At 43.1% G+C, this 144179-nt stretch overlaps 1 protein-coding gene and 1 long non-coding RNA gene across 2 annotated transcripts; both read left to right on the top strand.

Annotated features, from left to right (window-relative positions):
• The first annotated feature begins 48848 nt into the window (after window positions 1–48848).
• Window positions 48849–124297, top strand: CACUL1 (CDK2 associated cullin domain 1). The gene is made up of 9 exons (XM_040486593.1): window positions 48849–49633; window positions 74728–74854; window positions 75770–75872; window positions 99389–99484; window positions 101513–101615; window positions 107348–107437; window positions 112457–112595; window positions 118872–118915; window positions 119351–124297. The coding sequence occupies exons 1-9, from the start codon at window positions 49267–49269 to the stop codon at window positions 119389–119391; spliced, it is 1110 nt and encodes a 369-aa protein (XP_040342527.1). The 5' UTR covers window positions 48849–49266; the 3' UTR covers window positions 119392–124297.
• Window positions 124298–128877: 4580 nt separating this feature from the next.
• Window positions 128878–132064, top strand: LOC121037288 (uncharacterized). Its single transcript, XR_005793692.1, has 2 exons — window positions 128878–130528; window positions 131302–132064. It is a non-coding gene; the product is annotated as an uncharacterized LOC121037288 (long non-coding RNA).
• The last annotated feature ends 12115 nt before the right edge of the window (window positions 132065–144179 follow it).

Raw genomic sequence — 144179 nt, 5'->3', positions numbered from 1 at the left:
CGATAAACATCGGGGTGCCTGTATCTCTTTGAATTAGTATTTTTGTATCCTTTGGGTAAATAGTAGTATGATTGCTGCATTGTATGGTAGTTCTATTTTTCACTTTTTGAGGAAGGGAGGAGGGACATTCTTTTTATTTTATTTTATTTTATTTTATTTTAGTTTTAGTTTTAGTTTTTTATTAAAAAAATTTGAATGTTTATTTTTGAGAGAAAGAGAGAGAGAGAATGAGAATGAGCAGAGGAGGCACAGAGAGAAAGGGAGACAGACAATCTGAAGCAGGTTCTGCACTGTCAGCACAAAGCCCAATGTGGGCCTTGAGACCTTGAGCCGTGAAATCATGACCTGAGCCAAAGTCAGACACTTAACTGACTGAGCCACCCAGGTGCCTCTGGAGGAGGGACATTCTTATCCCCATTAGAAAAGAGGAAATGAAGCCACACAGAGGCAATTTTACCCCCACACCTCTGCTATGAGGCATTAGTAGCCTGATTTGATAGAGGAGAAAGTGAGGCTCTGAGGGGTTTGAAAATCTCCCAGGGAGTCCCTGCTGGTGGCTTTGGGGTAGGTAAGAGGCCCAGAGGACTGAGGGCCTGAGCCTCCAGCCTCCACCCTCACCCCTTCCCGGCCTCCCTGTCACTTCCAGCCAGGCTACTGCTTTCTCACCTTTCCAGGGAGCCCCGCCCTCCCAGGCAAGCACCAGGGGCTGACGTTTTGTGAGCTGTGCTAGGAGCAGCGCTGAGCAAAAATAAACTCCAGATGGAGCAAAGAGCTAAACAAACAAAAACGAGAATAGAATATTGGCAGAATATATAGGAGAATATTTTTGTAATCCTGGGGAGCGTAAGCCTTCCTCACCCAGTCACCAAAGCCAGTGCTACCAAGGAAAAGATGTAACAATAAAAATCTTCAGGCTGACAAAAGGCACAGCGAGGGGAGTGAAGTGGGATCACAGGCCAGAGAAAACTTTTTCGTCGTTATCTCACAAAGAGTTAATATTCAAAATACCCAATGACAAAAAGTCAAAGTACCCAATTCGAATAATGAACAAAGGATCTTAGACAATTCACAGAAGACAACTGTAACTAGCAATCGGCCAAAAAAAATGTACTCAGCCACTTCCTTCACGGTCAGGAAAAAGCAAACTAAAACAAAGACTTTGTTAGAAACTCAGATGGACAACTTTTTGTAAATGTTTATTTACTTGTTTTGAGAGAGAGACAGAGAACGTGAGCAGAGGACAGAGAGAGACACAGAATGTGAAACAGGCTCCAGGCTCTGAGCTGTCAGAAGAGCTGGATGCAGAGCTCGAACACACAAACCGCGAGATCGTGACCTGAGCCAAAGTTGGACACTTAACTGACTGAGCCACCCAGGCGCCCCTCAGATGGACAATTAAAAAAAAAATGGATGCTGTCAAGAGGTGTTGGGGTGTCAGGACAAAAGCCATTCTTAGACCTGGCTGGTATTTGTAATTTCATGCTTATGTCCACAAGGTGTTTATGGAGGTGAAATTTTCCCACTAACTTTCTAGAACCGTGCTAGTCCATATGGTAGCCACTCACCACATGTGGCTACTGAGTGCTTGGAATATGGCTAATCTGGGGGCGTCTGGGTGGCTCAGTTGGTTAAGCATCCAAGTCTTGGTTTCTGCTCAGGTCATGATCTCATGGTTTGTGAGATCGAGCCCTGTGTCGGGCTCTGTGCTGACAGCATGGAGCCTGCTTGGGATTCTTTCTCCCTCTCTCCCTGCCCTTTTGCCTGCTCTTGCTCTCTGTCTCAAAATGAATAAACATTAAAGAAAAAAAAAAAAAAGAAATGTGGCTAGTCTGAACCACAGTGGGCTATAAGTGCAAAATACACTGAGATTTTAAAGACTTGGTGTGAAAAAGATCATGTCAATGTCAAATACCTCATTAAGAATTTTTAAAATATTGATTACAGGTTGAAATGACAATCTCTGGATATGTTGAATCAGATAAAATATTATTAAAGTCAATTTTATCTGGTTCCTTGTTTTTTTTTTTTATATATATTTTTTTAATGTTTATTTTCAAGACAGAGAAAGACAAAGCATGAACGGGAGAGGGTCAGGGAGAGGGAGACACAGAATCTGAAACAGGCTCCAGGCTCTGAGCTGTCAGCACAGAGCCCGATGCGGGGCTCAAACTCACGGACCGTGAGATCATGACCTGAGCCGAAGTCGGCCGCTTAACCGACTGAGCCACCCAGGCGCCCCAGGTTCCTTGTTTTTTAATGCGGCTCTTGGGAAAGGTAAAATTCCATATATGACATGCATTTATTTCCCATGGACAACGCTGTTTCAGGACACAACTAAGCTGACACTTTTTGCGAGCTGTACGGATATGTGGTTCGGCTCAACCTGGGTTGAGTTCCCCCCAATCCTTAATTAATGGGGCCACATGACTGAAGGTTTCTATCTTCCCAGCCTGGGATGGGCAGTGGGTGAAGAAGGGTGAGAGGACCCAGGGTCCGTCTCTGTATCTATCAGGCTGGACGTTGGGCACGTGCATCCCTACCATTCCTAGACTTGGTTTTCCTCTTGTACATGATGTGGGGGTGTCAGCTCCTGCTCTGAGAAAGGGAGACTAGATGCCTTGTGGCCTTCCAATGCCATGGTGGGCGTTGGGTACTTCCGACAGCAGCCATCCTGGGCCTGACTCTCTAAGGGACAGATGGACAGACTTCTGGGACTTAGAAGGAAGCCACCTCCCTGCTCAGTGGCCTCAGAGGGAGAGTTGCCAAGCAGAGCTGGATGTGGAGAGGTACAGGGAGCGAGGGCCCTGGCAGCCCAACACACACCCAACCTCAAGGCTACATTGGCCTCATTGACCTGAGCACCTGGATAGAATGGACTTGAACCTCAGAGGAGCTGGAATATTCTGAGCCAGTAAGAGGAGAGAGAGCAGAGTGAGTGTGCTTAAAATATGTATGTGTGTGTAGGGGGAGTCACCATGGCCAGACTCCTGCTCCCCCCTTTCATAGGGGGTTTCTCCGCATAAATATTCTTTCTTCTTCCAGCCTGACAAACTGAGTGAATCAAACCTTTGGGGCTACTCACACTGCCAATCCTGAAATGTGAGTTGGTGTGTGAGTTAGAAATAGTATTCAACTCTGAGCCAGGAGACAGCCTCCCCACACCCCCCAATAAAAAACGTAGGTCAAACATATCACGTCAGGTGTTTTGTTTTTCCTGTCACATAGAAGGTCCACAGGAAGGTGTTTTAGGGCTGGTGTGATGCCCCACAGCAATCCGGGAGCCAGGTTTCTTCTGCCTTCCTGCTCCACCATTGCCAGCGAGTGGCTTTCATCCTTAAGTTTGCCTCTGCTTCAAAATGACTGTTGGAGCTCCAACTATCACACCTGCATTCCAGGGAGGGAAAAGAGGAAGAGAGAAGAGCAAAAACATGCATCCCAGCTTTCTGTTCTCCTCGGATATCATACTCGGTAGCCTCTATTTGCATTTCATTGACCAGAATTTCATTACTCAGGTGCAGGGGAGTCTGGGAAATGTTGTTTTCTGGCTGGATGCATTACCACTTTGAATTAAACAAGAGTTCTGCTTCTTTTCTTTCTTTCTTTTGTTTTTTTAAAGAAAGTGGGGGGAGGGAGGCTTTTTAAACTTTATTTTGAGAGAGCGAGAGAGCGAGCACGAGCAGGGGAGGAGCAGAGAAAGAGAGAGAGGATCCCAAGCAGACTCTGTGCTGTCAGTGCAGAGCCCGACATGGAGCTAGAACTCATGAACTTTGAGATCATGACCTGAGCCTAAATCAAGAGTCGGCTGCTTAGGCAACTGAGCCACCCAGCCGCTAAGAGTTCTGTTTCTAAGGAAGAACAGGAGAATGAATCTTGGTGGGCAACTAGCAATTTCTGCCTCACCAACATGGCAGTCAAGGTCTTGAACCTCCACACCAGTGAGTTCATTCTGCAGGCATGGCTCGCAGATGGGACTGCGTGGAAAGCCCATCATTTGGCTGTTAGATCTCTCTGCCCTGACTTGAAGAAGAAACTCCTGAGCAAGCTGGAGTTTCCTACCTCTGGCTCAGCATTTCTGCTGCTTCTAAGGCAACATCTGGAAACCCATGTGAAGGCCAGACCCACTGACAGCTCTTCCTCATTGTTCCCCAGTGAGGAGGGCAGTTTCCATTCCGCTACCCTGGAGTTGCCCACTGGGAAGACACTGAGTTTGCAAGTGCACGCACGCGTGCGCACACACACACGCCCACCCCTCCATTCCAACTCTCCCTCTCACCTACATTTCTCCCAGCTTTCTCTAGTGCACACACCTACATTCCCCCCCAACTGCCCCTCATCCTTGTCTCTCTTTCTTGCTCACACTCACCTCTCAAGGCAAGGACCCTCTTCTAGTGTTAATACCTTTTCACCTGGAGCAGGTTACACAGCCTTCTCCCATAATACTGGCAGATCTTTGGGGAGGGGTGTGGGCCCTGGAGGTCTGCGATCCAAAGCCCTGCACGCCCCCTACAGGACGCTGTGGGCATCACCCTTTCAGCTGCGCAACCTCGTAAATCAATATCGCGTCTCATTTTTAAAGCTGCTTTCATGATGACACTGGTTTTCCATTTAATCCCCCAGAGCTAACAATATGTAATCAGTTTTCCTTAACAAATGACCTCTTTTAACTTCATTAGATCATAATTAATTTGCTAGCATGTAACCAAGATAATTAACACTGCAGATTAGAGCCAGGCAAAAAGAAGCAGCCTCTTTTCTCATGGCTGAGGCAAATATTGACTCAAATCTGAGCTGTTTTCTAATTTCCCTTACAATTCAATTCATTGAAGGTGGTGATTGGTGGTGACTGGTGGGTTTTGTTTAAAAAAATTAAAGAGGAGGCAAGATGGAGGGGTCTTGCTACAGAGCACTGCGTTGCCAACTCATGTTTTGGATCATTTGGCTTTCCCGTCCCCGGATGCAGAGACATGAAACCAGAGAATCAAGTGGCAGTTGAACATGGTTAATGGAGACTTTATTATTTTTTTTTAGAGTTTATTTATTTTTGAGAGACAGAGCATGAGTATGGGGAGGGACAGAGAATGAGGGAGACACAGAATCCAAAGCAGGCTCCAAGGCTGTCAGCACAGAACTGGCTTGAACCCATGAACTGTGAGATCATGACCAGAGCTGAAGTCGGATGCTTAACTGACTGAGCCACCCAAGTGCCCCAGTTAATGGAGACTTTAAATACCTGGAGCGACTTTCCCCTCAGTAGGCAGGGAGGCGGGGAGGTGGGGCAGGAGAGAGGCTCCCTGACTGACTGTAGAATAAGGATCTGGATTGTGTGTATTCTCTCGCCAGGGGTAGGGGTGTACAAAGCCCCTCACTCCCTTCTCTGGTTTGCTCCCCATGCAGATTGGTGCTGGGCATGGTGGAGACAAGCCACCTTGCTGGCCTCGGCATTTTGGATGAGAAAACAGCCCCAGAGAAGTGAGAGAGGCTTGCCCTGTGTCTCCCTGCTGTTGGTGAACACCGATGCAGATGTTGGCTGATGCTGGGCTCCTTGTAGCTTTCAGCGGCACCTGTACATATCATCAGTGAGGCAAGCAAGGTGCCAGGCCGCGAACTTGGAGGACCCCTTACTCTCAAGCACCTGCATTTGTGCCCTCACTACCTTCTTGTTGCACTCTGGCCCAGGCCCCGCATCACAGCTTGCTAACCTCTGTTTCCAGGTATTCCCTGCCAGACCCTGCACTACTCATTTTTCATGTATTATTGCATTTAATTCCCACCATCCTAGTGATATGGGTGTTATCGGTACTTTCATTTTTACTGACGAGGACAGTGGGGCTTAGAGAAGGAGTAACTTGACCAAAGTCATGAGGCTGGAAAGGCAGAGTTCGGTTGGAATCCCGGCTCCAGGCCCCATGCTCTGTTAGTAGAACCCCAGATTTCCCAGGGAGAGAAATGCTTGGATCCAGACATTATCGTCCCATGGGTTGCTTGCTCAGCCTGCAATGGCAGGGGTGGGGGGGGGGGTTCCCTGGAGAGGGGCTGGGGAAGGGAGAGAAAGCCAGGTGCCACATGTCTTGGGAACATGGCCCCACATGTGTGAGTGGTGGTGGGGAGGGTGTGTGGCCACAGGAAGGAAGTAAGGAATCTCACTCTGTCCCCTCAGGTCAGCAGACCCTGCTGATGAAAACAGGGCTGCTTTTACCTTTGCCTCTTGCAGCCTCCCAATCTTAAACACATAATTCCTTTGCATTTGGTTCTTTCTCTGAGTCTCTGGAGATGGAGCCTTTCCCTGGGGATGGAGGATAGGGTTGGCATGCTCAGGGGGGCTGGGGTTTGGGGCTCAGGCTGTGGCTAACTCCAAGCCTTGGAGGATGATAGGAGGGCAGCTTCCTGGAGCATCTCCACAACCCCAGTGCAAGGAACATTTACTCTTTGGGGGAAGGAAAGCTGGGGACAGGGGTTAGGCTCTCTGCAAGGGCAGCAGGGATCCCTTGGGCCATGAACAGTGCTCTGAGGGAGCCAGCCCAGCCCCCTGCCCACAGTGAGCTGAGAACCAGAACAGCAGCTGATCTGAAAGACTGTGATCTATAATTTATACCCAGCTCCTTCCAGAAAGGACTGGCGGCTGTCTGCCAGGGGATTTGTAACTGTGGGTTTTGCTTTGATGAAGCTAAGGGGATTTCAGGTGGTCCCTCAGGTTAGGTGGTACTGAATCTGCTGTGAAGCAGATTCCCATGTATTCACTTCTCTATCTTCACAGCACTGCTACAGAGTCAGAATAATTATCTCCATGTGACATATGGGGAAACTGAGACACACAGGGTGACATGACTTGCCCAAGGTCCCATACCTGGAGAAGGCAGGATTTAAATCCAAGTCTGCTTGATTTGGGCAGCATCCAAGATTATTCCCTAGGAGGCAGATGTTGATGTCATTTAAAATCTCTGGCTGAAATCTCTTTGGTGCCTACGGGCATTTTAGGCATGACCCAGCTCTGCATGTTACCCAGATGGTTCTAGCCACCCACTGAACTGTGGCCTATATTTCCCTGGGAACATTTCCACCCAAAACATGGGTCTTGGCTGGTCTGGAATAGAATGTCTTTTGTTATGTAGAGTAAGGAGTGAAGGGGGTGAGATTTGAAATCTATGTACTTTGTACATGCAGACCTGGCCATAAGGAGATCTACTACCCACCTCTCCAATCAAAGAACTGAATTGTAGATGATGCGGTCCTTAAGAACATGACTCTGAAGTCAGATTGCCTGGTTCCAATGTTGGCTCTGCCACTGGGTGATGTATTTGTCAGCTTGGGTGGCCATGACAAAATACCATAGACTGGGTCGCTTAAACAAGAGACGTTTAAATATAAACATTTCTCAAGAGAGAAATGTATTTTCTCACAGTTCTGGAGGCTGGAAGTTCAAGATCAAGTGTTAGTTGGATTGATTTCTTCCGAGGCTCCTCTTTTTGGCTTGCAGATGGCCTCCTTCTTGCCATGTCTTCACATGGCCTCTCCTATGTGCACATCCCTCTGGTCCCTTCCTCTTCTTGTAAGAACACCATTCCTATGGGATTGGGGCTCTACCTTTATAACTTCATTTAATGTGAGCTATTCCTTTAAAGACCTTATCTCTCAGTACAGTCACATTGGGGGTTAGGACTTCAACATATGTATTTTGGAGGAACAAAGTTCAACAGGCTTTTTGTTTTATTTTTTATTTTTTGAGAGAAAGAGAGAGTGAGAACAGTGGAGGAGGGGCAGAGAGAGAGAGAGAATCCCAAGCAGGCTCCACACCCAGTGAGGAGTCTGATGAGGGGCTGTATCCCACAAACCATGAGATCATGATCTGAGCCAAAAATCAAGAGTCAGATGCTTAACCAACTGAGCCACCCAGGTGCCCCTGGAGGGACACAGTTTAGGGCATCATATATGAATATACTCAGGAACCTCCCTAAGCCTCAGTTACATGAGGTTAATAAAAGTAACTATTCCATAGAGTTGTCGAGGGAGTTGAGGGAACACATGAGGACAACACATGTCATATAGCAAGTGCTTCATGTACCCACTGCCACCACCATCACCTCCAGCATCACCACTGCATTATCTGTGTCACTCTAAAGGGAGTTACGAGGAACCCAGGGGGCTGCTGGTTTCAGACCTGTAGGTCCTGCTTGTCGTTTTTGGCTCAAAATTGCAGCCACACAGAATCAGAGCTGCAAGGATCTTGATCTATGATACCAGATGCCGATTTTACAAATGAAGAGACTGAGGCTAAGCTAGTGGCTCATCTAGGGTCAGAATACTGGTGCCCTGACCCCTGTTCTGCTGTTCCTATGGCTTTTTGAACCATTTCAGTGACCACAGGGGCCAGAAAGATACGTTCCTTGCTGGAGCCACCATGAGGTATCTGAACTATTATTTTTTTCCCCTTCATGTTTTTTTTTATGTTTATTTACTTAGAGAGAGTGCACACGTGCATGAGTTGGGGAGAGGCAGAGAGAGAAGGAGGGAGAGAAGCACACAGGAGGGGCAGAGAGAGGGAGAGAGAGAGAATCTCAAGCAGGCTCCACACTATCAGCACAGAGCCCAACATGGGGCTCAATCTCATGAACCACAAGACCATGACCTGAGCTGAAATCAAGAGTCAGATGCTTAACCAACTGAACGACCCAGGTGCCCCTCCCCTTAATGTTTTAATGCCTGTTTTCCTCATGTCTGGACACAGTGCCTGTTAAAAGTGAATGAATTAAAACCATTAATTACCAGCTCCCTACACATGGGTCCTCAGCCCAGCCCCTCTTCGCAGACCCAGTGTCCCAGCTCCTGATGTGATGACATCAAACCCTTCCAAGGGCAGCCTAACATTTCCTTGCCTTATCCCATCCAGGCATCTGTGTCTCCCTAGGAATTTGGATGGAAGTATTAATAATCCACCAGGTTTCAGTCAGAAGGGCATGATGACTCACTTGTTTTGACAGTATAATATCTCTAGTTAAAAATAATGCAGATGCTAAAATCCAGAAGTCCCAACAAGGCCTGGCAGCTTGGTTGACTTCTGACCAAACGTCCACTCCTGCCATCTTCCTTCCAGCAGGACCCAACTGTGCTCAGGTCTGAGGTACCGTCTACTCAGTGGGAGTCAACCTGGAGCCCAGCTCTCTCCTGTTTTGTGTTAGGGCTGGGCATGTGACCCAGTTCTGGCCAATGGGATTGGAGGGAAGTCTCCTGGGACTTTTTAATTTTTTTTTTTAATTTTTTTTAACGTTTATTTATTTTTTTGGGACAGAGAGAGACAGAGCATGAACGGGGGAGGGGCAGAGAGAGAGGGAGACACAGAATCAGAAACAGGCTCCAGGCTCTGAGCCATCAGCCCAGAGCCCGACGCGGGGCTCGAACTCACGGACCGCTAGATCGTGACCTGGCCGAAGTTGGACGCCTAACCGACTGCGCCACCCAGGCGCCCCTCCTGGGACTTTTTTAGATGGGAATCCCCTGCCTCCTAGTTTCAGGTCTTGGGATTCAGTTGTTTGGAAAGTGATGGCCGCAGCAGCTCTCCTACAACCAGGAGGGTAAGGTCAGAATAGGCGCTCAGAGGATGGGCCTGGAACCCAGGCAACACAGAGCTTTGAATCTGCCCCGGAACTGCCCACCTCCATCTTCTTAACTGAGGTGAAACCCTGTGTTGTTGTTGTTGTTTTATTTTTGAGAGACAGAAAGCTCAATTAGAGGAGGGGCAGAGAGAGAGGGGACACAGAATCAGAAGTGGGCCCTGTGCTGACAGCGGAGAGCCCGATACAGGGCTCGAACTCACAAATCGTGAGATCACGACATGAGCCGAAGTCGGACTCTTAACTAACTGAGTCACCCAGGTGCCCCAAACCTGTGTTGTTTAATTAAGCCAGGTTTACTTGGGTGTTACTTACAGCCAAAGCCATCACAATGAAAGCCAAGTTGGTGGTGAAGCCCTTGGCCAGGTGCAGCTAAGGGAAGGTGTCTGTTTCTACTCAGGGACGGAAGAGATTGTAAGGACCCTGGATGTTACACCTTGTCTCACCTTGTGACAGGTGATCAGATAGTCCTCCCACACCACCCTCTTTCCTGTCCCCTTCATCCTATCCCCCTCCTCCGCCTTCATGCAACAGATCAGTGGGCACTGCCCTTCGAGGTGAGGGGGGGGGTCGTTCTACTCATTAGCTTCACACCAGCTGCCTCTCCCTTCCCACGGCCATTTCTCCACCACCATCTCCTCAGCTCATTCTGGTTCTGGACTTCAATCTTACATGGAGGTCCAATGAGCAGCTACTGAGGTCTACACATGCTCCGGGCCATACACGCCCTCCACTGGATCCCTCCACTGACTGTCTGATATGGGCACTCAGGTTGAGCCTGGTGCTCACCATATTTTGCAGATGGGGAGGTGGAGCTAAGTGAGGCCAGGTGATGCCCCTAAGATGCTGCAGCCAGGTGTTACACCTCTTTCTGCTACTTTTTCCCTGTAAGATGGGGTGGGATTGGTAATATAGTGTAGTAGGTGAGGGTCCTAGCATGAGGGCGAGTGGATTCAGATGTGGCTGGGGAGGGGCATGGGCGCTTTCCAGAAGTGCGTTGGCCTGATGGCCTAAGGAATTTGCTGGGATGAGAAGTCACCTAAGGGAGAGATTTGGCAAGATCAGCTCCACCCAGGACTGGCAGTGGCACAGGGGAAGTGGTTGTTGGGACTGCACTGAGCCTGAGTGTAGTCTGGGGCCTTGGCGACCTATAGGGGGGACAGCATTGCAGGTAAGGGCTGTGAGATGTCAGGATGGCCACACTGCAGCTCGGGGGCCTGCAGGACCTGAGTGGGGAGAGAAGTGTCAGCATGGCCGAATGGCCTGCCAGTGCTGGAGAGAAACTAACACACATATGGGCAGGTCCAGTCCCCAGGTAGGACAGGTGTGCATGGGGGCTGTGTGACCCCAGACATTTGAGGGCTTTGCCTTGGAGGAAAGCTATAGACAGCCTCTCCTGCTGAGTTCCTTGCCCAGGGTACTATAGTCCAGGAGTTGGCATATCTGGCCCACCACCTGTTTTTGTGTGGCCTATGAAATAAGAACGGTTTTTACATTAAGTGGTTAAATTTTAAATATTTATATAAGTACATATATATATATATATATATATATATATAAATTTATATAAACACAATATACTCAATTTTGCTTCTTGGTCTACAAAGCCTAAACTATTTACTATCTTGGACTTATTAAAGTTTCCTGGCCTGTGGTGTGGTCTTTTTTTTTAGAGTCCAGACTTGGGGGCACTTGGCTGCTGGTGGAGAGACTTGGCCTTGCCTGTATCTCAGCCCTGGGGATGCTGGCCTTCCTTGGTTTTAGGCACAGTGCACCAATATGCCCCCCTTCATTTTCCCTGAGGCCCCCCCAAGTATAGAAGGGTAGGTCTGGGAGAGGGTGCCAAGCTCCAAGAATGAGCCCATGGCTCCACCTTCCCACCAAAGTCTTCCCAGGGCCGTCGGTGCTTCTGACAGCCACTCGTGCTGGGGGCAGGTGTGTTCCTGCCAACTGAGCAGCATCTTGCTGATAAAACCCAGTGATCTGCGTTTAACAACAACTAGGCCCTGCCATGTGTCTTTCCCCCGGGGCTGCCCATCTGTCGGCCCTGGGAGATACTCTTCGTGCAGCTGGAAGCTTCCTCACCATTGAATCAGGAGAGAGCCGAGGCCCCCCAGAGCCAAGCCCAGCATACAGGCCAGCAAATCTCTGTGCTTAGCCTACGCCAGCTCCTGGCCACCTTCCAGGCTCTCCATGACATCGCCAGATGGTGGTTAACGAAGGGTGAAAAGCTCCTGGGGAAGGCCTGGGCACAGAGCAGTGTGGGAAGTCCAGCCAAACAGAAGGCACCCTGACCCTGGCCATGGGGAGGGCTCCAGGTGTGGCCTGCCTTGGGCCAACCAGCTTTTATTCCTGACCCCTTGCCAGCTGCCTTTCCTTTTCTTTCCTTGTCACTGTCTCCAGGGACCTGCCAGTTGGATGCTTATACGTTGCAAAGGACAAGCAAAGGCAGGGTGTTAGTGGGTGCGTGAGGTCTTATAGGCTCAGGCCAGCGTGTTCTGGGAGGGCAACTGCTCTGTGGCCTGCCTACCTGCAGATGTCCTAGCAGACTGAGCCCTTCCTTTTCCCTGGAGTGAAGGATTGGGCATCACACATCTGGGATCTCTGTGGTTCATCGTGCATCCCGCCGAGCCACAGGCTGGTCTGTTCAGGTGAAATAGTTTGACCTAACTATCAGAGCTGTGACTGATGTTCACTTCATCCCCTAATGTTCTCAAGCATCATTCTAGAGAGGCCAGTTCACTAGTTCTGTCCCCACCTGGGCCTCTGTCTTCTTCTCCCTTCTGGAACCCCCAGAGAGCCAAGTGGGTGAGGCCAGATGGGAGAACAGGGCTGGGTCAGGACAGATCCAGTTCCACATAATGGAGGGAATATTGTTATAAAATAATCCAAGCCAACTCCAGGATGCCTGTCTCCCTAGCGGGAGCATGTGGCATACTTCCTTCCCCTGGGTGTGAGGAGGGAATGTGGGACGGAGGAAGGAGGACACCGCAGGACATGGTGTGCTGTTATGACAATGTGCCATGGTGCATCTGCCAGGAGGTTCTGGGCTATTTGTCGGTGGGAGCTGGAGAAAGCTGCGGTGCTGTGCACGATAAAGCAGGGGGTCTTTTTGAGGTTGCAGGGGAGCAGGTAATGAAGAAGACGCCCAAGCAGCCTGGTAGGCGCTGGCTGGTAAAATGGCTGAGGTTCTTGAGAGTGGGCATAGCCAAGATTTAATTTTAAGCTTGTTTCGCGGATCCATGTGCCCTTCCTCTTTCCAAATCACCAGTGCAAACTGCTGCCTTCTCAAGGCCCGGGGTGGGTCTGTGCCCCGTGGTTGGACAGGGTCATGTGAACACAAAGAACCAGCCAGGGAACACAGAGCAAAACCCAGGAGTTCAGAGGAGGCAAGGGAGGAGAACTGGAGGGGCCAAGGGCATGTAGCGCTTTGGGGAGGGGTGTGAGGGGAGGTCTGAGGCAATGTGGTCTGGATCGTAGGGTACAGAGAGACCCCAGGGGACACCTATCCACTCTAGAAAAGTGCATTGAGCCCATGAGCCCAAGGTGGGTGGACGACAGCTCTGCTTGGCTGCACGTTGGCCCGTTTTCCTGGCAGGTTACCAGCCAGTCCCGGTGTCTACATCTCCCTGGCTTTTAAAGCAAAGATGGGAGTCTGCAGCCCAGGTGTCGGTCAGAGGGGCAGAGCTTTAAAAGGGCACCAGTCATCCCTTTGAGCAAGGAAAAGAGCTGGGCATTGGAATGTTTCTCTTATTCCGTTTATTTTGTCTCAGCGATGGGGAGTGAATGGAATTAAAAACCTAAAGAAGCTTAGAGCTTTAAGACAGTGGGGATAGGCCCAACGTGACCCAGGATACTTGGGTCCTTGACCCAGAGGTGGAAATGGTTTTGGAGAAGGCCTTCCCCAGGCCTTCCCCTAGCCCTGCTTAGCCACGCTCAGGCGGAGGTGTGGTGGCAGGGAGGGACGCTGGCCCCAGAGGTTCTTACCTGCTGTGGGTTTGGTGTTTTCTGGCTGGTGAAGGTCTTGCTTGGCTAAAGAAGAGCTAGAGAAGGTGGAGCATGAAGCCCAGATGCGCCCTATTAGTTCTGGCTGGAGAGGGAGCCAGACTGTTGGGGATCCCAGAAGGCAGCAGTTTGTTGCCAGGCTCCCATCCGGGCCACTGGGGAGGCGGGCATTGGCACAAACCATGCCAAGTGAGGCATGGAGCAGGTTGCATCTTACAAAGAGGGCTGCACCAACAGGCACCCCACCCCACACTCTTCTTACAGTGTGACATTGACCTCCATCATGCAGGGAAGCAGGTGTTCCCTGAAACTGGGAAGATACTGGTGACTGCCTCCACCAATGAAGTGTGGTAAGTGACTTACAAGGCCAGGTCATAAAGGGTAATCTAGCTTCTGCTGGGACATGCACTTGTGGGGCCCTGAGCCCCCAGCTAAGAGGTTTTAGTTACACCAAAGACCCCACGCTGGAGAGAGCATGTGGCGAGACCATATAGAGATAGAGAGCAGCTCAAGAAGCCCACGCTGCCACAGTAACCCTGTGGAGCATCAGACCTGAGAGGGAGTGAGCCTTCAGGTGACCCCAGCCCCATCATTCATGTCTTCCCCACCGGATGCTGAATGGAGCACATGAACCCCCTGCTGAGCCCTGGTAACACTCCAGCTTCGTGGGCAAAAGAAACACGTTGCTGTTTTAAGCCACAGAGTTTTAGGCTGGTTGTTACGCAGCCACAACTGACTGATACAGGGGTGGAAGGAGGATATTACCACATATTAAGCGGCCATTTTGCCCAATATTTCACAGGCATGACTCATCTAATTCCTACAACAGAAAGGTAAACACCTCTACTGGCCCTTCTTTAGAGATGCAGACACTGGGAATCATAGAGATAACAGACGCTGGGAGTCATAGGCACTAAGTAGCTCCACCAGGAACACATGCCTGTGGGTGACAGGGTCAGGACTGGAACCCAGAGCTGACCTGGAGCCAATGCTGTTTCCCATGGTGACACCTCTCTGTTCTGGAATTCTTGCCCCAGCTCTGTTGTGAGCTGACTGACCAGCCTGGGACAAGCCCTGGCCCTCGTCTATGCCACAGCAGACTCCCCATCTTATACCTGTGGCCTTGCCCGACCTCTGCCTTTGGACACCTGAGGCTGGACCCTATGGACCTACAAACTTAGGCCTTTTGAGGCCAGTGGAGCTGGACACATAGACACAATGAGGCTGGCTCCCCAGCAACAGTGGCAACAAGAGAAAAGTGTGTTCTGGTGCACAGAGCTTTTTGTAAAGGAGCTGAGAAATATTCTCTTTCTTTAAAAAATTTTTTTTAACATTCATTTTTGAGAGACAGAGAACACGAGTGGGGGAGGAACAGAGAGAGAGAGAGAGAGAGGAAGACACAGAATCTGAAGCAGGCTCCAGGCTCTGAGCTGTCAGCACAGAGCCCAATGCAGGGCTTGAACCCATGAACCGCAAAATCATGACCTGAACCGAAGTTGTATACTGAGCCACCCAGGCGCCCCAGAAATATTCTCTTTCTATGCTTAGCATTTACCCTGTGCAGAGCACTGCTCCAAGGCTTTTTACGAGTAGTAACTCTTTAATCATCAGAGCAGTTCTATGAGGTGGGCACCTGGTTGTACAGATAAGGAAACTGAGACACAGGGAGGTTACTGAATTTGCCCAGAGTTACATGGCTCATGAAGGCTGGAACTGGTATTTGAACCTATCAGTTTGGCACAAGCATCCCATGTGGAGGGACATTAAAACAATTCTCTTCTCAGACTGGTCCAAGCAGATTCTACATTGCGTTTTCTTTCTTCTTCACATCCATATTCCTTGATCTGAATCTCTTGGAGAGAGAAAACAGGAAGACACAGGCTGGCACTATGAAGGGGAAATGGGGAGCTCTGGGCTTCTCTCTGCCCCCCAGAATGCATTCAGTCAAGTAGCCTGCTCCTGCACAATGTGGAGACAGAGGTCTGAAATGTCCCTGAAGAGATACTCCCATCTGAGCAGGCTCAGAGTCTCCGCAGTGCCTGTTGCCATGGCAAACAGCCATATAGAGAGCCAGGCAGATCATTCCAGAACCCCTGCCCCACCGGTTACCCTCTGACCCAGCAAAGTGAATGGTCTATGCTTTGAAGATGCTGCATCTCTTACAGGAATCTGAGCTCAATGTTTGGCGTCACCTTGGAGGCCATGTTCCTGCTTTGGACCCGGAAGTAGCTTTCCTCTCACCCCACTGTTCTGGGGGGAATAAAGATAGTGCAGCGTTCCGATGCTCACAACCCCTCAGCCTTAGAAAAGCACAGTTACTCTCCACACTGATGAGACTGAATCCTTGCATTTAAGCTGTCACCGAATGCTGATCTTGAGCTAGGCCTTGCATGTCCCCATATCAAACACTCAGGAGCGATTCACTAGTCAGTGACTGAGGTTGGGTTATTGTTTTGTTGGGTTAAGTAGAATATCTCCCCTTTTTGGGCTCCTGGGTGGATAGAATGAGGTACAGTATATCAAGGACTACTGTCCTTGATACTACTGTCCTTTTAGCACAGCGCCTGGCCCCAGAGAGAGGCAAAATGCATGCTTATTCCTGTTCCTTTTTCTGTCCTGTCCCCCTGCTACCCAGGGGGACATCATCTTCTGTCCTCTCTTTCCCTGGAAAGTACACCAGAAAGATGAAAGAAAGCCTAGAGGGCTTCCTGGAGGTGATATTCCTATACCCCAAACAGGATGTATATATGTTCTAATAAAATAATGGCCCCTATTTTTACAGTATCTACTGTGTGCCATGCACCGTCTATATGCTGTCTCACTTGATTCTTATTGCAATCCTTTGAGGTTTCATTATCCCTACTTTTCAGATGAGGAAACTCAGATGAGATGCAGAGAAATTAAGTAATTTACCCAAGACCACACAGGTTATTTGAACCTGGGAAGTCTGGTACCAGAGTGTGGGTATTTAACCCCCACGCAATCCTTTTTTGTGTCATATTTGTGTTTGTATTTGCATCGGGACTCTTTCCAGCTGCCCTTCATACCCCTCTTCCTGCTCTGGCTCCTCTGAGCAGCTAGACCTACCTCCCTGAGGGATGGGGAACCTCTTGCCTCTGTCCCCTTTTGGATTCTCTATGCCTTCAGTAAGGCAATGACCATTTGTTCAACCACTGGACTGCACCTTCCAGTCCACTGAATGACTATGGAAAGAGAAGGGAAACAAAGGAGACAAGCTCAAGTGTGAGACTGACTGGGGCCATAGCCATACTGGTTGGCAGGCTCATGGAAAAGGAAAAGGTCCCAGGAATGGGGCTAGAGTGGTCCTGGCAAGGCCAACTCAATGGTCACCATCCAGGGCCTAATGGCAAGCTCTGGGAAGTCTGGGAAGCAAGCTCCAGCTTTGAGAGACGGGGCTGGAAAATTCTGGCAGTGTTGGGTCTCCAACCTGAGCTCCCTCCAGACAGGGGAATCAGAGCTGGGCTCCCGGTCTGTGGGGCAACAAAGTGCTGGGCAGGGAAACTGAGGCAGGAACCTTATCCTCCATGTTGGGCCAGTCCAGGGGTCCACATGCAAGGTGCTGACTCCCAGTATGACCTGGCCATGCAACCTTAGGCCTGTGGGTAGTAGGACTCCATTCAAGCCCCACGGGATGGCATTACTAAGGCTGTTGAGACATTTGCTGCCTGTTAGGATGGTCCCAGACCTGAGTAGTGCTGGGTCTGCAAGTGGGCATGGGCATTCCAGCTCAAGGAGGTGGGAGGGAAAATCAGGCGAGTAGAGGTGAAGGTCGCACCTCTTAGCACCCCACCTCTCCTACCATAGGGTCCTGCATGCAGAGAGCTCAGAGTCCTCAGACCCTCAGAGTTTGCTCTCCAAGGGCCTTAGGATTGGTGTCACCTAGGGCTTAGGAGGGAAGGACATGACAATCTGATTGTAGAATTTTATACTAAAGTGTTAATGACTACTTGTTTTTTTTTTAAGGGTCTGAGGACCTCACAGAGGCTTCTTCTTAGTGTGATGTGGGGGTGGTGGTGTCGACTAAGCTAGGGGGATGCCATATATGCCAGTAGCCTGATTAAAGCCTACCTGTCTCCCCACACAGCCCCCTTCTCTGTTCTTTACAGATGTCCCAGGTCCTTGACTCTCCCCTTCTCACTCCCGTTTTGACCCCCCCGTGTTCTCATTCTTTCCTTTCCATCACTTAACCACAGTGAGAACCAGTCCCCCATCTTGTCTTTGGCACCCTGCCTGGGGAGCGACTTCTGGCATTTGCCCTCTGCCCCAAGGACCACTAGAGATGTCTCATCTCTGGTCCATGGTACCAATCAGCTGCATCCAACATGTCCAGCCTCCCCTGCTGGGCCTCTGTGGAGTAGAGGGACAGAGCAGGAAGTGATAAAGACCGTGGCGTCCTTTGGGAGTCAGGAAGACTCCCCTTTCTCCCAGCTGAGCCTTCCTTCTGAGGGAAAGGCAGAGGCCCCTCTTGGTAGTATAGAGTGAGCCCCACGGGTAGGCCACTCTGCTCCCTGAAGCCAGGAACCCGCATCATCTCCTTGGTGCTTGTCCTGGAGTCCTGGCAAATTCACACACTGTGCCCTGGCTTTCCCAAACAGAGAGGTCAGCCACAAAAAAAAAAAAAAAAAAAAAGCCATGGGTGAGAGATCGGGGAGGCCATTCTTCCGGCTCCCACATATGGGTTTATTATTCCCAGACTGCAGCACTGGGGTCAGCCGTGCTGGCCTCTGCCTGCAGCTGTGGCCGCCTATCTCCACTCCAGCAGCCTCCTTCCACCTAATGACTGCTGGCCACCTGCACAGGGAGATAGATGGCTGCTGTCACCCCAGCAGGTGTGCAATGCAGAGACACAGACGGTGGGCCACAAGGGCAAAGGTGGCCGTTGCAGATGGGTTGGGAGCTGGTCTGGGGCTTCGGGAAGGACGGAGGCTCCAGATTGCAGCCTTTTGTGAAAGGCAGTTGCCATTCCGGCCTCCTTCCCTTTTTCCTCTTCCCCTCTGTCCTGGAAGCCAGCCACCTTTCCCTGTCAGGACCATCGGACTGGTGATGCCTGGGCACCATGGGCTGTCCCTGCCTCCAGGGATGAGAGGGGAGGCTTCCTGGTGTCATGTGACCCAAGTGCTGGCTCTGGACTTCTGTCTTTATCCTGATGTCATCATTATGGCCTCCACACTGGCTGTTACCAGGAGAGAAGGAGGAAGAGGAAGAGAAAGAAGAGGGGGGGAGGAGGAGGAGGAGGAAAAAGAAGAGGAGGAGGAGGAAAGTGGGGGTGGGGTGGGAGTGGGAGGGGAAGGAGGAGGAAGAGGAAGAGGAGGAGGGGTCATTGACTCCCATGGGGCACTGTGGTGGGAGAAACTCCCTCTCACTGAGCTGTGGAACTTGAGTGACTTACCCGTTCAGCTTGTCTGGGACCAAGTGGGTTCCGGGGGGTGGGACTTTGAGTTTTAAAACTACGAAGTTCCTGGCAAGCTGAGATGAGTCAGGTACCCTGCGTGGAAAGCCATGGGTGGATGGGGCTGGAGGCAGTGCCCTGCTACCCTGGAAAGAAAGTGCCTGCTTTCCCTGCTCCCCCGACCCTCTCCAAGAATGCAGCTTTTCGGTCACCTGGCCATGTGAACTATGGCTTCCTGGGGGATGAGGTCTTGCCTTCATCTGCCTCCATACCTGGTGTGTCTCTGGCGAACTCCATTTTCCAAGAACTGGTGCACTGGGAACCTTGGCTGTGCCCTGAGAATGAGATTGGCCCGTTTCACTGGCACCTTCCCATCCCTGGGTGGTGGCCCAGAGCATGTCTCTGAGAGCCTAAGGTTCAAACCAGAGAAGCAGATGCATTGTCAAAGCCAAGGGTAAGGGTGGGAAGTGAGGGAGTCAAGAACTTCTGAGAACATGAGACAAAGCCAGGGTCAGGGCTGTGTTTGAGACTCCTGTTGATGACTGGTTTGTAAAAGTCACCGTCACATCCCCGAAACATCAGAGTGTCTATGGCAGAGGTGCCAGTACAAAGGGAAGGGAGGAGCTGGGTGAGTGCCGCCTCTGACCCTGACTTTGCAGAGGATGCAGCAGGGTGGCTGGGCTGGGCTCTGGGAGGTGGTCGGCTCGGGTGGCCTGACGTGGCCTTTGTCCCTAAGAATCAGCTTCCTGCACACCTGAAGCTGGAATGAAGATTTCCACCTCCCTGGCCTGGAACCCTTCTGCACTTGCCCTCTGCTGGCTGTTCTGGATGACTCAGCCCCTCTGCCCACCCCTGAATTAGCCTGCCTGGTCATTCCATCACAGGTAACATGGAGAAGAAAGCCCGAGACCTCAGGCGGAGATATTACCAGGCACACAAATGAGCTTCAACTTTAGTCATTTAAAAAACCAAAAAAACAAAAACCAAAAGAGCGGATTTCCGGTTTGCCTCCGCAAAGAGGAAGTTTTCTTTAACTTCTCAAATCTTTCAGGCCCCAGTGCTGACTGTTCTTCCTCTTAGGCACCTGCAGCCTCAGCCCCGGCTGGAAGTGTCCCTTTATGCAGTCAGCACCAACCATGTTCAACTTCTTAATAGCTGATTCCAGCCAACCTTCTCCTCTCCCCATTTCCAACCCCAAGAATGTTGCAGAGATTAATTAGAAAGAAGCTGTCTGCAAGAAGGCAACCGCATGACAAGTCTCTTGAGAACGGGGCCCCTGTCTAATTCAGCTACTCATTCTATAAATACATATTGAATGTGCCGGGCACTCTTCCAGGGAAGAGAGTAGAGCGGTTATGGGCACAAGGCTCTGGAGCAAGACTGCCTGGGCTCTTCCCTCGGCTCCACCAGTTACAAGTCGTATGACCTTGGACAAGTTAATTAACCTCCCCAAGTCCTAGGTGTAATAATATTACCTACCTCATCAGGTTTTAAGGATTAAAAGATATATACACATTTCTGAGAACAAGGGATGAAAACATATCTCTGCACAAAACTTGTACACAAATGTTCCTAACAGGCAAAAAGTAGAAACAACCTAAATGTCCATCAACCAATGAATGGATAGAATCTGGTACATCCGTACAGTAGATTATTCAATAAAAAGCAATGAAGTACTGACCCCTGCTCCAATGAGACTGAGCCTTGAGAACATTATGCTGAGTCACAGAAGCCAGTATTATATGGAAGCACCACATATTATATGATTCCATTTATATGAAATGTTCAGAAAAGGGAAACCTATAGAGGCTGAGAGGAGATAAGCAGTTGCCTGGGCAGGAGGAGGAGGGGAGAATACAGAGTGATTGTTAGTGGGTAGAGGGTTTTATTTTGGGGGTAATGGAAATGTTCTAAAATTGACCATGGTGATGGTTGCACAACTCTGTGAATATGCCAACAGCCACCGAATTGCATTTAAATGGGCGAATTGTATGGTATGTGAGTCACATCTCCATGAAGCTGTTTTTCAAATGTCTTTGAACAATGGCTGGCACATATTAAGCACTATGTATTAGCTAGTGTTATCTGGGGCTAGGAAAATAGGAATGAAAAAGATGAGCAGATTCTCTGCTCCATCCAGCTTGTGCTCCTAGAACTCACTTCTCTAGCTCATGCATTGTCAAACGCAGGGCTGGCACACAACCGACGTTTGCTATCATTAGCCTGTGTGTGCCCTGTAAAGTGTGGCCATCTTGCTTTCCGTGAAGGTGTGACTTCTTTTTTTTTTTTTTTTTAAGTTTGTTTCTTTATTTTGAGAGACAGAGAGAGAGAGCATCAGTGGGGTAGGGGCAGAGAGAGAGTGGGAGGGAGAATTCCAAGCAGGCTCCACGCTGACATAGCACAGAACCTGTCATGGGGCTCAAACTCAGGAACCACAATCATCACCGCAACTGAAATCAAGAGTCAGCTGCTTAACTGACTGAGCCACCCAGGCACCCCGAGGGTGTGACTTTTGATGTCTGGCTAGCGCTATCTGCCCATCCCTTCTTGTCCCTTAACAAAGCTCACCCTCTCATGGACCACAGGACTGACCCACCGGTTCTGCTTCTGAATTTTCTCAACTCCTGACTTGGCTTTGTCCTCTTCTGTAAAGCAAGCGGGAACTCAGTGTTTCCTACAGCCTTTGCTATTCAACGTGCGGTTCCAGGACCAGCGGTCTCTGCAACACTATGAACTTGTAAGAAATGCACAAAATCCCGGGCACTGCCCCGGAACTACTGAATCAGAACCTGTGTTTTGACAGGATCCCCAAGTGATTCATTTATAAATTGAAAGGTTGAGAAGAAACCCTTAAGCCCCTTCTTGGCTGTAAAGCTTTAGGATTCTGTGGGAAGGCATCTAGTAACAACAGCCAGGATACGTGGAGCCCTTACTCTGTGCCAGGGCCTCACACAAGTCCATCTCATTATCCACACAAGCTCAAAACTGGGGTAATCATGATGCTATCTTCCAGGAGAGCGAGCTGAGGCTGCCTCAGAAAAGCTGGGCCTCTCCGCTCAGGTCACCTAGCTAATTGGGGACAGAGCTGGATCCCAAATCGGGTGGGCCTGACTTCAACCATGCCGCGTTGCCTCAGGGGTCCAGGCGATGCTTCAGAGAGGAGTTGACATTAGAATTTTACATTGCCAGATGATGAGGAGTTTGCCAGGCAGTGAGTGGGAGACAGACGTTCCAGGGGAAAAAAAGAGTGAGGGCGGTGGTCCAGGGCTGCGAGAAAGTTTGGCAAGTCTAGAGAGTGGCCTGAAGTGTGGTTTTGATAAAATCAGTGATAATTTGGCAAGAGCTGGTTTCTGCTGCGCACAGCATGGGAGGAGGGGGAGATAGTCAGGTTACCTAAATTATCAGCAAGTTTAGATAAAAATCTAATGACATTTTAATGTGTTTTCTGAAGGTGCTATTTACTGAGGTGAAATGTATTATACTGAGCAAGCATATGTTGTTCATTGTGCTAGAGAAAGATCATTCCTGTGGATTGAATTTGCCTTTTATAATTTACCTGGCATTACTTTAAAAAGGGTCAGCTTTGCCGTAGCCATGTAAAGTATCTTGGGAGTTACGGACAGTTGGGAGTTATGGGAGTTACGAGTCTCTCCTCGGACAGAAGGACCATTACCAAGAAATGTTATACTTGCTAGAATTCTTCCCGCGTTTGTCGATCCACACATGGTTCTGAAGTTGCCCTCAAGGGGTCTCCACATCACTGGGCAAAGCATCACAGAGTCATAGCAGTGAGGCCACAAGTCATGTCCTAAGATTGTAGCCATGGTGAAAACCCTCAAAATCAAATCTCAGGAGCATTCATTGGAATGGACATTTTTAAGCTCATCTTTAAAGTTCTTGTTAGAGTCTATGCCCCAGTGACAAATCATTTGGTAAAAACAAAAGAAAGAAAAGATAACACATTCTTCTCTTTAACTTGGATTTTCCTCTACTGAGGAAGTATCTAAAGCAGTTAGGAAGTACTGAACTGCAAGGAACAGAAACCGCAAGGAAACATGGTCTAAATAGCAGAGATGTAGCAGGCGGCTCTGAGTTGGACAGCTCCAAGGGCTTGCTAAGAGATGGCTTCGCAATGATATCCTGGCCTTAGGCTCTTCCCTATACGTCTGTCTCAGAATATTGGTTTGTCCTCTTGTTGGCTTCCCTCACGATTCCAAGATGGTAACAGCAGTTCCAAAAATCTAGTAACATAAAAAAGGGAAGCATCACCTTATGGGTTTCATTTAAAAAGGATTGAAGCCTTTCTAGAAAGCCCCTCACCAGACTTCTCACATTTCATTGGCCATAACTGTGTTATATGCTCTTTACTCTATCAATCACCAGCAAACTACAGCTGGCTGAGATCAGTGGATATTTGTCCCCTGAGGGTGCAGAGGAGCACTTGTCTGGGCTGGGCAAGGGTGAAGTCCTGAGAAAGAAAGAAAGAAAGAAAGAAAGAAAGCAAGCAAGCAAGCAAGCTCCACCAGTAGGAAAGAATACCAGAAGGCATGGTTTGGGGTAGGTAATCATTAGGATTTTCTATTAATTTCTTATTCATGGCAGTGGAAAACTCTTGAAATTCTGAAATCAGGGGGTGTGATAGTCAATTATTGGTACAAAAGTGCTGTTTAACAACCACCACAGAATTCTGGATGCCTCAAAAAATAACCAACTGGGCGGCTGTCTCATGGACTGTGCTTGGCTGGGGTAGCTTCTCTGTATCTGACCCTCACCCTCCTCCTGTGGCCAGCAGACTAGACATGTTCTTCTCGTGGAGGTGGCAGGGGTATGAGAGCCCAAGCCCCAGTGAGTAAGCCTGTTCAAGCCTCTACTTACCTCCTGTCTGCTAATGCCCTATTGATCAAAGCAGGTCACAGGGCCAAGCTGGACCTCAAGGGGCTTGACCCATTTAGTGGGAGGTACTGCAGAATCAGACAGCTGAGGGCCTGGATACAGGAAGGGGACAAATGCAATCTATTATAGGGGGGACAAAATAGTTAGTCAAAATAAAAACAAAATATTAAGTCAAAAAGAAAACAAAGCGTGACTTTAACAGTATTTTTGCTTTAAAAAAGTTTTTTTTCAACGTTTATTTATTTTGGGGACAGAGAGAGACAGAGCATGAACAGGGGAGGGGCAGAGAGAGAGGGAGACACAGAATCGGAAACAGGCTCCAGGCTCTGAGCCATCAGCCCAGAGCCCGACGCGGGGCTCGAACTCCCGGACCGCGAGATCGTGACCTGGCTGAAGTCGGACGCTTAACCGACTGCGCCACCCAGGCGCCCCCAGTATTTTTGCTTTTAAACTGCACTTTAAAAATTCAAAGACCTTTTTTTTTTTTTTTCAGAACATAAAGGAATTTGGAGATGTTCAGGTGAATAGAAACATTAAAACATTGGGACCCTGGGTGGCTCAGTCGGTTAAGCATCCGACTCTTGATTTCAGCTCAGGTCATGATCTCACAGTTTGTGAGTTCCAGCCCTGCCTCTGGCTCTGCACTGACAGCCTGGAGCCTGCTTAGGATTCCCTCTCTCTCCCTCTCTCTCTGCCCCTCCCCTGCTTGCGCGCTCTCTCTCTCTCAACATGAGTGAACTTTTAAAAAACATTAATAAGCTGTGTGTGTGTGTGTGTGTGTGTGTGTGTAGATGGCAAAGAGTTTCAAAAAGCAGATTTTTCTAGCTCTGAACACCACCGTATCTGTGGTTGTATTAACACCATATATCAGAGTCTTCGTTTCCACCGGTAACTACTCTCATTGCCCATCCTTCTCTTAAAAAGCAATACCTGTGGTCTCTACTGAGGAAATAAGCGAAGACCATATAAGTGAGAAAAAACAAGGCTTTTACTGAGAGCAGAAGCTCAAAAGCAGGCCGGGGAGTGGGGAAGCTTTATAGTGAGGGAAAAGGAGGATTTCAAGATTGTCCTGATGGGAGATTGTTGAGGAGGCTGGAGGTGGGTAACTGGAAATGGGACATTTTGTGTCATTGGTCCTGAGTTGGAAGCAGGGGCAAAAAATAGTGAAGCTGGCTGGCAGTGACAGTCCTAGCCTTTCTGATGGGACTGCTGCACAGGCAGGTTGCTGCAGAGGTTCAGGTCAGAGTTCTATCAGCCATGGTCTGGCCATTGTCTATTTGTGTATTAGTTTTCTAGGACTGATGAGACAGAAAGCCCCAGGGGCTCCTCAGCATGGTGGAAAGAGCCCTTCACTCTGGACTCCAAACTTTTCTGTCCCCCTCCAGACATCAGTGCCACCAGCACCCCCAGAGACACACACAGCTGTCACCTTACCAACCTGGCCACAGGGGCACCTCCACGGTCCCAGAATAGAGTGTGTGCCTCATGCCATGCCTGCTTTACATCTGTCCATCCAGGTCAGGCTAAAGAGCCCCACCCCTGCACCTCCCCAAAGCTTTTCCCCTCTTTTCCCCCAGACAGAATGAATTGTTCCTGACTTTGTGTCACCCAAACGATTTGAGTGAATATTTATTAAGATGAGGATTGATCACCTTGTGTGAAAAGGCATTTGTTACCAGTTTGTCTCCTCCCCTATGCTGTGAATATGCTGAAGGAAAGCTTTCAGCTTTCTCTGTGCCTAGTAAAGGGCTTTGCAGAGAGAAGGCTTACAACAAAGTCTTTTTGGGAAGACAACTGTCTTTTTGGGGGAGAGAAAAGGGCATAGTTAGAGTTGACAGATAAAATGCAAGACAGTTAAATTTGAATTTCAGAGAAACAGTAATATTTTAAATATAAATATGTTCCAAATATTGCCTTATAAGCAGATCCAGAAATAACGTATGAGACATACTTATACTAAAAAAAAAAACAACAAAAACAAAAAAACCCTACTCATTGTCTATCAGAAACACAAATTCAATTGTGCCTACTGCATTCTTGTTTGCTAAATATAGCAACCCAGACCACAGGGTAACGCCTAGTGAAACTGCAAAATGGCTTGACTCTGAGGCCAAGAGGAAATCTCCCCAGTCCACTCTTCCCTTCTCTGTGAGGCCAGAACTCTGCCCCTGGAGTTAACGAGGCTTTGCTGCTATTGTACCCACTGATAAAACCCCAAATGGCTGGCTCCTTCCCCAAAGATCAGAAACCAGGCTGCTCATTTCCGGGAAAATGCTTTGAAGATTCCTAGAGGACAAGCAATGCGTGGAAATGGTAGTGGAAAGACAGGAGGAAGGAGCCTTAATGGTCCTTAATGGGCAAGAAGTTAATTTTTTGAGCCATATTCATTTCCTTCGTGTTGGAAAACAGGAGTTAGTTGTGAACACAGATGAGGAAGTGCTTCTTTGCATGGGGAAGTCTTCTGTGATGAAGCATGGTATCCAGAGGAGCTCTGCGTGGTCACGAGAGAGGAAAAGACAGATGCTGGTCCATGCTGTGCCCCGACTCTCCTTCTGGGCCCCACTTCATCCATAGAAATTGCGGGGAGGATGTGCACGGCAGGTTGAGTGGTGACCCACAAAACCTGCCAGTGTGATCTTACTTGGCAAGGGGGTCTTTGCAGATGTAACTAAGGACTTTGAGATGAGAAGATCATCCTGAATTATCTGGGTAGGCCTCCAAATCCAGTGACAGATGTCCTGATAAAGAACACACAGAGGAGAAGAGAGACATACAGAGGAAAAGGCAAAGGCAGAGCCAGGTGACACGAACCCAGGAATGCTGACACCACCAGAAGGTAGGCAGAGTCACAGAGGATTCGCCCCGAGGCCTCCAGGGGCAGTGTGACCTTGATTTTGGACTTCTAGCCTCCAGAATTGTGAGAGACTAAGTGTGTGTTGTTTTAAGCCCTCAAGTTTGTGGTATTTGTTAAGATAGCTGCAGGAGTAGAGTCCTTAAAGCCCAGTGCCAGGCTGGGAGAGGGAGTTAAGGATGTCCCCCCAGGGGGCCACACAATGCCTCTAATATGAAGCCTCTCTTGGTTTCTTATGAGAAAATGGCCTACAATCCCACGGAGTTCCAATTTTATGTAAGACCAAGCCCTATTTACCAGATACTTTATACTAGCTACTCAGTTGTCATAAACATTGAGTATAAGGCAATGTTTTAAATTGGGAGTAGTATGTGGAAAATCTCACTTGCACATTTTTAACATCAAATTTAATTAATGTGTATATGGGGAATCCACAGAAACATGAGATTCTCCTCATGTTTGTTTTTGACAAAGAACATCGGTGGTCTCTCAGTAGGGGAGCTCAACACCATCCACTGAGTTGTAGGAAAAATAGTAGAACTTTAGGTCCAAAAAATAAGAAAGCAGTTTCCCAGTTTTCATATGTTGAAACCCTAACCCCAATGTGACTATATTTGGAGGTAAGGCCTTTAAAGAGGTGATTAAGGTTAAATGAGGTCATGACATGGGGTCATAATCTAACAGAATTGGTGGCCTTATAAGAAGAGAGAGAGGGGTGCCGGGTAGCTCAGTTGGTTGAGCATCCAGGTCATGATTTCCCGGTTCGTGAGTTTGAGCCCCACCTTGGGATCACTGCTGTCATCAGCCTGTCAGCACAGAGCCCACTTCAGATCCTATATCCCCCTCTCTTTGCCCCTCCTTCACTTATACTCTCCACCCCCCCAAAAAAAAGATAAAAAAAAAAAAAAAGAAGATCAAGAGAGGGATCTCTTGTAAGCCCATATTGAGAAGGCGGCCATCTGTAAGCCAGAAAGAGAGCTCTTACCAGAACCTGATCATGCTGGCACCCTGATGGCATACTGCTGGCCTCTAGAACTTTAAGAAATAGATTTCTGTTGTTTAGGCCCCCAGTGCATGGTATTCTTACGGCAGTCTGAGGTGACTGATACCGGGATATGCTATCAAAAACATTTGGGGACCCCTGAAGTACATAATATCATTCTTATATATTCCTTCTCTAATTCTTACCAAATTATTTTCCTGGAAAGTGCAAATGGCTCAGAGAGGTTGACTGTGGCAGCAGCGGTGGCTCCAATTTGTCCTTGCTTTCCTGTGGGTGGTCTCCTCCTATACAGATTTTGGCCTTGGCCTTGTGACTTGCTTTGGCCAATACAACAATAGGTATTATATCATAAGCAGAGGCTTGGAAATTGCTTGTGAGTTGTAGGTTGCTCCCTCTCTTACTGTGGGACCTTCTAGCACTTAGTGAACAAAGCTACCATAGTCTCGGGTGGCTGAGAGACCATGAGGAGAGTGACTACAGACATCCCCTCTGAGGCCTGGGGCCTGTGCGTGGGACCACCCTGGACCACCAAGCTCTAACCAGCTGGCCCTGAGTTGAAGAACTTCCCAGACAACCCACAGAGTCATGAAAAAGTTGAAAGGTTTGTCATTGGAAGTCTCTAAGTTTTGGGGTGGTTTGTTACATGGCAGAAGCCAAGTGATACATGGGGTAGGCAGATTATAGGGTCTTTCACCCAGTTTAGATGAGTTGCAGCCCAAAATATGGATGGTCACCATATGAGATGATTTTCTTTTTCTTTTTTTAAATCTGTATTTATTTTTGAGAGAGAGACAGCACGTGAGCAGGGGAGGAGCAAAGAGAGAGAGAGAGAGAGAGAGAGAGAGAGAGAGAGAGAGACAGAATGCAAAGCAGGCTCCAGGCTCTGAGCTGTCAGCACAGATGTGGGGCTCAAACTCACAAACTGTGAGATCATGACCTGAGCTGAAGTGGGACGCTCAACCCACTGAGCCACCCAGACGCCCTGAGATGATTTTCAAAAGTCTTTCCAGCTTTGTTATTTGTCTTTGCACATATTAGCACATATCAGATGCTCAAAAACAGTTGTTGAGTGAAGAAGATGGGTCATAGCAAACACACATCAAACATTCCCTACATATGCTTACATGGATTATTTTACTTAATCCTTCCCCCCAAATATGCAGTAGGTACTACGATTACCATGCCCATTTGAAGATGGAGAAACCAAGGCTTAGGGAGGTTAAGTAACTTGCCCAAGACCAGACAACTGAAGGCAGCCGAATTGGCATCTGATCTCCTGTATCTCTGCCTTCACAGTACCCACGTAGGTCCTAGGTGACACCACAAATTCTAAACTGCCCATCCTTCTGTACTGGATGAATTCCGACGGAAGCTGGAAACAGAATTATGTTGTATTTGGTACAGACATCCTGCTTCTGCAGCCGTACAGTGGTGGATGGAGTCTGATCGTCTTAGTTCTCATGATGGTGCTTCTGTGGGCCTGGTGGCCTGTGCCTGATTGAGAAGAGGTCACCCATGGAGGTTGTTAGGAGTAAGTGACATACAGCACAGGAGCTAGCAGCTTCTGGTGCCACTACCTGGGAGGAGAGCCAGGGTGCCCTTGCAGCTCGGGCTCACTGAGAACTAAGTGATGCCAACTGCCTTCCCTGGGACCCAGGTGGTGCCCATTATGCAGAGATAGAGCCAACTCCGTGGAAGGTCAGTGCCAGGCAGAAAGAACAGCTTTCTGTACTGGAGGTCTGTGTGAGGCCTTCGGTCTGTCCATCCTCCTGCCTTCATTCTCGGACAGAAAACCACAGATTGAGTCACTCTGGTCAGAGCTGTGTACAAGCTGCTGGTGGGGGTGCTTGGGCTTTGTTAGAGGCAGTTTTCCCTTTGAGGGGAGAGGGCCTGGCAGCTTCTGGGCAAGGGCTATAAGAGTATAAGAGTGGTGAGAGTTTTACAAGAGGTTGTTCTTTTAGTCCTTAGAGGGGGTGCTTTCCTGGTTCCCTGTGCCTCTCCACCCTGTTATTCTCCATTATGGTAAACTGTTTACTGTGATTATTTTGTTTGCTTATTCACTTGCTTAAATTTTTTTTTAATGTTTTATTTATTTTTGAGAGAGAGAGAGCGAGCAGGCCAGGAGCCGAGAGAGAGAGGGAGACACAGAATCTGAAGCAGGCTCCAGGCTCTGCGTTGTCAGCACAGAACCCTATGCAAGGCTTGAACTCATGAACTGTGAAATCATGAGCTGAGCCAAAGTTGGACGCTTAACCGACTGAGCTACCCAGGAGCCCCTTCACTTGCATTTTTCTCCTCTCTTCCCCATTGGACATGTATCTCCATGAAGGTAGAGACCTTGTCTTATTCTTTATGGCATCCCCAGCATAATGTCATGTACATTTAGTTGCACAATAAAAATGTGTTTAGTGAACTCCGCAAGGCAGACATTATTAATCTTACGTAATAAAACAGAAAACTAAAGGTCAGAATTGTTGGGTAACTTGCTTAAGATGACACAAGTAGTGAATCATGGGAACCAAATTCTAACCCGGGTTCTACTGACTTTGAAGCCTGTGAAGTTTCTCTACAACACGAGGCAGGTACCACAGGTGGTAAGAGACGATAGTGCACAAATGCATTTAAATAATATTGAATCATGATGCAAAAGTCATTTCCTTTCCACTTATCCTTCAGTCCTGATTATCTAAAAAAAAATTAGTTTTTCTAAAAAAAAAAGTAGGACTCAAGCTTAGAGCAAGACTGTCAGCATGAAGTTTGGCTGTGAGAGGCGGAAGGTTTGAAAAGATTGGATGGACGAGGTAAGGTATGTTTCTCTTTCATGGAAATGAAGCATAGGCGAATAGCCCAGAGTCGGAAAGGCAGTTCTGTGATAGTCAGGAACCCAGACTTCTTCCACTCTGTTGTTCTGGTGCCTTGGTCATGTAGAGTATACTTTATAACCCGAGATAGTTGCTGCAGCCCCCGCCATTGTGTCCACCTTCTAGCCATCGGGAGAAAGGGAAGATCCTGCCACTTTCATTAAGGGCCACTTCCCAGAAGTCATGTGTAACAGTTCACTTTATATTCCTTGGCCCACCGGAGAATTTTGTTTCCACTGCTGTGTTAGGAGCCCGGCTTTCACAAGGTTCGTGGGCTCATTGCATTTGGCAGAGCCTGCAAGACTGGAAGCTTTGATCAGAAGATCAAGAAGCGCTCGAATGTGGGACGGGCTGTGAAGTAGGACTTGCCTTATGGCTCTGGGCCCAAGGCTGATGAGGACAGGGAGTCAGTCTGCATGGGGCTGTGCGAGGGAGGGCTGTGCCAGGCAATTTCCTTTCCTCCCCAGGGTGCGGGGTGGAGGGAGGGAGGGGATGCTCCTTTGCGTTGCTCCCCTCATTGTCCTACTGAACCCGACGAAGGGGAAGGGTTGCAAAAGAATCCCTTGTAGGGACTAGGGTGCCCGCAGGAGGGGGAGCCTGGCACTCCTTCCTGATCAGATAGCTCTCAGGCCCTGGACATGCTGGTCTCCAGATGGGCCTCACTGAGCAGGGGAGGAGAGGGCTGGAGAGAGATGGAAGGGTGAAGGCGGACCCTACTGATGTATGCTCTGAACACCCACGTGTGTGAGTTTCTCAGGAGTCCAGGGGACATGGTGGGAGGTGGCTGCCACCGGGCAAAAGAACCCAAGCAGCAAGAGGCTGTGGGTATCAACGCCAGAGGGGGCAGCTTGAGGTGTGTGGTAGAGTGGAACCAGATTGCTCACTCGGGGAACTGGCGAGCGGAAGACACCTTGGAATCAGGAGAACTCCTGCCTGCACCCACACGTGCTAGTGTCTACAAGCCACCCCCAGGGAGGATCAGCCAGGCGAGTGGAGAGGACTGCAATGTGCCAGCCACACCAGGAGACCTCTGTCCTCTCCCCTGAGTTGCTGAGTCCCAGCCCCCAACCCCAGACAAGCTGGAGAAGGGAAGGATTTTCTCAAAGGCAAAGCAAGCCTCCCCTTCACTCCTAAGGATGAGGAGGAGGGAAAAGCAGACTGCCTTGTCCTCACTCTAGTCCCTAGACCCCGAGCCCAGTTGTGGTGGGGAAGAGGTGACCTTGGAATCAGACAGGAAATTAGCATGCTAAACCAGACTGGGCTGTTTTAATAAGCTCTGCAATATGCCCAAGATCCTGGGGAAGGGTACTCCACAGAGGCTGATTGATTCTTTTACTCACTGTACGTACTTACCACCCATTGACATTGTGCTAGCCACTGTCAGATGCATAGGTCCCTGCAGTTGTCCAGTGGCGAGGGAGACAGATGATGGAAAATAAAGTCACGCTCCCGGGGTGGGCTACAGAGGACTGGGAAGGAGGTGGAGGGAGGTAGTTACCTTTCTGAGGAGGCGGTCTTGAGCAAGGGCTCAAATGAGCAAGGGAGGGGCTTGTGGGACTGTGGGGGCTAAGATCAGAGTTTTCTCCCGATTTCCTACTGGAGGAGGCCTAGCCAGCCTGCTGGGGTCGCCCCGTGCGCCATGCAGGTCAAAGCTGGTGACGATTAGGATCTCGGATTCCCAAATCCAACCCTGGGATTTCGATCCGGTTGTACGGGAGATGGGCCAGAACTTTTCCAAAGGTTTATCTGATTCTGATCATCTCAAGGTCTGAGAATCAGACAGCTCAATGATCCCATTTGCTACTCACCACGCACCTGCTGACTTGAAAAGGGAGCTGGAACCATTAAGAACTGAGAGCTTTCACTATGTACCAGGAATGCTGCTAAGCACTTTGCATTATCTTTAATATGTATATATGTATAATATTTGCGAGACCACTGAAGTAGGTACTATTATTCTACCCATTTTGTAGATGAGGAAACCGAGGCTCAGAGATGTTAAGTCACTTGCTTGAGATCACAGGATGGCATGTGGGAGTGCGAGGTTCTGACCCTGGCATGAAACTATGGCTGTGCCTTCACCCTTCGGAGATGAGGTGAACACTCACCATGACAGCAACCAGCCACACAAGGCAGAAATTTCAAGTGACACATAGGAGTGGACCAAGCACAGCTTAAGATTTCGGAGGTGACAAAGAAGGCAGTGAGGTCTTGGGGTGCCCGGGTGACTCAGTTGTTTAAGCTGCCGACTTTGGCTCAGGTCATGATCTCACGGTTTGTGAGTTCGAGCCCCACGTCGGGTTCTGGGCTGACGGCTCAGAGCCTGGAGCCTGCTTCCGTTCCTGTGTCTCACTCTCTCTCTGCCTCTCCCCTGTTCGAGCTCTCTCTCTGTCTCTCTCTCTCTCTCTCTCAAAAAAAAAATGAGTAAACATTAAAAAAATTTAAAGAAGGCACTGAGGTCTGGATATTGAGGAATAAGGGCTTGGACAGTCTCCAGTGGGGGGCTAAGGCTTGGGAAGGAGGAACAAGCAGAAAGCGGTGCCTGCATCACCCAGAGAGAAGCAGAGATCAGAGAACACATGGGCCCTGGATGGGAAAGTGGAGACAGTACTGGCCTCGGTTCCTTATGGCAATTTGGACCTTCATCCTAGCGCAGAGGGTGATGAATGGAGCCTGGGGGCTAGAGTTTGCCTGGAAACAAATCTCAAGCAGTGGAAAACTAGAGGTTTCATGGTCAGCATATCTAAAAATAGTAACTCAGTGCAAAACTGAAATAGAAAAAGTTGTCTACCTGCGTCTCTGTGACTTTCCCACTGACTGGCCCTCAGGAACCTGTGTCCCTCTGCCCTCCTCCCTTGCTGTGCCTCCCATTGTTTGCATGATGCTTGGATGTACTTTTTCTGTCTCCAGAATCCAGGAGATCTCAGTAGCCTCATGATAAATGCTTCTGTTGCTTCAGATAGTTGAGTGGTTTTTGATCCCTGCAATTAACATATCCCTGTCTAGAATAGAAATGATGAACCTGATGTCTGGTACAGGCCAGTTGAGATACGGGTGTGGGATCATGCAGGGCGACCTCTGCTAGGAAGCTGGAAATTAAGAGATGGAATCTGAGCATATTGAAGATAATGCCAGCTGCTGTGACAGATAAACCCTGAGACCTTAGTGGCTTAGCACAGTAGTTTATTGCTTGTTGACACCATGGTGTGTGCATGTTCCTGATCAGACAACCTTTATCCGGGAACCTGGATCCCTCCATGTTGTGGCTCCTCCCTCCCATAATACTTCCCCTGTGCTCACCCATGACTGTGCTGAGCCTGCGGGGAAGCACCCCTGCCCAGATGTGACAAAGATCCCTTCTACTCACTTGCCACTGAAGAGAATGAGTAGTCACTCACATGATCTCACCAAAATGCAAGGGGGCTGATGCTCTAGCAAACAGTATGGCAGTTCCTCAAAAAGTTAAACGTAGAGGGGTGCCTGGGTGGCTCAGTTGGTTAAGCTTCTGACTCTTGGTTTCGGCTAAGGTCATGATCTACTGGTTCATTAGTTCGAGTCCTGTGTCGGGCTCTGCATTGACAGTACAGAGCCTGCTTGAGATTCTCTCTCTCTCTCTCTCTCTCTCTCTCTCTCTCTCTCTCTCTCCTCTCTCTCCTCTCTCTCTTCCCCTCATGCATTCTCTCTCAAAAAATAAAAATAAAAAAATAATTGAAATTTAAACATAGAATTACCAAATGACCCAACAATTCTACCCCTAGGTATGTACCCAAAAGAACTGAAAACAGATGTTGAGATAAATACGTGTGCATGAGTGTTCTCAGCATTATTATTCACAAAAGCCAAAAAATGGAAACAGCCCAAATGTCCATCAGCAGATGAATGGATAAGCAAATTGTACGGATATCCACACAGTAGAATATTCAGTCACAAAAAGGAACAAAGTGTTGTTACGTGCTGCAACATGGGTGAACCCAGAAAACTTACGCTAGGTGAAAGAAGGCAAATGCAAAAGGTCACATAATGAACAATTTCTTTTTTTATAAGACATATCCAGAATAGGTAAATCTATGTTTTTTTTTTGTTTTTGTTTTTTTTTTTGCGAGAGAGTTGTGGGGAGGGGCAGAGGGAGAGAGACAGAAAGAGACTGAGAATCTTAAGCAGGCTCCACACTCAGCATGGAGCCCGACAGGGCACTGGAACCCACCATCCTGGGATCAGGACCTGAACCAAAATTAAGAGTCGGATGCCCAACTGACTGAGCCACCCAGGCACCCCAGAATAGGTAAGTCTATAGAGATAGAAAGCAAATTGGTGGTTACCAGAGGTTGAGGAGAGGGAAGAATGGGTAGTTATTGCTTAATAAGTATGGAACTTTCTTTGGGGATGATGAAATGTTTTGGAACTTGATATCACAAGTTGCACAACATTGTGAATGTATGAAGTGATGCTGAATGGTACATTCCAAAATGTTAATTTTATGTTATGTGAATTTCACGTCAGTAAAAAAAAATGCAAGGGGGCTGGGAAGTGTCATCCCTGGTAGGGCAGCGGCTGCTTCCTAGGGATAACTCCACACTCCTGAAGGGGGCCATGTGTCCTTGGTGACCAGCTAAGCATCTGTGTGCATCTTTCTTCATCCTTCCTCCAGAACACACTTATCTCCTCCCCAAGGGGAGATAATCCAAAGACCTCCCAGGACACTGTATCCAGCTTAAAGCTGAGGATGTCCTGTCCTCTGTTGATTTCAGACGTGGCTTCCCTTACTCTGGTGACATACAAACTAGAAGGACAAGTTATCTGAATCCCTCACCTTCGCACCCAACACCCAGAGGTAGAGCAGAAACAGCACGACTACAATACAAATTTGTGTTCTGAAAGGGGAAGACAGGCAGACAGAGCAGCCGCTGGCCCCTGACAATTGTGAGCTCTGGCTGGGCAGGCACCGAGGAGGTGGGACCATGGGTGGAGAATTTCCCTTGTTAGACCCCATTCTAATTTCTGGGAGGAGCTCCCTGGCCCATTGTTCTTTATGGCCCTGACTCCATCCTCTGGGAGATTTTGCCTTGATCGTTATCTCCTGGGCCACATCTAAAATGAATGTTGGAGAGTTTGCTCTACTTAGCGACTGTGCAGCTTGCACAAGCTGACTTCCTGCCTGTGCAATCTCAGGGCCCCAAGGGTTGTTTAATGCTTGAACAGTCAAAATATTTGCTAGTTTGGGTTTGTCATTTCTTTGGCAATAAAACACCTAAAAATGGGAGGCTTCTTACTAGACACAAAAAAGTGCATTGTGTATGATTTTAGTTATATGATATTCAAGAACAAGCAAAATGAACCCATGATGCCCCTTGTTTTTGATCGGAATCCATGTACAAGAAGACTCAGAGAGGCTAATTGGCTTGCCTAAAGTCACACAGCCACTTCGAGCAGAGGCAGCGCTAGAACACGGGTCTCCAAATTTACAGCCCAAAAAGCTTGGCTTGGCTCTCACAGGGAGTGAACAGACACAACAGTTTCCAAATGTGGATTTTTCTTTTGGTACTTTTAATTAGCATATATGAAATACACTGCCAATCTAATTTAATTATAATTAGGTAACCAGAAGGCTGATTATGTTGTAAATTTAGATTAAAGAGCTGTTGTTTTCAATTAGGTTTGATTGTAAAGTGCTTTGACACTCTTCTTGGCCTCACGGAAAGTTCATTATATAACTTCTCAGTTTCTCACTTGGATTTTGCCCACAGGTCTGGGGTGGTAGTAACTGAACTAAAGTTCCCAGGACACCCCCAGTCTGGTGCAGATTTGGACCTGGTACCTACCCATTGGTGGCAAGGGCCGCCAGATGCTACTGGGCTGTTGGATCAGGGTACTTTCAGCTGCCTGTAATAAAGAATCCAACTGGAAAAGCCCAAACCTCAAGGGGACTTAAAGTCACACACAATAAGACACACGCAGGTATGCAGGCCCAGGGTTTGTTAATTTGCTTTCAAAACATCCTTAAGGACTCAACTCCTTAAGGATTTCATCTCCCTGCTCTACCAACTTAAACATGTTGGCTTCTGTTCTCAACCTTGTTGCTAGATGCTTATGGGATGGTTGCTGCAGCCCCAAGCTTTCTTATGCCCCCAGAGGGGGACATTCCTTCCTTGTGTCCCTTGAGCCTCCAGCAGACTTCTCATGGCTCCTTGGTCAGGACTGCAGCACAGACCCGTTCCTAAGTCACCATCCCTAACGAGTCACCATGATTGACTTGAGCAAATCAAGTAGAGTCTTTCTAGGAGCCCATGATTGCCTGATACCCACCAGCAAATTAGGAGAGGCCGTGGGGAAGGGCAGTGGCTGTTGGCTAGGCTACCAAAGGTCCTTGCCTGAGGCCAGTGTGGCCACACCCTGCAGAAATGGCTAAGCTCAGCTCCAGTTCTTGACTCTCCAGCAGATACCTGCTCTCTCTATTCCTCGGGGCTAAGCTTTGGCATTGTTTGTAGATGGTGTTGGCCATATAAGGCATGGCTAAGCAAGAACAAGGATGGAAAAGAGAAGACATTTTAGAAGATCACGCAAGCCAACTAGAGGATGAGACAGAAGTGCACATGGCTGTGGGAGTGGCTAAACCACCCCAGTTGTCTCTGGGGAATATCGGGAGCTCTGCCTTGGAAAGAGGGTATCAGAGAGAATGGGTTTGACCCTCAGCACCTCAGGTAATGTTCCCAGCAGTCCTCTGAAGTATTATCTGACCCAGACTCAACTGTTCTCCCACACCAGGCTGCCTGGAGAAGTGACCATCCTCTTGCTGGCAGATCACCTGAGGCTCTGAATTCCCTCTGCTGCCATGCATGGCCCACCTATGGACAGTGGAGTGTGGTGGACATGTAGGTAGGTCCTGAGGTCAGACTCCTCATGCTCACACTCCAGCTCCTTTCACCTCCAACCCTGGGAGTTTCTTCAAGCTCTCTTAGCCTCAGCTTCTTCATCTGTAAAAACTCTACTTTATGGGTTCTTGTGAGGATTGAATGAGATAATCCATAGAAAATTCTTAGCACAGAGTCTAGCAGATAGTCAACAGGCAATGGATATTTGCTATTTTTCTCACTACCATCTGTAATTCATGGTATTCTGGGCCAAGTGGAAGAGCTGGCTAATGCTCTGGCCATCACGACCCCCAAAATCCTTTTCAGCATTGGTTTGAAGGGTAGCTCTGAGCACAGAGCAGAAAAAGCAGCCTATGCTGGAAGCAAAAAGCCCCTGGTATGGACCTGGCACATAGTAGGTACACAATAACTATTAGTCACCCTCCCTGCCTTAAAATTATACAATCAGCTCAATGGCCTTCCTATTCTCTCCTGTCAAGCCTTTGAAGTGATGCTTAAACTGTCACCTTGGAGACAATGTGCTCCAGGAGACAGGTTTCCATTTTGAATCTCTGATGACTACACAGGCCGCCTCCATTTTTTAAAAAAACATCTTCAAAATGTTGGGGCAACTGAATGCCTGAAAGTTGAACAATGGATCCCCATAGTAATGACATTGCACTCTCAGAAAGCTAAATATATTATAAAGTCCTTGATCATAATTGTCCTTTTTGACAGTCCTTAACAGTGTTTTGTTACCTTTTGAGATGAATTTTGTTCTTTTATTTTGCAATTAAACACATGAGTAACTGGCTGAAGTCTAGTGAATGGCCGAAAGAGATTAGAGTCTCTGCAGCACTTGTAATGGTTTCCATCTGTGTCCAAACAGGATTAACTTTACAGCTTTTTAAAAATCACTGGTATCAGTTCATCCAGTTTTCCATTCTCCCGTTTTTATGAAACAATAAGGCAAAAACATGCAATTTTCAAAAACATATACTGTTGACCACATAATAAAAGGGAGCCTCCAAAACTGACCTGTTGGCTGGCAGGATGCATCACTGTTTCAAAGCTGGAAATGTTTGGGTTTAGAGGATGAAGGGCAATTTGGGGTGTGAAGTATGAAAGTGCTGATTAACGTGTGAAAAAAAATGGAGTTGAGACCCATTTATATCTGCCCCTTCTTAAATATGACAAGATAGATACTAACTCCTACCAGATGACCAATGTGGCCTCTAAAAGGTCCTGGCTTCTGCCCATGGCTAAGCCACTGAGAATGCTGGCCTCATGATCATGAAGCATCTTGGTCCAACCACCTGGAATGCCAGTGAGCATTGCCCAGATTGACTGGCCATGAAGAACCAGGTGTTTCGTGCTCACTGCTGCCAACCACAGACATGCCCATGGCACCTGCTGGTGCTGGCTGATGGCGAAGGGCCAGTCCTCAATTTCAACCACAGGAGGGGCCTCACTTGCAGGCCACAGCTGAACTGTGTTGGGCCCAGGTGTTGCCTTCCCCTAAGACTCCATTGGGATTGGACGCACTGGATCTTTCAAAGCTGTGTCATCACTCAACATGCAAACAATGACTTTTAATAAACTTCTGAATTCTCATCTCCAGAGTTCTCTGTAACTATCTCCCCTGACACAGTCCTTCACCCCACTCCTCCTACACAACCCTTTCACTGCTGCATGATCAGCACATTCTTTCATGTATTTTTCCTTCAAATTTTTCCTCCAAGTCTTTGCTTTAACCCAAACTTAGCTGTTGTCTGAGCACAGCATCTTTGTGGCCTGTCTAGGAGACACATATTTCTCATACCCTGAGGTATTTCTCTGATAGGGAGGTGGTGTTGGCATCCTCCTTGTTCCTTCCCTCCCCCTTGTAAGCTCCAATGAGGCATACACCATTGGAGTTTCCCACCCCATCCTCACAGAGCAACCATCTCCTGGTTATTAGCACCCCTCACTTTTGTTTCTGGATGACCTTTATCTCTACATCAATTCCTGCCATCATTCCCTTGAGGGAAACTTCAACATGCATGTGGGTGGTCCTTCCAGTCCTCTGAACTCTTCCATCCCTGGCTCTCCCATCAGGCCCAATTCTAATATTTGCAGCAGGAGCACAAATGGAGGCTCATCTGTATGTCCCAGTATTTAAATGTTACACATCCAGCTAACCAACTGTTAAATAACACATATCCTATTTCCTTTCCTTGATACAAAAAAAGGTACATGTAAAGTTATGGTAAAATATCAAGGATGATTGAATTGAACTACTTTTGTATATGTCTGCGCACTCTTTCCACGAGCCTATTATTTGGGTAAGTAATGAAATAAAGTCATACATAATTCATAAATTATATTTATTCCCTAAAAGTTAATTTTCTTGCCTTCATTTAAGTAAATTACTAATTATGTTGTTATAATCAAGACTTTCACATAATTTGTGTTCTATTGAGAGTAATGACTAATTAGACAACCTTCTGGGGACATTGTGGTTGTTAAGGTGTTTTTCATCGATTTCAAAGTGGAGAAACTATGTTTGGCTGAGGTTGAAGCAGCTGGGACTTGTCAATTAAATTCTTAAAGTAATACTTGGATTGGAAGGGAACCATGAGTTTCATATATCACATTCATATCATGATAGATCATGAGTTTAACATACAACATTTTGATGGGGTTAGGTTGTATATTATCAATTATATATCACATTATCACAGAAAATGGCATAAAATATATTAATTTCATTACATAAATTGCTAATCATCAATATCACAAATTTTTATTGTCTCTCAAAAGAAATCTCAAGATCGATACAGTATTTTAAAGTGTTTTCCTTCCAAATTCTTCAATGTTGACAACAACAACATGTTATTAATTTGTTAAAATTTTTCTCCAGATTACATTTTAAGATGTAATGGCCCAAAATAGTCTCTATAGAAATTAGTTTGGGGAAATGTTGTATGAATTTCCTTCATAGTCATGCAAAGTTTTTGTTTCCTTTAAAAATAAAAAAAAATGTTTTAAAAAATGAAGTAGACAAACTTAACTCTGGTTTTCTTTTGTCAGCCACAGTTCATACCAAATAGCTGTGGGATAGTGCAAGTACCCTTTCTTCTAAAGACTACACTCAGATCTGAGAATCTTCTATTGTCTCACTTAACTCTTCAAGTGCATCTCATCTATCTTGTCTAAATTATATCAAATTGCTTTAACACAGCAAGTAACTCCAAGACCGTGAATTAGAACATGAAAATGGATAGCTGGCACAAGTGGGAAATGTTACTTTGTTATGCAAGAATCTATTGCAAGTGGAAAGGATTTCAGAAGTTAATTAATTTGTCTTCCCTTTCAGTTAAGTGTTTCTGTCATTCAAATGTTCTCTGCATTTTGATATATCTCTGTCTCATGTGTAGGTGGTGGACACCACCCAAAAGCTTTCATGGCATCCAGGAGAGGTCACTTGTTTTGAGGACAGGGGGTACAGAGAATGTTTGCCAACTCAAACATTCTACCTTTGGGTTATGACCTATCCTGCTGGTTTCTTAATTAAAGACAGACATCCTTGTAATAGCTCTTCGACTTCATGGAGACTTCTCATTCATAAACAACTTTACCTTCTCTCTAGCCATCTGCCCCATCTGTCTTTATTTTCTTACCCAGCTTGGAGTCCGTAGCTGATTCGTCATTTCCATTGCTCACCCAACTCTCCTTCCATTGCATGCATCTGATAAAACCCCAGCTATGGATGACCATGATCGTCTATCTAGGTCTGTGTCAGAGTGGCTGAGTTATCCTTAAAACCTTTCCTTCTCTCACTTTCCCGATTTAATGCATCGAGTCCTGTCCAGCCTAACTCCAAAATCAATCTGCAGTCCACCACCTGTTTCTACGCCCACTGCCATCCCCCTAGTCCAAGCCATCATCATCTCTTGCCCTAAGTATTGGTCTCTTTTTTTTTTTTTTTTACTCTTTCCTTTCCTAAAGGCCACTCACCTCAGGGCAGTTAGACATCCTTATAAAAACGTAAAGCATACCACAGCACTTCCTCACTCCTTTTCCATTCAAGCAGATACACAATCCTCAACAGGACTTATAAGGACTTGTATAACCGGGATATTTCCTACCTTTCCTCCAGGGATATTCCATATCCCTTTTCCTCTCCTTCACTCTACACGAGTCTCATTACTTTCTTTGGGTTCCTAGACTATGTCAAACACCTTTTCCCCTGCTGAATCTTCTGCCCAGAGTGTTCTCTCCCTGAATTGCTGATGGATGAACTTCTACCTTTCTCTCAATTTAGCAGAAATATGCTTTTTCAGAAAAATCCTCCTTGGTCACCCAAAGTAAAATACTTTTCTGTTGTGCCCTCTCACGGCATCTAGTATTTTCCTTCATGATGCCTTGTCATGCTTTGGCTTATGTGGTTAATTGTTTAATACTTGGCAGTGCAGTGGAATGGAAATACGAGAGGCAGAAACTCTTTTTGCCTGTTTACTCTCCGAGTCCCAGCATGTGCCTGGATACAGATACACTTGTGAGTGACTGAGTGAAAGGGATCGGCCTGCAATAAGGTACTGATAGGAAGAACTTTTTTTCTACAGTCTCCTTCAGCCTAAAGTCATTTCCTTCAGCTTCTAAATTCACCACAGGGAGAATCTGCATCATTATCTGCTTCCCTGCTAGGATGGAATTTAGCATTCAGATGTTAAGATGTAAAAGGAAGGAACAAAATCCAACATGGAAAGAAATTTCGAATAAAGAATACTCCCCCGAGTGGCTACACATCTTCACGTCAGCAGCAATCTCTGTGCAACGAATAAGGCTTGAGTTATTTATATGTCTCTAATCCTCTTGCCTTCTAATCAAGATCATTCCAGTAGCTTTGCATTTAGACTTCCAATTGCATTATACGTTTACAAGTCACTTCTCTGTCAAATGCTGTATTGATCCATTATAATCTCCTAGGATAAAAAAAAGTATTCATTCGGAGTGACTGGGTGGCTCAGTCAGTTAAGCGTCAGGTCATGATCTCAAGGCTCGGGAGTTCGAGCCCAGTGTTGGGCTCTGTGCTGACAGCTCAGAGCCTGGAACCTGTTTCAGATTCTGTGTTCCTCTCTCGCTCTGCCCTTCCCCCACTCATGCTCTGTCTCTCGCTTTCAAGAATAAACATTAAAAAAAAATTAAAACAAGACACAAAAAACAAAGTATTCATTCTTCTTTATCCTAATATAGTTTATCTCTATCAAAGTAATGTTTTTAAGTTTTCCATGCTAATGCCTTCATGAAATTAATAGTAAGTTTGAAATAAAACAGCAATTAAATCATTTATATGTTGTATGTTGTCTACAACATCTTCTCTGATTCAATTAGTTCTTACTTGACTGTTAGAAGATGCATGTACAGTCTGTGGATTTTTTCACATAACTTTTCTTGTCTTCTTTCCTTTTCTTGTTCACCTCTGAGCAATGTCATCCTTTACTAACAATGCAAGAACTAAGATAAAAAGATGTAAAAATGACAATAATAAACTTTGCTTTCTCTTAGGGAAGAATGTATCTCACCATATAGATCATGTTTTAAGAGCTGATGAAAGGGAAAAGAACAGTTGATATGAATAAGCTTTCAGGTAGACTTCAGCTAGTCGTGCATTTATGCATTCAAAAATATTGAACAATCACAACGAACCATTCCATGGGAAAGGTGACATGAAGTACTTAAAGACTGCGCCCACCCCCTCCAAGTTTTAACTATGTATTTTTTAGTTCTTTTTAAAAATTTTTAAGGGTTTATTTAGTCGAAAGAAAAAGGGAGAAAGAGAGAGAGAGAGAGAGAGAGAGCAGGGGAGGGGCAGAGAGTGAGAGGGAGACACAGAATCGAAGCAGGCTCCAGGCTCTGAGCTGTCAGCACAGAGCCTGATGCAGGGCTCGAACTCATGGACTACAAGATCATGACCTGAGCTGCAGTCAGATGCTTAACCTACTGAGCCACCCAGGTGCCCCAAGTTTTAACTATTTTAGACAATTAGCCATATATTTATCTAATCCGTATATACGCAATTTTGCATAAATATATTGTTTAGGTAGGTGCTAATGAAGGGGAGGGAGTGGAGAGTTTGTGATGAAGTTATGTAACAGATAGGCTCGAGATTAGGTACTTGTGCCTTTAAGGGGCACTGTTGCATAGCCAGCACTTATTTAAACCTCCCAACTCGACCCCAGGTTTTGTTCTTGTATCTATTCCTCACTTTTCAGCCGATGTACTGAAGGAGAAGCTGATACCACTCTGGGCTCCAGGGGTGGGCCTTATTTGCCAGGAATAAATCCATACCCTTTCCAGTAAATGGCTCTGGAATATGTGTAAATGTCATGTGAATCAGTTCAGGAACGAGCCAATGAGGCACTGAGAGGATGTTTGCCGAGGGCTTCTGGGGAAGGACCTGCTTGCTTATAATAGACAGCTATCAGAAGTTACGGCCACCTTCTTCTTGCCATTGGTGTCCATGTATACGAGGCCTGGGGCTGTGACAGCCATTATGCCAGCAGCCTGAGGATGAAGCTTGTGAAAGAGGAGATCAGGACAAGGAGCACGACAGAGAACAGAGCTGGAGCCGGTGCTGAACCACACCTCACTTTGCCCTGCTTAGACTTTGTCAGTTTGTTAGCCAATGAATAGCCTTCGTTTTTATGCAATTTTTACTGAGATTTGTGTTTCTGGGAGCCAAAATGAACACTTAGTGTATAGAATTCCAATTTATACTTTCTTCATGTTGTTTTGTTTATTTTTTAAAACTTGCAGGTTCGGAATTTTTTTCTGATTATAAAAATAATACACGCTCATTGTAGAGAATAGAAAACATTGAAGGTTAAAAGAAGATTAAATCCATCCTTAAGCCTGTTATCCCTAGATAACTGCTATTAGTATTTTGAATTAGTCTTCTCTTTATGTGTACAAACTTCTGATGCAGGCTGGCGGGTCCAAGGACCCAGAGCAGGTCCCACAAGACCAGCCAAGAGTGTCCCTGGCTTTGCACTGGATGGAATCAGATGCAAGCTGAGTGGAAGTAAGAGCAGAGTTTGTTGAGGACATAGAGAGACAGCAGATACAGACACGGCGTCTAGGAGACCCAGAAAGGAAAAGGAACATGAACCTCATCTTTGCTCAGGGGTCTGGAGTTTTTACTGAGGGTGGTGGTCTGGTGTACATGTCCCATCAGGCATCCAAGAACCTGTTTGAACAAGGACGAGTGCTCAGGTGTCCTCTGTAGTGACTTATGCCCTGGAGCCAGGGGCTTCATGTCAAGGTGTTTGGAGTCAGTGGTCTTGGAGAATGTTCATGATGGCCCCGCTCAATCACTCTTCGGATATTATCTATTGTATTGGAAGGATCCAAAGAAATCATCAACTCCTTGACCTTCACATGGAGAACATACATCAAAGCATGTGTAAGGCAGGGGTGCAGGTTCTAGCAAGAATAGGAACAGGAAAAGGAGCAAAGGAAAAAAATACATATATATACGTTTATCCTGATTTAATGAAACTCATAGCATAGTGGGAAATAGAAACAAACAAGCCAACCTAAAGATCAAACAAATAGATTGATACCTGGAACTATGGAAGGTTGTAGTAATTATTAACCTGGGTTATAACTCTCCAGTGTCAGGTCAGTGGTTGCTAGTAATGCTATTCCCTATCTCTATATCCTAGAACAAATCATCTAAGATTTTAAGTTAATAACTATTAAAATATAGGCTTTTAAGTGTAATATAATGATGTCTCAGAATATCCATTAAAAAAAACCCAGTTGTCAACATGTCCATTTGGTTTCTCTTTGGTAGATGGTGTTTCTTTTTCTTTTTCTTTTTTAACGTTCACTTATTTTTCAAGAGAGAAAAAGAGAGCGTGTAGGAGCTAACACGGGAATGGGGGGGGAGGGGCAGAGAGAGAATCCCAAGCAGGCTCTGTGCTGTCAGTGCAGAGCCTGATGTATGGCTCAATCTCACGAACTTGTGAGATCATGACTGGAGCTGAAACCAAGAGTTGGATGCTTAACCGACTGAGTCAGCCAGGAGCCCCAGGTGGTGTTTCTTCTTCTTTTTTAATTAAAAAAAATTTTTAATGATTATTTTGAGAGGAAGATAGAGAGGGAGAGAGGGAGAGAGAGAACGAGTCAGGGAGGAGCAGAGAGGGAGAGAGAGAACCCCAAGCCAAAATCAAGAGTCAGACACTTAACCAACTGAGCCACCCGGCCCCTGTTTCTTCTTATTTATATGGCAAGTTGCACCCTGTCAGTGATTGCTTTGGCCTAATCATCATTATAGTTTTCCATAATGGTGTATTTAATTGCAGCTAAAATGAATGTCTTATATCGGCCATTTTGGCAGTATGCACATGAAGAGTTCAGTGGCCACCAGTATACTGGTAGGGCCTTGATAGAATGGAAGTTACATTGCTAAGAGAGTACCAATACCTTAAGTTCTAAGTGTTTTCCAATTTCCGTTATGGTTTTCTCACCTGTGAGTTGATTGGAACAGTAGAAGCCTGAGGGTTTACCAGCTGTCTGGTTATTGATTTCTAATTTAACTACATACTGGTTGAGAAGTTGTTGCTGTGATACCGATCCTTAGACATTGTAGAGAGACTTGCTTTATGACCTAGTACATTCAATTTTTGTCAACTTTCTACATATTCTTGTTTATGTTCTGTAGTTGTTGAGTGCATTGTTCTACATGTATTCATTAAATCAAGCTTGCTAATTGTGTTATTCAGATCTTCTGGTTCCTTAAAGATTTTTTTTGTCCCCTTGATCTATGCATTAGTTTCCAGTGGTGCAGTAACAAATTATCACAGTGTGGTAAACAACAGAAATGTATTCTCTTACAGTTCTGGAAGCTAGAAGTCTAAAATCAAGGCACTGGCAGGGCAGAATTCTCTGGAAGCTTTAGAGAATCCATTCTTTGCCTCCTCCAGATTTGGGTGGCTGTTGACATGTAAGTGGGAATGTGGCTCCATCACTCCAGTCTCTGCTTGTGTGGTCACATTACCTCCTGTCTGTTTTCTCTTCTCACATCTCCCTCTTTCTCTTAGGATGACACTGGTCATTGGTGTCATGGCCTACCTGACCAATCCAGAAAGATCTCATCTCAAGAACTTTAATTACATCTGTAAAGACCCTGTTCCCAAATAAAGTAAGGTTTCAGGGATTAGGACATGGATGTATCTTTTTGGGGGCTACTATTCAACCCATTAAAATCTATTAGAGAGAGATGGAAAAATCAGCTACTATGATGATAGAATTCTCTTTCTTCTTGTACTTTTGTCAACTTTAGCTTCACATATTTTGTATATTGGAGATATATTTATGAGATATACATATTAGAGATATATTTATGATTTGTATCTTCCTTGTATATTGAATATTTTATTATGTGGAGACCCCTCTTTATCTCCAGTCACACATACCCACCCACCTAGAAAGTCTATTGATGAAAAACTACCAGTTGCTATTTGTCTGAAAAAGATGATTTGTTTTCCCTTTTCCATCGTCTTTTTTGCTAGGCATAGAATTCTAAGATTACATTTTTTCCCCACCCTTAGGGTTTCACTCAATTATCTTTTACTTAAAAAAATATTTCCAGGGTGCTTCGGTGGCTCAGTTGGTTAAGCCTCTGACTCTTGATTTTGGTTCAGGTCATGATCTAACAGTTAGATCAAGCTTCCCCCAACCTCCACCCTCCACCACCCATCTCTGGTTCTGCTTTGACAGTATGGAGCCTGCTTGGGATTCTCTCTCTGCCCCTTGCCCGTACATGTGTCCTCTCTCTCAAAACAAATAAACTAAAAAAGAAGTATTCCCCAAACTTCCCAGGGCCAGATAATTAGCATAGTTCTAGGCCCAGGCAATTAAAAACATGCACTGCTTGGGGCGCCTGGGTGGCGCAGTCGGTTAAGCGTCCGACTTCAGCCAGGTCACGATCTCGCGGTCCGTGAGTTCGAGCCCCGCGTCGGGCTCTGGGCTGATGGCTCGGAGCCTGGAGCCTGTTTCCGATTCTGTGTCTCCCTCTCTCTCTGCCCCTCCCCCGTTCATGCTCTGTCTCTCTCTGTCTCCAAAATAAATAAACGTTGAAAAAAAAATTAAAAAAAAAAACAAAAACATGCACTGCTTCAAAAACTATATGCCATTAATTCATATGTAAGAACACTGTCTGATTAAATCATTAAGTGATTGGTAAACAGTTCCATTAAGTATAGTACAGAATATATGGAAAAACATAGGTAGAGGAACCGAAATAAACGTGGACATTGAAGAACATCCGAGACAATGATTTCTCACTGGCTGAAGGGATTCTTTACACTAACTTCGTATCTGTGGAAATAAAGATTATCTGCTAGTTTAGTGTAGTAACGGTGTTTTCTCGACTTTATCACAAGTAGCTAGAATATGCTCCACAATAAACAATTATAACATATATTCTCATATAATATACTGCTATTGCTATAATTGGAGAACGCAGAGGAATTAAAGAAATTATAATAGAGCTACATAACCTCTCCCCCTTGCCCCTCTGAACTCTCCCATATAATCTCAAATTTGTAGACAGATTTGTTAAACACTATAAAAAGCTTTGCATTTAATAATTTAAAATTCCTGGGGTGCCTGGGTGGCTCAGTTGGTTAAACGTGGGACACTGACTCAGGTCATGATCTCATGGCTCGGGAGTTCGAGCCCTGCGACCGGCTCTGTGCTGACAGCTCAGAGCCTTGGATCCTGCCTCACATTCTGTGTCTTCTGCTCTCTCTGCCCCTCCCCACTCCTGCTCGCTCTCTCTCAAAATTAAATAAACATTAAAAAAAATAAAAATTTAAAATTCCTGGCCTCAGTGTATGGAGAAGTTGAGACACTTAAAAAGAAGAATCCATGAAGAGCTCACTCGCATTCTTTTTTAAGCCACCTTGCTACGTTTCGGTTTTTATTCTTGGTTTTGAAGGTTTCCGCAGTGTGGGCTGAGGCCCACGAGCAGACTCATCAAGGGCCACCCAGGATAGTCCCACCCATTTGTAACGTGCGAACCAGGGCCTCTCGTGGCTCCCTAGCTCTGTCGTCAACCAAAGGCCGGGGCTATGAAGCTCTGCGCGGTGCGGAGGCCCATTTAATCCGGAGGGCGTACGAAAAACACCACTGAAGCGGGGGCCCGGACCATAGCGAACGCCGAACAGTTTCGGGCGCATCTTCAAGGGCCAGCCAGATTCCGGTCGTCCCGGTAACCAGACAAAGAACGCGCTTGCGCAAACTCCTTGTCACGTGGGGCTGGGTCGGGGGCGGGACCGACGGCTGCTCCTTCGGACCCGCGGCCCCTCCCCTCTCAGCGCCGAGGCCAGCCGAGGCGGGGCAAACCTCTGCCCTTTTGCGTGGGGGTGACTCACAGCTCCTGCCCCTTTTCACTTTGGTCTCTCTTGGCTCGTTCCTCGCACCACGTGCCCTCCTGGCCGCGCCCCCAGCTGCCCTTTCCAACTGCCTGTTGGAAGTTGCTGTAAAATGTCGTGAGGGGCGCTGCCGCTTTACGGCTGCCTCTCCCAGGCTAGAGCCCGGGAGCGCCCACCGCCGTCAGCCCTGTCTCGAAGAGTCTGCTCGGCTGAGACGGAGAGACCCGGCGCGCCGCTCCCCTCCCTGCCGCGCCCGTGCCGGCCACCGGCGATGTGAGCTCGAGGTGGCTGCGGTGCCCCCTGGCCCGGGGTTGAGACGGGCGGCAGGTGCCTGTGAGGCGGGAGGGTGCTGGGGGCCTGCAGGATGGAGGAAAGCATGGAAGAGGAGGAGTGGGGCAGCTACGTGGCGATGATGGACGACCAGAACCACAACAACTGGGAGGCCGCGGTGGACGGCTTCCGGCAGCCCCCGCCACCGCCGCCACCCCCCTCGTCGATCCCAGCCCCTGCGCGAGAGCCGCCAGGGGGGCAGCTGCTGGCGGTGCCCGCGGCCTCGGTGGACAGGAAAGGCCCCAAGGAGGGGCTCTCGATGGGGCCACCGCCACCGCCGGAGGCCAATGGGGTGATCATGATGTTGAAGAGCTGCGACACGGCCGCCGCCGTGGCCAAGGCGGCCCCCGCCCCCACTCCCAGCTCCACCATCAACATCAACACCTCCACCTCCAAGTTCTGTGAGTCCAGCCTCTTCCCTGCAGCCTTGGCTTTTCTCCTCCCCACCCGGACACCGAATCCACCCTTCTCGGCCAGCCCCGCTTCCTTTGTTTCAGGCCTGGGTCTCTCCTCCCCTCCCCGCCTCCCTCCCCCCTCGTTCGGTGTCTGCGGCCAGCGCCTTAGCGGCCCTGGCTTCTTGTGTTACCTGGCCTAGAGAAGCAGCCTGGTGCGCCCACAGCCCCAAGTTCTCCTGCAAATGCGATCCTTATCACAGCTGGCTCTCAACATTAAGAAGCCCTTTTCTTCTCCGTTGCCCCTGAAAAGTTTCGCCCTCAAACGTGAGGGGAAAATTAGGCCGTCTGAGTTTCGTTAAAGGATTCTTCTTTTTTTTTTCTTTTTTGTAGTCAGAGAGAAATCTGGCAAGTTGTGTTCTTGTGCTTTCAGCTCGTCTGCGTTCGACAAGTCAGGAATTAGAAAGCTGACCAATAGTTACACCTCGTTCTTTCCCTTCACTAGCGTGCACTTTCTACGTCCTGATAGAGAACTGTAGTTGTTTTTGGAGTGACACCAATGCGGTGGGAGCGACATCCGTTTTGAAGCTAATAATGTATGAAATTACTTGTCAAAGCGTACTACACTCATAAGAATAAGCCACTTAGCATGTGTACAAGATAACGTTGAACTTTATGTTAGTGGTCCGCGTTAATGCTCAATTGCAGGCGGAAAGATTTAAGACCAAAATCTGTTTTGTAATCTGAAACTGACCCTAAATCGACCCTAAACGTAATTTCTATAGCTAGGAAAAAAGAGTGCTTTTGCTTTGAGTGGGGTGGTTTTTTTTTTTTTTTTTTTTTTTTTTTTTTTGGAGGTGGTGGTAGTGGTGAAAAGTGACCATGGCAGCCAGATTTTTCTCTCCTATTAATAACTGCAAGTTTTAAATGACATCTGGTAAAGCAACTGGAGATTTCATTTCTAGTTACTAATTTTATCAAGCAGTACCAGTAATTGTCCAATTAGCTGTGTAGAGAAAATATCTGCCTTGATTCAAATATATATTTAACAACCTTATGCTTTTATTTTTTTGGTGGGAACAGCCCATAATCTAATTTATTTGCCCTCAAGATACAGCTTTGGTCAAAGACATTCATATGTAGGTATGGTTGGTAAGATTTGGATATGATTTTTTTTTTTTTTTGTATCATGTGTATGTGAGAATAATGTATAGTTTGTGTATTGAAGTCTAGTAGTGAAACCAGGCTTTGGACAGTGTGGCCTAGTGACTTATCTAAATGCTGCAGGATCTTGTTTTAGTGCTTAAACAGTTCATTTGAGAGTTCAGAAAACATCCAGTCAAGAGCAGAAACCAATGAAATTAGGAACAAAAGAAACACTTGCTAAACCAAAAGATCGTTCTTTGAAGATCGATAAGCTAGATAGACCTCTGGTAAGACTGATCAAGTAAAATACATGAAAATATAATTAAGTGAAAAAAATGGGAAGTAACTACAAGCATGAGATTTCAGAAAAGAATTTTATGAATTCCTGTAGGTTAATATGATGAAAAGTATCAATTATTAGAAAAATACATATTGAAAGTTGGTATCAGAAGAAATGGATAGCTTGAACTAATAAATATTTAACAAAGTGGAAGGGTAAAGACCTCCCCTTTCAAAATCTGGACTGAGATAAATGAGTTGCATTGGACTCTTAAATAACAGTTCCTTTTTACAAGTTCTAGAAACGAAATAAAAAGATGCCTAGTTTGTTTTATAAGGTTAGTGAAATCTTGATTTTAAAACTAGATAAGGACAATATGAGAAAATTATAGACCTGTTTCAGTTATTAGCATAGATCTGAAAATCCTACACATCAAATCTAACAATGTGTTAAAAGAATCCTGATCTATGGAGTTTAAGAATGTAAATATGACTCAACATCTATTTACTGTTAATATAACTTATCTCATTAAATAGACTAAAGGAGGAAAATCATGATTATCTTGATACCATGAAAGCATTTGATAAGATCTAATAGCTATGTGATAAAAAAACTCTTTTCCCACGATTGGGATATGAGATAACTGGATCGAGGTCATTACCAAAAACCTACAGCAAATAATAATACTTAGTAGAAAAATTTTAGATTCATTCACTTTAAGATAAGTAACAAGTTAAGGATGCCCTTTATCACTATTATTGTTTAACATTCTAAGAAAAGTCCTGGCTAACACTACAAAGGGAAAAAATAAGTGTAAGGATAGGAAGGGAAGCAATAAAACCCATTATTTGCAGATAACATCACTTACCTAGAAGAACCATTAGAATTAAGAGAAACTATTAGAACTCGTAAGAGTTTAGCAAGGTTCCTGGAATCGAACCATAGGGCACCTGAGTAGCTCAGTCGGTTCAGTGTTCAACTTCAGCTCAGGTCATGATCTCATAGCTCGTGAGTTCAAGCCCTGCATCAGGCTCTGTGCTGACAGCTCAGAGCCTGGTGCCTGCTTCAGATTCTGTGTCTCCCTCTCTCTCTCTCTACCCCTCCCCCGCTCACACTCTGCTTCTGTCTCAAAAATAAACAAACATTACAAAAAATAGGATCAAACCATAAAAATTAATAACACTCACTAGCAATAAACAGCTAGTATAGGGAATCAGAAGTAAATATCATATACAATAAAAGCAACAAAACTGTAAAGTCTGTAGAAAACTTTAAAACTTGAATAAGGAACCAGAAGAGAATCTAAATAAATCTTTCCATGCTCTTGAGATATGTTTGTTTATTATTATGAGGGTCAGTTTTCTCCATTTTAATCTATAAATTCGATTAAACTGCCATCAGAATTCCAGTTGGTTTGTCTAACAAACTCAGTAACCTAGATCTAAAACTCATATGGCAGATAGAATAAAGTTTACGAATAGCTAAAGCAGTCTTAAAGATTTGTTTTTGGTGGGGTTTGCCTTATTGGAAATTAAGATACTATTTCAAGGCTGTAGTAATAAAAACTGTAGTGTAAGTGCACAAACGGAAAAATAGACTTGGGAACAAATTAGATACTGGAGACTTACCCATATGTGTTCAGGAGCTTAAGAGAAATCACTGGAGAAAGGAGTCCTATTAGGAAGAGTGGCTCAGTATATGGAGAAAAAAACAAACCCTATAGCACAGGCAGAATGGGTTATGGGTAAATTAAAAAGACCTAGATGTGAGAGGAGAAATTATAAAATTAATGGAAGACATTGTTGAAGTTCTTTTCTTAGGGACCAGGGACTCCTAATGCTTCAAAAATATGAAGGTGAAAAAGGAGTGATTTTGATTATATAAAAATTAAAGATTTTCATTCAGTGAAAGATGAAAGCATGAGAGAAGGTATTTGTAGTGCCCAGTATTGATAAGGGATTGATATATAGACTAGACAAGGAACTACACATCCCTAAGAAGAGGGCAGCAACCTTTGTAGGAAAATAGGCAAAGGATATTAATAGATAGCTTATGGAATAGCAAACCTTAACATGGATAGAAAGAGATGTTTGGAATTAAGTCATCAAGAGACATTCAAATTGAAAGAGTAATAGTATCTTTTCCCACCTCTTAAGTTGGCAAAAAGTAGAAAGTGAGATGGCACCAAGTGTGGGTATGGATACAGGATCTGCTGGTTGCACTGACAGTGTAGTGGACCAGTGCGGTGTTGAGATGCCCAGAGTCTCTGTGGGCCAAATAATGGAAGATAGCTGGAGTGTTGATGAAGCCCTGAGCTGTGACAGTGAAGGTGTGTTTCTGGACTGTAAGGTGAAAACAGCTTCTGGCGGTCTGTATTTGGAATAGATAAAAAGCAAGCATTTGTTAGCTTGATAGATGCATACTAGATGCCAGGGATTGTGTTGATCTGTCCCAGTAGAGACCATATCTGGAACAGCAACTACAACTGGAGTCACCACGTGATGATTTACATTTACTATAATCCACAGTCATTCTCCAAGATTCAGGTTCTCTGCACTGACCCAATAGGTTAGTGAAACAGAATGTCGTAACAGTTACCATCCCTGTGTCTTCTACGTCTTTGAAGTTGGTTCTGTCCTCTCGTTTCCACAGAGGTGTGCTCTTGCTTTGGGTTTATTTTGTTAGAAAGGGGTACATCTAGGGGAGTTTATTTGGCCCTTCTTATGCTCATAACCCTTACTACATAGTGTAGGGAGCCTTTAACTGTGTGTTCAAGAACTGGGGAAATTACAGGGTGGGTCTGTGGATTCACTGGGCCCACTGAGATGGATGGAAGCCAGAACATCCTTTCTCAATGTGACATCACAGCTCCTGATCTGACTGGTTTACCATAGTGACGTTCTGGTCCCTTAGGGTTAATATGGGCTTAGAGCCAGCGTTAAATAACCCCCTCAAAAGCCTGAGCGATTCTGTTTCCCACATGCACTGTGTCCTTGATGAAAAACTTCATGTTCTATTTGGAAAAGGCTAGGAGAATGACTTTATGTGCTTGATGGAATTTTGTAGGGTCCTTCCTCAATGGAACCCATTATCTCCTTTTTTCCAGGTGCTCTGTGTCTTTGAACAAGTTCAGCCTGCGTATTAGGTGATATGCCATAACTCTTCCATTGTGGCCACTTAAGTCAGGCCTCAGTTTGATATATCTAGAGTTTTTTTGTTTTCATTTTCTTTTTTTCTTCTCGTCAAGTAATACATTAGTATACTCCACATCTGTTTTTCTTATGGACACTATGGTTAGCCACCACCAGAGATCCAAGCCATTCTGATAACGGGTCTGGCCCTCCTGCCTGTTATAATAACCAGGCCTACTTTATATCTGACGGTTAAGTGCTTCTACTTGTCCTTTATCACCTTGGAAATCCCACTATCCCATTGAAATCAGGGAGCTCCTTTTAGTGGCAGTATTACCCATCTTTAGCCCAGAACTAAAAAGGACAGCCACCACAGCAGTTTTCAAGGAAATCCGTGTATCCTTCACCAGTGTATTTCTTAATTCCTTGATGAAGGGTCTTGGAGGACATTTAAGAGAGAGAGAGGTAGAGAGAGTTGAATATGATAAAAACACTCAAACAGTCTTGTCTTCATAAGTCTAGATTCATTCTTCTGCATACTAAGGAATTTCTGGTGTTCCAAACTCACCTTCCCTCCCTCGTCCTCTTCATTCTCCTATTCTTCCTCTTTCTCCTCTTTGTCTATTTCCTTCTTTCTCATGCACCTTTTCTCCTTCCTTCTCCATTTATATTCAGTAAATTGTACCCAGTTGAGGCATAAAGTTTTATCTAGGATTTGAGCCAGCTAGAAGCTAGCCTATTGCTACGAATGCTGCCAGAAGTCAGGAAACTCCTGGATCAGAGAAAGAAATGTTATTCATGGCACCACAAATAGGGTGAGAATCAGCATATTTGCATAGGTTCCCCTTACCCCCCAAGTCTCCAGAGACAAGCACAGTACGGCCAAGATGGATGCACCCTCATTGGGCTTGTGTTGCAGCTGAAGAATATTGAACTTGGGGAATCTACTGCTTTTATAGAAAGCAGTAAGCAAGCTGCTTCTTTGTTCAGGGGAAGATACTACCTCACCTTTCAAGGTTACCAGCTGTAGAGTGGCTCAGGTTCAAGAGCAGTTGGTCTGGGTCTTGCAGTCTTAGCACACTCAGCAAGACATGTAGGAGGGCAAGAAGCCCAAGGAAGACTACCTCTCCAGAGGTAACCATGACTGCAGTTGAGAACATTTTCATCATTTAAATACTTTTTATGCCTCTTTGCTTTCAGTTCCCCACCCCCTAGCCCCACTGCTTTCTGTTACTAGGTTTTCATGTAAATGGTACCATATAATCTGTATTATTTCATGCTTGGTTTCTTTCCTTCACCCTGTATTTGAGATTCATTCATATTCTTGCATGTTACTGAGTTTAGGGCTGAGTTCTGTTTTGGCTGGGATACTACAAATTGTGTATCTGTTCATCTGTTGGTGATCATTTGGGTTGTCTCCAATTTGGGTTATTATGAATAAAGCTGTTATGAACCATCATGTGGATTTTGTGTAAATATAGGTTTCCTTTCTTCCTTTTTTTTTTTATGCTTATTTGTTTATTTTGAGAGAGTGTGCATGTGCACAGGTAGGGCAGCAGCAGAGAGAAAGGGAGAGAGAGAATCCCAAGCAGGCTCCACACACCAGTGCAGAGCCCAGTACGGAGCTTGAACCCACAAACTGTGAGATCATGACCTGAGCCGAAATTAAGAGTTGGACACCCAACTGACTGAGCCACCCAGGAGCCCCTAGACATAGGTTTTCATAAATATATCTGTAAATGGAATTGCTTGGTCATACATTAGTTATATGTTTAACTTTATGAGAAACTGCCAACCTGTTTTTTCAGAATGGCTGTATCATTGTACATTCCCATTAGGAATGTGTAAAAGTTCCATTTGCTGCACATACTTATTTATACTAAGTATGCTTCACATTCTTGGAATTGTAAGGTTTTTTTTTGGTTTTGTATTTTGTTTTAATTTTAGCCTTTTTAGAGGGAGAGTAGTAATATCTCATTGTGGTTTTGTTTTGCATTTCTCTTTTACACATGCCATTGGCTTTTCATGTGCTTATTGCCCTTTAATGTAATTTTGTTTGTGAGAATCTTTGTGTTTCTTGGGTTGTCTTAAGAATTCAGCATTAATTTTAGATACATATTTTATGAGATAATATGTATTATGAGTGCTATCTCTCTGGTTTGTCTTTTTATTCTTGACCATGTCCTGCAAAGAATAGATGTATTGAGTTTTGATGAAGTCTAACATCAGTTTTTTTCCTACAGCTGGTACTGTTTTTTTTTTTTAATCTTAAGAAGAAACATTTGCTTATCTCATAATCAGGGAGATTTTTTTTCCTATATTTTATTTTAGAAATTTTATAGTTTTAGCTTTTATGTTTAGATCTGTGATCTAAGTTATGAGTTGATACTGGTGTGTAGTAAGAGATAAGGATTGAAGTTCTTTTTTTTTTTTTTTTTTTGAATGGATATCCAGTTGTTTCAGCATCATTTATTTAAAAGATTATCCTGTTTTTACTGATTTACTTTGGTGACTTGTTGAAAAATAGCTGACCATGTATTTGTGGGTCTAAATTCCATTAATCTGTTGTTGGGTGTATCATATCTAGGATTGTTAAATCTTCTTGTTGAATTGGTTGGTTGATCATTATGGAACTCTGTCTTTATCTTACTCTGAAGGATGCTTTTCTTGTTAGCTGTTCAGTTTTTTTTTTTTTTTCTTCAGAATTACTGTTAACACAATGTATCTTTTCCTATTATTTTATTGTAATCTGTATGCATTTAAAGTGCATTTCTTGTATACAGCATGTGGTTTTGTTTTGCTTTTTAAAATCTACTCTAACAACCTCTGCCTTTTAATTGGAACATTTAGACCATTTACACTTAATGTAATTAATGACATGGTAGGGTTTAAATCTACCATCTTCCAATTTATTTTCTCTTTGTCTCCTCTGTTCTTTTGTTTTTCTTAAATTTCCTCTTTACCTGTCTTTTCATTAATTATTTTTTATGATTCATTGTTTGTCTCCAGTTTGGCTTATTAGCATGCCTTTTTTTTTTTTTTTTATTTTAGTAAATTTAGTATTTACGATATGAAAACTAAACTTATCACAGTGTACCTTCAAGTATTAGACCACTTCACATATAGTATAATAATCATATCAGTATACTTCGTTTCTTCTTCCTGGCCTTTACGCTGTGTTGCCACTGCTATAATCTTCTACATATAACGTGTCAAATATAGAGTTGCTAACTCAGCTTAAAACAAACATTTATCTTGAAAAAAAATTGAGGTGAAATTTATGTAACATAATACTCACCATTTTAAAGTGAACCATTCAGTGGCATCGAGTGCATTCACAGTGTAGTGCAACTATCTCTTTATCTGGTTCCAGAACATTTTCATCACCCTAAAATAACGTGTCTTACCTGTTAAGCAGTTACTCCCCATTCCTCCCTCCCATCAGCCTCTGGCATCCATCAATCTGCTTTCTGTCTCTATGGGTACACCTATTCTGGATATTTCATATGAATGGAATCATAATATATGAAACTTGTCTTAAATAATCAAAAATTGGAAAGTATTTTATATTTACTTAGTTATTGTTTCTATTACTCTTTATTCCTTTGCTTGGACCCAAGTTTTCACCACTTTTCTTCTGCCTTGAGAATTTCCATTAACATTTCTTATCATGCAGTCCTTTTGGCCTTGAATTTATTCAGCTTTCGTTTGTCTGCACAAGTAGTTTACCTTTATTTTCTTTTTAAAATTTTCTTTTTTCTTTTTTAATTTCATTTTTTCAATTTACATCCAAATTAGCGTATAGTACCACAGTGATTTCAGGAGTAGATTCCTTAATGCCCCTTACCCATTTAGCCCATCCCCCCTCCCACCACCCCTGCAGTAAGCCTCTGTTTGTTCTCCATATTTAAGAGTCCCTCATGTTTTGTCCCCCTCCCTGTTTTTATGTTATTTTTTGCTTCCCTTCCCTTATGTTCATCTGTTCTGTGTCTTAAAGACCTCATATGAGTGAAGTCATAGGTTTGTCTTTCTCTGACTAATTTCGCTTAGCATAATACCCTCTAGTTCCATCCATGTAGTTGCAAATGGCAAGGTTTCATTCTTTTTGATTGCCGGGTAATACTCCATTGTATATACATACCACATCTTCTTTATCCATTCATCCATCGATGGACATTTGGGCCCTTTCCATACTTTGGCTATTGTTGATAGTGCTGCTATAAACATGGGGGTACACGTGTCCCTTCGAAACAGCATACCTGTATCCCTTGGATAAATACCTAGTAGTACAATTGCTGGGTCGTAGGGTAGTTCTGTTTTTAATTTTTTGAGGAACCTCCATACTGTTTTCCAGAGTGGCTGCACCAGCTTGCGTTCCCACCAGTAGTGCAAAAGGGTTCCTTTTTCTCTGCATCCTTGCCAACACCTGTTTTTTCCTGAATTGTTAATTTTAGCCATTCTGACGGGTGTGAGGTGGTATCTCATTGTGGTTTTGATTTGTATTTCCCTGATGGTGAGTGATGTTGAGCATTTTTTCATGTGTCAGTTGGCCATCTGGATGTCTTCTTTGGAGAAGTGTCTATTCATGTCTTTTGCCCATTTCTTCACTGGATTATTTGTTTTTTGGGTGTTGAGTTGATAAGTTCTTTATAGATTTTAGATACTAACCCTCTATCTGATATGTTGTTTGCAAATATCTTCTCCCATTCTGTCCGTTTCCTTTTAGCTTTGCTGATTGTTTCCTTCACTGTGCAGAAGCTTTTTATTTTGATGAGTTCCCAATAGTTCATTTTTGCTTTTGTTTCCCTTGGCTCCAGAGGTGTGTTAAGTAAGAAGTTGCTGCGGCCAAGATCAAAAAGGTTTTTGCCTGCTTTCTCCTCAAGGATTTTGATGGCTTCCTGTCTTACATTTAGGTCTTTCATTCATTTTGAGTTTATTTTTGTGTATGGTGTAAGAAAGTAGGTCCAGGTTCATTCTTCTGCATGTTGCTGTCCAGTTTTCCCAGTACCACTTGCTGAAGAAACTGTCTTTATTCCATTGGATATTCTTTCCTGCTTTGTCAAAGATTAGTTGGCCATATGTTTGTGGGGGTCCATTTCTGCATTCTCTATTCTGTTCCATTGATTTGAGTGTCTGTTTTTGTGCCAACTTTACCTTTATTTTCTAAGGATATTTTTGTTGGGTATAGAATTCTAGATGGGCAATTTGTGTTTTGTTGTGTTTTTCTTTGTCAACACTTTAAAGATGTTTTTCCTTGTCTTCTGGCCTGCCTTGTTTCTTATTTAATAAGTGTCTGTATAGTCTTATCTTTGTTACTCTCTCTAACGTGTCTTTTTTTTTCTGGTTGCTCTTAGGATTTTCATTTATGCCTTAAGTTTTCAGCAGTTTAGTTGTTACATTCCTTGGGGTAGGGTTTTCTTTATGTTTATTCTTTTTATTCATTGAGATTCTTGGATTTGTAGGGTTTTAGAATTTGTCAAATTTGGGGTGCCTGGATGGCTCAGTTAGTTAAGCATTCGACTTTGGCTCAGGTCATGATCTTATAGTTCGTGGATTTGAGCCCCACACCCTGCTTTGGGCTCTGTGCTGACAGCTCAGAGCCTGGAGCCTGCATCGGATTCTGTGTCTCCCTCTCTCTCTGCCCCTCATCTGCTCATGCTCTTTCTCTGTCTCTCAAAAGTAAATAAACATTAAAAAAAAAGAAAGAATTTGTCAAATTTGGAACATTATCGTTCATTTTATATGTACATGTGAATATATATACGTAGTTAGATTTACCATTCCCCGTCAGTTACACATATTGTTAGACCACTTGTTATTGTGCCCTGAATCACCGAGATTCTGATCATTATCTTTTTTCTTTTTTTTTTTCCCCTCCCTGTGCCTCAGTTCAGATAGTTTCCATTGCTACGTCTTCCTTGGTATCTGATCTGCTGTTAATCCTGCTTTTATTCAGCAGGAGATCGAGCTGTTTATAATGTAGGCCATCATTGAGTCCAGGTTTCAGCCAGTTAATGGAGCAAACTGTAATAACCATATCTAGTTGCTTGAGGTAGTGCAATAAATAATCTTTAGTGAGTATATTCCTTTTGATAACTTAAGTGTTATCTAAAGTTATGTTTCCTTCTACTCAGTACCCGTAGACTCTGATCCCATGTGTATTCTCTAGGTTTTTGTTAACATAATGTATTTTCTTTTTTTTAATTTTTAAATATTTATTTAAAAATTTTTTTTAATGTTTATTTTATTTTTGAGAGAGAGCATGAGTCGGGGAGGAGCAGAGAGAAAGGGAAACAGAATCTGAAGTAGGTTCCAGGCTCTGAGCTGTCAACACAGAGCCCAACTTGTGGCTTGAACCCACAAACCGTGAGGTCATGACCTGAGCTGAAGTTGGAGACTTAACCGACTGAGCCACCCAGGTGCCCCAATGTTTGTTTTTGAGAGAGAGACAGAGTGTGAGCGGGCAAGGGGTACAGGGAGAGGGAGACACAGAATCTGAAGCAGGCTCCAGACTTCGAGGTGTCAGCACAGAGCCCAACGTAGGGCTCGAACTTACGAACCACGAGATCATGACCTGAGCTGAAGTTGGATGCTTAACTGACTGAGCCACCCAGGCACCCCTCCAACATAAGATATTAATGTCTTTGGACATCTTAGAGCCTTCCAAGAGTCTGTAGTGTTTTTTGGAATGTAAGCTGACTCCCATTGGTTTATATTTAGTACTTGTTCCCCTGGAGAATCTGATTTAGTTGGAGGTTTAGGGACAGCTTGTAGGTAAGGCATGTGGAGATCTGCATTCCCTTGTAGGTTTCAGGTAATGTCATGACAGAGTCTTTAGTTAGGTAAAGACTAGCCTCATATTGTGGAGGACGGGTACTTCTTAGGCAGGGAAGGCTCAGTGACTTTTGTGAGGTCAGAGTTCCCAGATTGATCAGAGTCCACCAGACTGGTTCCATTTCAAGTCTCAAGGTCGTACTGTTTCACAGTCAGTACCCTTTCACTTAAGAGATTTATCTAAGCTTTAAATTATTTTTGTATGGTTACTGTGTGTAACTTGCAGGATCATTCTATTTCTGATTTTTTAGCTATGTCAACCCTGTGCCTGTAAGAATTAAGAGATTCTTTTATGACAGTCACGGATGCTCTTTGGTCTTTGTTCGTTGAGCTCATAATTTTCTTAAAGTTTTCACCTGTTACCAGAATCAGTTTACTCCACAGTCTGTGTTTCTCATTTCCATCATAACTGCCAGAACAGTCTGCCATGTCGTTTCCTCAAGAACTTTATTCTGGGTATCCAGAGGTGATAATTTAACTCTTTACTGATGCCTGACAGGTCCTGTTGTATTATGTTATCTGATGTTGGCGCTTTCATCCTTGTCTAAATCCACCTAGATCGCAGGGGTGCCTGGGTGGCTCAGTTGGTTGCGTGTCTGACTTGGTTTTATCTCAGGTCATGATCTCGTGGCCCATGAGTCCGAGCCCCATGTCAAACTCTGTGTTGCCAGCGCAGAGCCTGCTTGGGATTCTCTTTCTCTCCTTCTGTCTCTGCCGCTCCCCAGCTCACGTTCTCTCTCTCTCTCTCTCTCTCTCTCTCTCTCTCTCTCTCTCAAAAGAAATAAACTTAAAAACAAAAAAAATCCAACTAGATGGGAAAACCAGAGCCAGCTTCCTGGCTTATGAGAGTGTGTCCTTAACTACTCCAGTACCAAATACTTTATCATTTATAGTTCAGTGCAAGCAATCACTAGGTATCCAAAGCAAGAAGAGATTTAATACTGGAATTAGGTCCTTGAAAAATTGTTGAAGAGGCTGGAGGTATAGAAGCCAGTGAGGCTGCTCCACTCGAGCTGAGGGCAGGCCCCTGCTGGTGCTGCGACACCACTATGCTTACGTCATCACACCTGCCTCCCTCATCCCTGAAGCTGGTCACCAGACCCTGGAACTTGGAGTTGGGATGCCACAAATTCTAACGTCCCTTGACTTGCCAGAATCGCCGGCAGCAATAATACATCCTTTGTCTCACTTTGGCCTTCCAGATTTCACTCGGATGTGTCTCATTGGTGGAATCCGATTTGGGAAGTGTAATTATTTAGTTCAGCTTTACATTCTACATTGGTTAGCTTTCTGTGATAATAACTCCCCACATCTCAGGAGCTTATGGAACAGCGCAGGTTTATTCTTGCTCATGTTATATTTGTGGCTGGCAGTTGGCTGTGGCTTTTCACGTGTCCTCTCATTTGCGAGAGCAGCTCTTTTCTGGGTCCTGTCACTCTTGGCAGAGGCAAACAGAGGAAAGTGGACAGAAGCACTAAATGGCTTTTAAAGCTTTTGCTCAGATGTAGCACGTCACATCTGCTCATATTGCAAATATATTAAATAGAGTGGAATGAATGGTTCCCTGTTGCAAAGTATTGGGGATGGAGGCAGGTGGGACTGGGGTTTGAGGGTAAAAGGCAGTGAGGGGATAAAGACGGATAAAGACAGGGACAGTGGGGGGGATCTTGCCTTGACTGACAATACTGTGCAGTGGTCTCAGGAAAGTGATTAACCTAGTGCACCAAATGTTTCTCTTCAGGTAAACAAAAGTTTCACGGTATTTTAAATTGAACTCCGTGAAATCACTCTGTTTTTTTTTTTTAATTAATGATTAAAAATGTGTTAAAATGGACTTTTGAATTGGATGAAAAGTGTTAACTGATTTTAGTAAATCCTACCCTTTGCATCTGCCAGTTTCCAGATTGGTTGATCCTTTGGCAAGCGTATCAGTTAATACATTCAGGTCTTAAAATATGCTCTGTTTATAGCATCTGTGGTCGTTACTGGGTATTTTCTTACCTTTTAGTTTAGTGGAGTTGTGCCGCAGTAAGTGGCACTATGATACTGATTGATTGGCCGGATTTCAGGATCTCATTGGGAGTCTTGTCTTGCCATTTTTGACATGTATTGCATAAAGTGACACTGATGAAACCTTAAGGGAAAGTCACTGTAATGTTTATATAAGGCCCAGTCCCGAATCCCTAAAGGAAATGAATGCTGCTTACTTCCTCTTTATTATTTTTTTAATGTTTATTTATTTTGAGAGAGAGAGGGAGGGAGGAGGGAGGGAGAGAGGGAGAACAAACACAAAAACAGGGGAGGGACAGAGAATCCCAAGCAGGCTCCACACTGTAAGCACAGAGCCCAATGTGGGGCTCGATCTCATGAACTGTGAGATCATGACCTGAGCTGAAACCAAGAGTTGGGACGCTTAACAGATTGAGCTGCCCAGGTGCCGTGCTTACTTCCTCTTTAAACTGTAACTCTGTAAGCTGTAGACTGTATGTAATCACATGGTAAACTGTTAAATACCATATAAAAATTATTATTGATAGCCTTTTGTAACATGTCTTGGCAGGAGAAACTGGCTTTCCCTTTTTCTTTCTACTTTTGTAGTCATTAGGCTATTAACCTCTATGGGTAGAGTTATATATAGGTCCATACTTTGTAGTTACAGTTGTTCTGACCAGACATCTGAATGGCATTTTATTCATCAAATATTTATTTAGGGTCTTCTGTATGCCAGGGTAATACTTTAGTCTCTGTTGATGAGATAGAGGTTAGTGTGGAAGATGATGACAGATAATTATGATACGTTATGAGTAAATGCTGTAGTAAAGTTATATAAGTGCATGGTAGCATAGAGGAAAAAGAGAATCTTTATGAAAACCAATAAAAGTTTGTCAGGTGGGTTGAGGAGGCAAGATTGGGCTCAAGGAGACTTCCTTTGCAGAGGGAGCAGCCTGTGCTTAAGACCCAGAGTTGAAATTGTTGGAACACAGGGTTTGAGGAGGGAGTGGTACAAATTAAACCTAAATGGATAGAAGGGTGTGCAGATGTGAGGGGCTTGCCATGTTAAAGATAGGATTTTCTCCTGTAGGAATAGGAGCCACAGAGGGTATTAAGGGAGTCAACTTGGCAAAATTTGTCTTAGCATGTTAATTTAGATTAGAAAGGAGAGAATGAGGCCTTGAGACTAGCTAGGGGGTTGTAATTTGTTGTAGTATAGACAAGAAATGATGATGTGAATGAATAAAGCATTGGAAGAGATCATTTTTCAGATTTTAGAAATATTTGGGGACTAGAGTCTATAAAATTTGGTGGTGAAGGAGGGAGGATATAGATGTGGGAAGAGTATAGTAGGTAGAGGTGTGTGTGTGTGTTTCTGTGTGTGTGTGTCTTTTTTAAGGTCTATGGAATAGTCACGTAGAAAGGTCTAGTGCGCAGTTGGTAAAATCTGAGCTTTCTCATTCCGTGTGCCTTAGAATATTGGAAATCCTGAAATACTGAAACAAAAATTTCTTTCCAGTACGTTTGTTTTTCTGAGCATTTGAGATTCACCAAACTCATTGGCCTTAATACAAAACAACACAAAACTTTGTTTTTATTAAGATACAGGTTTATCATTTAAAAACTTAAACTATATGAAAACCTATGTAATGAAAATCAGTGGTTCCCTCCTCTTCCACTTTCCATTCCTAACCCTCCAACTCAGAGTCAACTTTTTGTTCATTTAGCTGTTTCTTCTAGTATTTATCTACATACTTCAGTTGTTGTTATTGCTTAATTTTTCACTTTTATATGATCTGTTGGCTTCCTGTTATTAATATGAGGTTTTAGTTCTCTTATACTTCTACCTACCTTACCCCCTCAATTCTTTTAATACCACAATTTTTGGATCAATTAATAAGCCATCTTTACATTATGATTATGGCCAGGAATGCATTCGGATTACATTTTCCTACACATAGATCTTCGTTATTAGTTGCTTTGTTTACACTTACATAATGTGTCAAACTTATTTTTAAAACTCTTCAGTGGCTTCATCAGATTCACCATGTATCTGTCACTGGTATTTTAAAAATGTTCCATTAATCAGTATTTTCTTGTCTGCTTGTGAAACTGTTAATCTTATTTCTATTTATTCTTTAGGGCCACTGCCCAGTTGCTACTCAGGGGCTTCCCAGATAGTGTTTTCCGGTGTGTGTGTGTGTGTGTGTGTGTGTGTGTGTGTGTGTGTGTGTAGAACTTATCTTCTAGTACCTTCCTGAGAAAATGTGTATATATAATAAAGTTTTGTCTTTCCATGTCTAAAAATTCTGCTTTCACACTTGATTGATGTTTTGACTGGGTATAGAATTATTAACTGAAAATAACTTTTCCTTGGAATTTAAAGCGTTGCTTCATTGACTTTAAGCTTTCAGTATTACACTGGAGACTTCGGGTGCCATTTTAATTCTTGTTCTTTTGAACTAACCAAACTCCACACCCGAAAAACAAATAATTCAGTGAAGAAATAGGCAGAAGACATGAATAGACACTTTTCTAAAGAAGACATCCAGATGGCCAACCGGCACATGAAAAGATGCTCAATGTCACTCCTCATCAAGGAAATACAAATCAAAACCATGCTGAGATACCACCTCACTCTGGTCAGAGTGGCTAAAATGAACAAATCAGGAGACTATAGATGCTAGAGAGGATGTGGAGAAATGGGAACCCTCTTGCACTACTGGTGGGAATGCAAACTGGTGCAGCCGCTCTGGAAAACAGTGTGGAGGTTCCTCAAAAAATTAATAGATCTACTCTATGACCCAGCAATAGCACTGCTAGGAATTTACCCAAGGGATACAGGAGTGCTGATGCAGAGGGGCACTCGTACCCCATGTTTATAGCAGCACTTTCGACAATAGCCAAATTATGGAAAGAGCCAAAATGTCCATCAACTGACGAATGGATAAAGAAGATGTGGTTTATATATACAATGGAATACTCCTTGGCAATGCAAAAGAATGAAATCTGGCCATTTGTAGCAATGTGGATGGAACTGGAGAGTGTTATGCTAAGTGAAATAAGTCAGGCAGAGAAAGACAGATACCAGATGTTTTCACTCATGTGGATCCTGAGAAACTCAACAGAAGACCAGGGGGGAGGAGAAGGGGGGTAAAAAGTTACAGAGAGGGAAGGAGGCAAACCATAAGAGACTCTTAAATGCTGAGAATAAACTGAGGGTTGATGGGGAGTGGGGGGGTAGGGAAAATGGGTGATGGGCATTGAGGAGGGCACCTGTTGGGATGAGCACTGGGTGTTGTACGGAAACCAGTTTGACAATAAATTTCATTAAAACAAAATAATAATAATTGTTCTTTTGTATGTGACCTTTTTTCCCCTTGAGAAAATTTCTGGGATGTTTTCTTATTTTAATGTGTCAATATTTTTTTCCCTTTATGTTTTTTCTATTCTTTTTTTTTCTGGAATTATTGGTAGTTATATGTTAAATTTCCTGTTTTTGTCTTCTGTTAACTACTTTTGCCATATTTAGTCTCTTCCTCAATGTTTTGGGAGAATTTCTTGATATTTTCTTCAGTTGGTTTTTTTTTTAACAGTTGCTGTATTTTTACATTAAGATCATTTGGATTGCTTCTTTTTCATGGCAGTCTTTAGTTTTTATTTTACATCTCCAAGGATAGTAATTATATGGGTTTTTTAAAGTTTTTAAAAAGTTCTCATATCTTTCTATTTATCTTTTCAATTTTTGTTTTGATTTCTCATGTCAACTTTCTGCAGATATTGGTGATCTGTAGTAGTCTGTTCATACTTAAAACTGAAAAAGGCTAATTGTGGTAGTTGTGTGTTTACAAGGGACCTTACCAAGTATAAGTGTTGGCCTTCATTTTAGGCTATTTAGATGCAGAGCTGCTATTTTGTTGGAGAACTGCCAAATATTAGTATGTGAATATCTTTTCTCTGGCACTGTTGAGTTTCTCTAGAGGGAGGATCTTCATTCTGGGAGAATGGTGGGGGAGGGGTACGTGGAACAGGAAGTAAAGTACATTTTTCCTGGTCCATGGCATTCCCTAACTTACGAAAAGGAGCAGGATTAGATGTTTGAGCATTTCTTATGTTGACTTTTTAATCTTTTTATTTATTTTTTATTTTAGAGCGAGCAAGTGGGGGTGAGGGGTAGAGGGAGAAAGTGAGAAAGAGAGAGCGAGATGGAGAATCTCAAGCAGGCTCCACAGTCAGTACAGAGCCTGATGCGGGGCTCAATCCCATGACCTTGGGATTATAACCTGAGCTGAAATCAAGAGTTGGATGCTCAACCAACTGAGCCATCCAGATGCCCCTCTTCTGTTGACTTTTGGCTTTTACTTAAATCAGCCCTGTGCTTTGTGCACTCATTTGTGCAGGTACCCCTTACCTCCTTAATGTATCTATGTCTCAGAGTCCCAGGCTTTTATCTTTCAGTTTTTGCACAGAATAACCCTTCTGTAGACATGCAACCAATCTTCCTTCCCACTGCCCATTCTCTGCTTCTAACCCATACTCCTTGTATCCTGTCTTCGAGCCCTGAACTTCTCAGGGTCCTGCAGGGCAAAATTAGCTCACTTTTTGATGCTTGCACCTCAGCACACACTGCCTTATGCTACTACTTCAAAGTTAAACTTACCTGGTCTTAATGTCACGGAGAGATTGGCTTAAGTCTTTGAGGAAATCAGCAGACTTCTAAAACTATGGCAGACTTGCACTTGGCATGGTTTACACCTGTGTATTCAGTTGAACAGATACTTTCTATATGAATATTAAGAGATTTGGGATTAGTTGGAATTAGAGCTATAATGATAGCCCTTGACCTTTTCACATATACTGTTATAACATGTTCGTTTTAGGATGTGTGTCACAGTCTCAGGTGTGATGTTGTAATTGTACAATAATGTGTAGTAATTCTTCTAGAGGTATGTAGATTTCATTGTTGCTGTTTGGCTGCTGTAGCTGGTTTTCTGATCAAGTAGTGATGAAGGATATTTCATTACATTTTGTCAAATTGAGAAATGTGTGGATTTTTAAGCAGTAAAACAATAATGAAGTGTTTTTCCTATACAAGTTTTACAGTGCTTTTAGGAAAGAAACATGTTATTTTAACTAAGGCAAAGCAGGTTATATATTTAGTTTCATATAGTTAGTATGTAAAAAGTCTTTTGTGGATTCTGTTTGGGGAGGATAGGATAGGATGGGGTGGGAAGCACAGAACCTTTAAACAATATTAATAAGGACTTACAGAAATAAAAATAAGATAGTAGTGTTAATTTAATTGTTTATGTGAATGTAACTTCATTTTTACATGGAATGATTTCTTAATGATCACAGGAGATATTTTATATTGTCCATAGTATTTAATTGAATGAAACCACAAACTCTAAGTCTTAGAAACTTCCTAAACAAATACCTGAAGCATGGAACTTTTAAAAGGTTTTTGCCTGCTTTTTTTTTAAATGCTTATTTATTTATTTTTGAGAGAGAGAGAGAGAGAGAGAGAGAGAGAGAGAGAGAGAGAACGCATGTGAGGGGCAGAGAGAGAGGGAGACAGAGAATCCGAAGCAGATTCCATGTCAGGGCAAAGCCTGATGCAGGACTTGAACCCATGAACTGTGAGATCATGACCTGAGCCACAGTTGGACACTCACCCTACTGAGCCACCCAGGTACCCCAGGTTTTTGCCTACTTAAGAAACAGTTGCTTCATTAGGACTTAACAGTTGCTTCATTAGGACTTAACATTAGCTGCCCTCCTCTATTGGCAAATCAGAATATACCTAACTTGTAGGGGTTTTTTTCTCCTAAGGGAAAGGATATTTAAAGTATTTGGTAACCCCTGTTACTATTTTTTTTTTTAAACCAGCTAGTTCTCTTATGAACAGCTAAGTATTAACGATCTCTTTTGTCAGTATCAAGTTATTTTCCTTTTGAGAGAAATAATTGGAAATTTCTTTTTTTTAGTTAACACCCCATTTATTTATTAGAATACATTACTTTGTTCTGCTTCAGAGTCTCCTGTTTTATTCTATTCCTTTTCTTCATTCCCACGGACTTTCCCCCAATCCCCAGGCTTTGTTCTTGGCCTTCAGCTTCTCTCTGTCCATTACTTGAAAGTGTTCAGTCATCCCGTTGTGCTGGAGAGAGTAGAGCATTCTACCAGGTGGTAATGTTTTGGACAACACAGGTTTACTGGATTGTTACTGATGATGGATGGGCAGGCAGACTATGGCAATAAGAAGTCATACTTTTTTTCCCAAGATCACATACACTAGCCAGAGTTAAATAGAAAACCCAGAGCTTTTTGCCCTAGTCCATTCTGTCACCTTATCTAGTTGTCATTAATTATAGTTAAGAAGTCATTGCATTTGAGACATAATTTGGCCTATTAAATTTGGCTTAATCATTTAATTTGTAATTGCCTTTGTTGTATTTTTTTTTTAAGTTTGTTTATTTTTGAGGGTGAGACAGAGACAGAGCATTGGGTGGGGGCGGGGGCGGGGGGGGGTGCAGGGAGGGGGTTGGGACAGAGGCAGAGAGAAAGGGAGACACAGAATCCGAAACAGGCTGCAGGCTCTGAGCTGTCAGCACAGAGCCCGTCACGGGGCTTGAACTCACGAACTGTGAGATGGTGACCTGAGCCGAAGTCTGATGCTTAACCCACTGAGTCCTCCGGGTGCCCTGCCCTACCTTTGCTGTATTCTTCAGGAGTCAATTCTGAATGAAAGCAGTGTTCTTGGTGGGAAGAAAAGAGACATAGAGGAATATATAAAGTTAAGGAATTTTTGATATGAAAACAGCTCCTAGCTGTTGTTTCACCATTCTTCTTTGATACATTTACACCTTTATTTGACTCTACAAGTTGTTCAGAATACACCTGTGACCCTGGCTGTCCTGAGCTGCTGGAGTAGCATTAGGCTGTGGGTCTCATTCAGACTTGAGCAGGTGTAAGAATCACCTGGGGTGCTTGGTAAACAGATCCCTGTATTGTGAATCACTCCCCGCTCCTCTCCAAGTTTCTGATTCAGTAGTTTTGGGCTAGGGCCTGGCAGTTGGCATTTACAACAAGTTTAGATGATACTGACACTGTTCTGAGTATCACACTTGGAGAACCACTAATATAAGGTAATGAAAGGTCTTGCAGTAGACCAAGTATAAATTAATAATGCCTGATATAATTTCTGAATATATCTTCCCCTTCCTTGCAAACAAATAACAAACAAATTCAAAAGGAATAGTAGAACTTAACCTGGTTTGCTTCAGTCTGTGTGAAATAAAATATGCTTTAAACTTTAATTCCAGAACAACCACTAAGTGGTATGCCATCAACTGTTTTTATAGTAAGCATTTATTTTGGTTTTCGGTAAATTAATTCACATGTTAGTACTTGTTATGTGCTAGGCACTCTTTGGCGGGAGTTGGGGCTGTAGTAGTAAATTCCTCCTCCAGGGGGCGAGTGTCTAGTTTGAGGGAGATGGACAGTATGTAATATGTCAAGTTTTGATGAATTACTTGGATAAATAAGTATGAGAAATTGAACATATGTATTCCTGCCTGGTGTGAATTATATATCTCTAATAGTTTCTTATTTATTAATAACCTGCTAATATTCCCGAACCTTAGATTTCAACTATTCCATGTGTTTTAGACTTTATTTCACTTTATTTTAGTAAAGATCAACTAAGCAACTTTCTCAGTAGGACTTAGACTGCATGAACTTGCTATCTAATAAATACGTGTTTCTAGGTTTAAGTCTTGTGGCATGATGTTTTGAGGCTAACACTAGGGATTTTACATTTTTTGAACTGGACTGTCTCTAGAGAGCACTGCATTCTTCAGTTCATTGAAATGCTCATTGTTCTGATTTTTATACTAGGCCTGCTTTACTCATTTATATTACCTGGGCCTTGTTGGGTTTTGAGTTTTAATACCTTTAAACTGCTTAAAAAGTAGTGCATTATTTTCAAGCTGGAAAACACAACCTAGATAAAATTTAGAAATTTAATGGTAATTTTTGTTCAGTGTCCATGCTTTATATTTCTTTCGGTCAGTCTGAACTTCTTTGTGGACAAAGTTGAGAGTGATTGACTACGTTTCTCTAACAAAAGGATCTAGTTTTAAAATTCAAGGCTACATACTGCACACATACAAACACATGCTTTGTATGTATGTGTATATATTTTTTTAAATCAGGGATTAGGTTGAGATTAGCAAGGAAATAATAGATACCTTGAAGTTTCTTGGATTGTCATTTTAAGTGTTGATTGCAGATTGGCATGAAAAACCTTCCTAATCTTTGGCTAAGAGTTTACACCAACATGTGCTCATTCTTCATTCTACCTCTGGTTCTCTTGATGCTTGTCTGTATTCTGTTCTTTTGCTACCATGGTGAAGATCAGCTGGTTTCCTAGAAGAAAGTGATGTTAGCTAGTGTCTTAATCCATTCAGCTGTGACAACAGTATCAGAGACTGCATGGCTTATAAATCACAGAAACTTATTTCTCATGGTTCTGAAGGCTGGGAAGTCCAAGATGAAGGCACTGGCGAATTCAGTCTGGCAAGGGCCCGCTTCCTGGTTCCTGTAGACTGTCTTCTTGCTGGCGACTTCTGTTGCATAAGGAGTGAGGAATGTCTCTGGGGTGCTAATTCCATTTGTGAGGGCCTCACTCCCATGACCTAATTACCTCCCAGAGGCCCTTCCCAGTACCATCACATTGGAGGTTAGGATTTCACCATATGAATTTTGGGGGAAGAAATACAGATAGTCTGTAATAGCCAGCATTTAATAAAGGTCAGCCAAATTGGCTACTTATTTATTTATTTTCCAAGCAAAATATATGTAGAAATAGACGTATATTATATTTATAGATGGAAATATAAAGTGGAAATAGATATGGCTTTTTTTGATGTGGAAATAGGCTTTAAGATTTTCTTCTGTGATCATGCCTTTTTCATTTTGGTTTTAAAGTCTCTTTTCAAAGATACTTAAAAGCAGAACAACAACAACAAAAAAAAGCCACATGAAAGATACCTGAGAGGCATCAGCAATTACTGCTTCTGTAGTGGGACTCCATTCTGTACTTACAGCCACAGGATTTTACATTTTAGATTTTTTTTTCTCCTTTGTATCCTTGACTTGGTGATTTGCTGAAGTGTAAAGCCTGTGGTTGAGAAGTAGGAGTGCTTTCCAGTTGCGAGCAGAGGTGGAGATCATCGAACTCAGCAGTTGGGGTGCCATGGGATGATTATGTCAATTCTTGGCTTCTGTACTTGAAGTTTTCTTTCTGAGCATGTCACTTACCTTTGTTAAGCCTCACCTTTTGGTGTAGAGTGGGTATGTGATCTGGTTTAGGTGATATAGGAGATTCAGTAAACTAGAACCACATAGAAGAGAAAATCGCTTTCGGTTCATCTCTGACAGTGGCCTTTGTGTTTGTGGACAGAGTAAACGGGTGGGGCACCAAAAATTTCTGCTGTATTCTCAGATATGCTGAGCTTCTCTTACATCCATTCTCATCTCAGTACACAGCAACCCCATCCTTTGGTGCTCAGGCCAGAAACTTTGGAGTCATTCTGGACCCTTCTGTCATATCTCACATCTAGACTGTCAGCAAATCTGGTTGGCTCAATCTGTAAAATATGTACAAAGTCCGACCTCTCTCACCCTCACTGCTACCACCTGGTTCAACCTCCATCATCTCACAGCCTCCTCACTTTGCTTACTCCCAACATAGCAGCTGGATGACCCATAGAAAACCCAAGTCAGAACACATCACTTCTCCATCCAAAACTCTCCAGATGTCCCCATCTTACTTAGAGTAAAAGCCAGTCTTTAAAATGTCCTCTAAGGCCCTCTGTGATCTGGCTTTGTCCATCCTTTTGTGTGTGTCTGTGTGTCTGTGTGTGCGTGCATATACAGTTCCTTTTGGTTTTAGCCTTTGATGTAGCCAAAACTTTTCTTTCTTCATTCCCTTCAGTGCAGGAATTCATTGGTCAAGATTTTCATTCCATCTTTACTACCCCATCCTGCTTGATTTTTGGTTTGTTTTTTTACATTTTCACACGGTAAATTTACTTATTGTATAAATTTCTGTTGGTTTTGACAACTGCCTGGAGTGGCGTATCCACCCAGACGATTCTACACAAAACAGTTTGTTCTCCCATGTTACCCTTTGTAGACAGTCCTCCCCACCCTCTGGCCCCTGGCAACCACTAGTCTGTTTTGCTTTTTATCGTTTGACTTCACTGGCATCTTATATAAATGAGAATCTTATAATAGCCATTTTGGTCTGAGTCTCAACTGGCAAAATGCATTTAAGATTATTCCATGTCATACGAATGTGTTCTTTAGAATAAATATAAGCAAGAGGGGTGCCTGAGTGGCTCAGTCAGTTGTGCATCTGACTCTTGATTTCAGCTCAGGTCATGATCTCAAGGTCGTGGGATTGAGCCCTACATTGGGCTCCACTCTGAGCATGGGGCCTGCTTGGGATTCTCTCTCTGCCTCTCTGCTCCTCCCCTGCTCACACATGTGCATGCACACTTGCTCTCTCTCTCTCTCTCTCTCTCTAAAGATAAATAAATGAACATTTTTTAAAAAGAATTAAATTTAAGCAAGAAAAAGTGAATTCATTTAAAGAAAATACTGAGCAACAATGACAGGTGGTACATACATATGAGAGACCTCTTGAAGCTGAATTTGGAAATCAGTAGGTAAAGGCTTTCTTTATCTGGTACTTCTGACAGTAATTAGCCATGTACTCTTAGGGAAGTCAACTCTTTGCTTCCCACTTGCTGGTAAAATGAGTAGTAAAATACTTGATGTAGTAGTTGTTACCTTCTGCCTCTTGAGATGGCGGTGGTTCTATAAGACTCAGGGTATTTTAGGTTCTTTGGATAGCTCCTTTTTCCAGCGGGCGGGGGCAGAGTAGCTCTTTTTAATGTTGGCGTTTCATTGGTGTGAATCCCCTGTCACCCTGGATTTCAAAGTTGTTAGGACCAGCTGTTGTAAAAACTTTATGAAACCTTTAGTGAAGGAAGGAGAGCCAGACAGTAGGAATGAGGTCAGCCTCAATGTAAGTCTCCAGTTCGTTGATGTTTTTCTGTTGGGCTTATCAAGTGTAAGTTGGTAGAGTCTGAGTCCGCGCCTTAGTAATGTCCAGGAAGTGCTGGTGGTGCAAAAATGCCTGCGAGTTTCTAGCAACCTCTTTTGTCAGTGTAGCATTTGGACTTATAATATGGGGATAGTCCTATGTTACGTGAATTTTCTCGGGGGTGTCACTGAAGATTGATCGTTGAGGTTCATAATTTTCCAGAACTTTGTTGTGGTTCATGGATAGGCTGCCTTGTCACATCACTGGCAACATGTATTTGAGGGTGACGTGTGTTTGAAAATGCTCCACTGATAACAGATACGAAAACTGGAAAATGAAACCAAAGATACTTGCTTGTTTTGTTTTTATTTTTAAAGATGGATTCATGGTCATTCCTTTTTAAATCGTAATTAATGGCTTCTTTAAAATCCCTGGCAAAGTTGCTGTTTCCTTGTTTTTGAAATGGGATAATAATTGAGTTGTATTTAGGTGATTGAATGTCAAAGAAATTAGAATAAGTGAAAGGAATTTGCGAGCACAAAATTGCTTTGATTTGTGTTTACATGTGGTATGTAGTAATATTTATTTTACTTTTTACTTTTAGTAATGAATGTTATAACTATTGAAGATTATAAGAGCACTTACTGGCCAAAATTGGATGGTGCCATAGATCAGCTTTTAACCCAGAGTCCTGGTGACTATATCCCCATATCCTATGAACAGATATACAGGTAAGTCAAGATTTCATTTGCCTGGGTTTGAGAGGGTATGTTGAGATTCATGACACCTTGAATTACGGCAGTAGGTATGCATATAATACATGTATGGTGAGGCTCTATAGGTGATTTGTATATTCCACACTTGGTGGTTGGAGGTTTGATTTTATACTTTCTGCTTCAGAATGGCTTTTGAATCAAGGTAGAGTTAACCTCAACTCGATTAAACTTCTTCCCACCTCAGCCTGCTACCCCCACTATACATAATGAAGAAACTTTGGAGGTCAGTGAAAAAGACACGAATGACCAGTATCTGGTGCAAAAATAATGTATTTTTTGTTTCACAGGGAGACCCTTGCTCGATCTGTTGATGTTTATTGACACACAATTCTGTCTTTGGTTATTTTGTTCCCCGGGTCCTGGTAAATGGAAACAGCAAATTAGTGAGGACCTGGGGTAGGACACGAGATCAGCCCTGTCACAGAGGAGGAAGCGACAGTTGTGTTGTTCGACACAAGTGATGCACAAAGAGATTACATTGCAAACCTTTTGTGAGTTAGAAACTTGGTGCTAATTATCACTCTCTCTCCCTTATTTTGATACTCATTGAAACGAGAGAGTGAGTGAGAAGCTAGTTTGTAAGTAGTTATAGTCAGATTCTCAGATTATCACCTGATACTAGATTATCTACTACTGGCAAAATGTGTAATGCTTTACTCTGAAAGATTTGCAGCTGGTGGTAGTATCTCTTTCATCTGAGCACTGATTGGGGCAAGGTAAACTTCTATTTAAAAGTTGTGATTGGTCAGTTTTTTAGGTCTGAATCGATTATTTGACCAGTGTCCGTATATCCAAAGTATGCATTCATCTTAGGTTGAATGAAGTTCTTTGTGGTTAACTTGGTTTTTCTGTTTTGGTTTTCCCCCACAGTTGTGTGTATAAATGTGTCTGCCAGCAGCATTCAGAACAGATGTACAGTGATCTGATTAAAAAGATAACTAATCACCTAGAGAGAGTCTCGAAGGAGCTGCAGGTAAAGAACTGATCGTACTGATTTTTGCTTCCTTGGGATTTTTGGACTGGTTGAAAGTAGTCTCTATGATATATATTTGGAGGCTTGTTAATTTGATTAAGGTATAAATTTATAAATATTTCCTAGATGAGTATTGACCAAATTACCTAACCTTTAGAGTAATTCGTTAGAAAATTAGATATAAATTGTGGAACTTTTTAGATTGAATATACTTCAGACTTTAACAGATTCCATTTATTATGTCAGTGTTGCTTTTATTTAAAACTTGATTGTTTCTGCTAATCTTAGTATTTGATGACTTTTATAACATAAATGTAGGTATATTTTAATTTTTTAACTGTAACTTTTTTGATATTATCTTTGAGGATTGGTGATGGCCTGCTAGTTTCTAATATTTGCTAATATAAACAAGTGAAGTCACATTTTGTTGATAAACCCTCTGTGGATGAACATCATCCCAGCTGTAAAATTTGGGTAGGGCAGGTTGTAGAAAGTATTCTGTTGAAGGAAGCACTTGGCCTCTGATCCCTGTCCCTCCCTGCCTTAGTAAAGCTTCCAGTGCTTGAAGGTCAGGGACTATCTTTATGCCAGGGCCAGATCATATTTTAGTTCTGGTGCAGAAGTGACATGTATAGAAAAGTCATTCAGCAATAGATGTCCAGGATCCATACCACACTTAGGAAGTGCTCCAGCAATTCTGGAATATCCACAGTTTCTAGCATGCTTTGGCCTTGGATATTGTTCCTCACTTGCCTTCTGGTCTGAGGTATCTTGGTCTTGTTTACTGCAAACAGTTGCCCTAAGTAGCTTTTATTTATTTATTTTTTGATTGTAGCCAGAGCTATGTTTATCATGGCCAAATACATAGTTTTCCTGTTGTTAGAGTGTAAATTGTTCTCTTAATCTTTTTGCCACCAAATATGAAATATTTACTCATTTAACAAACAAATTTATATATTAAAAAAAATTTTTTTTAAGTTTTATTTATTTTGAGAGAGAGCAGGCCAGGGAGGGGCAGAGAGAGAGAGAGGGAGAGAGAGACTCCCAAGCAGGCTCCACACCATCAGCATGGAGCCCAGCATGGGGCTCGAACTCAAACTGAGATCATGACCTGAACTGAAACCCAGAGTAGGACACTTAACCGACTGAGCCACCCAGGTGCCCCTAACAAAAAAGTTTGGTACCTAAGCATTATAAGTTGTGGATGAAACCCAGGATCTGTGCATGATAGCTTTGAGTTACTTGCTTACAAATTCTTGATTCTACGCTTGCCCTTACTTCTCACATCCAGTTTACTACCAGATCTTGTTTGCTTCCTATTTCTCTCTTGGCTCCTGTCCACTTCTCTTTACTAGCCACTACCAACCCAGGCACTGAAACACTCATCTAAGCTGGTTACTCTGTCTTCACATCTCTAGTCTTCACATCTCTTGCTTTTTTCTTCATTTCAGAGTGACTGTTTCTAAAGCATAAAGTTCAAACTTTTTCATATGACTTAGGAAACCTTTCATTATTTGATTCTGCTTATTTCTGTAGCCTGATATGTTATGTCTCTGCTCCTGTGTATTGAACTTACTTCAGTTCCTTGAACAGTTTATGTACGCTTCTTGGCTTTTGCCGTGTTAACTCGATGGCCTGGAAAATTCTTCCTTTTTCTCTGCCCTCTTATTTTTTTGGCTGGCGTGATCTTACTTTGGCTGCAGCTTGGACATCATTTGATTTGGGAAACATTCTCTGATACTTTGTTCCCCCAAGTCTGGGCCCCTCACCTGTGCCTTTGCAACACCTAGTATATTATTGTAGTTCATTCTGCGTATTATAACTTCTTGTTTAGCTGTGCCTTTCCCTCCACCTGCCCCCAATATTATTTTCTGGGAAGGCAGAGGAACATGTCTGCTTTCTTTGTTATTGTGTCTTTAGCACCTAGCCCAGTATCTGATATATCCTAGATGTTTTTATTGTGTTGTCAGTACCTAGTCTAGTATCTGATACATACTAGGCATTACATGCCTATTGAATGCAATGTATATCAAATGTTTACTAATAAATAATTTACTGCTTGTTGAATAACCTTTTTCTAGTAGAAATCTGAATGTAATCATGTTTTTTAACATCAAGCATTAGGTGGTTTTGGGGTTCAGGAGTACCAGAGCTTTTATTAGAACAGCAAAGAACTCAGTATCCTCAAAAAGGATGATTTTATTAACACTGTTTTGCTGTTATTGAAATAATACTAATTAATCTTCTAAAAGAAAAAAAAGCAAACCATTTCAGTTCAATTATCAGGGCAAGATATGCTACTTGTCCTATTTATATCTATGAAATGTGGGTTGAAAATGTTATTATGTGTATTACACTTGGGCCCTGACTTCACATGTAGATCATTAATTTGACCAATAGAACTCTGATTTGCTAAATTCATTTGTTAAATTGGAGCTTCTGCTTGAGTAGATTTTTCTTGTATTCAGTCTTATTAAGCACTGTAAGACGTTTTTTCATTCTTACAGTTACAGTGTTATGTTTTTAAAGTTAGAGGGCACAATAGTATTGTATTATCAAGCTCAATCAAATTGGTAGTTTTGGAAGGTCACTTGGTTACATCTTTGCCGTGTGTTTGCTTGACCAATTATCAATAATATGAAGGTAACCTGTTACTTGCCCAGGCTGTGCTGCCTGGGGTACCAGTCAGTACTCTGGAGTCACTAAGGTTTAGAGACTAAGTTTCTGAGGTTTTGGAGAATGGTCCCTGTCAGTGTGCCTAGAGCTCCCTCATTCTTTATCATGAATGTCTGATTGTCCATTAACCTTACTTTATTGATGGACCTTCATTTATTTAACTGATTTTTGATTGATGAATATTTAGATTGCTTCCAGTCTTTGGGTGTTACTAACAGTGCTGCAGTGTTTACTACGTCCGTCCGTATTGCAGTTCACCAAAGTCGTACCAACGTACAGTCTAACCAGTTACGTATAGATCGGAGTGCCTGTTTTCCCCCACCCTTCCTTACTAATACAGCATATTAGAAGACTAAATTTTCACTTTAGGTAATGAGGTAATTTTTATTAAAAACGAAAACATAAGAGTAGTATCTTTTTTGATGTTAGTATTTTGGAAACCACATTGATAAATGTAAAGGTAATATATAAAACCAAGGGAATGTAGTTGATTTTTAGAATCAGTACATGTTCTACTTAAGAGTTCAGCAATATGGCCTATAAAAATATTTTACTTCAGAATGATATCTTTTGTAAGATTCTAAAGTCTAACCATTATTAAATAGCCTGGTGGAGTGGGTAAAAACATGAGGACCTGCGTTTTGGTCTCAACTCTGCCACTCAGTAGTTGTGTGCCTCTTGACTAAACATGCTGGTATCTTGTAAATTTTCTCAACATTGAAATGAAGTGGCTTTACTGAAATATCTGGCTGCATTAAGCAAAGTAATAAGGTATTTTGTCTACTGCTTCCTGCTTGGCAAATGCTTCTTCGTTGTTTTCCCAGGCTCAAGCTTGTTAGTGTCCACCTGTGTGGAATGTTCTGGACTCCTTGCGCTCCCCTCAAAGCAAAACAGACCATTGGAATTTTTCCTTCTGGATACTTACAACACCTTGGCAATGACAACCCTGTTAGAGCAGTTGTTGTGTTATATTGTTTCTGCGTCCGTGTTTGGCCATCTCGGAGGTCCTCCTATGATGGCACAGACTCTGTTGTGTTTGTCTTTTTATCCGTCATGTCTGGCACACTCCCAACACAGCAACTAAATTTGACCTATCCTATGGAAAGAGTAGCCTAATTAGGTACATACCATCACTAATCTCTAGATGTTTAGGCATGTTATAAATGTATTCAGTGTTCAGTTGATTCTGTTTATTGATTTATTCATTGTTACAAATACGTGGCATAAGTTTTCATGTGGAACAGAACAAGACTATATGCCAGGCTCCATGAGCCAGAAAAGTTTAATTTGGGTGGAACGTTTTGTTTGCAACTCTGATTTTAGAAATGAAATACTGTTAAAATTTGCTAAAACAAAAGTGGGATGAGTTGCATTTGGCACATAATCAGAAATGTAGTGCTGGTGTTGATAAATCCATGAGTTAGACCTTCAGGGCATGGGCCTTTATCTTTCAAGGACATCTTAAAATAGCTGCAGGTTTGTATGGTTTATGTGTCAGAGTGACTTATTTATCTCCATCATAAGTCATATCCTGTTGGGGAGACTGAAGGGTATATGAAATAATCTTCCATATTGCGCAGTTATTGACTTAAAAACTAGAGACTACTGTTTTCAGAGATTCCAAAAGATTTTAATTAGTTAAACCTAAATGTTTCTACGTAACTGTATACTCTAACGTGTTGACTCTTAAAAAAAAAATCGGGGCACCTGGGTGGCTCAGTTGGTTGAGCATCGACTCTTGATTTTGGCTCAAGTCATGATCCCAGGGTCATCGGATTGAGCTCTGTGTCTGGCTCCACGCAGAGTGTGGAACCTGCTTAAGATTCTCTCCTCCTTGGACCCTCTCCCCTGCTCACACTCACTCTTAAAAAAAGGAAATTCTAGTTCTTTTATTTTGGAAACAATGACTTTTCTACCACTTAAGTAACTTTAAAAGGCTTTTTTGTTATTTAGTTTATTAAGTTTCAAAAATCACTTAAATAGCTAACCCTACTCAGTATTCTGCTTACATTATACTACACAGCATGTATATCTATACTTTTTTACCTACTGCTAGATTGAGCTGTGATAGTGTTTTGCGTTAGGTTTTTTTTTTCTTCCAAGTTTTTATTTATATTCCAGTTAGTTAATATATAGTGTAATACTAGTTTCATGAGTAGAATTTAGTGATTCATCACTTACATGTAACACTCAGTGATCATCACAACAAATGACCTCCTTAATACCCATCATCCATTTAGTCCATCCCCCTGCCCACTCCCTCTGCCTCAGGTTTTTTAAAAGCCATTCTGCTCCCTTGCATTTAACTCCTCTCTTCTTTAAATAAATTCTCTATTAATATATTTTCCTTTTTCTGTATCTCCAAAGCCTCAAATGTGAATTTCTAATTCTGATTTTTTAATATACCAGTGAATGGAAATAGGTAACAAGTTTATTAGTTTAGTGAACGATATTCTGGTTAGTTGTGGAAAATTCTGTTGAAACTCTTAGCAGTCCCCATACTTTTGGTGAGGGCTCAGACCAGGTTCTCCAAATGTCTGTTGACCATTTCAACTGGGATTTCTTCTTGTGGATACCTCATATTCGTGTCTAAATCTAAATTCCTCTTCACCCAAATAATTTTCACTCTCAGACTTGAGCTTTCATGTTCATCTTTGACTCCTTTTTGTCCTTCACCCCTTGTTTCCAGGTGATTGTCAAGGTTGATAGAACACTATCATTTCCCTTGCTTCTGTCATCTTTCAGTCTAATTGCTGTTCTTCTCCATGTCAGTATTGGCTCATGTCTGCAGCATTCTCCCAATTGGTTTTTCTATACTCTTTGGTTAAGTAATCTTCTGAAAACACTAATATGATGGGCACACTTTCTTGTTCAGAAACCTTAGACTCCCTATTGCCTTTCTCAGTCACAGTCAATTTTTTGGTTAGTATAAAAAACTGAGCTGGTTGATTGGTTATGGGGGTTCCTAGTGGGAAACCTGATGTAGCCAGTGCCTTCCATTCAAGTATATAAGGTAGTCTGTTAGGTATAACAGCAGATAAATGATTGATAAGGCTAGATTAATTTGGACCAACGCTTTACTGATTACAATGTAAAAAACGGACAAGGTTGCTAATAAAAAGTGTAAGGAATTATAGGATCACAATCGGAGAGAAGGAAACCCAGAGAGGGGAGTCTAGCACCTGAGCCATTTCTCCACTAGGGGCCCCTGTTTATTCTGGAAAAGAAAGCTAATTGGCTGAGGATTTAATAGAGTTTTGATGGGCTTGTGGGGGTAGGGTGATAAAAATTGGGAGATTAGAGTCCATCAAACGTGAAGGATCACATCCCAACAGTAGCAAAAATAGTAAGTTACCGACTCTTGTAATTGGAGCCTGATTCCTGACTGCATTAAGGTGGTGTGGATTTGCTAGTGCCTCTAGTTGCTTACCAGAAGCAAAAGTAAATTGTCTCTGAGAAAGATAACATTATCTGAGGCATCAGATGGTTCTCTGATTTTTCATAAACAGTATCTGGCACTCCATCAGAAATAACTAGTCATGTTAGGAGGTGAGCATAAAAGTAAAAGAAATGGTAAAATCCATTTCTGGACAAGAATTGAGAGAATCCATCATCAGTAGTCTCTCACCTTAAAGAAGTAATGAAGAGTGTTGTTCAGATAGAAAGAATATGTTCCTAGATGAAAACTTGGAGAATCAGGTAGAAATGAAGAACAACAGAAGATAAATATGTGAGTGTAGAATAATAATAATGATAATGTCTTATAGAGTGTAAAAATCTACATAATCAAAACACATGACAATTACATGTAAGGTGGAAGGGAGTACCTGGGTGTAAAATGTTCTAAGGCCCTTGCATTGTGTAGAAAGAGGTAAAATACTAAGTTAGACTGATAACAAGGATGCAGTCTGTAATTTTAGGGTAACCACTAAAAGAATGGTAAAAGAAAGTATAATTAACAGGTAATAGAGGAAGAGAATGGAATAACTTAAAAATAATCAAGGAAATCAAGAAAGGATTAAAAAAAAAAAGGACAGAGAACAGATGGAACACATAGAAAACAAATAGTAAGGTAATAAATTTAAACTTCAGCATATCAAGCAAGGGCCACCTGGGAGGCTCAGTCGGTTAAGCATCCGATTCTTGGTTTTGGCTCAGGTTATGACCTCACCGTTTGGGAGTTTGAGCCCGATGTTGGGCCCTGTGCTGCCAGGGTGGAGCCTGCTTTGGATTTTCTCTCTCCCTCTCTCTGCCCCTGCCCTATTTGCGCTCCCCCTCAAAATAAATGAACTTAAAAAAATTTTTTTTAATTAAAAAAATCATTTAAAAATAAACTGTGTATCAATTATTATGTGAAATGTTAAGACTACCGTATTTAAAAAAGTAAGCAGATTATCAAACTGAATGCAATTCTGCAACCTTATGAAATGCTGCTAATATGAGGCAGCATATTTAGCATAATTTTAGACAGAAGGATTGAAAATAAATGATGGAAAAAGGTATACCATACAAACATAAGCCTGAAAGAAAGATGATATAGCTACATTGATATCATAAAAAGTAGACTCAGAGCAAGAGGTATTATTGTATATAAAGAGAACTTGTTTTAGGTTTATTTATTTTTGAGAGAGAGAGTGCACGTGTGCAAGTTGGGGAGGGATAGAAAGAGGGAGAGAGAATCCCAAGCAGGCTCTGTGCTACCAGCATAGAGCCCGATGCAGGGCTCGAACCCACGAACCGTGCAATCATGACCTGAGCTGAAATCAAGAGTCGGACACTTAACCGACTGAGCCATCCAGTTGCCCTTAAAGAGAACTTTTTATAATAAAAAGTTCCAGTTCCAGGAAGGTATGTAACATTTCTAAAATGTGTATGCACCCAATAACATAACCCCTAAAAGGATAAACAGACAAATCCATAATCATAGTGAGAAGTTAACACATCAGTGATGTTAGCAGCATTTATCTTAAGAAATTAGAAAAAGAATACAGATGAAACCCAGAGAAAGAATTAAGTCACAATCTTTGCTAGTAGACTGTTGAACTGATCAGAAGTATTCAGGAAACCGTGGTACAAAACAGAGTAAGAAAAGTGCCATGACAGACTAACAGTGTGATAGTCACAGCCAAATGGAGGAGTAGAGAGGAGGCAGCATTAAAAATGATACGTCATGAAGAATGGGTAGATGTTTGGGGAGGGAGCATTTTTGGGCTAAGAAAGCTTCATAAGCAAAGGCAGTTTCTGGGGAGGTTTGGGTAGCAAAGAGAGGTCCTGTGAAGATAGATGTGGTGTTTGAGGGAAACTGGGAGGAGATCAGGCTGAAAAAAGGCAGATTGGAACCAAACTGTAGAAGCCCTTACGTACCAGGAGTTGCATCTTAGATCAATGTAGAATACCAAAGATTATATAAATATAAATTGGTTGCAGTAGACCAGGTGAACTACAGGTCCACAGTTCCTCATCTGAAATTCTAAAATCCAAAAAAAAGCTTTGAAAGTGTATTTTTCTTTTTGTAAGTTTGGTGTCAAAACTCATGTAGTAAAACTTGATTTAAACTCGTGAGGAACTTGGTGGGAACATTTACATATTCTTTTTCTCAGAGATATCCGTGTGTTATGAATTTCTCCCAAAAGATCAGTGTGTTGATATTCCCAATCTCTACTGCATATTCCCAATCTCTACACATAATATATTGTGTAGATACCATGATACCTTCTGAATCTGAAAAGTTCTGAATTAATGGCACACCTCTAGCCCCAGGAATCTTGGACAAGAAATTGTGGACTTGTTGGTAAGGAGAAGGGAGAAAGCAGCATCTAGAATGTGTTGCAGGGATCAGAGAAACAGAATGGCTAAAACCATGACCAGTTGGAAGAGAGGCAGGGTGAGTGGATTGAGAGATCGATATGGTTTCCATAGAGATGTTGGCAGTTGCTAAAGGGGACTTGAGAGATAGGGAAGGAAGATAATGGTTTGAGAACATTCAGGTCTGCAAACATTGAGTGTCCATGTGTGAGCAAATGTGCTAGATGCTAAGGCTGCAGGGATAATTAAGATGCAGGTTTATTCTTTAGTACTGTTTAGGGGAAAGGTGTAATGATCATTTTAATATATTAGAATGTGATGAGTAATAGGATAGAGGTAGGAAATGAGTCACAAGTCTTGCTAATTTTCCCCCGTGTAAAGTGTCTCAGATTGATCCCATGCCATGTCCCTAGTTTAGGTCCTCATTGGGACTTGGCTGAAAAATAGAAAAAGATTTCTAATTTGTATCTTGGCCATGCAGCTTGCCTTAGTCCGTTTTATTTTTCAGACTTATCAGCTATTTTCTTAACCTTTTGACTCTCTATTTACCTAAAGAGCAAAGACCATACTCCTTAACAATTAGGATTTCAAGGCTCTTCACACTGAAGATGAACTCAGCAAGATAGTGTAACATTATTTTGCTATTAAAATTTAAATGGGCTGTGTGTCTTCATCCTTATGTGTTTTCTCATTTGGTTTCTTTTGCCACTATGAACAATGACCCTTGAACAATGTGGGGGGGGGGGGCTGGTGCCCCATGCAGTTGAAAATCTGAATGTAACTTTTCACTTCCCCCAAACTAACCACTAGTAGCCTATTGTTGACTGGAAGTCTTACTGATAACATAAGCAGTTGATTAACACATATTTTGTATATTATATGTGTTATATATTGTATTCTTACAATAAAGTGAGCTAGAGAAAAAATGTCAAGAAAATCATAAGAGAAAATATATTTACAGTACTGTACCGTATGGAAAAAATCCGTGAATAAGTGGACCCATGCAATTCAAACCCGTGTTGTTTGAGGATCATCTCCCCCCTTTCTGGAAAGGGGCGTTCTACTTGTCTGTTAGGGTTTGCTGAGCTTTTAATTTTAACTCCATTGTTCCCAAAAGGCTTAATTAATCACTTTCTCTTCTTTGCTTCTGTAGCATTTTATTTGTATTGCTACTGTCGTCCTTAGTTGAGCACTTTGACGTCTATTTAGTTACCAAGGAAGATGCCATCTGTGCAGCCTGTGAGCTCCTTGAGGGCAAGAATCCTGACGTACTAGCGTTGGTTTCTTTTGGCCTGTTGTAGTCTTGAGCTCAGTTAAGTACTTTTTAGATAAATATTCTAGTCATAATGCCATTAATCGAATGTTTGCATTTCTCTTACTTATGGGATGCATGGTAGGAGTATATGTCTCTATCTCATAGAAGTTAAAGTTAGACTTAGCTAAGTGACTTGCTTTGGCCTGTGAATTGTGAAAGAAAGTGAAGTGTGTATGGTGAAGTGTGTACCCAAAGATCTGAAGCCCTTAAGATCAGCTGTCCGATTTTCTGAATTTCCCTTTGCCTGCTAAGTGTTTCAGATGGTGGAGGCTTTCTTATCCCGGGTCCCTGGGTAAGTGTGACATGGAACAGACTTTCAAGATGGGCCTGTAGCCTGAGGAAGAAAGCTTTGCTATGTATTTTTTTCCCAGTTTGAACTCATTGAAAAAGTGTACAAACTTGGTTTTAGTGTAGTCATGAAGTGGTGCAGCCATCACTGCTAATTTATTTATTTGTTTGTTCTTTTATGTTTATTTGTTTCTGAGACAGAGACAGAGCATGAGTGGGGGAGGGGCAGAGAGAGAGAGGGAGACACAGAATTCGAAGCGGGCTGCGGGCTCTGAGCTGGCAGCACAGAGCCCGACGCAGGGGTCGAACTCACAAACTGTGAGATCATGACCTGAGCCGAAGCCGGTCGCTCAACCGACTGAGCCACCCGGGCGCCCCACATCACTGCTAATTTAAAGAACATTGTCGGTACCCTAGCAGGAAAACCGCTAGTCACCGGCAGTACTTTCCCGCCCTCCTCTTCTCTCAGCCACTGGCAACCACTAATCTGCTTTAAGGTTCATTCCTGTTTCTATCATGATTAATACTTCATTTCTTTTCATGGCTGAATAACATTGCATTGTATGATTATAGTACATTTTATTTTTACTTTTTTAAAGCTTATTTATTTATTTTGAGAGAGAGACAGAGTGTGCACAAGTGGGGGGTGGGCAGAGAGAGAGGGAGAGAATCCCAAGCTGACTCCACACTATCAGCATAGAGCCCAACTTGGGGATCAAACCCACAAACCATGAGATCACGACCTGAGCCAAAATCCAGAGTCAAACGCTCAAACCGACTGAGCCACCCAGGCACCCCTATAGTACATTTTATTTATCCAGACTTTGTTATTTTAAGTCACTGAGATAAGTATTTGAGTTGACAGTATTTAGAATATCCTATTTGCCCCAACATTTGGATAATTGAATTTAATGGATAGAACATTCTATACTCTTAAAACTGTCTTAAATGACACTTCCATACTTTGATTATTTTTGTGTACATCTGAATCCAGAATCCATTAGAGCAATCATGAGGCATTTTTCCCCATGTAATGTTGATAAATTTATTGTATACATTAATGCACTTTATTCTTTTGAGAGTATATTTTCACTTTCACAACAACTATTGATGTTTTGATCTATTAGCTTTATAGCCAGTAACCTGTTCACAAGTGTGTTCCTTCCAGCAGTTGGTCAGTGACCTGGAGCTTGCGCTGTACATCGTGTACATGAATATTGTGTTTAAACAGACTTGGTTCTCAGGCCAGGACAATAACATTGACGTGTTAGGAATGGTACCGGTAATACTAACCTGAGTTCAGGGTTCTGAGAAGGAGAGGCCACAGAAACAGACATGGGGAAGAAAGATGTTGCAGTTTTTATTCCCCAGTAGGGCTGAATTTGGAATGGTTAGATGAGTATTTGTCAAGTAATTGTGTTTAAACCATTTATTTTACTAAGATTGGAGTAGTTTTAATGTCTCGTGAGCTGAATATATCTTGGTTGAGGTCAATATAATTTAACTCTAGACCTATTTGTAATAATGGAAATTAATAGAAACTAAACCATAATTAGTCAACATTACTTAACTTTGTGTCGCTCTTCAGAGACACCAGATTACAAATAAAAGCTTTACTGCCAAACCGCCAACAAACTGAGCCAAATTGTCTTGGTGTTTGAAGTCAGAGCAAGGGTTGCTTTGCTGTTTGTGTTTTGTCCAGTGGGTGGCAGCATAACTCAACTGGTTGTCTTGGTGGCCAATTTGAAATTTTACGTATTTTTTAGAGGCTAGAATTTCTGTACTCTGTTTAACTACAGAGTGTGTTTTGAAAAAAACTTTCATCCCCCGAATATGCTATTTAATCCTTACTGAGTATGATATTTTTTAAACTTTCTTTTAATGTTTATTTATTTTTTAGAGAGACAGAGTGCAAGCGGGGGAGGGAGAAAGAGGGAGACACAGAATCCGAAGCAGGCTCCAGGCTCTGAGCTGTCAGCACAGAGCCCAATATGAGGCTCGAACTCACCAACCGCGAGATCATGACCTGAGCTGAAGTTGGATGCTTAATCGACTGAGCCACCCAGGAGCCCCAGGATGATTTTAGATAATAAGAAAATTGCCTATTGTCTCTACATAGATTTCAAGTAAAATAATTATCATTGCCAACTGGTAGGCAGCTCTTCATATGTGTATTTCACTGAATTTGTTTTGAAAAAGTTATTTTGAGATCTATTTTTTTATCCAAACTGAAACTTAAAGCACTTGTTATAGCAAAGTTGTTCTTGTCTCACTGAATTTGGTAGTGAGATACTTCAACCCTCTGCAGACCATAATTCTAATAAGTTCACTGTCAGTCTTTCAAGATAAGGACTGTGTTTTCTTTTTATATGCCCTCATGGGGCTTAACATAGTGTCAGACTCAGAGAGAGATCCAATAAAATACTCGTTGATAAAAAGCATGTGCTTGCTTTACAGCTGAGATTACTAGAACCATCTACTTGTTACTTAAAACAGCATCCTGAAGATGGAATTTGTGATTAGCAAGAGAGTCAAATCACTCCAGTAATGAATAGATGTTTGTAGTTATTTATGATCACAGTGTATACAGAGTACAAATATGAGTTGTATTCTTTTTATTTATTTTTTAAATATTCATGTATTTATTTTGAAAGAGAGAGAATGAGGGAGGGGCAGAGAGAGAATCCTAAGCAGGCTAATGTGGGGCTCGATCTCACAAACCGTAAGGTCATGAACTGAGCGAAAGTCAAGAGTCCCCAGTTATATTCTTTTTAAAATAAACTTTTTGTTTTGAGACAGAGTCATGTATTTAAATTGGAAAAGATAAGGGAAAAAGTTTTCTTTAAAAAATAAGCAAATAGGGATAAGTGGTAATTTTTGTTAAGTATTAAAAGAGGTGAGGTGTGTAGAAAGTGAGAAGTCATCCTAGTCCATCTGACTTCTTTAGATATTTTCCTGTGTTAAGTAATCCTTGAACCTTTTGTAACTGCCATGTCATCTAGCTTAGTCACTGTTAATGTGGGTAAGCTATAGGAATCAGGGTCACAGAGGCTGGACTTTTAATTCAGTTTACTCTCAAAGACTCAGTGGAAACTTACATAAAGGAACTGGAATAAAGGTGCTTGGGTGGTTCATTTGGATGAGGATTCGACTCTTGATTTCAGCGCAGGTCATGATTTCACAGTTCCTGGTATTGAGCCTCGAATTTGGCTCTGGGCTTCAGCACAGAGCCTACTTGGGATTCTCTTTTTCTCCCTCTCTGTCTGCCCCTCCCCGACTCACTCTCTGTCAAAATAAATAAATGAGGGGCGCCTGGGTGGCGCAGTCGGTTAAGCATCCGACTTCAGCCAGGTCACGATCTCGCGGTCCGTGAGTTCGAGCCCCGCGTCGGGCTCTGGGCTGATGGCTCAGAGCCTGGAGCCTGTTTCCGATTCTGTGTCTCCCTCTCTCTCTGACCCTCCCCCGTTCATGCTCTGTCTCTGTCCCAAAAATAAATAAAAAACGTTGAAAAATAAATAAATAAATAAATGAACTTAAAAAAAAAGGAACTGGAGAATAGGTGTGGACTATCCTTGTGTTGGGGTTCACGGGGATTCTGAACTGTTAGTTTACGTGGCCTTTAATGATTTGTTACCGTTTCTGTTGTTTTCTTACCAGCCTTTGTGGCTGCCATCACTGATGGAGAAACTGTTCATGTGTCCATCCTTTCCTTAGACGAGCTGATCACTTTTTATTTTTATTATTTTTAAAAGATTTTATTTTTGGGAGGCACCTGGTGGCTCTGTCAGTTAAGCATCTGGCTCTTGATTTTGGCTCAGGTCATGATCTCACCATTCATGGGTTCGAGCCTGTGTCAGGCTCCATGCTGACCGTGGAAACTGCTTGGGATTCTCTTTCTCTCCCTCTCTGTTTCTGTCCCTCCCCTGTGTGCGACCTACATGCTTGCCCTCTCTCAAAATAAATAAACTTTAAAAAATATATATATATATCTGATTTTTTTTTTAAAGTAATCTCTACCTTCAATGTGGGGCTCAAACTCACGACCCCAAGACCAAGAGTCATTTGCTCTACCAATTGAGCCAGGCAGGCACTACGGAGCTGGTCACTCTTTAGAATTCCTTTCACCTAGCTGGACAGTGCAGCTGTAAAATACAGAGACTTCAGATCCCTGATGAGTTTGGAAAACTGATTATGTATTTTAACTAGTTTTTTTGTTATCATGAGGGTGGGACTGATGTTTTCTAGCAGCTTTCTGCATTCTGAGTGGATGTGGAACTTCATTACATTTTAATAACTTTATAATCACAACAGTGATTTGACAACAGTCAAGAAGCTGTTACATTTAAAATAAAAATTTAGGTAGAGTTTATCACTAATGTTAAAATGTTAGTGTATCATTTTTTACTAATTTGAGTATAGTTTGCAGCTAAATTGTTCCTGTTGTCATGCAGTAAATGCCTTGTGTTGCATGGGTGATTACTGCTCAACCCTCTCTTGAATCCTCTGGGCTTCCTTCCCATAAAACTGCTTTTCCTTCACAGTGGTCTACGCTTGACTTTTCTAAATATTTAGTGGCCGCTGACCAGCTGTTTAAAGAATCCCCTGAAATTCTCAGTAAAAATATACACTTCTGGAGGGGCACCTGGGTGGCTCAGTCGGTTAAGGGTCCGACTTCAGCTCAGGTCATGATCTCACAGTTCGAGCCCCACGTCAGGCTCTGTGCTCACAGTGCAGAGCCTGGAGCTTGCTTTGAGTCCTGTGTCTCCCTCTCTCTCTGCCCCTTCCCCGCTCATGCTTTGTCTGTCTCTCTCTCTCAAAATAAATAAATATTTTAAAAATATATATCTATACACTTCTGGAAAGTTTCGGAGTTAGGACTTTGGAGTGTGGCTCAGGAACCTGATCATTAACAAGCCCTTCGGGTGATGTGGAGAACAACATTCTTTGAGACTCGCTGGCCTGGAGAAGTGCACCACTGTTGCTGAACCTGGTCTCTCTTAAGCAAGGAGTGGTGTCATCTTGTTTAAATAGAAGACTGTGTTATGGCTGAAGCCACTCAACACATTTGCACCACTGAAGTTCTAGTCTGGGTTAGAGAAGTGTCCATGCAGACCGGATAATATAAACAGTAAAGCGTAGTTTAAGTGTCTCATGAAGAGGGACAGGTAAAATAGACAATGGTGTGTCCAGATGGTCATTATGTGGTAGAAATGTATTTGACCTAGGAGATGTTGCTGTATAGCTGAGTGATAAAAGCAGATTACAAAATAATGTAATTCCATGTTTGTTAAAACATGCACACACATACAAGAACAGATGGAAATGTTAATGGTAGTTATCTACCAATGTTGGTAGTGGGGTATTTCTATAATTGCGGTTTTAATCTTTTAAAATTTTAGTAAACATGTATTACTTCTGTAAAGATACATGTTAGTAGCTTTATGTGTTTTAGACCCTTCTCTCCCATCCTTTCTTCTTCCCTATTTCATTTTAACATGCAAAAGTCATTTCTTTATTTGAAGACAATGTTATTATGAACATAAAAGCACATATTCTTTTTTTTTAGGTTAATTTTTTAATTTATTTTGAGAGAGAAGGGGAAAGAGAGAGAATCCCAAGCAGGCTCTGCACTATTAGCACAGAGCTTGATGTGGGGCTTGAACTCATGAACTGTGAGACATGACCTGAGCTGAAATCCTGAGTTGGTTGCCTAACTGACTGCAACACCCAGGTGCCCCAAAGCACATATTCTAAAAATTTTTTTCATGTTTCATTTTGGTGGGATGGGGTTGGGGGCAGAGGCAGAGGAGGAGGGATATAAATAGGAAATTGTGGAACTTGTTTGTATCTTACATTTGTGTCCATTTTGATAGCCACTAGCCATGTGCATCTCTTCAAATGAAAATGGAATAAAAACTCAGTTCCTTAGTTTCATTAAATACATTTCAAGTGCTCAGTAGCCCTACATGGCTAGTGCAGGTATAGGACTTTTCCATCATTGCAGAAAGTCCTGTTGGCAGTACTGACCTCGATCGTAAGTAAGTAGTTTTAAGTCTATTGTCTAATAAAATTCTTGAAATAAATCATGTTGCTATAAAATTAATATACATCCCTTTAGAATAACTGACCACACTTTTTTATCTAGCTTTCAAAACTAAAGATAAACTTTTGTTTTCCTTCCCTTCTATGAAGGCTTGGCATGGTATGTCAAATCCAGCTCTTCCCGCCTTGCGCTAAGGAATATTCTTAATCATATATATATATAATTTATATATATTATTTATGTATTTATATATATTATATATAAATAATATATATTATTATATGTGTGTAATATAATATACACATATATACTCTATGTATAATATAATACAATATACTATATGTATAATAATAATATAATACAATACGTATACTATATGTATAATATAATATGTATGTGTATGTATATACGTATATATACATACATGTGTGTATATATATAAAATGTTAGTGATTCTTAGCAGGTTGGGTCTTCAAAACTAGGTGCTGCCAAAGTTCTTTTGGTTCCTATACCATAATCCATAAGACTATCATCTAGTTCTTTTTTTTTTTAACTTAAAAATTTTTTAAAAAGTGCTGTCTAGGGGCACCTGGGTGGCGCAGTCGGTTAAGCGTCCGACCTCAGCCAGGTCACGATCTCGCGGTCCGTGAGTTCGAGCCCCATGTCAGGCTCTGGGCTGACGGCTCAGAGCCTGGAGCCTGTTTCCGATTCTGTGTCTCCCTCTCTCTCTGCCCCTCCCCCATTCATGCTCTGTCTCTCTCTGTCCCAAAAATAAATAAAAACGTTAAAAAAAAAAAAAGTGCTGTCTATAAAATAACATCTATTTGAAGTTATTAATTGCAACATTGCGGTAACAAAAGATTGAAAACAAGCTGTCAATATGGAGATTAACTAGTACATTCAGATATTGTACTTAAAATTTTTTTTTTTCCAACGTTTATTTATTTTTGGGATAGAGAGAGACAGAGCATGAAGGGGGGAGGGGCAGAGAGAGAGGGAGACACAGAATCGGAAACAGGCTCCAGGCTCTGAGCCATCAGCCCAGAGCCTGACGCGGGGCTCGAACTCACGGACCGCGAGATCGTGACCTGGCTGAAGTCGGACGCTTAACCAACTGCGCCACCCAGGCGCCCCCAGATATTGTACTTAGAACAGGTTTCTTAAAGTGTGGTTTGGAACTTACTAGTTTCCCTGAAATCCTTTCAGGGGGTCTGCAAAATTGAAACTGTCTCTAGTACTACTAAGATGTTTTTTGCCCTTTTCTGTGTTGATACTTGTTCTGGTGGTGCACAAGCAGTGGTGCAAACTGTTGGTGCCTTTGCACAAATCTTCACTTTCACATGCTGCAGTAGAAAACGAAAGCATTTCACTTAAGAATATCCTAGAAGAAGCAGTGAAAATTATTAACTTTATGGTAACTTTGGGTACTTTAAAAAATATCCTGGGGGCGCCTGGGTGGCTCAGTCGGTGAAGCGTCCGACTTCCGGCTGAGGTCATGACCTCGTAGTTCGTGGGTTTGAGCCCCACGTCAGGCTCTGTGCTGACAGCTGGAGCCTGCTTCAGATTCTGTGTCTCCCTCTGTCTATGCCCCTCCTGTGCTTGTGCTTGCCCTCTCTCTTTCAAAAATAAATAAACATTAAAAAATTAAAAAAAAAAAATACTCTGTGCGGGGCACCTGGCTGGTTCGGTTGGAAGAACATGTGACTCTTGATCTTGGGGTTGGGAGTTCGAGCCCTATGTTGGGTGTAGAGATTACTAAAAACAAAAAAAAATAAACTTAAAAAATCCTGTGTGAAGAAATGGGAAACTACATACCAAAGTACAGTGATTGTTTTTTTTTTTTAATTTTTTTTTTTTAACATTTATTTATTTTTGAGACAGAGAGAGACAGAGCATGAATGGGGGAGGGTCAGAGAGAGGGAGACACAGAATCTGAAACAGGCTCCAGGCTCTGAGCGGTCAGCACAGATCCCGACGCGGGGCTCGAACTCCCGGAGTGTGAGATCGTGACCTGGCTGAAGTCGGACGCTTAACCGACTGCGCCACCCAGGCGCCCCCTGTTGACACTATTTTTATTTGAAAGAATGACGACAAACTGTGGTTGTTTAGACTTTGGTATATTCGACATTTTCTCAAATCAAGTGTGTCACTTCAAGGAAAGCAACTGACAGTATTTGTTGGCAATGATAAAATTCGAGCTTTGAAGTAAAAACTAGAATTTTGGAAAACCCGCATGGTCTACCACCATGACCTTGATAGCTTTCTAGGACTTTTAAAAAGACTCCTTTTTTTTTTTTTTTTTTTTTTAAGTTTTTTTTTTTTTGGGACAGAGGGAGAGCATGAACGGGGGGGGGGGGGAGAGAGAGAGGGAGACACAGAATCGGAAACAGGCTCCAGGCTCTGAGCCATCAGCCCAGAGCCTGACACGGGGCTCGAACTCACGGACCGCGAGATCGTGACCTGGCTGAAGTCGGACGCTTAACCGACTGCGCCACCCAGGCGCCCCTAAAAAGACTCTTCTGATGAGATAGGTGGTGATAGTAACAAATGTAATTTTTTCTTTTTCATGTATAGTGAAACGTGTCAACGTGTGGAAGATCTGCATAACTCAGTCAGTATTTTATAAATGACCAATTTGTGATGATATAAAATGTATGTGGTAAAAGATCCATTCATAGTACAAGATAGGCCAGTGGGTTTTAATGTAATAGAGTACAAAGAATTCATGATAGTTTCAGCTTTCCTGTTGCAACTAACCTTTGAGAAACTATCACTTGTCAAGTTTCAAAGAAAAATATCCACAATTACCTGAAAAGGATATTAAAAATGCCTTCCTTATCTGCCTACATATCTGTGTGAGGCTAGATTTTCTTCATTTACTTCAACCGAAACAACATACCATGACTGATTCCATACCACAGCAGGTATGAGAATCTAGCAGTTAAGCTAGATTCTGTTAAGCCAGGTGCTAAAGAGGCTTGCAAAAATGTAAAAACAGTGTCATTTTTCTTACCTTTTTTTGGAAAATAGTTATTTACATACAACTAGTTTGTAATCTAAAGTATATACTATAACATTAAAGTGTTAAAATGAAATAACCTTATTATTGTCATTTTGGAATAAATATGAATACATATTTTTAAAACCAAGGTTTAGTTTCTAGTATGGTAATTATTGATAGATCCAATCCATATGATACAAGCTTTTTGGAAGCTTTAATCATTTTTAGGAGTGTCAAGTGTTTCTGAGACCAAAACGTTTAAGAGCCACTAGAATAAAAGTCTCCAAGATAATGTTGTTAGGAAAGGTACAGATTGTTTTGGTTTTATATTAGCATTTGGGTGGAAAGGGATATAAATGGGATAGTTATTTTCTTGTATGTATGTAAAATTCTTCTGGAAGGATATAAAGGAATTAAGTGTTGGTTGGTCCAGTGAGGAAGGAGTAAAGGTAAACTCTTTACTTCCTTTTGAATGCATTTGAATTTTAAACCAGATGAATGTTATTACCCATTTAAAAACAGAAGAGATTGAAACATTCCTACCAGCTGTGTTATGAATTTCAGGGAATCTAGGTCTGTTATGAAAAGTTGGAGCAAGTTTGGAGCAATGGTCATTTTTCTGGCACCTTGCTTTTTCTTGTTTTTCTTTTCTTTTCTTTTTTTTTTTTTTTAGAAGAAAAATGAACCTTGCTTATTTTAGGGATGAAAAATTGCATTTAATGTCCAAGCCAAATACATTCATATTGAAATGATGTAAATCAAACAGGTAGCAATTTCCCCAGTGGGGCCCAAGGTATACTGAACTTAAGTTTTAAGGAGGAACAAACTGTTATTTTTTTTTAATAGCAGTTATTTCTAGTTCCTAGTAAAGAGATTGGATTTATTTTAGAAGACTGTTATAATTTATAGTCCTGTCATTTAAAAGGTTTTGAATAAGTGCTGCATGAAATGTGGAACTAAAAAAGCTAAGTAAATGTTCTGACATTTGATTTAGTACAAAAAGTGCTTTTTAATACTCATAACCTTTGAGGCTTTGGGAATTCTTGAAAAGAATAACTAAGGAATTCAATTTTATTTATTCTGTCTGCTATTAAGTGTGCCTTTTGATCAGTGTTCATACTTTTAACTTCTGAATAGATAAAGTGTCCTTTTATGAAAAGGGAAAATTATTTTAATGCAAAAACTCTTCAGATTTTCTTTTTCTCATATAATACTTCTAAAATTTATTTCTTTGGATGCTGAAATATCATTTCCAGAGCTCTTTGCAGCAGTTTAGAAAAAGATATTACATGTGATTCTGTCCATTAGTTATAGTTAAAAGTATGCTTATAATGTGGAACCATTTCCCCCAACTTCTTTAGTTAACAAAAGACTGCCTTTCATAATGTTAATAGGTTTTTCTGAAGTATTAGACAAATAGGTGGTTAACTCTGAAAGTTTACTTATCCTCACTAGTTGCATATGCATTTGTAATGTTTGACATTTTTCAAAGCATATTCATATTGTTTTCTTTGATTGTTGGCATATCTTAGAAGTAGCACAATTAGTATTCTTCCTATTTCATATTTATGGAAATTGAAATTCAGAAGGCTAAATGAATTGCCTAAGGTCATACAGTCTTGTCAGATAATAAAAAAGCAGTTTAGATTAAAACAAGGCTAGATTAGGTTAGATTTAGATACATTTAGAGAAATTTAGATATAAGGAAGACTGTCCTTGCAAAAATGCATTTATCTCTGCGTGCTGTGTTCCAGGTTCTGTGGTCAGCTGCGGAGGCATAAAGAAAAGACACAGGTCTTGCCCTCCGGGGACTTGAAGTTTAGTGGCAAAGACCAGCTAGCGGGAGAAGTGAAGAAGAGGGATGGTGCCCTGTTGGACGGCCTATATCTCAGATAGTTTTGAGAAAGGGACACAAATCTTGAAGGGTGAATAAAAGTTAGCTCAGGGTGAGTCTCATCAGGCCCTAGTGATAGAGACATTCAGGAAGAGGGGTCAAGGAGGTCTCAAACGGCACACCGACGTTGTTTGGGAACTGTTTAGGGGAGTGCCTTGTGAGTGCTGTGCCGGGCCGTGTACAAGAAGGAGCAAGATGTGAAGCAGAGAGGCAGATGGTGTGCCCTGAATTGTTCTAAAGGTTACGGGGTGCCAAACAAGGAGGGTGGATACATGGAAGGACTCCGATTGACCAGGGTTTGAGTCCTAGTTCTTGGGCTCACTGGCTGTGGGGGTGTAGACCAGTGACTCCTTCTGAGCCCTTAGTTGCCTCATACGTAGAATGGACATAACATTCAATTTGCAGGTAATTAGGAGGACCAAGAAAAATAAATGTGAAAAAAGGACCTAGTTTGTGCCAACCCTCTATTCAATAATGAGAGATGAATTAGAAGTAAGGACAGTTCACTACACATACTCTGACGTCTAAGTAGAACTGACAAAAGTATAAATTAAGTCTTATTTTAAAAATAGTATTAGAACATTGGGACACTTTTTAAATTTTTTTTTTTTCAACCTTTATTTATTTTTGGGACAGAGAGAGACAGAGCATGAACGGGGGAGGGGCAGAGAGAGAGGGAGACACAGAATCGGAAACAGGCTCCAGGCTCTGAGCCATCAGCCCAGAGCCTGACGCGGGGCTCGAACTCACAGACCGCGAGATCGTGACCTGGCTGAAGTCGGACGCTTAACCGACTGCGCCACCCAGGCGCCCCGAACATTGGGACACTTCTAAAACAGTATACCTGAAATGGTTTTATAATTTCATTGCTTAAATTTAGCACTTAGGAATCTTTTCAGCATAGCATTTCCTTATACCTTGTTTGAAAGCAAGACCTTCTGTGCAGGTTATGGTTGTCAGGTAGTGAGACTTCGCTGGGTTGGAACCACCTGTTTGCATGGCAGGTTGTGCCATGCCCATCCCCCTAACTCTCTAGCTCTGGAATGAATTCGTAGCTGGGAGACCTGGGTCTATCCTGTTTACTCTCTAATTTTAGACAAATGACTTGCCCATTTGTGCGTTTCTTCAATATTAAAATGGCACCTAATTAATTTACCTTTAGAGAATAAAATGCAATGGTAGATGGATGTACTTTCATAAAACACAGTGCCTTAGTCTGCTTGGGCTGCCGTAACAAAATACCGCAGACTCTGGTTGGTTTAAACAACAGAAATTTATTTCTCACTGTTCTCGAGGCTGGGGAGTCCAAGATTAATGTAGCCTCTGATTTGGTTTCTGATGAGAGCTCTTTTTCTGGCTTGTAGACAGCTATGGGCTTGCTGGGTGCTCACATGGCCTTTCCTCTGAGTGTGTTGGTGGGGGGATAGATAGGTGGAAGAGGGAGATAGAAAGAGAGAGGGAGGAAGGTTGAGCCCCCTGGTATCTTTTCTCATGACACTAATCCTAAAGGATCAGGGCTCCACTCTTATGACCTCATTTAGCCTTAATTGCTTCCTTATTCCAAATATAGGCACAGTAGTTCAGGCTTCAACACAGGAATTGGGGGAGGGGGACACATAATTCAGTCCATAGCCCGCAGTAAAATTGGAAGTGTTTCTTTCGATGGCTTTATGACCTGGTATTTTGGTAACAGTGAGTTAAAAGCCAGGCATGTATTATGTTTATTTTGTTGCTCTCCAGAGCTGCAGATGTATATGAACCATTTAAGTCTCTGCTTTCTAACTAATTGGTTAGCTATAGAAGTGGTATAGAACTCGGAATATTACTGTGCCTAAGGTAATTATAAAAATGCAGCAAACTTTTTTTTTTTTAATTTTATTTATTTATTTTGAGAGAGAGAGGGCAGAGAGAGAATCCCAAGCAGGCTCTGCACTGTCAGCATGGATCCTGATGTGGGGCTCCAGCTCACCAAGTGTGAGATCATGATCTGAGCTGAAACCAAGAGAGTTGGACGTTTAGCCAGCTAAGCCACACCCAAGCGCCCCCAACAGCCATTCTCATAGTGTATTAAGCCTGTGCCATTTCCTTGAGTTGTTTTTTTTTTTTTTTTTTCTTCTAGGTCCAAATACAGCCTGGTTCCTATCAGAAATGTACACATAGTTTAGTGATAATTTTAAAAATCATTTATCTTAATAAATACAACTTGGGAATTCAACTTTTTACTCATTAACCGAGCAAGCCTTTTAGCTAGCATGGTAAAGTTACACAGTTTTTAAAGACCGCAAAACCAAACTTCAGTTTTGCGTAGCAGATTTTGAAACAAAGATAGAAGTCTAAACTAAACTTCAGGATATACACCTTCTCCTTTTCTTTATTGGGAATTTCATTATGAATTTTGACTGGGACTTCTGAGTGTATTTGCATTTTAGATTTGTATTGGAAGGTCTTTATACTTGGTTTCCCATAATGATCACATTTATGTTCTTTCTCACAGGCCAGCCCTCCAGATCTCTATATTGAAAGATTTAATATAGCCCTTGGACAATATATGGGAGCATTGCAGAGCATTGTGCCTCTTTTCATATATATGGTAAGTTAGAGCTGTTTTCCCTTTCCAAAGTATCTCAGTTTATTGGCCTAAATACAGATAGATACAGAATTAAGCATGTTCTCTTTCTCTTTTACTACGTATTATGTTAGAAATGGAAATTAATCTACCTCAGTAATGTTTGATTGTGTTGACATAGACTTGTTTATACCCTTTTACTGTTTAAAAACTCCATAAATAACACTGCTGAATAGACAATTAGGCATTAATAATCAGCAGTCACTGTGTTAGCATTTATTTTATTTCTGCCATATGGAAGATCCTGTGCTTGGGAAATAAAGATATATAAGAAAGATTTCTTGTCCTCGGAAAGTAGAGAGTTAAGCAATATATTTAAAAACATGATGTGTGATAATGTCAAGTCACCCCATAAAAAAAGTAGAATACTAAAATTTTCTTCCACTATGATCTCTTTCATTTGGAGAATTATGCCATGAATATATTTTGTAGTCTGTTGACTTTGTTGATCTGAGCCGAAGTCGGACAGTCAACCGGCTAAGCCACCCAGGTGCCCAAGCCACAGAACCCTGATGTTGGTGTTCTTACTGAAGGCAGGGGCCCTTAAGAACCATTTTGCAATTCCTCTTTGTTTTTTAGATTAGGATATGGGATGTTTGGGTTGATCTGTATTCTGTAGCATAAAGATTGCTATCTGTGAAATACTAATCTCTAAAATGATTTATTCTCCACAAAATATACCTTGCTGAAAAAACAAAACAGAACACTGGGAGAAATCTGTATTATCAGCAGGGGACTATTACTTAAATAACTTGTGGAAGATTAACAGTAGAAAAGTAAGCAGTTAAAGGTAATAACATGTGTGTACATTTAGAGAGAAATCTCCAGATACATTAGGTAAAAAAAATCAACATGCAAAGCAGTATGTAATATTTCTTTATAGCAAGTGTTTTCTCTTTATTATGGAAAATAAAGCATATTCATATATATGCAAGCAGCATTTTAGAAAGAATATACAAAAGTTTCCGCAGTAGAATGGGGCCTTTGGGAATGCGACAGAGGGTCTGTTGTGCGAGACTTATTTTTGTTGCATGGTTTTATTTTGTCACCATGTACGTATTATTATGATTTTTATAATCTTCTAAGAATTAAGAGAATCAGAGAGCAACTTGCTAATGTTCTTCCTTGTATTTCCCACATTTGTCCATGGAGTTGACATTTAAATATGAACAAGTTCAATCTTGTTTGACTTGCCAGTCGTTCTCATCAGGATGCTTTGGCTACAAAAAAAACAGAACACCTGATTCAAAGTGATTTAAGCAAATTAGGAAAAGTATTAATCCCTTGGAATAAAACTCTGCAAATAAGGCTATCTCTAGGGTTGGTTGAATCCATGGTTCAGTAGTGTTACCAAGGATTCAGGTTCTTTTTTGTCTCTTCACTGTACACAGCATCTGTTTCATCTTATTCTCACGGTCGTAAAGTGACTATAAGATGCTTGGCACCAAAGCCTAGGTTTCCCTCAGTCTGATTGTTCTGTGTTGGGTCATGTGTCTGCCTTTGAATCAAAAACCATTCCTAAGAAATGCCACAGGTGAATAACTTAGACTAATGATTACAATGGATTGTATGTTGGGGAGTCAACCAGTGCCTGCTCAGCCTAGATCGTTGGTAAAGGGGGTACCTTTCCCTAGTGTTTCCTGTTGTTGCCTTTCAATGATGGAGTGTTTCTAAAGGGCATGTTATGTGCCTCTCCCGCAGTGTGGTCCATGTGTCTCTATATCTGTGTAGTTAATGTTGAGTATCTTCCCGTGTTCTTTTGGAGTGTAGTGTGGTTCATAGCATTTTATCTTTATGTACTTTAACCCCTTGCCAGAAAGACATATAACTAATAGTAGCAGGGCTTTTGTTTTCTGATATTGGGGTTTAATGTTTTAATTGATGCCCTTATAAATTGTTTCCTAAAATAAGTTATTTTTTAGTGCTTCAGTTCATTAGACAGATCATTTCCCCCTAATCGATACACTAAGCATAATGTATTTTCTCTTTCAGAATAAGTTTTACATCGAAACCAAGCTTAACAGAGACCTAAAAGATGACCTTATAAAGCTGTTTACGGAACATGTTGCAGAAAAGCACATTTACAGCCTAATGCGTAAGTGTTTTCAACTTACAGGGATGAGTTAACACTAACAAGGTTTTTTTTGTTTTTGTTTTTAAGTTTATTTATTTTGAGAGAGAGCGAGAGCATGAGCAAGGGAGGAGCATAGCGAGAGGAGAGAGAGGATCCCAAGCAGGCTTTGTGCTGTTGGTGCAAAGCCCAACACAGGGCTCAACCTCATGAACTGACCTCACAAACTGTGAGATCACCATCCGAGCTGAAATCAAGAGTCGTACTCCTAACCGACTGAGCCACCTAGGCACCCCAGTGATCTTTTTGATTTTTGATTAGAGAGCATCGGCATATAAAGCCCAGTGTTGACATCTTCTGAATCATAGCAAGAAGTGTTGGAAGTTCAGTTCTGTAGAGAGAGACCCAAAGGAATTGAAAATGTGATTTGAAGCCCCCTGGAGAGCTGGGGGCACTTAGCCAGGTTATTGGGCAGTGAGTGCCTTTATTATCTGGCCTGACACTTCCTCTTCCCCCGCATCCCTCCGCCAACAATGGGGGAAGTTAACCCCTAACTTTGTTACGGGTAATTCTAGAAGGAGCACAATACTGTATCTTTGAAATGGAAGCACAGAATCCTCTCTGATTTTTTTTACCCTTTGATATAAAAATCTCTTCTCAAAAAAAAAAAAAAAAAAAAATCTCTAGTCTGGCTCTGTCACTTATTAACTATATGTTAGGCAAGCTTCTCAGCCTCTGGTCCTGAGTTTTTCTTCTATTAGTTGGGACTTGTAAAATGTTTACTGTAATGGCAACATAGTTAGCAAGTAAGCAGATCAAAGTGCCAAGTTCAGTTAGTTTTTCTCTCCCCCTATTCCTTGGCCCCCTGCCCCATCCCAGTAGGTGGCATCTTATCCTACCTTTCCTGAAAGAGTATACCTCTCTACGTGGAGTTTAGGAAGTCCCTACAACCTAATGTCTCAGCATCTTTTAAAAGCTCCTATTTTATGCAGTATATTATTGAAGTCGTTTTTTAGAATTTGGCAGATATTTGGATTTGTAGTATGTATTTTTTGCTTTCCTAATAGTCATAAATAGTCTGTACCACAGCAAACTTTTATTAGTATTTACAGAAGAATTATTCTAAGCTTGACCATAAACTCTTTCTAATTTTTGAGTTTAAATTAAGAGAAGGAACTGTTAAACATTGGGCTGGTTTATTTTAGAAAAGCAGAATTTTCAAATAATATGCTAGATGAAGATAATATTTGTTTCATTATTATGTTCCCAACAGATTCTAGAATCAGAATAGAGACTGATATCTTGGGAGTACGACTTTTGAAAAAACTGGACATATGTTTATAAACATCTTTAAACGTAATCTCATGAGATATTGCAGCTGTTACAACCACTTAAATATTATCTCTGATGTTGACATTGTCTTTGCCTTCATTGTAAATTAGAACAGAGTATTTTGAAGTCTTTCCTTTTAAAATTCTTTGAGAAACGCTGCCATTTGGTAGAAAAGCTTATTTGATTACTCTGTATGTTTTTATATTTGTCATTAATTTGGAAATCAATTTTATTAGGCAAAAACAAAGAAAATATTCAAAGAGAATATAGTAGTCCAGATCTGGTGAGACAACTCTGTCTTCAGTCCATGTAAGCCTTCCATAAATTCATGATATTTTATAAGATCAGACCACATAAAGACATAAAATCCGGAAAAAAATGAATTTTTTTCCTTTTAAACCTTCAATTAATTTGTACTTTATTTTTCAAAAAAAAGTAATTATCATCTTGTTTATTATAGAATCTGATTTTCAACCAAAATTATATTTAAAGGTAGACAGGCTTTTCTTTTCCAAGTAAACTGTAAAGTTCCTTAAGCTTTTGTAAATTGGATAAACCTGAGCTTATCAGTTATCTGTTGAGCAGTTACCAGGCATTGTGCTTAGAGTAAGGGATTCACACAGTGATCACTGGCCTAGTTTGGGCTCTGTAACAACAAGAGACACTCTAAGTGTTTAATAATGTTATGTTTAAAAAAAAAGATTTTTTAAAAATAAACACACATATAGTGCTTACTATGTAGTAGGACCTATTCTAGGTACTTTAGGACAGTCATTACCTCCATTTTACAGATGGAGAAAATGAGGCATAGAAAGGCTAATATTAATTAAATCAGAAGAACACAGCTATTAAGAATTGATTTCTTGGCCCTAGTTGACATTTTCCTATACTTATCCCCTCCAGCAAAAACAGCTACATTCCATGTGTATAATTTTCTGAATTCTGATCAGTAATTTCCTTTTTGTGGCTTTAGATACATTTGAAAATGCTAGTGTTTATTATTACCATGTAACATATCACCTCAACACATAATCTTTTATAAAGTCATTTATTTTGCTCACATCTGCAATTTGGGCAGGGCTTTGCGGGGCACTTTATCTCTTTTGTACTCAGCATCGGCTGATGCGACTCACCCAGGGGTCGGGGACTTTGAAGATGGGTCACTCATATGACTGGCAAGTTGTGGTGGCTGTAGTTTTCTCTCTTGTGTTCCCTCTGACTGTCCCAAGATCTAGGAAATGGAAACTGCCAGTTTCTTAAGTCCTGGGCCTAGAAACTGGCATAGTGTCACTTTTGCTGTCTTCTGTTGAGCAGGCAGTTATAGAACCCAGATTCCAGGGGACTGGACAGGGACACCTCTCAGTGGGAGACCTGTTGAAACAATTTAGGGGCCATGTTTTACAGCAGAGCAAAATGAACACCCTCTCTGCTAATGAATAATTGGCATTCGAATGCCCTGGTTTTTAAAAATTTGTGTATTATTTTTTAAAAGCAGGGTTTTTTTTTTTTTTTTTTAAGTTTATTTTGAGAGAGAGAGACAGACAGACAGAGATAGGAGGGGTTGAGAGAGAGGGAGAGAGAGAATCCCAAGCAGGCCTGTCTGCCCTGCCAGTGTGGAGCCGGATATAGGACTCACACCCACAAACCACGAGATCATGACCTGAGCTGAACCAGGTGTCCCTTTAATGCCCTAATGATCACCTAGGTGTCCCTTTAATGCCCTATTTTAACAATTGTTTCATGAATGAAGATAGTGACTTCTCATTGCAAATAAAGGTAGTTTTTTTTTTTTAACTTTTATTTTTTTTTTAATGTCTATTTATTTTTGAGAGAGAGAACATGAGCCGGGGAGGAACAGAGAGAGAGAGAGAGAGGGAGACACAGAATCTGAGGCAGGCTCCAAGCTCTGAGCTGTCAGCACAGAGCCCGATGTGGGGCTTGAACTTGTGAAGCACGAGATCATGACCTGAGCTGAAGTTGGACACTCAAGTGACTGAGTCACCGGGGCACCCCAAAAAATATTTTTAATTTCAGTTTTGATTTTAAGAATTACTACTCATATTAAAAGAGGAGAGAAGCCCTGGGGTCAGCTTGTAGCTCTGAGGAATAATTGGATGAGTGGAGGAGCTTCGTTCTGGTTCCAGGTCAACTGTTAAGCTGTGTGACTCTCAGGATGGCACTTAATCTCTCTGGACTTTAATATCATAGACTGTAAAGAAAGAGGTGAGAGCATTAGAAGTTCACTAAAGTCCAATTCTAGTTTCCATCAGTGGGATTGTTGGAGAATCCTTGTTTTGTCTTTTTAACTATATAATTTGGGGGGGGGGGGGGACTGTTAACTAAGGGTTTAGTTAACAGTGGCTTTAGTACTAGTTAGTACTTTATTAGTACCTGTTACATGTAAGATCTGTATTTCAACGGTGGCATGGTGAATTAGAGTGCAAATTTAGAGTGAAACATAGGTTCTCAGCCCTCTTCTGCTGCCTGCTAGCTCTGTGACTTTGGATGCATTTTTTCATTGTGTTTTATATTGTTTTGTTTTTAGCCTCTGTTTCCCTATCTGTTAAAAAAAAAAAAGATGATAATTAAGCTTGTGAGAAAGTAAATTGTAAGTAAAGTTTATGAGAAACCTGTAAAGTACCTAGCACCTGTTAAATACTCAAGAAATATTTTCTTCCCAGTCTCAAGCTGCTGCCTCCCCAGATTCTCTTCCTTTTTCTTAAAAGAGGAGATCAACTACAAGTCTTCTAAACACTGATCTCCTAAAAATAATTTAGGTGGAGAGGATTTTAGTGAACTGTTAACACCTTCTCAACTTTGTAATTGTTTGTTATTGAATATAATTCTTTTCATTTAATTCACCCCAAATTAATTTTTATATATTTTATGTATAATTTAATTTGTGAATGTATCATTTCGTCATTTGTAAATGTATATATTTGATTACATAATTAACATGTGACTGAACATGAAGAATTTAGTGGGATCAAGATTTACGAAGGCCAAGATGATTGGTCAAAAGGTAGGAAATGATTTGAGATAGAGTCTGCATGTGGGACATATGTTGAAATTAGAGATAACCTTGAGTTGAAGAGACTCCTAGGGTCTAAAATTTAGAATTGCAATTTTTAGGGGCACCTGGGTGATCAGTCGGTTAAGCATCCAGCTTTGGCTGAGGTCATGATCTCACAGTTCGTGTGTTTGAGCCCTGTATTGAGTTCTCTGCTGTCACCGCAGAGCCCGCTTCGGGTCCTATGTCTTTGTCTCTCTCTGCCCCTCCCTGCTCGAGCTCTCCCTCTCTCTCAAATATAAATAATTATTAAAAAAATAAAAATAAAATAAAAATAAATAATAAAAAAATAATTGCATTCTAAAACATTTTCTGCAGTGCTTTTGTCATCCTTAAAATGTATCTATCTGTGCCATTCAGAGTTAGCAGCTCTCTCCTGACCATAGAAGCAGAAGGATCACCTTGAACAGTATACCTCTTACTGTCATCACATAAGTTCAGATGTAACTCGCATTGCGTGTTTGAAAACTATAAAATCATTGCTGGCCAAGTGAGGTGGTGTTTTCATTTTTGAAAAGGCATAGCTTATATATGACTTTACAAGCTTGGCTTAGAGTAAAATTATGCCAAGTTTTATGGGTTTGGGGGTAGTCAATTGTAGGTCTTTGAGAGATAAATTAAAAATTAACTTCTGAGTCAGTGGTGTCTGTTGTATCTACGAAATGATGGAATATGTTGATATCTGTTAGTGATGTTATTTGGAGGAATTATTTCTATTTATTTAAAAATGTTTTAATAAAATTTTCATTGGAGAAGATAACCTAAAAGAAAACTGACTCTCTTGTCACTGTCGGTCGGAGTCCTGTGGTTGTGAGAGTCAGGAAAGTGAGGATGAGCCAGGCAGTGTCTTGTCTTTACTTTTAGTAAGAAAAAAGTCATGTGGTTGTAGCATTTGGAAAAGTGACTTTCTGACTGATTGCATTTCCTAAAATTATGAATGAAGTATCCAGGAGCCTCAAATATGGCGATTTGGGGAAAGAGAAATGATTCAAGGGGGTTAGAGACCATTTTATTTTCCAAATGTAAACCTCCTGACTCATGAACTTAGTGGGAGGTACTCTCAGCTCACTTGCTAAGTACCGTGAATACTATTGCTTTTGGAAAGCTTATTTTCAGAACCTCCATGAATTGAATAATCTCCCTTAGTGTTTTAACAGACCTGCACGTGTTTACTTATTAGATTGAGCTCTAGTGCATTGGATTTTTAAAACTCTTTGGAGTATAAACTTGGTTTGTCCTCTGAGGCTGTTCTTTTCTTGTGCTTGTTTGCTCTTTAGTCTTTGGGAAAAATAGTAACAGAAACCTTGACAATAAGTGTTCTATCATTTTTATAACCCATTTTCTCTTCTTTCAGCTTTACTCTTAGAAGCCCAGTCAACACCATTTCAGGTCACACCTTCAACTATGGCAAATATTGTGAAAGGCCTATACACTCTCAGACCAGGTAAATAGTGGTCATTTCTTTTGGGGTTGGGCTTGTTTATCTGTTTATGGTAGCTCCAGCTTATCCAAGAGGACAGTGTTTATCTATCTGTTTCTTGAGGCTTAATGGTATTTGGATTTGTTATAGCAAAAAAACCCAGAAAACATTGAGTAGATACTACACTCATCATTATGAAATGTAAACTCAGGACTCGCTTGAAATTCTTTCCACACTAGTGAAAACCAACTCGGTTAGGAAATACAAGGAATGAATTTGTAGCAGACATTTTGGATGAAATTGAATCTCACTCATATCCAGTATTAATCTCTTTTTTTGTTATGAGTTTCTCCTTTGCTTGTACCCCACACTGCAAGTATATGTAGACATACACACCCACAACTTCATGTTCTCAGGCCTATTTTATAAATTGCAAGGAATCTAGAAGTGTTGGTAAATGTACAGTCATTTCATAAGTATATTGTGAGGAGAGAGAGAGTCAGAACAGCAGAACCAAAAATCAGAGATCACTGTATTCAAAGGCCTGGCTTGTAAATTGTCTTAATGTATCTATCTTAGAATTAAAAACAAACAAACAAACAAACAAACATTATGAGGGGCGCCTGGTTGACTCAGTCGGTTGAACGTCCGACTTCGGTTCAGTCATGATCTCCCGGTTTGTGGGTTCAAGCCCTGCGTCAGGCTCTGTGCGGACAGCTCAGAGCCTGGAGCCTGCCTCAGATTGTGTCTCTCCCCCTCTCTCTGCCCCTCCCATGCTTATGCCCTGTCTTTCTCTGTCTCTCAATAATAAATAAATGTAAAAAAAAAAAAAATTTTTTTAAATTATGAATATAAAGGAACCCCAAGATGTTTTTGTATTTATCTTCCTATTTATAAGCCAGAACCTCAATCTTGTCATACAGTTGTCCAGCGAATTACAAAATGCCTTTAGTAAGAGAGATTGCAAAAGCTCTCAGGGTAGGGGCACCTGGGTGGCTCAGTCAGTTAAGTGTTCGACTTCGGCTCAGGTCATGATCTTGCGGTTTGTGGGTTTGAGACCCATGTTGGGCTCTGTGCTGACAGCCTAGAGCCTGGAGCCTGCTTCGGATTCTGTCCCGTCCCCCCCACCCCCCACCCCTCCCCTGCTCTCGCTCTTTCTCTCTCTCTCTTTCAAAAATAAATAAATATTAAAACAAACAAAAAAAAAGATCTCAGGGTAGAACATTGTTCTACAATCTAGAAACCTTAAGGGATGCTTTTTTGACAGTGCTTTTTTGTGGAATTCTTTTTTTTTTTTTTTTTTTTTAATTTTTTTTTTTCAACGTTTATTTATTTTTGGGACAGAGAGAGACAGAGCATGAACGGGGGAGGGGCAGAGAGAGAGGGAGACACAGAATCGGAAACAGGCTCCAGGCTCTGAGCCATCAGCCCAGAGCCTGACGCGGGGCTCGAACTCACGGACCGCGAGATCGTGACCTGGCTGAAGTCGGACGCTTAACCGACTGTGCCACCCAGGCGCCCCTTTGTGGAATTCTTTATGTCATTTAAGGATTGAATGAAATAAAACATGATCTAAAGAGCTTAACATGGTACCTGATAATAAGCATGGCTGATATTAGCTGTTTTGATTACTCTTCAGTTGGGTCCAGTGGTTATTTTATTTTCATTAATTGATGGCTTGTTTGCTTAATTAATTTGAAAGACGTGAGAATTTAGCTTGCTGAAATGGAAACCAATTAAAAACTGTGGTGCCAGTAGTAGACTGTGATGTCAGAAATACCTTCTTTCCCAGGTTACTTTGTAAATGATGAGTGTCTGCTAGAATATTCAGATGTAATGTTACTTAAATTTGGATCAGGCCTTGCTCTATTCTTGATAACTGTAAACAAGTTATTCTTATAAAGTAATTAATTACTTACATAAAATAGCAAAAATATTTTATTACATATGTCCAGTAAACTGATGTTTTCTAGTTTCTCAGAATTTTGTATTCATTTTATTAAATGATGAAAATGGCTCATGAAGTTTTCTTTTAGTGCTATAGGTTATGAATTTTTTTTTCTTTAATTTTGGAAGGCATCCAAATGCAGTATGACAAATTTCTAAATTCTGCCTCCCAAGTAGGCAGCTTTATCAGCTCTGGCTTTTATCATCTATAGCAAAATTGCATAATAAAACTAATCACTAAGGGTAGGAAAACTTACAGATATGTATTTATCCAAACGCTGTTTTATCCATGTTCGAGCTCTTATAATAGGATTCATACTACTTGTGAGGAGAATTTTGTATTTGAGAGTTGTCCTTTTGAAAAGGCGAATTTTATCACAGACTAACCGTTTGCCGCCCTAGGCATTTTCTGAGATACTATTAAACATATTTTGACATTTACCTGTCTTGCCAGTGCCTGTTGTGCTCCCGGTTTGTTAAAGTAGTTTTAGTCACTGGACAGATTAAGGTTAAAATACTTTAAAAGTTGAATTTTATTTATTTATTTATTTTTAAAAATTTTTTTTTTCAACGTTTATTTATTTTTGGGACAGAGAGAGACAGAGCATGAATGGGGGAGGGGCAGAGAGAGAGGGAGACACAGAATCGGAAACAGGCTCCAGGCTCCGAGCCATCAGCCCAGAGCCTGACGCGGGGCTCGAACTCACGGACCGCAAGATCGTGACCTGGCTGAAGTCGGACGCTTAACCGACTGCGCCACCCAGGCGCCCCTAAAAGTTGAATTTTAAATGTGGAAGTTTCTTTCATTGCAGTGGTTCTCAAGCACTGATCTTTGTATAATGAGAGTCACCCAAGAAAGTTTTTTAAACTAACTCCTAGACCCTAATCCTTGGAGATTCTTATGACTATTACAATTTTTGGTGTGTTTCCATCCGATCTTTAGAAGCTTAGTTGAGACACAGTGCCAGCTGTCCCAGCCGGCCCTTCTTCATTTAATACACACACTTTTCTTTGATTCCTTCATCTTGTATTTTAATGATTGCCTGGAGTTCCTGAAAATGGCATATCGGTCTGACTCCTGCCATCTCTGACTGATGGCTAGCGGCTCTCCCGGGCACCGTGTGGAGACCGTAAAGCCATATTTGAGTTGAGCTAACAGGAGGGACACTATTGAGAACATTTTTGCCATGAGTTTATACAGTGCGTGAGCGGCTTGGCCCTGGTGGTGTTGTTGTGGTATTTGTTTTTGTTGTTGTTGTTGTTTTTGTTCTGGTCGTGTTTAACTTACTGTCCTCCTGTTGGGCATTTTTTACTTACCAGTGACCCAGCATCACACAGCATTAAACATATTTGTTTGCTTGTGTTTGTTTCAGATATAGAATTATTTACTCAAATTACAATTTTTAAAGCGAGCTCACTGGATTAAATACAGCATTGACATTTTATGGTTTTTGATATGTACATCCAAGATGTTTTCCAAAAGGGAAAATTTGAAAGGACAAGATTAAAAGAATCTAAAAGGGATAACAGTGCTAAATTGAGACCACCAGCAGGGTAGGGGAATGCTAGTTTTAGCATGCCCTTGGTACAGGTGGATTTTAGTTGTATTTAGCGTTCACAAAATAAGAGGAAGAGAGTGTTTATTTTAGCTTGAGTTTTTTGAATATTAACAAGGCTGTCATTGTGTTTATTTTTTTCTTGCAAATTATAAGTCTTGTATATTATTAGTCCTGTCTTTCATTCATTTATTTGGTCTTACTGATTTATAAAAATGTTTTATAAATAAGGATACTGATTCACCTTTGTCATGTCTGATGCAAAGGTTTGCCTTTTCTGTTTTGATAGATGAACGCTTATTTTTCTATAGAGTATTCTCTTTATCTTTTATCTCTTTCTTAATAATTTGATACCCATGTTAATTCTCTTTTCTTTCAATACTGCATACATTTAATTTGCTATAATTTAGTTTGGGCCAAAATAGGTTTTTATTTCAAAAGTACTTACTCTAGGGGCGCCTGGGTGGCGCAGTCGGTTAAGCGTCTGACTTCAGCCAGGTCACGATCTCGCGGTCCGTGAGTTCGAGCCCCGCGTCGGGCTCTGGGCTGATGGCTCAGAGCCTGGAGCCTGTTTCTGATTCTGTGTCTCCCTCTCTCTCTGCCCCTCCCCCGTTCATGCTCTGTCTCTCTCTGTCCCAAAAAAAAAAAAAAAAAAAAAGTTGAAAAAAAGTACTTACTCTAGTTATCTTCAGCCTACTTCCTAAATGTTTAGACCTCTCTCCCCCATTTTTGTGATACTTTTTGTATGCTTCCTTATTACCTGTACTATTCTCTATTCTTGGGCCAGTATGTATGTATGTGTGTATGTACATATGTGGTGTGCTTGTTTAATTTTTTTTGGTATTGAAGCATAGGTGGCATGCAACGTTATGTCGGTTTCAGGTATAGAACATTGGTTCGACACTTCCGTCTGTACATTACTCAGTGCTCACCACCATCAGCGTAGCTGCCGTCTGTCACCAATCATTGTTACGATATTTTTTACTATGTTTTCTGTGCTGTACTTTCATCTCTGTGACTTTGTTAGTATAACTGGAAATGTATACTTTTTAAATCCCCTTTATGTGTTTTGCTCATACCTCTGTGCATCTCCCATCTGGACCACTGCTCTAAGAGTCTGTTTTGCTTGCTTGTTTGTTTGTTTGTTTGTTTTGTTTAATTAATGCTTATAGGGGTTAGTATTTCCACCAAACCCTCGCTTTTAAGTCCCTTCCACTTGGAATTCTTTGCCTGTCTCACTCATTTTTCCCCCATATTAATTACAATTTTTGATAGGTCCATTCACAGATTCTCTAGAGATTTTCATTAAATTTTGTTAAGACAGCAAAATGGAAAAATAACTGCTTTCTTTGACTATAAATTCATTTTAGAAAGGAAATTTAACCTGTTTGTATATTTTTTTATCAGAATAGGATTACACTAATTTTCCCCCCATTTTGAGTTTGGTTTAATATATATTCTTTCTTTGAACAGAAGAAAACTTTATATTTTTCATTTAACTTGTCTGATTTCCTTAATGAATCTTTTCCTTTCCTCACAGAGTGGGTTCAGATGGCTCCAACTCTGTTTTCTAAATTTATTCCAAACATTCTCCCTCCGGCGGTGGAGTCTGAACTTTCTGAATATGCTGCTGAAGATCAGAAACTTCAAAGAGAACTTATACAGAATGGTTTTACGAGGCAAGTTTTTTTCCCCCCTTTTGACAAAATATGTCCATTTCCTTAGGCCAGTTTGGCTTGGCAGGGGAGGGAGGCCAGAGTTCTTAGAGTGGGAACTAACTGCTGAATGGTCAAGGTGACACTGCGGGGAGAGGCCGTTGGCTCCCTGTCTGTGCACAGAGATGGGACAGCTGGGGTCTGATTCCATGGAAGCCGCCTGTCACTAAAAATGGATTTGAAGACAGGATTTCTCAGTGGGTGAGTAGTTAGACTGGGAAGCCTCTAAGTGCTCTTCTAGTTTTGATCCTCTACGTTAGTTCTCAACACCTGGGAAAACAGAGAAATTTTATGTTTAGTTACAAGGTACTTTAGTTACAAGGTACAAGCAAATGACTTCGTTTTACGACTAAACCAGTAAAGAGGCTTTTAGATTCTGTGTTTCATATTTTCACTTTTGTCCTAGATTCTACTTGTTTCTTCTTAAAAATTGGAGTATGTATTTACATGTGTCCAGAAAATTTGCCTTCCTTGGTTTTGATACATACACTTGGCTAATTTTTCTAAAATTTGCAGTTCAATATCGTAGCTATATCCCAGAAAGTCTTGCAAAGTGCATTTTTTCAACTGAAATAGATTATACTATGGGAAAATACCCTGTTGTGTCACCAAATCATTGAAAGGTGCAGTCAGGCCTTATATTTTCATAATCCCTACTCTCAGCACTCTTACATACCTTCTCTTGTTTCAATTCCTGACATTAAAGGAAGAAAGTTACGGAAAGTTAGGCATAGTTGTGAACACAATGGCAGGTTGAATATTCACTTTATCTAAGGCTAGGCTGGGGATGGACCTTGTCTTTCACTGGTTCTGAAGCCAAGCTAAGTTTCGGAACACCAGTCTTGACCAAGATCACTGTTACTGTCTCTAGTCTCAGCACAGGTTAGGAAAGAAAGTAGAAAGTCTGTTCTTTGTAGCCTCACGGGTTGGTATTTATTCCCTTTTTGCCCTTGTGCTATCTATATTCATGTGGTAGTGAGGGCACTGAGTAATCCACTGATCATTTGCCCCCTTGCTGGCAGCTCACACAGGAAAGGCCCACGGAAGCTGTGTAGATAGGTCTGGTAATCTTGACTTTCTTGGATCAAGTTAAGGGAAGGCCATAGGAATGCTGGAATGTTAGGCTAATTTTTCTCCCTGATGTCCAGTGGCCAGGTGTTTCCTGACATTAATTGCAGTATTTCTAATAACGGTATTATTTTCATACACAGAATGAAGCCGTTTAATGGCATAGCATTTTACTTAGTCATATTTGAAGAGCTGTTCTATTCATACGGTTCAAAAGTCAAGATGATATAAAAAGCATACATTGAGAAGTTTTGCTCCTTCTTGTCTTCCAATCTGTTCCTACCTCGTTAGGTGACCATTTTATGAGCTGCTGATGATTCCTTTCGGTGTGCCTTTTAATATACCGATACAAGCAGACACGATATGTGTTCTCATTTTTATTCCTTTCTTACACATTCTGTTGTGTAGCTAGAACTTGTTTAGCCACTCCCCTGTGGATGGCAACTTGAATTATTTCCAGTCTTGCTGTCACACATGTGCTACAATGAATACCCTTGTACGTGCATAATTTTGTACCTGTTGCAGGTGGATCTGGAGAGTAAATTCCCGTCAGTGGGATTGCTGAGCCGAAAATAAAAGGCAGGTGTAATTTTGATCAGTATCACCAGTTTTCCCTTCACAGGGGATTGTGCAGTTTTGCATATCCACCAGCAAATTTTGGAAGTACCTCTTCTTTATGGCCTTGCCGGTAGAGTGTGTCGTTACACTTTTGGATTTTCTCTGGTCTGGCAGGTGAAAAATAATTACTCAGAGTTGGTTTCATTTGCATTTCTCTTACGAGTGAGGCTGAGAATATGAACATGTTGTATTTCTTTTTTGGTAAACTGCCTGCTTATGACCTTTGCTTACTTTTCTGTTTGTTAGTCTTTTTTTTCTTGAATTCTAGGGGCTCTCTGTGTGGTGCAGAGATTGTTTGCCCAAGATAAGAGCGTTAGTTTTCTCAGTTTGTCTATGACTTTACTCATGGTGGCTTTTTTGTTTTAAGTCATGCAGCAGTTTTTTATTTTTGTGTGATTATCAGGTTTTTTCTTTATGGCGTATGGGTTTTGAATCGCAGTTGAAAGTTTTTTCTTAAATGTTTTTAAGGGAATGGAAAATAATCTGAGTATACCTTTTATGGTTTTCTTTAATTTAGGCTTACCATAATAGTGAAGTCTTTATGCTTTTATTCATGTTTTTATTTGAATGTTTGCTTTTAATTTTAGAGGTGAGTTTATTGATGCCTTTAAAAACTAAACAGCCTTCTGAAAACCTTTATTTCTGTGAAGCACTGTGTGAAGATAGCTCTTGTGGATTTCTCTGAACACCTTGAATTCACCTTCCAGAACAGTGTCTGGAACTATGTAAACACATCAGATATTTTCCTAAGCCTGATTTTGGAACTGGAAGAAGAGGACAGGGTGCAGGACTGCTTAGTGTGCAGCAGCTCTTAAAATTTGCTCGGGATGAAAGAGGAACTGACTCCATAAATAGCCTAGTGTGACGTTGCCTTTGTACGTGAAGGACTAACACGGCGCTGCTCTGCCAAGGCCAAGTGGGTTGTAGTCGGGAAAGGTCCCTTGGATTTTTGGTGTGTATTAGAATTTTTGTTTCTCTTAGTGGAATTCTTTCATACAACTTCTGCCTGAAATTTAAATGTTAGTATTTCAAGAGGTGATATGATTAAAATGTTTTATTTTACAAACCAGATTGGGCCCCTTCTGGAATTAAATTAACCTCTGCATTACTGTGAGGACTAAAGTCTGCCTCACAGGTTATGCTGAAGGGTGCTTTGCACAGAGTAGGCTCTGTCTAAGCTGACATTCTTGGACTCACTCCACTCCACTGCTGAGCCGCCCCACCCCCCACGGAAAGGTGTGCGCACATGATGTACTCAACAGCTGAGAGAAAGGCTGCCCGTGCTGCCGTGAATCTCTTGTATGTGGGTCTTCTGCAGTCTGCCCTGCCAGACCTGATGCCTTCTTTGTTCATTATCTGGCTAGGATTGTTTTGGGAGAAATGATGTCCATCGATGCAAAAAACCTTGAGAATATAGTACAGACTGTCTGACCAGAATTCTGTTGCTGGCTGTCCTGATTGAGCAGTCATTTTATGATTTATGTCTAACCAGTTACACGATTCCTGCTGAGCTTCACAATTTCTTCATTTAAGATCGTGTTCCATTTACATGGCGTAGTCCTGAATAGGCATCACACAGCTTCGATGTGGATGGCACAGAGTGTCTTTGAAATGAGGTGTGGGTGTTGTCAAATATATCCTCGATTGCAGTTAATGGGCATTTCTCATCGAAGCTGGAGTTCATGTGCAGCATCTTTATGTACATGGAAATACACGTACTAGACTTAACATATGAGAGCAGAATTTTGTCTTTATCTGTTACCTGCATGATTAAATTGATTATTGGAGGGTGGGGGAGGGCAGTTTGGTATCAAAGATGACATTATGTAATCTTGTTTGGGAACTTCTAACATGAGTGCCCTTAGACGGAATGTTCTCTTTCAAACCAGACTATGGGTCTCTTCAGAGCTTGTGCCGAATAGCTTTTAAAGGTAGGTATCTTGCAGAGTACTTGTTACTTGGAATTCTGCAACAAAAATAGAACCTTGCAGGGATCTTGTTGATCTTTTAGTTGAGAGGGTCACTCTAGAATTGGCACTTTTATGTTTAGTAGCAGGGGTCTGGTTTTGAGGGCAGCCATAGCTTGCCAGACTTGGGGCATTAGATAATATCTTTGGCCACATACACAGCCTCTCGCATATATCACATTCACATATCACATTCACATCCCTTTGTGCCTTCTGTTGTTTGCACATCTGTTTTATTCTCCTCTTATTTTTACGTGTTCAGCTTTTATTTAACCCTTTGGGAGTGGGAATGAAGGTTGTGTATACAAGTTGAGGCTCTGGATATAAAATCCTGTGTCTTCGTTTTTGATCAGCATTAACCTACTTGCTTCAGAATATTTGGTGAATGCTTAACTGTGATGATACAGCTGGCTTTGGCCAGGGGTAGTGTTAACAGCAGAGGTGTTAAGAAAGTGGCATTAGGGCAGATTTGTTGAGGGTTCTTTAGGCTGCCTAAGGCTCATTGATGCTAGTTCATGCTATGTGTGCTGCATGTTTTTCTCTACATGCCCAGCCTAGAGAAAAAACCTTCAGAGGCCATTTGGTATCTTCTCTTCCTGCTGGTGATCGAGACTCCTTGCCTTGTCCAGCAAGAGGTTTCTGTCCTGGTCTTGAGCACAGCCAGGGAAGGAGAGTGGGAAACTCTGCTAATCTAGAAGATCACTCAAAAGCATGAAATAATTACTTGAGCTAGCATTTTCATAATCCATCTGTAGAGGCCATTTATGAATTATTCACTGATTTGTTAATTCAGCAGATATTTATTTTCTGCCCATGTGCTAGACACTATTCTAAGTATTGGGTAAAAATGAGACCCAGTTTTTATGGAGCTTGTGCTCTAATGTTGGGAGATAAATAACGAACATGTACGCAAATTATTTCACATAATAAAACATGCTGTGAACAAACCGAGACAGCATGGGATAAAGAGTGAGTGAGCAGAGCACGTGTGAAGGGCTGGTTCAGCCAACTTGAACATGAAACGCCTTCCAAGGCGGAGACATTCCAGTGAGGACCTGGGTGGTAAGAAGACAGCCATGTGGCTAACTAGCGGGAAGAGTGCTGCAGGCAGAAATAAAGGAAAGTACCAAAGTGCTGGCGTGTCCCAGCGCAGAAGGAAAGCCAGCATGGCTGGAGTGTAGTGAACAGAGGTAGAAGATGAGGGTAGGGAGGTAGGCAAGAGCCATGTCTCACAGGACTGGGAAAATGAGTTTGAATTGATTTTTAACTGTGATGGAAAGCCACTGAAGGGCTTTAATCAGAGGCATGAAATAATCTTACTTATGCTTTTATGTAAGATGGCTCTGGCTGTGTTCTGGACTAATAATAAGACTCTTGCAGCTGTGTTCGGGGAGAGATGATGGTGGCTTGAATTGGGAGTGGAGCCATGAAGATGATGGGGAGTGGTTGAGTTTGGATTATGTTTTGCGACAGTATGCTCCAGAGCAAGAGAAAGAAAGAAATCAAGAATGAGCCAGGGTTTTGATCTGAGTAATTGGGCGGATGGTGGTGCCATTTATTGAGGAAGACTGAAGAAGGAGTGGGGGTGGCGTGGAGTCAGACTGCATTCTGGCCATCCTGAACTGCCAGCAGTCCTGACTCACCCAGTTAGATGAGGGGAGACAGCTGGACCTCCTATCTGCAGCATAGGGAAGGAATCAGAGCTGGAGACAAACCTGGGAGTCATTGGTATATGGATAGTATTTCAAGTCTTTGCACTGGTATGTATGATCACCATCCTGGCCTACGGAGAATATATACATGGGAAAGAAAAAGCGGCCAAGAACTATGCTGGGTGGAGCCAAAAGTGTTTAAGGAAGGAAAAGATGGGACAAGGTATATGCTGCTAAGTGACCAAGCAAGGAAAAGCTAGCAAATTGGTTGTTATTACTCATTATAGTTATTTGTCTGGGTTATAGTCTGAGAAACTGGAGAGACAAAGGTAGGATTTACGGGTAGCATTAGAACCTAATCAGACTCTCTTATCTGTAAAGTGGAACTAGAATCTTCTCTAGGTGTCTAAGATGGAACTGGTTAATATTTATGAAGGCTCATGTTCTTCCACTTGTAGGAAGGGTATTCATGTACATTAAGATTCTGAGATTTTTCTAAAGCCTTAAGCAGTTTTTGGTTTTATAATAAGGCTTTTTTGGGGGGAAGACTTTGAATTATCCTCTATTTCATATTTGAAATGTGCCCTAGTATATGGCGTTCGCTGTGGGTGTTGGTAGCAGAACCCAGGTTTATCTTCAAACACATTTTGAGTCTGAACCTATTTCTAGAACCCAGTGTAAGCCATTTTTCTAGATAATCCTTCCTTCATTTAATAGCGTTTTATATTTAAAAGACAACACCTTTTAGCTAAGAATATTCAGGTTATAAATGACTGTACTGCTGTTTAAGTTTAATGCCTGTTTTAAGATAGGTTGTTAGAATTGAAATACTTGCTTTCCTTGTATTACCAGTTATGTCAATTCACTTCTCCCATTTGGATGTATGAAGATGTCTGTGTAATCTGGTTGATTCCCTCTTCTTTTCTTATCCCCAGAGGTGACCAGTCCCGGAAAAGAGCTGGGGATGAGTTGGCTTATAGTAAGTAATGATGTTCCTTACCATTTCTGATGGTTCTATTATGTAAGGCAACTGCTGGTGGTGACCGTACGGTGAGTGTAATCGTGTCCACAGTGCTCTTGATGGTGGTCTCACAAGGCTGTCCGTGTGATCAAGTTCACGCTGTTTTGCAAGCTGTGATGGCTCCGAAGTCCAGTTGGGGGTGGTGGTTCTCAAGCAGCTGTCAAGAGCCTCTTGGATTCTTTAGTCTCTGCTAGAGTGTGATAGTGATCCAGTCTCCTTTCTGACGATGTAGCCTCCTTTCACTTCGCTCACTTTTTTTTTTTTTTTTTTAATCTCCTTTTGAGGGATCGGGAGGGGGTGAGAACTATGTATTAAATAAACAGATTCTTACCATTATCAAATGCCGTCTGCTGTTTATACCTTTTCCTGTCGCAATGTTTTTTGTTTTTCCAGACAGCTCATCAGCGTGTGCAAGTTCCAGAGGGTACAGATAGTGAATGTATTGAATGTACTTTCCTTCCCGAAAAGAGGACACACTGGAGCTGCAGAGACTGTATTGGGAGCACAGCGGGGGTCCTGCAGACACTCAGGAGCTCTGTCACAAAGTTGTTCTTGGAAGAGGATGTTGGACTTCTTACTTTGGTTTGTAATTTTAAAAAACAAATAACTAACAAAAACAAAAAACAGTCAGTTGCTGCTAGACTTGGGGATGATTTTGAAATGGGACAATCTTTTAATGAGTTTATCTACAGATTCCGTGAGGAACAGGCGTCTTGAAAAGCGACCATTGCTAAGGGAAATCCAGCAGCGACCGTCAGCAGCTTTCTCCAAAAGTATAAGAGCAGAAGAATTTTTTTTTTTTTTTAAAGCACTTGTTTTGTTCATTTGTGGATGTGGCACTTCAGCACATTGGCTTTTACACATCGAGATCTCTTTTGCTTTGAAATCGAGCAGATCATTACAATACAGTGTTTTTTACCCATAACTAAAACAAACCCCGTTTAAAAGAGTTGGTCTTTGTTTAGCGTTAGAAAGTCTTGTTCAAGGAAAATGCTAATAACTCTGCTTCTGCTATAACATCTCCCCTCACCAGTTCACAACTGTTTTCTACTCTGTGCCTTGAGCTTTGTGCACTTTGCAACTCCGTGACCAGTTGTTCGACTCCCGGATGCTTTCTGAAAAAGCTTGTGGTGTCACAGACTAACCCACTGAGGTGGCAGGTGTGACTTTAGCAGGATACTAATAAGTAAGTGGGAAGATAGAAACACGTTGTTCATTGGTCACATTCCCCCCTGCCTCACCTGTGGCATATTCATGCTGATGTTGGGGACCAACTCTTACAGAACACATCCATTCCCTCCATCACTTCCATGATCTCACCAGCTGCTGTAGCGTTGGCATGATGCTAGCGTAGGATGGGCTGTCCTCTAGCACCAAAACTCCCTTTTTTAGGACAGTGGAGACTTATCAGAGGGTGACAGCTAGTTACTAGGATACTCCAGGGAGCAGATATGGTTATTAAATCCAGATATAATCAGTGGTGTGGCATTCCTGATCCATTTCATTTTAAATGGGTGAGACAGGTACTTCAAAAAAAATGTCTGCAGTCTGCATCTTTTGTAGCATTATATTCGAGTATAACAGAGGAGAAGTAACACTGCTCTTTTGAAGCTTCGTTCCAGCTGTGACACAGCTCTTTTTTTTTTTTTTTTTTTTTTTCTTTCCTACACCCACAGTGCTATTTAGTTTCTTATAAAAGACTCTAAAGCTTATTTTAGTCGTTTGGGGAGGGCAAAGAAAAATAGATGTGGCAGGTGAAAATACTTTTCTCCTCAATTTTGCTTGAATCTAAATCGAGCATATGCTTGACTGTATTTGGCCACGTGACACTAATATTTAGCTCTTCGGAGAACTTGGGGCAAAACCAGATGGATCAGGGATACTGCCACGCTTCCGATTGTCAGGTTTTTCGTAGAGTGGCCTCTGCCAATTCACTCTGTCCTTTTTTAGGGAACAGGCTGGGTGGGAGAGTTAGAAGTGTGACAGTAGGAGCAAGTAAGTGCTCTAGTAGAAGTCCTCTATTTGTAAAACTACTGTTCCGAGAAGTAAACGTAAAAGTTGGCAGATTTATCTTTTAAGTACTTCTCAACCAGAGCTGGATTTTGTGGAGGGCTTTGAATTGGACTCATTTTTAACCCTGTGAGCATCTTGGGTTGTATTGATACACACCGAATTACTGGAAGAATATATACAGGTTCTCACTGTGCCCTATACAGTTTGATTCGCTACCCCAGTAGCATTCTGGTATCGGGGAAGAACTCCACTCTATCATGAAGTCCAAAGTTTACTTTCTCAATGGAACGCTTGCTGCAGGCTTATAAATAACACCTGCAACTAAAGTCTCCCCTGAGTGGTTTCAGGAATATTTCTGAAAGGAGTAAAATTGGGATGCTTCTTTAAATGTGGGATGAATTCTTCATTATCCTAATAATGTACCCAAATGCTTTTTCTGGGAGAGTGTTTCTTTGGCTAACAGGGGAACTTCTCTACAAAAGCATTGTATTATGATGTGAACTGGTGTTAAAATCTTTGGATGCTTTTGCATTATTAAGTTAATGGAGAAACATTTTATGTTGTCTTCTTATTATATATGTGTTAACAAAAAGTGGACAAAGTTTGCAAAATTCAGCTTCTCTAAATATTTGCACAGCGACTGCAGCTAGCTATGGGCCAGGGCGTGGTACTGCGAGGCCGTGAGTGGAAGGCCCTATAGAAAGAAGATACACGTTCTCCTAGTGCATGTGACGTGGTTGTTACCTGTTGGCCCCTTGAGGTACATTGCAGTATGGAAAACCTATTTCTTCGTTTTTGAGTAGAAATTGACCTTGCTTCTTTAATTGGGTTTCTTAACAGAATTCTTAGTTTGCAACACAAGGGGAAATCAGAGTTGCCCTCCGTTTTGTATTGACAAAGCACCGTTTACCAGAAAGTGTTTTCTTCTCATGTTTACTTGTATTCTTCTTTGCCAGTACAGTATCTAGTTTCTCCACCCCAGTTGAATCCTGGCTTTTGTGGGGCCCAAATCATTGAGGACAGAAAACTGTCCACTGTCTTGTTAAAGGTAAACTGTCTTGTTAATCGGCACGTAGTTGCTTCGGCAAGCCTGACCGCCAAGCATGTGCAGCCTGAAACCAGGCTCTCCAAAAGAAAGCAGTTCAGTCACCTCGAAATAATGCCATGTCCAAGTCATTGGTAATTGTAATTGAGAGACGGTACTTACTTTCAGAGTTGGCCTCATGCTTCAGTAACAGTGTCATCTCCTGTTCCCCGTTGTCACAGCTGCACCCTAACCCGACAGGACCTACTTGTTTTCTGTGGAGCGGAAAGCAAAACCTGGTATAGCGCCTCTGAACAGTTCTTAGGTAGAGTTAGAAGAAACGCAAACCCGGAGGCAGGAGTTGGGCATTGGTCAGGTTTGTGGGAAAGTCACTTTTTTTTTCCGTGTCCCTTTTACAAATTTGAGGCAGTTCCTCTCTCCCTTTCTTTGAGGCGTGGGGTGAACACTGACCTGTGAGTGAGATCGCAGGGGAACAGGTGCCCGTGGCCGTTCGTGCTGCGTGTGCGTTTCGAGTGCGCCAGCCCCGTAAAGCTGCCACTTCCCCCACTATAAATGCCACGCTTTCTGTCAGGTTGCAGATTTGCACACGTGAAGAATTCCTCAGGAAGAGTTTGCACATGCATCGCCTCGCAATATTCTGTACTGACCGAACAAGGGATTTGAAAGTTTTTCAGCACAAAAGGAGAACTTCAGAGTGGTGGTCTGTGCACCCGTTCTAGCAAAGGTAATGGTGATCTAGCAAACACAATCGGTTTCTGCAGTTATAAAGTGAGCAGGGGCACTTGTATCATAGTATTTAAATAAGCCTGTTTAATCTCCAGAGTAGCCCTTCCAGATTTTATCTTCTTTTCTTATCGAGACTAGTTATATTTTCGTCTATGTTTTCTCTGTTTTAGGGCAGTTAATATTTTCCACGGTAATTACAGAGGCATTGCCCTTGAGCTAAAATTCAGTTGTTTAATAAGCAGCTATTATTAAAATAACTGAACCTTGTTTTATGAATAGACACTAATCTGAGATAGTAAAAAAATTTTAAAAAGCTGCATTAGGTATCCAGTCAGTTTGGATGTTTTGAGTTGATTTTTTTATGGTGTCTCACTGCGCTTCAGAGTATTATGTTTACTTTACCCCAGGTCTAGGCCTCTTAAGGACTTTAAAACTTAAGATCAGAATGTGAATCCCTTGACTAGCATAGGTTTATAGGACCTTTTCAGTTGTGATTGCAGTTTTCAATAAGCTTGCCTAAGATGAAGTTCATGTTTATCAGAAGTTAAGATAGAAGTTATAGGAGTTCTTGGAGAAATGGCTTTCTTGTTACTTTCATTACCTTGTTGCAATTTGCCCCAGTTTCTGGCCACCAGAATCGATGAAAGGACCCCTGTTCTTTTTCAAGGGTAGTGATTCCTGTTTTGTCCCCACTGGTGATTAACTAAGTCACTGACGCTTTCCCTCCTCCCCTGGCCAGGACCCTATTTTGAACTTCTTTCCAGAGCCGAGTGGCACAAGTCCATACACTGATTCTGCTGACGGTGGTGGTGTGGCTGTGGGAGAATTAGAATCCTCATCAGAGGTACATTCTTGACCTCAGTACATACTGTACCCCTGCTGGTGGGAAATTTATCTTCATTTCTGGTTGGATTGCATTGTTTAGAAAAATGTTAATGGTTTATAATTCTAGGAAATTTATAGAGTGGCTCTGGGGTAAATTTTGTGGTTTGAAAAAAATTTTTTGTATTGATTTTAACATGTCATTTCAATGTGGTGACGATGTACTAAATGCAATAGGACTGTGGATATTCTCTTAGAAGGGTATGTTTTGTTAAACAGATGGCAATTTAATTGCTCTCATTAGCCCTGTTTGTCAATATTACAGCCATGCAATTCAGGAGAAATTAATTCAGATGTGACGTTGTGGGGAACTGTGGCTGGAAACAGGAATGTTTGTGAATAAATGGGAGTCAAAGACAGACAAGAGGCTCTTGCCAGCCACCTGCACAGCCAGAGCAAGGAGGAAGCAATGAAGTCTAATCCCTGGTGGTGCTTCTTTGTTGGAAAGCATGGCGGAGCTTAGAACAGGGTGTTCTGTACATCAGTTCTTCTGTTAATCTAAGAACAACAAAATTGTGAATGAAACTCTTTTTGATTGGGGATTAAAGCCACTGACTTTGGCTCTGACCTTTAACTCTGGATGGATTTGGAATCACTCCTTCTGTATTAGGGTGTATAACCGTCACTCTAAAACATTGTGGTTAATGAAATAAATCTTGTACAGATGTCCTTGGCTTGTTATGTTGATACTTGGTTCATTGGAACTTTGTTATGGCACAGAACATAGGATTTTGCTTATGGTGTATTCACAATTCCCTCTTAAACGATAAGCACACTCAGCACATGTCTGTTCTGTCGTGGATAATCAGTGGCATGGTGAGTGTCCATCTTGACCTCTGTACCAGCGATAAAAGAAACGGGGTGTGTGTATTTATATACATTTAGTACATAGTCTGCATACATATGTAGTATCTATACCTATGTACATATATGTGTCGTTTTCTTCTTTAAACACTGGCACATTGTAGACCTTTAATCAGAACTTTTGACTTGTGGTTGTTTGCACTGATGACACCGTGCTTTAAAAAAATAACCCCCCTGTGTTTTCTTGCTGTGATATTAGTATTATCCCCTAGGGTGTTGTGCTCCCTCTTGCCAGTTTTAGTTCCTCTCACTTTCTCTATACAAGTGTTCTTCCTAACAGTGTGCTCAGAATGCCGGTTTTCAACTTTCGTCCTCCACTTGTTTAAAACCCAAGCTGTGTTGTAGTGACACCCACTCTTAGATTACCATACCCAGCGGGGTTCTGTGACTGTCTTTTCTTTTTCTCCGCATTTAAGTCACCTGACCCTTGCCTTCTTCAGCTTTTTCTTTTTTTTTTCCCCAGCCAGGTAGGGAGTTGTTTAAATCCTCTCCCCTCTCTTATAGCAGATTTTGTTTTTTACGGAGTATAAAACTTTTCTACTAGAGTCAATTCTTTATGTGTGCTTATGTGTGTTTATTTCCTCTATTGGCATGTCTTTAACAATCTAGAATTCCAGAACATTTTGCATTTCAAAGAACGTGTTTTGGTAGAAGGACTATCCTACATGTAATCTGAGAGCAAATGTTTGTCTCAGCTTAATGGAGTTGTGTGTTCTTGGGTAAGGTTATTTTTCTGAACTTCAGTGTCCCCATTGGGGAGGCCCATTTCCCTCCCCAAATTACTCATGATGGAGAGCCTCTGCATAGTGCAATGGGCTTAATTGGCCAGAAGGATATAACAGTTTTAAATTCAGTTACGCCCCTAAGTGACTAATAATATACCTCAAAATATGTATTTTTAAAAATGGCCATAACTACAAAGAGAAATACATTAATCTACCAATATAATAGGTGTTTTAAACATACCTCCCTCATGAGTTAATAGATCATGAAGAAGACAAAAATCATAATGATGAAGGGCATAGAAGATTTAAATAGCACAGCTAATAAATTAGACCCGATGGAGATATCTAAAATCACCTTGCACCTTCCAATAAGACAATAAGCATTTTTTGCAAATTAAATCTAACATTGTATTTAAAGTATAACAAATGATGACCACAATGGATTTACCTGAGGCAGCAAGTTGGTTAATATTAGAAGATCAATCAGTGTAACTCATCTGTTAACAGATTAACATATGATCAGATTGTGAAAATCCAAAGAGTCTGCAAGGCAGATGAGAAGACTTAAGAGTTCATCAAGTTCACTGGAACAAAATCAACATGTGAATGTCAATTACATTTCCATGCATCAAGCAACAATCTATAACGTCTTAAGATTTTAATTTTAATTAAGAAAATTTACAGTGGGAACAAAACAGTATAAAGTATAGAAGAATAAATCTTAAGAGCTATATAAGCCTTTTAATGAGAAAACGATGATGGAAAAAACCCCCAACACCTTGATTGACCTAAATAAATGGGAGATATGGATAAGAAGATCATGTAGGTCGCAGCTCTTTGTTCAAATTGATTAGTAAATTAATGCAATCCCAACAAAAAATCCCAATGGTTTTCACTGTGGTACTTGACAAGCTGATCCCATAATGTGAATGCAAGAGCAAAGGGCCAAGGACATTCAAAACATTACTAAAAAACAATGAAGTGTGAAGGGAACTAGCACTACCAGATTTAAAAGCTTACTCTAAAATGAAAAACAAAACCAGAAGCCATTTACTCAGACATCTGAAGAAACAACAAAAAACTTACATCAAATGTAGTCATTAAAACAATGCGGGATTGGTACAGAGATTACAAGTGGAGGAACAGACAAGGTTGAAGAGCTCAGAAACTGACCCGCTTAGTACGGGAACTTAATTTTTAAAAGGAGGTCAGTGCAGACCAGTTGGGGGGCGGGGGGCGGAGCGGAGAATGGATTATTTAATAAACAGTGCTTGAATAACTTTTCACAAAGGAAAAAGGTGAGTTGGACCCCCCCCCCCCCACCTTGCACCAGCTGCAAAAAGCAATCCCAGGCGCATTCAAGATTCACTTAAGAAAGTTAAAACTATGAAACTTTTAGAAGACAATAAATACAGAAGGATATTGTTATGGGGCGCCTGGGTGGCTCATTCAGTTAAACATCCAACTCTTGGTTTCGGCTCAGTCATGATCTCCCAGTTTGTGAGTTCGAGCCCCACCTTGGGATCTGCACTGACATTGCAGAGCCTGTTTTGGATTCTCTCTCTCCCTGTCTTTTGCCCCTCCCCAGCTTGGTCTCTCTTTTTCTCTCTCAAAAATAAATAAACTTAAAAAAAGAAAAGGATATTTTTACGACTTTGGGGAAGGGCAGGATTTTGTAAACAAAAGAGGAAGTGCAAACCATTGAAAGATGAATAATTTGGCTATAAAGTTCAGAAACTGGAAAAACTTAGTACATTGTTTAGGGTAGGGATTCATGAGTAGTAAAACTAAAGAAAACAAAGATTAACATCTAAGATCATAGTTTCTTGGGGGTGGGGTGGAAGGAAAGCAGAGAGGAACACAGGCTGATAAACCCTTGATAGAGGTTGATAGAGGGGCGTTTTGACTGTTGTAAATAGATCAGTTCTTGAGTTAACATGTATATTCGGTGCAAAGCCAATCCAAATGCCAAAGAGTATTTATTTTTAATACAAATTAAAAATTCACATGGAAGTATAAACAGATGATAATAGGATCTTCATTGAAAGGGGAGAAAAAAGGGAACTTGCTCTACCAAAAAAATTGTTTTTAAGTGCAATTAAATTTTTACACTCATATAAAAATAGACAAAGTCAATGGAAAAGAGTTTAAAAAATAGACTCCAATGCTTTTAAGAATTTAGAGTACTCTAAAGGTGGCTTCTTGAAATAATTCTGACCATGATGGATTATTCAGTAAAAGGTGCTGGTTTAAGTAGAGAAAATTAAATTTATTCCCATCGTACCATTCACCAAAAGAAATTCCATTTGGACTAAAAATTTTAAGAGGGTAAGTTACAAAAACTTGAAGACAATATAGTTAGTATTTGGGAGGATTGGAGAAGTTTCTTCTAAGGATGTAAGCAATAGCATGAAACATTGCTGTCCAAACCAGTCACCTGTGTGCACGTAGAACACCACCCCCAGCATGTGTATATAGACCTGTATATTTTTAAATTAATGTTTATGTACTATACTAAGACACATAGGCAAAAAAAAAAAAAAGAAAAGAAATAGAAAAAGTGAAAATGTTTTAAAATATCTTTTGTGTGTATTGTAAAAAAATACCTTTTGCTCTTTCTAAAATTTTTTTTTCTTTTAGAGCTATATGATTAAAAAATGCTTCATTTTTCAAACTTCTAATTTTAACATTTTGTGATAAAAAATAATTTCTGGTTTTAAGGTAAGTTTATTTTAATGCTGGGTTTTAATGGCTATTGTAGCTAAAAAAGCCACTTGATTAAGATCTGAGTATCCAAATGACTGCTTACTGAAAAACAATGCTCATTTTCAATTCCATCTACTAGTCTTAAAAAGTGTTTGTTGAAATCTTTATAATAAATTTCCATCTTTCTCACTGTCAGTAACTTGTTCTTGCTCAATTGCAAGTGTGGCATTTTTATTGTTGGTATATATTTAAAAAACACAAAAAACAAAAAACGGGCTCAAAACCTACTGAAACTCCTGTTTGGATTTCATATCCCAAGCTTTCAGTGTGCACTTATGAGAGTTTATAGGTGACAGTTTTTGGTAACACATTTTGGTAAAGTTGAAGTATGTCTGACCATTTTGAAAGTGCTTTTAACATGAATTCTTTTGGAAAAAATAGCTACTTAATGTTAGAATGTCATCTTTACCTTGAAGGATCAGATAAAGTGGTTTTTTTTTTTAATACCTTCCACATTCCATATTACAGACAGGCACTGGTCCATAATAAAGTATTGCAAGGGTGCCCTTATGTCAGATAACATCCATGAGACCACTCACTCTGTGGGGACATACAAAATAAGTATTCTGCAAGATGGCGCCATTGTCAATGGCTGCACTTTGTGGAGCTCAAACTGCTTCTTGAAGCACGTACCTCACGTTTTCTGCGTGCTACCTGGCCACTTACATAGACACTGTGTTAATGAAGTTTGGGCAAAGCTTCTTTACTCTTTTTTTTTTAATTTTAAAAAAATGTTTATTTATTTTTGAGAGAGAGGAGACAGAGCACAAGCAGGGGAGGGGCAGAGAGAGAGGGAGACACAGAATCGGAAGCAGGCTCCAGGCTCCAAGCTGTCAGCACAGAGCCCAACTCGAGGCTCGAACCCACGAACTGCAAGATCATGACCTGAGCCAAAGTTGGACGCTCAAGCGACTGAGCCACCCAGACGCCCCTCTTCTTTACTTTTAAAAACATAATTGGCTCCTGATTTCTTCCTGCACCTCTGTGGATCATCTTGTTTACTTCAGAGGCCACTAGCTTAAATATTAAGGGAGGTGAATTACCTCACAGAAATTGCAAGATTGGGCAGTTCCAGGATCAATAAATGTGGCAGCTCATGGATGTCATCAAGGACCCAGGTTCCTTCCGGCTTTCTGCTCTGCCAGCCTCCATATGTGAGCTTCGTTCTGGAATTGCTTCCCGCAGGGTCTTGGCTCGCACAGTTGCCAGACATGAGGCCAACCACTTGAGAAGAAGACCTTGTTTCCCAGCCTTTTTTTTTTTTTTTAAGAGCAAAAAAACTTGCTCATGAGCCCACCTGCATGGTTCCTCTCACTTTTCACTAGGGAAGTTGGGGTACATAAACATGCCCAAACTAATAACCGGGAAGGAGATCGGGACCACCTTGGCAGACTTAAATAAGTCTCACCTCTTGGGGCTTTGGTTGGGCTCACCTTCCCACTGGCCTCAAGAGGAGGATGTGCTAGAACTGAGCCATGTCTCTGTTAGGAAGACGGAAGAGAAAATGGCTGTTGGCGACTATCGGTTTGCTTGAATCTACCGCATGGGGGAATGACTCCTGCTACTTAGGAGCCTCAGGGAGATGCCAAAAACAACCCCTCTGATTCTACATCAGTTTTGTTTTCCACACATGTACACAAAAACCAACTCTTACCAATTCTCATTCAGAATGAACTGATGTACTCTTGTTTGAAAGTCATGGTAGTCCAGGTCTAGAATCTGGATATAGGCACACCCCTGACTGGAATAGCCAGGGAACTGTAAAGAACCCAAAGCTGGGAAGAGCTTGAGCTACGTGAACACAGGCCCAAGAAAACCCAAGTCCCTAGCTGGGAAAATTTCTCTCTTGGGTATGACTAGTTTCACCTATAACAAAAATAAGACCATGTTGTTGAGCTAGTACTTGGTAAACACATCCTCTGTCAATGAAAAAAGATGGCTCAAATAGCATAAGAGAGGGAAAGGAAATAGATGTGAACTAAGCACCTACTTTATGGTAGTGGCTGCTGTTTACTGGCCGTCTGCCTGTGTGGCAGGTGCTGTATGCAAATTTTAAGAGCATTTGAGCAAGGCAATTAGTGCTACTCTACTGAAGTGTAGGCAGCTTCTAGCCTGGTCCTCGGTGATCCCCGCCTCCTGGTATTCATTCACCCTTGAGAGTGAGCTGGACCTAATGACTCTTCTCATGAATACAGCAAAAGTGATGGGTGTCACTTCTGTAATTAGATTACAGAAGACTGACATCCGCCTTACTGGTGTATACTCTGGCTCTTCTTACTTGCTTACTTGAATGTAAAGGCCCACCTGGCAAGGAACTGAGTGTAGCATGGGGCCAACAGCCAGCAAGGAACTGAGACCTTCAATACCAGCCCATGAGGCACTGAATTCTACCAACAGCTGCTGAGCGAACTTAGAAGTGGATCTTGCCCCACTTGAACACAACGAGGATTTCTGCCCTGGCCGACACCTTGATCATAGCCTTGTGAGAGATGGTGAGCCAAAGAACTTAGCCAAGCTGTGCCCAGATTCCTGCTCCAAGGAAACTATGAGGTAATATATACATGGTGTTTTGAGCCACTACATTTTGGAGTAATTTGTTACAGAGCAATAGATAACAATTATGAGATAGTCAAGATGTCAGAGATTTAAAAACTCGTCCAAAGTTACATAGCAGCAGCAGATTTGAGCCTTCATCTGCCAGGATGCTTTTGTCTCTACCACCTGATCATCCTGACAGCCTCTGGTGGAGGTAAGCTCTGTCCCAGTGTAATTCTTAAGACCAACTAATCATACCTCCCTAGCCGAAGCTGTTCAACCATGTCTATAATAACCTTAGGAGAGAACCTTCTCCACTGAGGTTCCATGACAGAAGCCCTAGAGAAAATGGTTTGAACAGTTTTGTTTTGTTTTTTTCACTTTTCCCAAGGCTGGTACATGGCTTCTAGATAGATGCACAGAGAGAAGTTCCATATACTGGGTGCCTTTAGGACATAAGGGGTTAATTCTCTCAGAAACCCTGGTTGAGAAGGGCTAGTGGGGAGAGAGAAGCAGAGCAGGAGAAAATCATGAGGTGTGCTCTGGGGAGAAAAATGCCCTGAATATCCCCTGGAAGAGATTTTCCTCATAAAGCAGCCTCAAAAGCTACTAGTGAAGCCAGGAACTACACACACACACACACACACACACACACACACACACACACACGAGTTCTCTAGGGCCAGTGCTCAAGGCCAGTCTGTGGCTCTCCTCTGGTGATAATAGGGTGAGGCCTTAGCTGGATGGGGTACTTGAGTCCCACTTGCACTGTTTCCTGCATTTTCCAGGGGCATCCGGAGGTGGGAGGAGCCACAGGAAAGGCCTGTCCTCAGGCAGCACTATCTGTTGGCATGAAGTCCAATGGAGCTCTTGGGAAGCGAGAGATTTCAGGTAGTGTTTTTCAGCCACATGGGCTCTTTTATGGACTGTCATGTCCCTATGCCTGAAAACACCTCTTGGAATACTGCTTGAGTACGTTATTCTCCCCCAGCTATTTGTTCATGTGTCATCTGATATCCTGTACCCCTTTAGGTATCCTGTACCCCCCGATAGGATGTACCGAGGAGGATACTTCACCTCTGTGGTATTTTCTCCAAAATCCATAACCTCAGTCTACACACAAGAAAACGTCCGACACATCCAAAGTGAGGGACTTTCTACGGGACACCTGACTGCTCCCTCGTCAGAGGTGTCAAGGTTGTGAAAAATGAGGAAAGACCAAAATCTGCCTCGGATTAAGGTGACTGTGGAGACAGGGAGACTTAAGTGCAGCGTGGGATCCTGGGATTGAGAAAAGATATTTGTGGAAAAGCTGGAGGAGTTGGAATAAACTTCGTGGCTTAGTTAATAGTGCTGTACCAGTGATGATTCCCTAGTTTTGATGAACGTACCAAACGTAAGGTTTTAACACTCAGGGATAACGGGGGAAGAATTTATAGAAACCCTCTGTACTATCTTCACAACTCTTCCATAAATCTAAAACTGTTTCCCAAAAGAGTTTTTGAAAAGTTCCATGGGTTTCTCACGGTTATAAAGTGGTGTGAAATAACAGTCCTCAAGGAATCTGAGTTTCTAATTCCTCTTTCAGAAGCCGTACAGGGAGCCACGATAATTCCAGTGTGCACGTGGCTGTTGGGTCTCGTGGCTGATCGCCAAGCTCTGTCATAAAAAAAATCCGTGTTGAGATGACATAAGTGTTTATCTTCAAATCTGAGAGTCTGAGCTTAACAAGCTGTGTTTTATTCCTACTGTCCTCTTGCTGGTGTTGACAGTACATTTTTGGCTTTCCAATCAGGGATTGGAGAATCGGATGGACATTGGTATTACCAGCCTAGCTTTAGGTAAAATGACATCGTAACCCATCAACCCATCAGAGGCAGCTTCGAAAGAAGGGCAGTTGAAGTCCATGGCGCTTGGGTCTCCTGTAACTGGGAGGTCTTCCCCAGGCACTCGGGGGGCCCCTCCCTCCTGGGTTGCTTGTAACCTCTGCTCTCAGGCTTTCCAAGGATAGTCTGGGTCTAGTGGGTACCCACCAGTTCCCAAGACCTGGAATTCTCAAGCTGATTGAAAATCCTGCTGAATCAAGCTAATCCAAGGTGGCAGTGTGAAGTGTGACCCATCGGGGCCTGGAGACACGGCAGGGTGGGGGAGTGGCCATGAGACTCAGGCCAGGGAAGCAAGTGGCAGAGCTGGGATGTAGACCAGAACCTCTGAGAGGCAGCGTGGTGCAGTTGAAAGAACATACGCTTCAGACTCAGAGATGCTTTGGGTCAGCTAGCTCCTGGTGTATGAGCTGTGTGTCCCTGTGCAGGTACTTCAGCTCTCTGAGCCTCAGTTTCTCCTGCTATGAAGCCAGAGTGGCCAGGCTTTCACTGTCCCGTGGTTCAGGTGCTTCTCATCCTTCAGTGAGAATAACAACCGCCACCATGGTTACACTCCCACTGTTCTGTCACCGAGTGTTGGCTGTGTGCCTGGCACTGTGCAAGGCCCTCTGTCCACTATCTCAATGACGCTCATTTTCCAGTGACAAAGCCGGAGCCCACGGATGTGAAGTGTCCAAGGTCACCCGCTGGTGACCTAGTAACCAGTCCTTAATGATCGCACACTGTCGGGTGGATGTAAGGGCTACAAGATGTAACCAGAACACAGCCTGGCAAGGGCCGGTGCCCAGGAAGTGCTCACTTTGCTTCCTTGGGGTGGCCCCAAGTGTCTGGATGGCAGAGGACAGTGTCCACGGGGCACGAACTCAGCCTCCTGTCATTGATGCTCAGCCCTCAGCCTGCGGGCTGTCTCGTGTCAGCAGCATTCTCTGCTGGGCAGTGCCTGCCAAGCTCCGGGTGGCTGCTCGGCCTGCAAACAGAGCCCCATCTGAGCCCATCTGAGCCCCAGCCTCAGACCAGACTTTCAGGACACATAGAAGAAGAGGTGCCCAATAAGTCTGTCAAGAGTCCGCTCTCAACAGAGCCAAAGACACCCCGAGTTAAAATGACTGCCCTGCCAGCCCAACCAGAAATCACAATCGAGTGGCTAATTATTGCTTGCTGGTTGGAGGGAGAGGGATCTAAGCCTCGGTCAAACATACTCAGAGGAGACTGAGCCCTGTTGCAGGGAGAGCTCAGCTTAGAATCTGGATCAGACCGGGAATTTTGGCTCCATCATTAATTCACCCGGAAAGTCACTGAACCACTCTGACCTCCAGTCTCCTCATCTATAAAACAAAAAAATTGGCCCATGGTGGTGAACATCGTTGTTCGGGTCTTCTGACCGTCCTTTTCTCTTCTTCATATAGTTTTGTTTGGGGAATTACTCCTCCTCTTCACTACAGTCTCGGGGGCACTGCTGGGGGAGCTGTCCCTCCCCCGTTAGCGCTGGGTGGGCAGGTAACCTGAGTTATCAGGCTTCCTTCCCTGGAGCTGGGATGGCATGTGGGGCAATCTGAAGTCTGAAAAGGGCAGGAGTCAGCCCTTCCCCAGAATGGACACGCCAGGGACTGGGTGGGGCTCCTGTCACTGAGATCCCTGGCCCTGCCAGGTGTGGGGGCTCCAAAGCCTGGCTCTCCGCACTGTTCCCAACTGGTGACCACCGTCCCTTTGTCCACCATGGCCTTACCGCTGCCTTAGAGGGTCATGGCCAGTGACCGGTGTTTGCAGCCCAAGTGCCCTGGCCAAGACCCCCAGAAGATCTCTTGGGCGGGATCCCTTCTCCATAGCAGGGACTTTGTTATCCACTTTGGAGCTCTTCTGAGACAATGTGCGGGGCAGAAAAATTAATATATTTAAAATATGGAGACGACGATTTCTTCCTCCTCTGCATTTTCCCTCTGGAAAGAAAAGGGAGATGTCACAGTGGATCCAGAGTGGAGTAACCAGGTGTGCAGTCCCTGGGAGCCCCCGTCCTTGAGCGCTCCCTGCGGAGAAATCAAGGTGTCCGCTCACCCCAGCCCTCCGTCAGGCGCAGCCAAGCCTCTGGTCACGTGAGCGATGCCCCTGCGTGGCTGCTGGGACGTCTCTCAACGCCCCGGTCACCACGGCTTAACAAACCGCAAAACACTTCCAGCTCTTCTCTCCTCCTGCTATTTGTAAATCGCGTTTGCCCCAGTGCCCGACAGAGTGAAAAATGCATTTCTAATCTTCAGGCAGCAGTAAGCGTATTTCTGCCACCGTGAGAGCTGGCGGGGAGGACCCTGCAGCCCGGGGCCCTGGTCCTCAGCACTGGGTCTCTGGGGCATCGAGGGAACTGGTGACCTTCTGGGACAGTGGGAGCCAGGTCAGCCTGGAGGGAGGGGGTGACCCTTGGGCACCTTTTGGGGACTAACAGTGGAATCTAACAGTTGGGGTTGGCAGGGGCAAGGGCGGCCCCCTCGTTACCCGCCCTGTGATATCTGGAAAGAGCGCTATGAGAACTGCAGGCCTCAGTTTCTGTCTCTAAATGAGGTCATTTAGGAAGAACAGCGCCACGGAGTGAGTCCTCTTTGTTCCAAGCACTGTGCCAGGCATTGTCACTCTTGTGTCATGTGTCCTCACTCAGCCCTGTGAGGCAGGCACCGTTGTTAGCCACCCCATTTTCCACGTGAGGTTCAGTCCTGGGGCCCAAGCAGGGCTGTCTGAGTCCAGAGGGACTTTTGCTACACTGTGGTCCCAGGGAGCCAGCTGGCGATAAATCCAGGTCTCCCCCTCCCCCCCCCAGGGCCATCGCCTCTCCAACAACGCTCCATCCGTGCACCTGTGCCTGGCACGGTGGCTCCTGGGGGGGCACCTACTTGGCGGGGGGTGATGTTGGAGGGCTGCGTGGAGCCTCGGGTGTGTACCCTGCCACCTGGTGAGGCTGATGTGTGAGAGATGGTGCTGTGTTTGCCGTCATGGGGTTTTCTCCCTGACTTTGGGTACAGGGTGCTAGTTGGCAGCTCGGTTCTTTGGAAGCAGGCAGGTCCCAGCACTGCCACTTAGAGCCGTGTGGCTGTGGCCTGCATTTCCCCCACCGTCTCAGGGGGGCTTGTACTGGAGGTGGGGCTAGTGAAGGAAGGTCCCTGGAAAACGAGAGCGGCTCTGATCACAGTGAGTGTGAATGACTTCTTTCCTTTAAGGAACACCATTATCACATGCCAGAGAATGACAGCAGAACCATCATACTGTCTAGTCAAAGCCCACTATTCAAATTGCCTTTTAACTTTTCTTTGGGCTAAAATTAGATGCCTGTTTCTTTTAACTCAATAAACAGCCACTGAGCGTCCCCCACGGATTGGATTAGGTGGTCTCCATGGTAATCCAACACATCTACACATCTTATTAGATTCATACCTAGACTGCGGTCCCAGAGTGGAAGTCCTTGGGTAAAAACAGTAGCTTTCAATCACTGAGTGTACCTGTTGTCAGGCTGTGAGCTAAGCACTTTGTATACACAATGGCATTTAATCCCCAAAATAGTTCTATGAGGGAACTAACATTTTCAGCTCCGTTTTACAGAGGGGCAAGCGGGCTTCAGAGAAATTCAGTAACCGATCTGTAGTCCCTCAGCTACCACGGGCTAGAGCTCTGGTCCAACTTGGGTCTGTCCCCAAAGGCTGTGCTTCTGGTCCTGGGCCACAGTGAAGACCTCGGAGCGGGAATGGGGCTCTGAGCCACCTCAGCATTTCAGGATACTTAATGGGAACCGATCGTTTACCCACAAAATGCTGCTCGGGCTGGCTCACTCTGCAGCTGAAATGCTGTTAACTCTTCATGGTCAACATGGGAGTCTAATTTCAGTCGAATTGGCCCTGATGGGCAGTGAAAGATGTGATTGATGAGATAGGGTGAGTTTGCCCTTAACTGCACTGTGGGCAGGCAGCCTGAAGCCTGATGGGGCTGGGAACCTTAGGTCTGGGAGCTCCCGTTTCGCCCTCCTCCCCCTGGTCTGCTCAGAATCAGGGGGGGATGAGAGTGGGCAGCAGGGAACCAGAAAGGTCCTGAAAGGTAGACACAACTGAGCAACCTGCACCAACAGCTCGAGTCCGCCAACAGCTACCCCAGGAAGTGGGAACTCTCCCTATTCCTGGTTTCCAGACGAGGAGCTGAGGCTCAGAGAGGTACCCAGGTGGCAGAGCCGAGATGGCCAGACCCAAATCAGAGCCCCACAGGAACTATTCCCTACACTGTCCTCTCTGCTGCCCGCCTGTCACCGTGTGGCAGTGGACCCCAGGCCAGACACTGTGCATCACCCCAAAGACCCCACTGGGCTGAGTCTGCCTGCCTGGCTTGCTTCTACTTCACTGGCTAGAAGAGCTGCCAGATCCCGGGTCCCCTCATGTGCAGCTGGGATCCATCTTGCTGCAAAAGCCCAAAGCCTTACGTCTACTTGCCCCCCGCGACACATTGAGGTCTGGCACCACCCGTCTGCCTCCCTCCCCCCCCCCACCATCTCAGCCCTGGCGGCATGGGTTGCAGGCCTTCTCCCGACATTACCTGGCAAAGGGTCCTTGGCCAACCTGCTGCCCGTCGGTCTTGTCACTGGCAAGAAGAGGGGGGTCCTGAGCTTCGGTGCGTGGGGCTAGCAGCCGGGAGGCTTGTTACTCCCCTAACCTCCACCCCACTAGGATTCTAATTCTATAGGTCTGGACCAGGGCCCAGACACACGCATTTCGGCCTCAAACTCCAGGGGCCTTGGATGCACGTGGGGCCCACCACAGAGGGGAAGGGGACACACACTCGATCCGGTCTAAGGTGTGAATTTCTATGTGGTCAGACAGTTAATTCTCAGTCTCCTTTCCACTTTTCTCATCCAGGGCTAAAATTAGAATCCCAAATTTAGTTGACCTTTTCATTCACCTGTCACCATGCTCTGAGCACCCATTCTGGTGCCAGGACCTGGGGTGGGGGTGCTGACAGGGACACACCGTGGCCCTGTCCCCCTGCTGTAGTTTCTCTTAACAGAGCCCTTGGCAACAGCTATAAGGAGCTGAACACTCCAAATGGGGGCCCAGCATGCTGGGTCTGTGGGTCCTGTTTTCTGGAGTTCGCGATGCTTTTCTCCGCGAGCAAAGCCCCTGAGGGGCTTGGCGGGGGCTCCCTCCTCTCCTGGAAACCCTGTGAGCCCGGTTGTAGCTCAGCGAGCACGTAGCACATTCCGCTGGCCGCTCGGCCCCTGGAAGCCTGTTGCCTGACGGCCCAGTTAGGGTGGTGTGACAATCCAGCTAGCTGGGGAGACGATGAGATTGAGGGCGCTCCAGATTGGAGTTCCCCAGAGCCCTCTGCAGTCGAGGGCTTTATTAATATAGATTAATGGGCATAAACAAGATTCTTGATTTCCTCAAATAAATGGATTTTGAATGGTTACTCTGGCAACCAAGCCTGGCTCCATTCATTATCCAGCGGAAGGAGATTGAGCTTGTAGAATCTCCGTTCTTGTCCTTATATTTCACAATGTCTGAGTCTGGGGTGGGGAGAGCAGGGGTGGCGTGAGGAGGGGTGTCATTCGAGGGCTCCACTGGCCTCTCGTTATGAGGCCGGGCCCTGGGGGAAATAGGGCAGGTCTTGTGTGGACTCTCGGGCCCCTGAGTCCTGGGCCAGTGGACCCATCACCAGGGGCCAGGAGCGCTGGCGGCTGTGGTTCTGACGTTCAAGGACACGTGGGGCTTGTCTGTGGAGCCCTGATTCAGGACGCATCCTGCCAAGAGGATTCTTGGCCACCTGGCACCGAGGGAGGGCTCCGGCTGGGAGTCAGGGTGCTCTTGCCGAGGGTCTCCCCGTGCTACCCTCCACCTTACTCTTGGGGCCTCCTATTGTGAGGCTCTCCAGAGGCAAGAAGGGCAGGAGCTGGGAATACAGACTGCACTCTGCAGATGCGCCGGGCAGGATCCCGGGAGCACTGGGAAGGGGACCTCCGGCAAGCGGAGCCGGGTCGGCACCAGGCCACACTCCCAGACGCTCAGAGTTCTCTCCGCAGACACAACGCTGACCCGGCGTGGGCAGTGAGACCAGACTGATGCCGGAGGCCCGGCAGGTGGAAATCAGTCTTCCGGGGGCAGGTAGACTTCTCACCCTCACCGTAGCAGCCCCCCTTTCTTGAGCGCTCCTTAATGCTCTGACTCTGCCTGCACGATCTTTTTCTGCCTCCCGGGAGTCACGTGAGGCCCAGAGAGGTCAGGTGCCGGTGCGAGGTGGCACAGCCGGCAGGCACGGCACAAACCGGTATGGTCTGGCTCCACGACCCACACCCATTCGTTCGTCGTTCATCCAGCAGTTCTTTGTTGAGAGTGTTTTGTTGAGCTACGTCCTGAAATCTGCGAGGGCCCTAGAGCTCCTGAGCATGTGTCTGGGACTCCAGGGTCAGTCCCGTCCCACCCCTCTGACCCGGGGCCCCGGGGAGGTTGACGGGGTCCCTCTGTCAGTGTCATGCACCCGCCGTGCAGAGGCTTCTGGGACACGGCGGATGGATGGTCTCCAGAAGCCTCCCGTCAGGCTCCGATGGGGAAATGGCAAGGGAAGAGCCAGCCGCCTCCCCGGCCGCCCTCTGAGGCAGGCCTTCACACAGTCAGGAGAGCCCGCAGAGGCAGGGCTGGCCCCGGGCAGAGGAGGGCGGATGGGCTTCTTGCCTGTCCTGGTGGAGATTCCAAGTCTCTCCCAGGCAGTATTTGGGCTCGGCGAGGGTGGCTCTTAAGGGCTCTCGTGGTCTCAGACTGGCTCTTGCCGGACCCTCTCCAGGACAGCCTCTCCCCTTGCCCAGCGAGCAAGGAGCTGCAGAAATGCCTGAGCTGCGAGGCCCTGCAGGGGGGCAGCCCTCCCCTCCCGGCAGCCGGCAGCCGGCAGATCGTTGTGTGGACTCCTGCCCCTCCTTCCCTCCGCCCTTCCTTCCGTCCCTCCTTCCGTTCACCCTCTCCCCCATTTTCTCCCTCCCTCCCCCCTTCCTGCCCTTTCTTTAACTTGACCATCTTTTCAGGAATTCTGCGTGAAGTGCCTCACACCCTCTACCTCATTAAGCGGGGCAGCGGCTCATACTGAGCACGGTTTAAATTTGGCTTCTCGAGGGGCGCCTGGGTGGCTCGGTCGGTTAAGCGTCCGACTTCGGCTCAGGTCATGACCTTACCCTCCGTGAGTTCGAGCCCCGCGTCGGGCTCTGTGCTGACAGCTCAGAGCCTGGAGCCTGTTTCAGATTCTGTGTCTCTCTCTCTCTCTCTCTCTGCCCCTCCCCTGTTCATGCTCTGTCTCTCTCTGTCTCAAAAATAAATAAAAACGTTAAAAAATTTTTTTTTAAATTTGGCTTCTCGATTCCCAGCTGCCATTCAGAACAGAAATGATTACAGACCAGAGGACCAGGTGCCCTGAGGGCAGTGCTGTTCGACACAGCAGCCACTGGGCACATGTAGCTCTTCGATTAAAATTAGGGGTGCCTGGGTGGCTCAGTCGGGGGAGCATCCGCGACTCCCAATTTCGGCTCAGGTCATGACCCCAGGGTTGTGGGATCGAGTCCCCCCCAACCCCCGTCGGGCTCTGTGCTGACAGCGTGGAGCCTGCTTGGGATCCTCTCTCTTCCTCTGCCCCTCCAAAACGTAATTGAAACATCAGTTCCTCAGTTGCACTGGCCGCATATCGAGCAGTCGATAGCCACGCGTGGCGGCTCGGTGGCTTCCACCCTTGCGGGAAGGTCTCTTGGGCGGCGCGGCTGTGACTGCCGGGTGGAGAAGACGACGCAGGGCCTGGGGGCCGAGGGAAGCCGAGGGTGCCAAGCTTCAGGGGACGGGAGGCCGGTGGCCCAGGCGTGGCTGCCGAGCCTCGGCCTCGGCGTGTGCGTGGAGCCGCGGGGCTTTTGAGGCCAGGCAGGCCCACGGGAGCCGCCTACCTCCCGGGGTTGTCGGGAGGATCACAGGTGCCAGCACGTGTCACCCACCTCTCGGCACCTCTCCCCGTGCCTTCCGGGGCTGGGCGCCCGTGAGGGAAGGGTGCCCCTCTCTCTTTCTCTTCCTCTAGAACACCTGTGCCCAGAATTGCCTCACCTTTCCCTTTGCTCCCTGACAACCAACCACGTTAATTAGCTTCATTGCGTATTAACCGTATGCAACCCTAAGCACCTACGAGCGTGTATTCGAATTCATCCCCCTCGGGACCCTCCCCTCCACCTTGCTTGGACATCTCTTCTCTGCAGGTCAGAGGCCGTGTCCTCATTCCCTCCCACAGCTGCGTGGTATTGCAGTGCAGCGAGGTATTTGGCTAGCCCTTCATCCACAAACATTTGGGTTGCTTCCAAGCTTTGCCTAATATACACAGGCTGCAATGAAAATCCCGCATCTCTGCCACTTGGGCCCTGAACGAGCTTATCTCTAGGATTGATTTCCAAAAGTGGGATCGCTGAATAAAGTAGCACGTGCGTTTAAATTCTGGCTTGCTCTTGCCAACTCGCCCCCCTTAGGAGGGATAACAGTCAATGTAGACTCCTGCTGGTGTAGCTGACGCAGCCTGTCTTCCCACGGCCCCACCTACAGGGGGCGCTACTAGTGTTCAGGATTATTCTCAGTCAGACAGGCAAACTATGGTCTCCCAGTACAGTGAAATTTGTATTTTTCTACCATTGATTGATCCGAGCATCCTGCCACGTGTTCAGGAGCATTTATGTTCGCTTCATTCAATCAGCATTGCCTTCTTCCTAATAATGGACCAAGGCCCTCTTTTTGTCTCCTTATTTGGAAAAAAAATTTAAAAAATAGGGGACAGTACAGAGAACAATTTAGATCAAAGCTCTAGAGCAGTGCTGTCCAACAGAACTTTATGGGGAGATGGGAATGTTCTAGACCTGCACCCTCCAATATGGTAGCCTCCAGCTGTGTGTGTCTGTTGAGCCCCTGAAATGGGGTTAGTGCAACTGAAGAACTGAATTTTAAATTTGATTTCATTTTAGTGGATTTACACTTAACTCTTAATAGCCACGTGTGGCTCTTGGCTACTATACTGGGCATCGCAGCTCTAGAAGCATTAATTACTGATAACTGGACACTCTCATGCTCCTGGAGACTGAGCCATTCTCAGTATTTCAAGATCCTGCTGGGCACAGTTTGTTTGTATCCAGTAAGGCTGCACAGGCTGAGGTCACATCAGTGCAATGACTTTGGACAGAATATCGGGAGGGCAATAGAGTCTGTAACCTGGATTTGAATCTAGGTCCCGCTGCTTCCTAGCTGTGTAGCCTTGAACATATTACTTGGCCTCTCTGAGCAGCCTAATCTGTGAATTGGCGGGCCGTGGGGAGTATTATTAGCATCAGCTTTTAAGTGTTTGAAGATTAAAAGAGATAATTTGGTGAAGTGCACTTGAACCCTGGCAGGAGCCAGGCCCACAGGAGGCAGACACACTTCTCCAGGTTCGTCCTCACGACAGCTCAGTTCATGAGAGCCAAGAAGAGTCCCGGGGCTCCAGACACCTGATAGGTACTTTCGTACTTGTTCTTACCCACAACCCTAAGCATAGCTATTGTCCTTGACTCCACTTGGCAGGTAGGCCCAAAGGGAAATCGACACAGAGAGGTTAAGTGACTTGCCTCAGGTCACACAGCCAGGAAGATGTGGCAGGCCTGGGCTTCAAACTCAGGTCTGGTTGACTCCTGAGACCGCTCCACCATCCGCCATGCGGAAGAGTCTGTAGTCGAGGGGCTGCTTCGAAATATATCCTCAAAGGCAGCGGCTCTCAAATTGTAGTCCCTGGACCAGCAGAATCAGCATCATCTCAAAAGGTGTTAGAAATGCAAATTCTTGGGGTGCCTGGGTGGTTCAGTTGGTTGATTTTGGCTTAGGTCATGATCTCATGGTTCGTGGGTTCGAGCCCCGTGTCAGGCTCTGCACTGACACCATGGAGCCTGCTTGGGAGTCTCTCTCTCTCTCTCTGTTTCTCTTTCTCCTCTCTGCCCCTTCCCCACTGTCTCTCTCTCTCTCTCTCAAAATAAATAAATGAACTTAAAACAAAAGAAATGCAAATTATTGGGCTTCATCCTAGAACAACAGAATCAGAAACGCTGGGGAAGGGCCAGCAGCCTGTGTTTTAAGAAGCCTCCCGGGTGATTCTTGGGCACTAGAGCCTGAGACACATAGCTTGTGGGGCCTTCAGAATATTGGTCTTGAGTTCCACTGGGGTCCACAGCTTCTGCTGTCTCTACTGGCCCCATACAACTCCCTCCCCAACCCAGCGTCTCCCTCTTGCCCCCCGACTCCCCTCTGATCCACGTGGCTACAGGGCCCCCCCTCCAGACCTGCTTACAGACATGAGAGAAGGCGGAGAGGTGGGTGGTCAGTGAGGGCTGGCCCTGCCTCTGTCCCCTTTGCTGCTGGCCCAGCTCCTGGTTGGGGACCACGAACTGCAGTCTGCAGGGCTGGCTTTTCAGACTGTTATCTGCCCGGTAATTAGTCCCGTGGAGGGCGACGTGGACAGGGATGCTACTGCTTGGTCATTTGCAAAAGGAGGTGTCTCACTGGCTGATGGCTCAGTGTGACTGACTGTCAGCCTCCAATGACAGAAATCAGTCCCTGGTGAGAACCCCTGCCACAGCTTGGAGCTCCCTGACCCTCAGGAGAACAGAAGGTGGGAGGGCAGATGGAGAAACACAGGTCCTAGACGGGCTGTGCAGGTGACAGTGCAGTCACTCAGGCCTTGGTTGGTCATCAGCATTGTCTGGGGAGCTCATAAGCCAGGAGCCCAGACCTCACCCCAGGCTACGAACTCAGACCTTCTGGGACCGACACCTGGGTGCTGGTTGTTTATAAAACCTCAGATGATTTGTTTTTCCCTTCCAGCTTTATTGAGATCCAACTGACATATAACACTGTGTCCGTTTAAGGTGTGCAGGGTGATGATGTGACCCACCTATATATCGTGAGGTGATGACCACGATAAGGCTAGTTAACACACCCGTCACCCCAGTTACTACTTTTTGTTGTAGTGGCAAGAACATTTAGGATCTACTCTTGTAGCAACTTACAAGTATACAATGGTCACCATGCTGTGCACTAGATTCCTGGAATCTACCCATCTTATGGCTGGAAGTTTGTAGCCTTTGATTTACATCTCCTTCTTGTCCCCACCCCCCAGCCCCTGGCACCCATCAATCTACACCCTGGGTTTCTATGAGCTCGGCTTTCTTGGGTTCCACATCTTAGTATCATACAATATTTGTATTTCTCTGTCCAACTTATTTTACTTAGTATAATGCCTTCCAGGTCCATCCATGTTGTAGCAAATGGCAGGATTTCCTGCTTTTTTATAGATGTCTGTATCTATACAGATTTGATATATAGATCTATAGATCAATGTATAGATCTATAGATCTATACAGATCTATACATTTTCTTTAGGGTTTGATCCACTGATGGATACTTAGTTTGTTCTCATGTCTTGGCTATTGTGAATAATGCCACAACGAACATAGGGATGCAGATAACTTTTTAAGAGAGTGATTTCATGGGGCGTCTGGGTGGTTCGGTCGGTTGAGCGTCCGACTTCAGCTCAGGTCATGGTCTCGCATTTTGTCTGTGCTGCCAGCTCAGAGCCTGGAGCCTGCTTCGGATTCTGTGTCTCCCTCTCTCTCTGTCCCTCCCCTGCTTGTGCGTTATCTCTCTCTCTCTCAAAAATAAGCATTAAAAAAAATTAAAAAAAAAAAAAAAGAGAGAGTGATTTCATGATTCTAATGTGTAGCCAAGGCTGGAAACCATTGC

The sequence above is a fragment of the Herpailurus yagouaroundi genome, unplaced genomic scaffold (assembly GCF_014898765.1).
Source record: "Herpailurus yagouaroundi ecotype Mexico unplaced genomic scaffold, PumYag 163, whole genome shotgun sequence".
Taxonomy (NCBI): domain Eukaryota; kingdom Metazoa; phylum Chordata; class Mammalia; order Carnivora; family Felidae; genus Herpailurus; species Herpailurus yagouaroundi.
Note: the sequence above shows the minus strand (reverse complement) of the source record. Positions and strands in the feature narration are given on the sequence as shown.

What these genes read in the sequence shown, in the direction of transcription:
- CACUL1 (XM_040486593.1), top strand. Translation starts at nt 49,267, where the DNA reads ATGGAGGAAAGCATGGAAGAGGAGGAGTGGGGCAGCTACGTGGCGATG. An exon ending in CACCTCCACCTCCAAGTTCT is followed by an intron (nt 49,634 to 74,727) that starts GTGAGTCCAGCC and finishes TTTTACTTTTAG; the next exon opens with TAATGAATGTTATAACTATT. An exon ending in CCTATACACTCTCAGACCAG is followed by an intron (nt 107,438 to 112,456) that starts GTAAATAGTGGT and finishes CTTTCCTCACAG; the next exon opens with AGTGGGTTCAGATGGCTCCA.